Here is a 144179-nt window from a genome sequence, read left to right on the forward strand (position 1 = left end):
GCACTAAAAACAACCCACGTCTGCACACTCCTCTTTTGAAAGCGAAGTGTGCTTAATTGTTTGTATGTGGACTTGTAGTGTACTTCAAATATTAAAAGTATATTTAAAAAAAAAAAAATTACTTGCAGATAATATAATATTAATGAAATAAAATCCCACTTAAGTGTACTTTCATGGCATACTGTATGTTTCTTAACACACTTTAAAAAGTGCACTTTTTAATTGTTTACTTAAAGGGATAGTTCACCCAAAAATGAAAATTAGCCCATGATTTACTCACCCTGAAGCCATCCTAAGTGATGATTATATTAAAAAAAAAGTTTTGGTTCTTCCAAGCTTTATAATGGCAGTGAATGGGTGTATGTCTTTTGAAGTCCATCAAAGTGCATCTATCCATCATAAAAGTGTTCCACACGCTCCGGGGGTTAATAAAGGCCTTCAGAAGTTAAGCGATGCATTCGTGTAAGAAAAATATCTATATTTAATACTTTATCGACTTTAACTCCGATTATATTCGTCTGAAAGAAGAAACTCATATACACCTAGGATGGCTTCAGGGTGAGTAAATCATGGGCTAATTTTCATTTTTTGGGTGAACTATCCCTCAAAGTACATCTTAATCCATTGTTTTAATGATATTTTGTCATGCTTTTGGAAATAATTTGATGTTTTGACTAGCATACTAAAGCATATGTAAAGTACTATAATTTGTAATGTTTTAATACATTTTATACTAAATTGCAATTTCATCATTACAAAAGTGTAAGTACAAATACATAACACAATTTTTAATATGACATTAAAGTATAGTTTACCATAAATGCTTGTCAGTACATTTAGCAGCACCCTTTAAGAATATTTGAAAGACAATAAAATTTCGAAATTACATGTAAAGATGTACTTAAATACTACTAAAGTAGGCGAAAAAGCATTTAAAGCTCAGATAATTGAAAATTTAAAGGGGTACTTCACCTCTGGAAAGATGAATGTGTATTTAAAATAGGTCATTTATGTAGAAGAAATGTGAAGAAATTTTTGAATTTGGAGTTTTCTAGACTGAGAAAAGCCAGAAAATGTATTTTTGGCTTATGTGGATGAAAGACAACAACTCCCAGAATGCACTTGCTTCGCTGCCCTAGGAGGCCACTCCCAAGCCACGCCTACCGGTAAGAGAGCGCAGTTGAAAACAACAAGGTTAGGCTACTAGTGAGTCTCCGTGACGAGTCTGCCCAGGATTTCGAGATCGGCCAAAATGTCCGGGATTCGGCTTTTGCGTTCAACAGTCGCCATTCATCATGTTTACTGTGGCGAGCAGGACGAGGCTAGGGCCGCGGGAGAACTGCGCGAGGCCGTGATTACTGTTGAGCGACACCTCTGAGACGCAGCGGCCTCGTATCTCTCACGGAGGAGCGGGTATTTTCTTAGCAATGGTAAAACGCACATCAATCGATCACTTGTTTAGCGTTCATGTAAACACTACATTCAGATTCACCAATCGGAATGAATTCAGTTAGACTGAAACAAAAGGTGTGCATGTAAACAATAAATGGCGACCGCAGAAAGCAAAAGCCGAATCCCGGACATTTTGGACGATCTCGACGGCCGGACATGTCTGGGAAAAAGAGGATGGTAACCCCTACTACTCAGCTTTCTCCACAGAACAAGAGCCTGCTAGCTTAGCTTCCAAAGAAAGACGGCTGAAACTATGTGTACATTCTGTGAGTGAGATCCCACCCCCTATGGGCGGGTTGAAAACATGCGGAACAGCTCCTTCTACTGGCTGTAGTCTTTAGCCTCTGGCCAGAAAATCCTCCGATGATGCAAAATGACGATTTTTGCGTCATCTGAGGATTTTTTCCAGACAAAAAATACATAAATCTCTCATCTCAGGGGCATATGAGGGTGGAAAGCACGGTAATTCGAAAATACTACAGGTTTTCTACTAATACAAAGCTTAATGCTAAATCCTGAAGTATCCCTTTAATATACCTTTAAACTACAATACATTTTTAATGTAATATGGAATTTAGTGTCCAAAACATTACATTCAATTCACAAGTAAATTCTTTTAACGTATATTATTTCTGCAATAAGTTTCTTTTTTTTCTTTTTTTTTTAAGGTATGCTTTAACACTTGTCGGAAAGTCTTTACTAAACTGATATTTTAACATCAGATGCTGAAATAACAATACCTGTATTTAATATTGAGATATTACTATTGATTTAAGGTGTGAGGTGTGACTGCAAAAATGAGTCGATCATTCTTCATTACTGTGTAACATTTTCATTATGGTTTATTATTACATATTTTCTTAAAATAACATAGCAGACTTACTTTCTTCTGAAATGTTTTGAACAGTGATTAAACAACTTGTTCTTCATGGGCCTGGGCCTGCATTCTGCCCAACTGTTTGTTTTCCAGCATTTTTGAAGCCCCTCCTTCAGTTTCTGGCAACAAACATCACCTTTCTTGCGCTCTGTCTACTTCAGTGTAGACAGATATCGTGTTATTCATGAATATTCGGCGCAGAGGCAGCGAGCCTGGCACTATAGACAAGCCTTTGATCCTCGTTTCAAAGAGGTGGCTGTCTGTGGCCCTGCCAGAGACGCCCTGTGACTCACTGTAGATTTGCCGCAGCGACCTGTTTGTTTTAGACGAGTCGCAGAGCCCCGTTGCTTGCAGGGACGTGGGTAGAACGACAGCCACCTGCGTTAGCGCCCACACTGCAATTCGCCAGTGAATATATTAGCCGCGTGACAGCAGCTGCAGTACGTCAATAAGTTTGTATATATTAATGAAATAATTAGACATATATTTGTGCTTTGTGCTATCTGACAGTAACGTCAACAATGCCGTGCACATGCATGAGTAAACAGGAAGCAGTGACAGGCTGACTATATTATCAAACACAAACGGTAGAGTAATCTCCTCTCGTCGCCGAGCGAGCCGACAATAAGCGCATCTCAATTTCCAACAAGATTACGGGGTATGTTTCATTAAAACTCTGACGGGCAAATACACTGACACACTGTGTGCTTGGAGCTCGGCAAGTTTGCGTCGCTTAATCTGTGGTGACATTCACACAAAAAAACCCTGCAAACTGTAAAACAACCCATCTGTCTGGCCGACGTTACCTCGTGAGCATTTCGAAAGCATTTGCGGATGGGTGTCTGCGGTGCTCTGTGACACTTTCCCATTAAAAACAATGAGAAGCCGCCATCTGCAGTCTGAGAAGCTACTATGTGCCCGCGGCCCCTCTCGACCCCTGTAAGAAAAAAAACAACACACCCAGTAGTCCATTCAATGCTGGGATCTTTTCATCCTGTCTGCTCCTCCAGTGTCGCTAATGATATTGGTTTCTCTCAACGAGGCATTTGAGAGGCAACCCGGTCTCAGGCTCTCTTTTGTCATGGTGAAGGAACGGAGGGTATCCTCTTCCCATCTGCCTCTCCCAGAATGCACTACAGAAGAGCGAGGACCTTGTTGGCACCCACCGATTCTCATAGTTCCTCACCTTTAGTATACAGAACAAAAGATTTTGAGCAGTCCTCCACAGCTACGTTTCCATAGGCCAAAATAATTGCCTAAAGAGCACCTGAAAATATTTGGTGAGTGAAACCCCTTAACGGACGAGTAGCAGAGATGTTTTTAGTTCTCACAGACTTTATCTACACTAGCCTACTGTTTAAAATTTTGGGGTCGGTTTGATTTTTTCAATGTCTTTTATGCTCACCAAAGCTGTTTTTATTTGATCAAAAATGCATTTATATTTTACAATATTTATACTCATCACAACACTAAGAAGTGTGCGTATAGCAGACAGACAGAAAGACGAAGATTCAGAAGAACATAATTCCAATACGAAGTTTAATCCAAACAGGCAATGATCTCATACAAGGCAGAGAAAACACACCGAAAGTGAACGTGACTGAACAAAGAACAAATTTGAGGGTACAACTTAAGTAGGAGCACAAACGAGCCTAATTAATTAAACACAGCTGAAACCAATGTAAACAAATGAGGAGCGGGAAAACTGAACAAAGGAAACATGAGGCTAATGAAGTCTGTGAATAACAAAACATAACTGTGACAATACTATTAAAATAAATGTAAAATAAAATAAAATTCTCTATTTGAGTATATTTGAAAATGTACTTTCTGAATAAAAGTAAAAAAAAAAAAAAGCTATTGACATTACATATAAAGACCCATAATGTATTTTGATTATTTCATTACAATGATTACATAATTTATTAATAATAGAATTTAATATTATTAACTTTTTTTTTTTTTAAGTTTACTTAAAAATTTAATTGGATGTGCTCAAAAAAAAGAAAAGCCAGTCAGTTCTTCAACAAAATAAGTTATATCAACCAAGTAGCCAAAGTTGCCTGCACACTGAAAAATGCAATCAAAAATGTTTCTTTAATTTAACTTTTTGCATGCGAAAATGTGCACAATGCATTAAAAACAGACCAGAGACTTCAGCCCATAGCTTTCTTCAGTGCTCATCAAGTTTTCTTGGAAAAAAAATAAACGTACATTCAAATGATTCCTCCCAAAATCAGCAACAACAAACATCTAATTTATCAAATGTTTTGAGTGTGCCACATATATAGTCAATTTAGTTTTTGCCATCCAATTTTCCTTCACAAATAGTTCAAATATCTTAAACAAAAGAGCATGGCACTAGCAACCCCAAAGTCATGGGTTCAATTCCCAGGTAATGCAAGAAATGAAATCTGACATAAAAATATGTACCTTGAATTTTGAATGAGTCTTATGTAAATTTTAAAGCCTGAGCTTTATAATCTGATGATATGTATGTTTGAGGATGTATTTTGTATTAATTAACAATAGTATAGTTTTCTGGCCTTTGTGTACTTCTAGTTTAATTGTATCAAAGTTATGAATTTAATTAACAGGTAATTACTGCCATTAAGATGTTTGGGCCAAGTTTCACTTTTTTTAAACTTCACATTTTTCTGCAACAATGAATTATTTTTGTGTTATCCCTGCTTTCTCCAATTATGTGGATGTTGTGTAAGTTGAACTTACACAACATGTCTATTAATGTCTATTTTGATGGATAGCGGAAATAACTGTTAGACAAATGACAACATAGAATGATATTATACTTGTGTAGCTTTTGGACCTCCTCATGGTTGTTTTCTCAGTGTGATTTATGGGCTCCGTCCAGATGTAATGCTTAAATCAAAAAGGAAATCGGCCTTTATTGAAACCTCTGTGGTCTGATTTCACAATTGCAACTGTTGACCCAGTTTGCCAGTGAGAAAAGCCATTAGTAGCCTAGCCAGTCAGTAGAGCCCAAAGCAGATGCTTCTCATTGTTATCATCCGAACTAAGAAGAAGAACACAGGAGTTTTGGCAGGAACTTCTGTGCGCTCAGTAGAAAACAAAAAGAAAAAGGGGCGGGAGAATAAAGCAAGTCAGAGAAAGAGGAGGCTTGGGGCCTGGATGCAGTCTGTTGCCCTAGGCCATCTTTATGTGTTTTACAGTGTTGACAGTTGGTCGTATTGTTTCGCAGAGAGAGGTTATTTGACTGAATAAACTTCAATAACAGGAATTATGTGACATTTAAAAGAATGATAAAATCTGCATCACCACATTGTGCTATCAATCAGTATATTAATGAAGATTCTTTCACATTTGCATAAAAAAAATGAATATTAGTTCTTGTTTAGTCCAAGACTAACCACAGCATTAAACCAAGCTTTGTTTACCTCATTAATAACAGTGTTCTACACAGACCTGTCATTACCTCATGCTAATCAGATGATGGATTCGCATATGCTAGCCTCAGTGTGCAGTAGCAGGACACACACACACACACACACACACACACACACACACTGGGATACAGTGATTAATGTTTCTTCCCTTGTTTGTGTATTCGTCTATTTAGGCATTTCCAGAGCAGAGCTCAGGAAATGTTGATTAAGTACTGCAGGAGTATCTCTCTCTCTCTCTCTCGCTCATTTTCTCTCAGTGAGAGTAACAGTCTCTTTGACCTCAGCCTGATTCTTCTGTAACGTGCCACCGTCTAATTGGTGCTGGCAGGACACAGACTGTCCAAGCTTACAATGGGGGATAATTTAGCAGACGTATTAGCTCCGGGGTGACACGTCCAAAGTGTGCCAAACAAAAGAATGAAGAGCTAAAGCATGTGCGGTCAGACACCTGCTGCAGCCTGTTCATTCCTATTTCTGTTCAGTGGACGAATAGGGTTTAACCAGTTAGCATGGTCCTGTTAGCCCATGCTGGTTGATGATGTACAGTAACTACAGATTCTGCTTGCATCAGTTAAAAAGAGCTTTTCTGCTGATGCTAGTGCTATGCTAAGCTAACACGCAAAGTTGTTAGCATGCTAACTGAAGGCTGACTGAAAACATAAAGGAAATATTTAATTTGACCAATCTTTGTATTCTGACTAAATACTTTTATAGCAAGCAACATTACCGTTCAAAAGTTAGTCAGTCAGTTTTTTTTTATAAATAAATGAATACTTTATTTAGCAATTATGTATTAAATTGGTCAGAAGTGACAGTAAAGACATTTATAATGTTACAAAATATTTTTTAAATTCATTTCTATTCATTAAAAGAATCCTGAAGTTTCCCCACAAATATTAAGCAGCACAACTGTTTTCAATATTGATAAATAGAAATGTGTCTTGAGCAGCAAATCATCATATTAGAATGATTCCATGTGGGATGTTAGGATCATGTGACACTGAAGACTGGAGTAATGATGCTGAAAATCCAGCTTAGCCATCACAGGAATAAGCTACATTTTAAAATATTAAAACAGAAAATAGCTATTTTAAATTTAAATAATATTTCATAATATTGTTTAACTGCATTTTTTAATCAAATGCAGTCCTGGTGAGCATAAGAGACTTCTTTCACAAAAAAAAAGAAGAAAAAAAAAAAAATCACCAAATACATATGGTTTATTTTCATTATAGTATAGTAGATATTTTACCAGTGCCCAATTTTGTTTTTGAAGCCTCGGTCATCTTTAATTATTTTCCTGTGGAGTATTTTATTTCTGCCCAGAAGGTATTAATGCGAAAATATGGCAAAAATCAAACCATACTTTGGGCTTTCAACAAACTAAAATTTGTAAATGCTGTAAAAGCTATTGCTAACTATTCGTTAAATTTTACTAATATTCATAACCTTAGTGTAAAGTGCTAGCAGTGCCTCTATGTTTTAACCTTATTGTAAAGTGCTAACAATACATCTCTATGGGCTGGAGAGGAATTTCTGCATTCATGTGTCAACTGCCGCACATCGACCAATAGTTCTTCTGTTCAGCCCAGGAATCAGATCATATTTTCTATAATGACAGCCACTTTTTGTGTGACGAGGATTCAGTCTTTGAAAACAATGAACAATGAAAAGTAGCAAAATTTCTTGGAGCTGAGGGCTGATGAATAAAACATGAAATGGCAAAGGAAAGGAACGTTATTTGGGTGTGTGAGAGAGAGAGAGAGAGAGAGAGAGAGAGAGAGAGAGAGAGAGAGAGAGAGAGAGAGAGAGAGAGAGAGAGAGAGAGAGAGAGAGAGAGAGAGAGAGGCTTTTTTCTCTGCAGCAGTAGCTTTTCCTCTGGAAGTGCTGAGGGCGGCTTGTATAGAGCCAGAGGGCTCTGCCTTTGAAACCCCTAATGAAGATCTTCTGCTGACAGCAGCCCGCACAGAGTGGCATCTGTAGCCCACATGTAGCATTTTTAAAAGGCATGTTGAAACAAAAACGAAAACAGTCTCGAACAAGCATCCTCAGCACAGAGGATGCAGACCAATACACACAGGTACACAATCTGACAAATACATATAAACACTGTGTATATATATATATATATATATATATATATATACACATGCATATACATACTTATATTTATATACAGTGTACAGTGAACTGACATTCCCATCTCTGAGCCCCCAGAGGCCGCGGATGTCAGTGTGTGCCACTCCGCCTCGCCACTCACGTTCCCCTCTGTCGCCAGACCCCTGTCAGAGCAGGCCCCCGTGGAACACTCGTCCTTCCCTGGCCTCAGCCTCACGCAGCATATGACCGTGCCCCCACACTGGGATGCGCCACCTCCCACGTCTGGGCCGGTCATTCTGCCTCATTGCCCCATCGTGGGTACATCTGTGGTTCACATGACCCCGCTGGTTCAGTTTTTGGAGCTTCCCAATCTGTTCGGCTGGCTCGCGAGAACCATCAGGCTCGGCTATGTGAATCAGTTCGCACGGTCTCCTACCGCTTCCGGTGAGTCTGTTACATCATGGTCGGTGGCTATGCCCCTGTCATGCATGCGGAGGTCGCCACCCTACTGGCGAAGGGAGCGATCGGGACTGTCCCTCCAGCCGAAATAAGGTCTACTTCTACAAGAGCGGTGGGTTATGGCCAGTCCTGGACCTGCGCATCTTGTACCAAACCCTTCACAGGCTTCCGTTCAAGATGTTGACAGCCTGACGCATTTTCGAATGTGTTCGTCCGTTGGATTGGTTTGCAGCGATCGACCTGAAGGACGCGTACTTTCATGTCTCCATTCTTCCTTGACACAGACCGTTTCTTCGGTTTGCTTTCGAGGCTCAGGCATACCAGTACACGGTTCTCCCATTCGGGCTAGCCCTGTCTCCTCACGTCTTCACGAAAGACGTTGAGGCAGCCCTTGTGCCACTCCGGCAACATGGGGTTCGCATCTCGACAACTGGCTGCTTCTAGCTCACTCTCGAGACCAGGTTTGCGAACACAGGGATCTGGTGCTCTGGCACCTCGCCCGTTTGGGCCTTCGGGTCAACTGGGAAAAGAGCAAACTCTCCCCCGTGCAGAGGATCTCTTTTCTCGGTATGGTCGACTCGGTCGCCATGTGCGCGCAGCTTATGAGCAAGAGTGCAGTTCCACTGAAGTTTTTTCAGAGGCTCCTGGGCCATATGACGTATGCAGCTACAGCCCCGCTCGGACTGCTTCATATGAGACCGCTTCAGCACTGGCTTCGCGATCGAGTCCAGAGATGAGCATGGCAACCAGGCACGCTCCGAGTACCAGTTACTCGGGCCTGCTGTCAGACCTTCACCCCATGGTCAAACCTCTCCTTTCTACGGGCCGGAGTTCCCTTAGAACGAGTTTCCAGGCATGTTGTTGTCTCAACAGATGCCTCCACCACGGGCTGGGGTACTATGCGCAAGCGACATGCTGCCGCGGACTCCTGGACAGGACCCCAGCGCCTCCTGCATGTCAATTGCTTCGAGTTGCTGGCAGTACGGTTCGCCCTGCACCGCTTCCTGACGTTGCTCTAGGGCCAACATGTACTAGTCCGGAGAGACAACACGGCCACAGTGGCGTACATCAACCGACAAGGTGGTCTACGCTCCCACCGTATGTCGCAACTTGCTTGCCATCTCCTCATATGGAGTGAGAAGCATCTGAGGTCGCTTCGTGCCATTCACTTTCCGTGGGAACTGAACCGTGTAGCCGACGAGCTCTCACGGTTTCAGCCACTCCCGGGGGAATGGAGACTCCATCTCCAGTTGGTTCAGCTGATTTGGGAACAGTTCGGCGACATACAGGTAGATCTGTTTGCCTCCCACGACTCTTCCCATTGCAGCCTGTTTTACTCCCTGACCGAGGGCACGCTTGGCATGGATGCACTGGCGCACAGCTGGCCGCGGGGCTTCCCCAAAGTATGTGTTTCCCCCAGTGAGCCTTCTCGCACAGACACTGTGCAAGATCAGGGAGGACGAGGAGCAGGTCATTTTGGTTGCGCCTTTCAATTGATTGGCTGTGAACATCTGACCAAACTCATTAGTTTGTTATTTCAAAGGTCTTTATGAGTATGAATGTAGAGAATCCTCATGTTACACTATATTCTAAGGCTGTGTACAGACATGCAGTCTGCTTCATATGACCTTCTCTTGCACATAAAGATTTATTGCCGTACCACTCCATATCAACAGCTGCATTTCAAAGCTGCGTCTTAAAAACATGTCTACTGCTGATAGACCTATTTTACACTCAAGGTAAGATACAAAAATGTATGTAAACGTGTCAAAACATGCATTAATCTCCTTTACAAATTGGCTCTCCTTTACAAAATTCTGTCTCTTATCCAAAACCTTGATGAAAAGATAATAGTAGGTCTCAACATAGGTGGTTCGTTTCAAGTAGGCTATGTGACATTATTTATAGCCGAGCATCAGTTCTTCATTAATTTAATTATATAAACAGCATGTGTTTTGCGGGGGGATTTGTATGCACATATTGGGCTGGGTAAAATGAACACAGCTGGCTTGTGAACTGGAATTCCCTTACAGGTTGGATGGCCAACAAACACAGCATGGGTGTGAGAAATAAATAATAATACATTGACGATACTGACTTTTTATGATCAATATGATATTTTAGTTTTGTTTTTGTTAAAGTGCCCCTATTATGCTATTTTAAAGGTTCCTAATTTTGTTTTGAGGTTTGAAGTGTACAGTATGTCCATCAATAAATTTATGTGTATATTTCTAATTTATTGCGGTGCACATTAACTGTATTAACTGTATCAATAACAGTGCATTCATTAGCCGAACACTAATGTGAATGACTGATGTAACATTAAAGTTTGCAAAACAAATCTTGCTCCATCCTTTATCTTTACGCAAAGTACTAAGAACGACAGACAATCTGCATTAATAGACACAGTTTTAGGTCATAGTGGCTCACAGCTGACTTGCAGAACTATTTCAGTAAGACAGTAATAACATGAGTTAACCGGTTAGCTAGTTAGCCGGAAACTTACACAATATAAAACACAAAATGACTCTCGGTAGAAAATATATTATATACAACATACAGGTTGTGATTCTGAGGAGCAAGCTGGTCCAAATAAACTGGGTACTGACCCATCTTTCCACAGCAAGTGTTTTGTGAATCCCGCATTGAACTTCAATTAAATTATGTGTTTGAAGGCGGGATTGTTTGCGGGTGGACAGCGTACAACAGGCGTGCATTATGCAAATGCCTTATAGTGACGTAGAACCATAAAGCAGTGGGATTCGAACTACAGACAACTCGTTTAGGCGGTTCAGAGTCGATTCTTTCTTTTGGGAGACAATAACTTGATTTATCAAGCACTTTTGACTTTACAACTTTGCAGAACGTTTACATTAACAAACTGTTATACACACTGCATGAAAGGGAATGTTCGAAAAACCGTGATGGGGCACTTTAACTTTTAATAATAATAATAATAATAATAGTCTATTGTATTTATTCAAAGTTGCGGTCTGTTTTTTTTACTTCTTTGATTTGTGTTATGTTTACATATTTTTTAGTAATTATCTGTACTTTTGTTGTGAATTCAATGTACACATTCATTATTATGTGTCTTTCCTGGAAATCAAACTCATGTCCTTGGTGTTGCTAGCAGCAGAGCTTAATAAATCACTGGATTCAGACATATTCCTTAAATGGTTTGCATGTAGTATAGGACAGTCATGTTGGGAAATGGATTGTCATTTGAGAGACCATCAGAGCGTCCCATAAAATCCAGTGGATTATTAAGCCATTTTATGGCATTTATGAGCACATTTCCACATTGGACTGTTGCATCAGAAGGTCGTCTTTTAATAGAGAAATATTTATGTTTTTTCCCTACATTAGTTCCTACATGCTGTTTTATGAATAAACGACAATGTGTTGTGTCAAGAATCTCATTCATTTTTGATTAAAAAGTCATCAGCTGCATTTTCACTCTGTTTCAAAAACAGACAGAAACCACTGCAGGCCTCATTTGCATTGCCATTTTTAAGGCAAATTATATTTTAATGACTTAATTATGTTTAGTAACAAGAGTAATGCAATTCTGTATTCAGTCGGTGACTAACCCCAATCTGTTGGCATACAAAAGTGGCACTTTTATCCTTGTAAGCACTGCATTTTTGTTTAGAGTTGATGTGTGTTGATTTATTGTTTAATTGTCATTTACACAGTGCTTGTGGGTGTTTGCATGAGTGAATGTAAGTGTTACTGTGGACATGTGTATGTGAGAGGAGGTGAAAGGGAGAGTGAGAGAAGGAGTGGGTGAATGTGTGTATTTGCATGTGCATGACGTGTTCACATATAAAATCTAGTGTAACCGAGACAATCGTTGTCTTTAATGTCACTGGGAGAAATGGTTAATCAAGCCCCTTGATTTCTGTTACAGAAGCATAAATGTTCCACTTGCCTTATCACAGAACTGCTGCAGTCTGTTCAAATAGCATGCAGTCGCTCTAAGTCTGTCATCTAATGGCCTCAACTGTGTAAAATGCAACACAGGGAAGGTAAATTTCAAATGGCAGGCATGAAGAGCAGGGAAAAGAAGTAGATGATGCCGATTTGGTTTGTATAATCTACGCATTGCTCTCAAAATGGCGTTGAGTGTATCACTTGTGGTGTGACAAAATTTATTTTTGCTGAGTGAGAGGCCAAATCTGTCCAAATTAACTTTGAGGTCCATTAGAATACTGCATTTAGATGAAAATCTTGAGAAAAATAGGGACGTAATTATAATTGCCTTAAAAAGTTGCCTTATTTATGCCATAAACATAGTTTTGTTGGAGTGAATTCACATACTTATATTATTTTTCTGACTTGAATAAAAACAGTTCATTTAGATGTTAAAATCTTTTTAGTGACACTCTTACAAAACTCTAAAGAAATCGCACATTCATTCTTGTAGTTCGAAGATGAAGAACCACTGAATGAGGTTAAAATGTGTCCATATTCCAACTTTGAACTGGTCAGTCTGGTCTGTGTGCTGGTTTTAGAGGGGTTTTGGGCACAGTCAGCTAGGCTGGGAGACCATCTTATAGCAAAGACCAGCTTGGAATGTTTTTACATGTAGCGGAAGTATGATACTGCTTCCACACAGTATTTCTATATAAACAAGAAACTCATATCAACATGTTAACTTTTCTGTGTGCTATACAAAACCAGAAAGACCAGAACTGCAACATATTTCTCTATTCAACTTTTGCATTTCGACTTTCACTCCAACGCCATTCATTCTGATGCTAGAGATCCTTTAAAGATTAAATAAATGTTCACCGGTAAACATTACTTTATCCCATTAGGTCTGTCTCCATGGCTCATTTCCATCATCATTCCTGTGGTACTACTGCATTAATTCTGGTGGAATGTGCTGTCATTATCTGCATTTGAAGAATGAACTAAGAACCCAAATATGCTGCCAATGAATGGAGGAATTGTGAGTATTTTAATGGATGTCAAAGCTCGTGGAGTCCAAGTATGAGACGGAGGTTAGGGAAAGGTAATGGGGGCCAAGGACACTTTAGCTCATACTGAACACATAATCTTATATATGTCCTTGGGATATTGAGCATTTTGTCATTGTATTAAAAAGTAAATTAATTTTTATACTTTACACACTTGATATTCCTCCAGTGTTTTCAGTTCACCTTACAACATGTGTGATTGAATACAGACCAAGTTTAATGAAATGGCATGCTTCGGTATAGTCCCAGAACCAGGCTGGTTCAGCAGACTCCTGTATTTCTTAGTGTTGTAGCTGAGAAGACAGGAGTTTCCTACTTATCTCCGTATTTCACTCTCTCTTTTTTTCGCAGTCTCCCTTTTTTCCGCAGTCTGAGCTAGAGAGGCTTAATAATATCCCAGAGGCACGGATGAAACGCTCTCTCTCCACAGTGTCTGTTTACCAAAGAGAGTGTTTGAAGTTGAGCTCAAGATGTCTTCATTTCTCCACCAGAGGAATGTTCCAACAGGGAAGATTCGTTATTTAAATGGGGGGTTACGACGAGGAGAAATGATGAGGGAAAGAAAGAAAATTAGCCAGTGTTTCCTAGATGTGCTATAAATATCGCTCAACCAGAGGTTTTCGTGGTTGGAAGCATCCTTGTTTATATATATTAGAGAAAGCGTGTTTAGGAACTAGCTTCTCGTGGCATGATGGTTTAGCATTAGTGTCGTATCAGTCTGAGTCTCCCACAGCTGCATTAGTCTGGCCATCATCATCCATTCATCGCACATTTCACTCTCTCAGGACCTCCGTTCAAACATCTCCTTCATTTTAAATCTGAATACAAAGGTCAAATGTCAGATTTGCTCAACTTTTTGATAAAGTGACATTGCAAAGTGTCAGAACTGAAAAGTAATAAGTATGCATGAAATGTGAGGTGAACACATTTCTAAAAAAATTTAATTAGCACACTTGCAGTTCATTTCAATTAGGGTGACTATCAAAAGTTACATTTATACAACAATTTTCATAATCAAGTAAAAAACAGTACAGTGCATACATGAACCATCCGAATGAACCACTAGAATGAATCAGACTTTCAAAGTCTACATATGAGTGAGAACCATTTAGGGTGAACTGATTTACTAGAATGAATTGGACTTTGAATGCTGCATGTGTGAGAGAGAACCGTTTAGAATGAACTGATTCACTAAAATGAATTGGACTTTCAAGTGCTATAATGTGAGAGAGAACAGTTTGATGAACTGAATCACTAGAAAAAATGTAAACGTTTTAAAACTAAGTCCACTACACAGAGAGGACTGTCTGAATGAACTAACTGTGTAGAATAAATGAATCGTATTTTCCAGCTCTGCGTTTGAGAGATAGAGCTGTTTAGATGAGCGTGTTTGGTCACGCTACATGGCTATTTGTTGGAAAAGTAGCTTGTTACCCATTTAAACTCTGATTTGAAAATAACTCACACTACTGAAAATGTAGTTAAGTTAGCAACATTAGTTAATTCTGTCTGGTTCTGCCTTTATGCTTGAGATTGACAGATGGCTAAGCCTCAATGAACTTTAAACAGAGATAAAGTTTCTTGTTTTCAATTGTCTACTGTTCACTAATTTTCTTATTATTTTTTCTAACATTAAAATAGAATATGATTTGAAAATGTTTAAACTGATACTATTTTAGCACATTATATATTATTTTTCTTTGGTTTTGAATGCACAGTAAAAAAAGGAGGTCTAAACTCCCTAATGAAATATTAAGTAAAATAATTCTACCTTTCACAACATTGACAAACAATCCGATCCACTGCACAAGACCATTCCCATTATTAAGGACCACAGTGAGAACCATTATACCTATATTTTGTCCAGAAAACATGTACAACCTTTTACAAAAATACACATCCCACTCAGGATAAGCTGTAGCATAATGATTTTGTTATTTGTGTTGCCTATGCATTCAGCATAGAGGAAGAGAGAGAACAACTGAGACCAAGCCATCGAGCGCCACAGTATCGGCCTTCTGTCCTGCGGCTGAACAGCTACTTATCAGGTCACATAAGCCACCCATTGATTCCCATTACTGAATCTTGTTATTGTTGGTTTGTATGGCTCAAGGGAGAGTTTACCGCTTGCCACTTAAATCAGTTGACTTACAGTGTTCCATTTGTGCTCATTAAGGCACGGGTCATTGAAGGGCAATATGCCTTCGTCACAGTTTGAGGAAAATAGATAATTTCACACTCAATTTAAAGCACAATAGAGTGGCATTAATGTTCCTGTAAACATTTACGTTTCTATTACTCAAAAAATATATCACTTGGATTTGGGAGTTTGGGCTTTGTTTGATGTGCATGCCAGTTAATATTACTTTTGGATGAAGGGATACTCTGGCCACACAGTCTAGACCCATTTCCAAAAATGTCTTAATGTCTTAAAAATGTCGTAGAAGAAGCTGTAACATGTAGCAGACCTTGTACTGTTAGCTACAGGTCTAGTTTGTATGCGTGACAGCTTTACATAAGGCAGGTCTATGACATCTTATTTGAAATGTTGCAGGTTTCACTGATACTATATGTGATGTTTCTTCTTCTTCCAAGCAGATTTGAAAGACGGAGCCCAGAAAGATAATGCATTCACCAGAGTCTATTACACTGTACTTCTGACGGTTTGAACATCCCGTGACCTCGCAGTAAAGCGATCTCCGCTTCTGACGGCAGAGATGAGTCTAGATCTGGATGCCGGCTCTGTGCTGTCTGGCCTTGGAGGAGAAAAGAAGGTGGAGGCCGGGGTCATCATCATCATCTGGTGGGCCTTCTGAGAGACACGATCACAGGCCTGGCAGCTCCTCTGACAGTACTGAGAAGCCTCTGATTGAAGATGCTCTGGAAGAGAGCGAGCCAGAGAGGGAGAGGCAGACAGAGAGAGAGAGAGAGAAGGTGGAATATGGTCGGAGGGAATGAAATAAGCAGTCAAACTGTCAAGTGAGTCGTAAAATAGCTCCCACTTTGCCGAAGGACACTGCTCATCCTTTCCTGACAGCTCTCTTTCTCTCCCACCCCTCCCATTCTGTTTTTTTCCCTCTGTCTTTGCTCTCTCTTGTGGTCTTTTAACAATCATCCAAAACCTTATTTATCTTTAAAAAATTAAAAACATATATATATGGAAAAAAAAAAATGACCGCAAGCTTCCATATCCCCTGTATATACAGTGTGTGTGTATATATATATATATATATATATATATACACTGTATATACAGGGGATATGGGAGCTTGCGGTCATATTTTTTTTTTCTCAATATACTGTAGGTTTATTTTTTGAAAGACAGTTTCTATAAAGAAATATACCTTAATGTTTTTTTTTTTTGGAATAATTGGAATGGCCTGACATATTAGTATTATTTCTGAAGGATCATGTGACACTGAAGACTAAAGTAAAGGCTGTTGAAAATTCAGCTTTGCCATCACAGAAATAAATAAAAAATTGTATTAAATAAATGCAGCCTGTATTGATCAATAGCAGGGAATGTTGTAGCACTATATTTGTCACAATAGAACCTGCCAGTTAACAGCCTATTATAGACTTTTTGGCTAAATACAAACATTAAGACAATTTTGAAATCCTTAACATTTCATGAAACACCAAACATTGCTTTGATCAACAAATATAATTAAAAATGGCATTGGTGAAAAATATGCTTAGGCCTGAGAAAACGGTTCAACCTTTCAGTTAAAATCTACAACCCAACAGCTATAGCAAAAATATGATAATATTGACATTTCTGTTTGGAGGGCAGAATTCATAAATTCCTTTTCTTGTTGGATTTTTGACTCCAACCCTTATGGTTATTTGGATACAGCCCCAGTGACAGCTTCCTAGAGTGACAACTAACTTCTGTCTCACCATCATGACCTTTTGACCCAGGAAACTTTCTATGCTGCTTTTCCTCCTCTGGTGCTCCTTCTTCATTTACTTTCCCACACACGGTCTCACTTAAATCCCAGAGCTCTTCTGTTTCTTCTCACTAAAAAATCAGTGTGACGTGTGAAATCCCAACATGATGCAATAATAATATGATGAAACATCCCTGTAAATCTCTTACTTATTATTTCCCTTAATCTACAGCACATTTAAAAACACGCATAATAACATTGTGTTGCTTATATTGGCAATATAAAAGTGATATAAGTATGAACAGATTTGTCTTTGTTTTGTTTTTTTTACTTTTTGTTTTTTTCTTATTAAAATATGATTGAATGTTTTTTTCTGTTATGCAGATATGCAAGTTTTTTTTGTTTGTATATATATATATATATATGTGTGTGTGTGTGTATATATATATATATGTATATGTAAACAATGGTAACGATCAAAAATCAGTTAATTATTAAATCCTGACAACTTAGCATGAGGTTATTTTTTGTTGCCTGTTTTGACATCAAAATATAAACAGACATTTTTATCATCAATTAAAAATATAACTATTAAAACTCATTTTTGGTAACTGAAATAAAATGCAACTAAAGCATTAAAATTATTAAGTAGTAAAATTATTAAAACTAAAACCTAAATTAAATTAAAGCTATTTATTTTAAAAAAAAATTCAATATATATATATTCAGGTTTTAGTTTTAATAATTTTAATGCTTTAATAATTTTACTACTTAAAAGCAAATTAGAAATATGGACTAGAAATGAATGAAATGTGAAATGAAATTTTATTTGTATTTTATTTTATTTCAGATTTATTTCAGTTACCAAAAATGATTTTTAATAGTTATATTTTTAATTGATGATAAGAATGTAGGCAAAAAAAAAAAAAAAAAAAAAAAACCTCATGCTAAATTGTCAGGATTTAATAATGAGCTGATTTTTGATCGTTACCATTGTTTACATGTAAACCGTTAATTTCAAAACCATAACTTAATTCCTATGCCATACATGCTGAAACTCCTTATGCAGTTCTTAAGTAAGGAATAAGTCTTCAATATAAAATAGTGATTCAGCAGAGATGCTTTGCACAATTCAGCAGATACAGCTAAAACAGCCAGAGGGGGGTATAAAGAGTTTCAATTCAGCTGGGTAACTCTCTCTTCAAAACACCTCATGCATCATTACTTATTCAGAGCTCTAGTGATACATCGTGCAAGTCAACAGTGCACAGTGTTGGAGCCCTGTTACCAGCTGATTAGATCTGGAGAACAGTTTGAGCTTTCCTCAAATAGTATGGCCACATAAAGTTTGGGCCACTGGAACCTTTGCCAAAGTGATAGATGTGGGTAAAAGGCAAAGTTCAAAAGAAAACTGATTAAGATCTTACATAAATCATGGATCAAAAATGTATTATTTTTACATGACTGTATTCCCATCGCTTCTCCTTTATCCTTCTGCTCTTTAGTGCAATTGCGTCATTTTTCCATGGAACACAATAAGATAATTTTTCACATTTTCATCTCAGTGACCCATTCTGTTAAGCTTTGAAAATAACAAACACCATAGAAGTGGCCCAACTCCATAGTTCTAAGAAACAGACAAATTTAAGTTGTAAATCTGAAGTAAATTGTACATTCCACATTATCGACCACATTTCGTGAGATCTTTTCAAATTCTCTGAATGAAAAAAGCAAAAGAACAAGCTCTGCAATTGGAGTTTCCATGATCAACCTAGTCATCTCTCCATCATCCTCTGCTGTCCTTCAGCAAACACTTTGCCAAAACCAAGAAAAAAAAATTGGTCAGAGAGAACAGAAAATCACCAATGTCAAAATCATCTCTCAGCATCTCAATTTTGATCCAAAACAGTGAATGTCAATCCATCTTTGGAGATTTATTGACATCGCCGCTCCTTTGTTCTTTTAACAGGATTTTTTCAATACATGCACTCAAAGGCCTATGAAAGCAAGCGGCCTCTGAGACTGAGGTGCCGTGGGATGAGCTGATTGATGGATGTGGGCATGCAGGGGGAATATAAATGCTGGCCTCTGATTCCTGCTTCCCCAGGGAGACACAGGACTTTCCCTTTTATGACCGGGAGCTTGCAGTGATTCTTCTGCTGCCTGGAGAGACTCCTGACTGAGCCTCACAGATTAAGCTGAGGAACAGGACACTAGGCAGATGAGATGTTCTTTGTTATGTGCTAAACCCATGCAGGTGGGTGATGGCTACAATATACACATGTATATAAGTATATTTACAGTAAGGCAATATATAGTTATACTGTATACAGAATGTTGTGTGGTAGTCTATAATTAAAATGAGTTTAAATGGTTGAGTGCAAATCATCTTGTATCAATTTTCTCTCTATTGTCATTTAATACATTTCTATCTATCTATCTATCTATCTATCTATCTATCTATCTATCTATCTATCTATCTATCTATCTATCTATCTATCTATCTGTGTCTGTCTACCTGTGTCTAGATAGATAGATAGATAGATAGATAGTGTCTAGATAGATGGATGGTGAACGTGATTTCACCAAGTACCACATGTTCCTGGATCAACATCTTTGTTGATCCTGGAACAACTTTCCAATCAACCAATCAGATTTGAGGGACAAGTTTACAGTTTATGTCAAGTTTAGGCTTAGAACCAGGGTGAGGTGCTTCAACATCAGTGTTATTCACCTATCATTTCCCTCTGATTTTAGGGAAAAGTTATGGGTAGGGTTAGGTGTAGGGGTAGGGATAGGGTAAGGACTAAATTTTGGGATAGGAATGTTGATCCAGGAACATGTCTAGATAGATAGATAGATAGATAGATAGATGGATGGATGGATGGATGGATGGATGGATGGATGGATGGATGGATGGATGGATGGATGGATGGATGGATGGATGGATGGATGGATGGATGGATGGATGGATGGATGGATGGATGGATGGATGGATGGATAGAGAGATAATTTCTTAAATGTATTAATTCTTGCAAAAAATTGCAAGAAAAACTGTCTTACCTTTGTTACCTTCCATCAATGTTGGATTTTTTTCACTTAGACTGCAGCTCTCCTGATAATGGCAAACTGTCTCTGTTCAGACAGTACAGAGAGCTTCTACAGAGCCACGGGATTATTGTAACTTCACATTTTCCTGGACAATTTAATAAAAGACAGTTTATATCCACCGTCATATTCATGTGACGGGGATTTATTTCTAAAATGAAATACTGTTGATATGTAGAGCAGCTTACTCAAGAGGCTGAAAGAGGGCTTGAAATAGTGGTCTCTCAATGAAAATAAACTGCATAACCATTAAAGTTGCTTCTTACAAGCCCCCTGGGTACGTACGTGTGTTTGTGTAAAGGTACAATATATAAGCGGTCCCAAAGGCTGTCAACAAGCTATATATTCACTCGCTCACTTGCTTGCCATTTGAAGCAGTGATAACACCATACAATGTTAATGTTACAAAACAGTTCAGACTGTAAATTCTGATTAGGAGTCACATTTGAAATCGTAAAATGACTACACTGACCTAAAAAGTATAAAACAGTATAAAGTTAGTATAGTGAAATACAAACTTTATACTACAATGCAGTACAGTATGATATTATTTGAAGTATTATTGCTGTTACCAAAGTTTTATAAAAGTAATAAGCCAAGATGTGTTACTGTGGTTTTAGCCCGTACCATTGTACACGGTAAAAACTGTGTAAAAACACTGTTAAAAGCATCCTTTCATCAATTATTGCTTAATTTACAACAGCCAAATTACACAGTGATTCACCCTGCAGCCGCAGGGAGTGCAAGTGATATGATACCTTCATCATCTCTTTCATTTTTCCCTTTTTTTTTTTCCTTTCCCATTTCAATTTGTTTTTCTGTTTCATTTAGTATCTCTCACTCGGCTCTCTCGTGGAGGTTGGTGCGGGGCTAGTCAATATACTGTCAGAGCTCCATTTAGCGGTGACGGGGATGGGGAGGCCCAGAGATGTGCCTGGCTGACAGAGATGGATGCTACGGGCCGCCACCGCCTGCAAGGACAAAGGGACACACAGGCAGGCAGGCCAGCACAAGAAGGGGAAGTTGCTGCAGTCCTGCATTACTGCTCTTTGCAATAGCCATCATCATCTGCAGGGAGTTGAATTGCAGTAATGGGGGGCGGGGAAGGGGAAGTGTGCCGAAGAAGAGGGACTCGTTTTTCTGACACCTCTAGTTCTGTCAGCTCCGCACGCATTATTCACTGCTGTAGGGTGAGAACAGGGCAGTCAATTACACTGATATCACCCCGCAGCGAGAGAGATGCACTTGTCAAACAACGCAGTGCTGAACTGACAGCGCATTTGAGTGACTCAATGATCAATACACATAGATATGAAGCTGCCAATAAATATGCAGCCATTGCCTTTGAGGAATTCGATACAAGGTTCATTAAGTGTATTCTAATGTAATTCAATGGTGGAAAAATGACAGTGATGTTAGTGCTTTCATAATCTAAAGACAAATGTTGTTGACAAATCATGAAAATAACAGTAAAAGGAGCAGATCTGCATAATAATTGAAAGCAAGAGCCTTTTACTCTATGTATTTATCAGAAGTTGATGAATATATAAAAGCATATATATATATACATATTTTGGGTAATCTGGTTGTAATCAGCTGATCTTTCTTTGTATTACACCCGGAATAGTATTTTTTATATTTAAAGTTTTGCGAATTACTCTTCCGATAACCAATTCGAGGTTTTGCTCATTGTGTGCATTGATCGTGGATAGTGATAGTGCATTGAATCTACTTAGACTGTGTGAAAGATACTTATTTTTGTCTCACATTAGCATTAGATAACCACATTCACACTCATGTCATCCAGAAAAACATGTGAAGAAAATGTGGTGACCAAAAAAAGAACATAAATAAATAAGATGAAAAAGAATCCTCTCCAAGAACTTGCTCACAAATACCAGAACAAAGTTTTTGAGCAGTCACACTTAGGGATGAAGTGTGAAATTTTTGTTGCTCTTACTCAGATGAGGCACCTGGCACTGCGGATGTGTGAAAATGAGTCGATATTGCTCTTTACATGACAGTGAGCTCATGTAGTAGTCAGGACGATTAAGTTATCTTATTACTGTATGTAGGTAGGCATTGGATCCATCCCATCAACGCCTCCTACTGTCGAACAAATAACTCACCGCACTAACACATCACACACAAAGAGCGAGTGAGAAACAGACAGAAAGAGAGAAAGCCAAGGGGTCTAAGCTTATTTCTAACTAAATAATCATTACTACATTGTAAAAAAAAATAAAAAACAACAACATTTAAATTAGGTGACCAGTATATACTTTACAGCATCGGCTAGAACCTTCTGAATTTATTGTGAAAAAGTGCTTTCTCCACTTACAGTAGTTGCTTTGAATAAATGTTTTGCTTTTCTGAATACATTAAAATTTAAAGTAATTACATATTGACAATTTAAAATGTTATATATTCTTAAAGAAGAATTTTTTGTGCAGTTTATGGAAGTGGAATAAACTGTTTTGAACATTTATATACAGTATATATCTATATCTATATCTATATCTATATATATATATATATATATATATATATATATATATATATATATATATATATATATATATATGTATGTATAATTGTATTAGTAGCCTACAATTTTTGTGAAGACTTTCAAAGAAATTAATAAAATGAGATTACATCAAATCAGTCACAAGTGAATTTTAAGTACTCATTTACAATAAGTTATGGTTACTTTTTTTTTTTTTTTTTTCAAGGCAACAGGTTTCCTCAATTTAAGTAAACAGAACTCAGAAAAACTTGTTCGTTTTACATTAAGTAGATTAACATTTTTAAGTAATTGCCATTTGATTCAATTATGTTAGTCCAACTTAAAACAAAAAGTTATCACAACACATTTATTTTGTTTCAATAACCTTTTCTTGCCAAAGTAACTTGGAATTGTCAAGTTTACATAACTTAAGTTTTTCAATTACTTATAATGTTTATTTATTGAATAATTTTAAGGCCACAGGTTGCCTCACTTTTTTAAGTAAAATCAACAGATCACTTTTTGCAGCCTATGAACTAATATCTGTGGATGGAAGTTGTTTAGGTTGCCTCCACTGGGAATAACTCCTCTACATACTCCGATGTTGCTTTTTTTCCGTTATTACTGAGGTTGATTTGGCACAGATTCAAAGGTCAAGATATGCAAGATGTATTGATGGTATTCAAGACATAACACTCGCCTCTGTTGAAGAACCTTTGAGAACCCTCAAGCAGCACTTGACCAGTTGCGTGACCACTAACTCTGTTAAGCCTGCACTGACAACATGTGTTCTTCCTGTGATTGAGAGGTTATATTTCTCCAACCTGTTACCACAGATGCAGGTTATCAGGCAAACTGTACATCCTTGAAGGAAATCACAGCTTACGTGCAGTGTATTTTAACCAAAATCCTCCCTGTACTACTATAAAAGAACAGTCTCATGGCTGACTGTTAGAATGCATGTAGATGTGTGAATTAATTCAGGATTTTGCTGAGCTTGTCAGACATTTAGAGATTCTGCTGTTATGTTATATAATCATATTCAAACAATATAAAAAATATATAAAAATATAAAACAAAAAAGTGTGTGTACATATATTATAAATTAAAGTTTCATAAACACATTTTATTTGTCATTTTTATAGAAGATTATACAAAACATCTAAACAATATATATATACTAAAAAATATAAAAACTGTTTTGTCTATTGTTTTAAGAGTCTTTCCCTGAGAAGGTGTTAAAGCTTCACAAGCTCTCTGTCTGTTCAGGTTGTTTAAATATCTGTTATCTACATTTCCTCCCTATCGGTTTAGGACACAGAGCTTAGATCCTGATACACAGAGGCTGATTCTTTGGAGAATGAGGTCTTTAAGACAGCCAGTCATTCTGTTCTTTGAGTAAACAGAGAAAGGGACTGTTTAACTCACCCTTTATCTAACAAGATATGGACTTCTTTCCAATCCTGTTTAGTCCAGATAAAGCTATGCTTACATTTCTGCTAGCTTAATCATGCTGAAACAAGACAGACTTTCTTTTTTTTGTTCCTTCTTTTTTTTTTTTTTTTTGCCCAACTGATATTTTATGAATTTTTTATTATGTTAAGTTTGTATACATGTCCCAGAGTCTTTTTTGTGTGTTTTTTTTACTATGCCTATAATTTAGTATCATATCGATAAAAGGGTGAATAATGCAGGCTGTGATTTAATCTTTTTTATGTGTGACATTTTGTGGAACAGGACCTGTTAAAGCCTTTGTAAAAAGTAGTCCAAGTGTTGCATTATGTGTTACTGTAGTCACCCACAGGAACTTCTCCACCTACACTAGTGTGATTTGTCACATAGCTTCTGACGATGAACTGGATCGATATCACACACAAACACAAGGTGTTTCAAGCTTTGTGAATGCATTGCATTGAGAGGGGGGCATACATCTTTTAATAATCCCTTGATGAGTCAGTGAATGTATGTACTGCGAGATAGTCAAGAGTCAATTTTTATATATTTAAATTATTTCTTTCTTCCCACCTACAGTGAGTTTGATATTCATTAAGTTTGCTCATGATATGTCCTACTGCAATTTATAAACAAATGCAGAATGTTTATTTTTTTGTAACCCTGTGGAATGTGCAATTTTAGAATCAAGAAAACTGATTGGTTGTCATTAGAATGATATATATATTTTTTTTTTACCTATTATCAAAATAGGATGTTTTCAAAAGTTATGGCCAGTTTCAAGGCCCACCGATATCGTTAGGGCATCCAGCCTTATAGCGACCTATTGAACTCCAGAGATAAAATCGCTGCCAGTGATGCAAGCCATCAATGTACTGATGTAGAAGGGAAAGAGAGAGAGAGGATATGGAGAACAGAAGCAACAGGTGGGCACCAGACCAGTGGATAAAAGGAAGCTTTGTGTGGAAAACAAGATGAACACATGCAAGGAGGCTCCAGGGAAGACGAAGCAGAGTCAGAGAGAATGTCAAAAAGTTTTATAAAGAGGGAAGAATGATTTGAAGGTCTCGACAGAAGCTTTGAAATGAAAGAAAACCCTCAGAGAAGACCAGCTGAGGAAAACACTAAACCTGAATCAATCAGCAACAGGTGCTGTATACACTCAAAATCTCAATTCTATACCATCACTAAGGCCTGTAGAGAAGTTAATTGAGTGATATTCATATTAGTCTTCAGTCCTACTCTGGCTTCTTTGGTTTCAGTGGATGAAGCAATCACAAAAGTGAATCTATATGGTCAGGATTTGTCATGCATTTCAGCTCAGTGTTTTTCTTGTGGGTGTCAGTTGCAGAGTTTGGTGTATTCTTTTGAAAACCTCACAAAAAGCACCAAGCTTTCGAGTAAAGAAGCCCTTGAGCAATGCTTTGGGTGAATACAGAGACCCAAAAGAAATTTGCCATTGCTTGGAAGTCATTGAAGTGTTTCATGATGAGGTACATGCAGGCCCTATCTGCAGGAGGAAAATTTGATAAATAAGGTTGCAAGTTGCCCACATTAATCTTTTATTTTGTACCATGTTTAAAGAATTGATGAAACTATTTTCCCATGAGATCCGTACTGTTTCTCAGAGCAGGGTTTACAGGGTAGAGTAATGAAGTAAAGAAGCAGAACTCACTTATTAAAACAACATTTGAAATAAATCAGTCTGAAAAGAAGAAAAGAAAGAAAAAAAGAAAACAGGATGACATAGCAGGTCTGTGGGGGTCACAGAACATATGGTCCTATTATTCATTCTAAGCAAGATATTCTGCTCTTTTCACATATTACTCAGCCTCGGGAAGGGAGTTTGCCATATAGGCCTATTCATAACATTTTTAGCAGGGATTTTACCATGATCATCATGCAAAAAATGCCACAAGTTTGCATTATTGCATTTCATCTACACTATTTTCTTCTATTTGTATACATTGTTGTAGCAATTTTGCAACATATCTGACTATGGCTGTCACTAAATGTTGAAGATGGATCTTGAAGAGGTTTAGAACATCCAACTGGCATGATTCCTATTACAGTTTTTTAAATTGATTATACACTCAGGCCTACTCAGATTCACTCATATACTTAATCTTCAGACCAAGTCTGCAAAACTATAAGCACGTTATATGCTCTACACTCAGTTTGCAATTTTAAAACAAACTTTTTGCAAAATGCTAAACACAGTTCCCTACATCAGACACTGCCAGGGTTACAACACTGCCATTCAAATGCCACACTCATTACCTACACCCAGTGATTTTTTTTTTTTAACAAATTGGTTGGGGGACTGATTCAATGACTCACTCCAAAAGACAGTAAAGGCCGCCACACACTACAAGATTTTCGGGGCGATTTTTGACAGAATTCTAGGTAAAATCCAGATTATCTTGATGGTTCTCCAGATTATTTTATCAGATTTTCCTGTGGTGTGAGGTGTGTAAAGAGTGACTGAATCTGCTCGATAGAACATTGGAGCCGCCACGATCTCGAATCGTAAATATTCAACATGGACAAATGCACACACACTCTGGAGATTACCACATGAAACGAAACAATACCCAAACAGAAATCAAGCTGACGGAAGATTCACCTCCATCTTGCGCTACAACATGTAAAGTCCATGTTCACACCGTCTCCATGACTTCATCAGAATACCCCCCCCCCCCCCCAAACCCTACCCCAACCATTCAATCCCACTCAGCACATACATTTAACAGCTACCCCACCATCTCAATATATTCAATTTTTCAATTTTGTTACAATCCTACTTGCTAGCTCAGAGAGGGTTACAGGAAGTGATGTTACGGGCAAGTAATAATTTTCCAATTTTAGAAGCCATTTGTTGTGTTTTCTCATAAGGCAACACATGCCTTTAGCCTAGAGACTTGAGACAAGAGGCCAATTCCTTCACAAAGCACTGAAAATAAATCAGATTCTTTCTTCCTGCAGTGGGATGATGGGACGGTATGCTGCACAGCTCCTAACATGTTTGGCCATGTAAATTTACAGCTGACGGCAGCAGTGCAGAGGGGAGAAAAGGTTATTTCAACCGTTGATTAATGGCCCATATCTGAGGAATCAATAAATGTAAATCAAAAGGAGAAAACTCTTTCTTCAGGACATCACTCAGTTCCCTTGTGAGAATGAGCACATGCAGCCGGCTTCCACCCTGGACAGATACCTGTTCAAATTCTGTCAATTCTCATTGGAGGATAAAAGGAGATTGATAGGCAGGAATGCCCATGAGACAGCAGTGAAGAGGGGTTTCGGAAGGAAAGGAATCGTTTTATCACACGGTTCTCTGGAATATTTGATTCTGATTGGTCAATCACAGTATTTAGAGGTCTGATATTTCCTAGCATTCGCCATTGTCCATGGCAAAGATGTACATAATCTAACTGAAACCATGCTACTTTCTTGTCAGGTGTTACACAGTGGACTCGTTCTCTCTTTTTTGCATGCAAACACAACTGGCTCATTCTATGTCTCAGTGACTGATTGTAATCAAATTACATCAGAGTACTTCAGTATTAATAACCGATTCGTCTTGTTGTTAGGCTGATTGTTTTGTTGCAATTGTTGTATGTTGAAATTGCTATTTTTCTCAGCAAATTTTATATATTTAATATTTATTTATTTGGTGAGTAGCCATGAATTAAGTGAGATGAAATACAGTCATTCTCACAAAATAAACCCTAACAGTGATCAGGACCTCTGATCAAGTGTTGCTATTTGAAAAAAAAAACAAAAAAAACATCATAAATCTGAAATGATGAAAAACTTGAATGTACATTAGAAATGTTGTTTTGGCAACTAAAACAAGTTGAAAATAGAGTTCTAAAAAAATGATGAAAGCACATAAAGGACCAAACAGTTTAAGCTAAAATTATAAGCCAAAATATACAAATAAATGCTAATTCATATATAATACAATACTAAAATAACACCGCTCTGATCGTACTGTACCCAATCTTTTAAGCTTCTAAGTACATATCTACATTTCCAGGAAAAATATGACAAAATTACCTGCAATTAGATTGTGTAACATTTAAAGGGTTAGTTCACCCAAAAATGAAAATTCTGTCAGTAATTACTCACCCTCATGTTGTTCCAACCATGTAAGTCTTTCGTTCATCTTCGGAACACAAATTAAGATATTTTTGATGAAATCTGACGGCTGCATCACTCCTCCATAGGCTTTCAGAGGGACCGAAACTCGCCGGCCCAGAATAGTTATTAAAAACATTGTTAAAATAGTCCAAGTGACTACAGTGGCTCTACATTACGTTTATCATGCGACGACAATACTTTTTGTGCGGAAAAACAACAAAAATAACGACTTTATCCAACTATTAGTGTACTTCAATGTGGGCCTCTGACGAGAGTTCACGGGAGCGCCACGGCGCATGCGCGAGAACTGAGATTACGGCGTTCTTCTTCTTCTTCTTCGTTCTACAGCGTGCGTCTTCCTCTGCTTATAAACAGACCGTTTTGCACTTCCGGCAATGTCGGGACGTCAACTTGTACATAGATATCATATTATTATATGATATCTATGATCTTGTACAGTAAATGGCGGTAATACTCCTAAGGACTGAGCAGCCAGTAACGAAGAAGAAGAACGCCGTAATCTCAGTTCTCGCGCATGCGTCGTGGCGCTCCCGTGAACTCTCGTCAGAGGCCCACATTGAAGAACACTAATAGTTGGATAAAGTCGTTATTTTTGTTGTTTTTCCACACAAAAAGTATTGTCGTCGCATGATAAACGTAATGTAGAGCCACTGTAGTCACTTGGACTATTTTAACAATGTTTTTAATAACTATTCTGGGCCGGCGAGTTTCGGTCCCTCTGAAAGCCTATGGAGGAGTGATGCAGTCGTCAGATTTCATCAAAAATATCTTCATTTGTGTTCCGAAGATGAACGAAAGACTTACATGGTTGGAACAACATGAGGGTGAGTAATTACTGACAGAATTTTCATTTTTGGGTGAACTAACCCTTTTAAGGCACCCATCTTGGTTTATTAATTAAAATAACAGCAATGACCAACAACAAAGTTCCTTTATAGTGACCTTAAAGTGACCTTTATACAGAATATCCAAGAGTTCTAAAAATGGTTGTTTTCAGAACCAGCACACCATGCATTAACTCACATCCAATGAGTTTCACGCAGTGAGACTTCCATTGCCCACACAGTAGCACATAATAATAACATCAGTAGTGTTTTTGTAATGGAGGTCACTGTCAGCCTCTTTCAGGTGATGGCTGGGTCAGGTTCAAGGATGAGGTGGATGAAGCTCGTTTGAAGAGCATGATTAATGGTTAGTGTGATGTCTGTGACAGCACCCCCTACAGCTGTCTCTGGGAACTCTACACATCTGTTCCTGCTCAGAGATGCCAGGGTCATGTTTACAGGCGAGATATCATCAGGCAGACTGGCTCAGGAAGGATTTGATGAATAGTTGTGTAGCTGTATGTGACAGCGCCCCTGCTGGCCAGGGCCTGGTGTTTATGGGTGGTGAAGAGACCTCAAACTGTGTAACCATGGGGACCTAGAGACACTAGGTCATGATAAATGTGTGCAGGGACTGTGCGTGTATTTGTGTGTGTAGCCTGATGTCTGTTTCTGTGTGTGTTTTATGTGTCTGAGAGAGCAAATTGATGGGATTGTGTGTGCTGGGATGTACTGTAACTTCCCTAAAGGCCTTGTTTTCCATCATCATAATCTAGGCTTAAATACCCACACAAGCACACAGGGACACACAGACTACAACAGCATGCAGTAGGGCTTTGTCCTAACCAAGGGGTCAACTAGCCAAGGTTTGGATGGTTAGCATGGTCCTATTGCCACTGCTGGTATGGCATAACTACAGAAGTATTGGGCAAAAAACATATTTTTACAGTAACATTTCAAGCAACAATTTTGTATTATATTCAAATTTAATTTGAATGTAGTATACATTGTGCATATATTCAAGAGGACATTTATGTAATATTACACACTGTTCAAAAGTTTGGTGAAAGAGGTTTTTTTTTATGTTTTTGAAAAAAAGTTCCACCAATGCAGGATTTATTTGATAAAAAATACACTAAAAACAGTAATATAACTGTTTTCTATATTAAAATGTCCCTATTATGCTTTTTATATTACTTCTCATGCAGTGTGTAACACAGTATATAGCTGTTAGGTCTGAAAGTTTTAAAGATCAAAGTGGATGACAAAGTGATTGTCTCCTAAAATAAAATATTGAATCAGCAATTCCATTCTCACTTTCTGTTACATACCTACGTAAAACATTTGCATAATGTCAGCCTATAGGGTCCATTGGCTGCCCATGCACCAACAACGTCTACTTTGACCCGCCCTCAAACGCTGTCGTTGTAGCTACGGCCTGGAAGAGTTTGGTTTGTGTTGTAGCTAACAGCCTGGTATTCAACAGCCAGTAACTTTTTTCATGATTATTTGATGAATAGAAAGTTCAAAAGAGCATCACTGATTTGAAATAAAAAATACATTTTGTAACATTATAAATGTTTTTATGATCAATAACAATTATGATGTGGGTGTGATCAATAAATATATATATTTATATATATATATAAAGGCAAACACTTGAAAAACACTTTTTGTTTTCTTTTTGCTGAGTCTCTAATGGTCCATCCATGCATGAAGCTGGAGTGGCAAAGTACACACTCTTCTACAAATGTTTGGACAGACAACAACAGAAATACAGAAGGGACATTTTTAATCTTTCTTCAGTAAACATGTGAAAGAGTGTGTTTGCGTACATGTGCCAGAGTTATGACTTTTCAACTGGGGGCCGCTGACAAGCTTTGTTGATTTCCACATAAATACTTCATAATAGTTGGAGTGGTTTACCATATTCATGATGCATGCATTACTTTAGTGGATCTCTGTGCCTTATTTCTCCAGAGGGTCTCATTAGAGTAAACAGATATGAGTTAAAGGTTTATGTGAATGCTTCACAAGCATACACTTACATCCCACTTTACATAGCAAAAGCTAGACACACAGCATCCAGGTCTTAATGCAGGTGAAATCAAGCTATGATTTCATGACTGCAAATTAAAGACCTGTTTTACAGTAACTGTACTGTAATGGCTTAAGTCATGTGTGGCTAATCAAAACAGCTAACAGTTAGCTTTTCAATAAATACTTATTTTCTCTTATATATTATTTCATATTCTGTGCAACAACAGGGAAACTTTTATAAGGCTTCATAAAAATGTCATTTATCTACCTCTGAAACAATGTTTTTTTCTGATGGCAAGAGCGAGACTACACAGGCATTACAAATAATATTAACCACTAAAATCGTAGCCTAGTTTTCATGATCTAATCATATTCTTATCAATAAAATCAAAGTTATTTTAGTATTATTTATATAGCCTATTATTTATACACTATTTATCATTATTTTATTATATTTTTCATTTTCATTTTTCATTTAAATTTTAGTTTAGGTTTTATTTTTGTCATTTATATATATATATATATATATATATATATATATATATATATACATACTACATATACTAAATGTTATCATATATATGCTAATATATATATGTATATATATATATATATATATATATATATATATTAGCATTTCATTCATTTTCAGTACTTTTAGTACATCAACTTATATCAACCATTTATTTAGTATATGTAGTATATCAACTATATATATATATATATATATATATATATATATATATATATATATATATATATATATATATATAATAGTTTTAGTTTTTTTAGTTTTTAGAATAACAACACTGCTTTACTCAAAAATATGTCACATTATGGATGCTAAATGCATTATGAATGTCATTTCCTATTTTATAGGTTTGTATAACTTCACGCTGTGCTGCCTGTAAACAAAATGATTGCTGTCATTTTGGTCTGAAGCATTCCCTCCTTTTTAATAGAAGTCTAAAGATGAAAAACACACAAAGAAAGCCAAATGACATCACTGATCAATAATGTCATGTAAAGAGATACTCAAAGCGGGCTGATCCAAACTGGAAGTGAAATTGCCTTGGGTCAAAAGTGGTAGGTCATTTGATGTTTGCTTATCCGCTCTCAAACATCTTAGCATGTTCTCTCAGGACCGCCGCGTATGTGTACTGTACATGTATGTGTGTGTGTGGGGGGGGGGGGGATTAACCTCCTTTCAGTCATTTGGGTTTGATTCTGCAACACTGGGTGCTGTTTGTTGTCTCCTTGGCAACAATGGCTGTACAAAACTTAATAAATATGTTTTAAAAGATGTGGGGAGTGTAAGAGAGAGAACGCTTAAACATGAAATCAATATTGTGCTTGGCAGAGGAGTTTACCCACACCACTGTTTGTAGCGGCGGAGGGGTCACAAGGACACCCACTCACACATCTATCATGGAGGAGCTGGAGCCAGATGAGGAGAGAAGGGAAGAGAGATAGAGTGTTCAGAGGAGGTGAACAAGTTCAGTAGTGGGTGAGGATGAGGATTGTGTTAAACAGGAGCTCATATACTCCTTGTGCAGCTGCTCTTGTCAATGTTAGCAGGAGCTGTCTCCGACTGGATGAGCTGAACTAAATTGGGATTTTTATGATGACATGATAATACTGAAATGAGAACATTACCACTATGGCCTAAGGGGGTCTATAATACCTGGGACCTATCTGTTAGCATGCCCATTCATCTCAATGCCAGCTGGTCAGATGACGCTGGACCCCCAGGAAGTGTCTGATTTCAAATCTGACATTTTTGTTCATGGGAAGTTTTTATAGCCATTCACCTAATCTTAAATAGGCTGTGACTAATTCTGGAGTTGTGGGGAAATGACATCATGACAGTAATAATAAGCTGACTTTTTTTTTTTAATTACTGTAAAATGAAAAAAAAAAAAAAAAAAAAAACATGATACAAAGCTGTAACAATGTTTAATTTGATATATACTCTATATTTAAATACATATTTTAAAGCATTTTGTTGTTGAGATAACATATGTAAAATGTCAATGTAACATTCACATAAAATGTTTAATTAAATAATGTAATTTGCATTTGCCTTTTACTACACTAGTGATAACATTTACTGTAATTTAGGTTAGAATTGACCATGTTTCATGTTTCCATGTTTCATATTTACACGCACAATTAAGACATTTGAACCTGAGGAAAAAACAAAACAAAACAAAATGTTTCCATTGTGAACTTTTTAAAAAGAATAGTCTTAAATCTATGGAAGCCCATTTCCAACACATAAGAAAAATAATTGTGCTTTGTTAAATCAAAATTATGACATACAAAGTCAGAATCATGTATTGTTTTATTATGTCCAAAGCGTGTTTTTTGTGTAGGAAATTGGATTCCATCAAAGTCACTGAAATGTGTAAACACTTTCCTGTATATTTGAGAATAAGACATTGGATCAATCAATGACAAGAGTTTGAAGCGGGACTATCTGTTTGGCTGACCAATGGCAGATGGGGGATTTTTTTTTTTTTTTTGTTACATTTTATTTCGGCAAACCTTTTATCATCATTCTTGCGATTCTGTCTGGTGACAATAGCGGCACAAAAATTACACACTTGACCTTTGGAGCAAATAAAGATAAATCTTATAAATATTGCTTAAATAAATAGCTTAACACCTAATGTTCCACCCTGGTGTGGATTAGTCCTCTGTCCTCATGGTCATTGTAGGCTGCTCTCTATTTTAAAGCCAGATCATACAGTGCTGGGTAATGTCAAGCAGACGTCGGAGGGGTGGGAGGTTGACGTTAATCATTGTGAGATTGCTGGGTAGATAGCGTAGTGACTAATTTCTGTCTTTGCTGGGAGAGTGATTAATGTTGGGTGCTCAGGTTGCAGGAGATAAGCTTCAGCCTTCTGTGAGGCTGCTAGGGAGGATAAAACAGACCACACTTATCAAGGGCATGATGGGAAAGTCAGGGGGGCTCTAGAGAGTTTTGATGCATATGGTCATCAACAGATATGATCAGCCAGTCAGTGGAGTAATCCATTAAGCCTAACTCAAACTATAGACGCCCTGCTCCTGGAATATGAGGAACAATAGAGTGTCATGTTGAATGATTCACAGGAAATTCAATTGGATAATGCACAGGCTCTATAGATTCATGTTTACACATTTGCTCAGGGTCTGATAGTGTTGAGACTGACATGAGCTTTTTGTACTTTTGCAAATGTTAACCCAGCATAATTGCAAACCCTTGGTTAACGTAATCCTGAGTTATCATGTACCATGTTTCACAGTTTAATCTTTATCCAAGGCTAGTAATGAATGGTCAGGTTTAGAGTTTCCCACAGTATTTACAGAGTTCAGCAACACAATTTCATGGCAATTTGTAACATTTATGTTTTAGAGAATTGGCGACTAATTCATATGAATTCCCATCCCAGTGACAGGTCTACCTTAATGTTTATAGTTTCCCTGCATGCAATGCTTGCAAATGTAAAATCACATTCTAGTAGTCGTTTTATTCTGTTCAGCTGGATGTTTCCTTCTTTACCTCGAACATTTCACCATCCAAGTGGCTTCATTAGTTGTGGCTTGTAAAACCATGTTCTCATGTTCTCTTTAGTCAGCTCTCATTCAATAAGGACCATCCCTTTAGGTTGTTCTTTTTGTCTCTCATCATATAATTACTTTAACCGATGCCACACAACGTTTCACTTAGCAAGCTCTGCACCAGCTACATACTGACATCTGATGGTTAAATGGGGTAAATTAATTAGTTTTGCTCTTACTTTTGTCTCTCTCTCTTTTTCCCTCACACACATTCCCTATTTTTTTGCTCCCGCCATGCTTGGACAGAAGCTGAGCTGTCCAGAAGGAGGGGCAGCATCAGATTCCACCGCTGAATGTGTCTCAGTATGATAGGAAAAAGAAGGCACATGTGGTTTTGTGATGGGGCTGTGGTGAGATTCTTCCTTTCCCATGTCATGAGGCTGGACAGTGAGCTAGTTTTGACAGATCTCCAGCTGCAACGGTAAACAGTTTTACCCAACCACAGCTCTCAGCTCAAGATGGGCCAGCACAAGAAGCTCATCACAGCCATCTGTACTGCATTCAAATAGACAAGTGTTGCAAAACGAATTGTTTTGCAGACAGTAAACATGGGAGAAGCTTAAGTTAGCATGGTGAGTTTTCCCCTGATTGCGGTTTTTCTAGTACCCCAGATTTTTGGTTTAAATAAATCATTGCAATTGCATATATATAAATCAGATGCACATGCAGCCCAACCCATGGATAGATGCCTCATTTGCGGCTGTTTCTATGGGCCGCTATAGGTAAGCCTTATTGGAACCGTAAAAACACTGGTACGTGAACACTCGAGAGCAAGTGGACTGTGCGTCTGCAACTGTAGTTAGACACGTCTAAATATCTATGTCTGCAATAGACTTCAGCAGATGATTTTGCTAAACTAACACAATACAACAAGGCGAAGATGTCAGCTAACACGAAATCACATGCAGAAGCTGTGCACTGTTTTGGCATCATTTCATTTTACTGTAAGGGACGACACACTGTCAACAAGGCAATAGCAACGTCAGCAAAAGTGTTGTGTTCCCGAGCTTCAGACACAGACAATAAAGTCCCACCCTCACCTGCGCCACACGTTGTTATTGGCTTGGGCGACACACCCACTGGCCAAAGGTATATACTGTATAAAGAAACAGTAAAAAAATTCCATATGACTTGTGCCTTATATTCGCCCTCTGAAGTCATTTGATTGCTTTGTGTGAAGAACAGAACAAAGGTTGTTCACTCAAAATCTTTTTCTCCTCCAACTTTTGAAACTTTGGCTGGTTCTGGGCAACATGTCAATATGTTTGTTTATTTTGTTCATTTGTGCAGAGTTAAAACACCAGACAGGAACTGGGACTTAAGTAGCCAGACAAACATCAAATTAATGACAATTAACTCGGCTCAAGCAGTCTGTCTTGTGTGTCTGTCAAACTCTGAATCTTCTAATTAGACCCAGCATGTTCCCATCACTCGCACGGAAGACTGTAACTATGCTACTGACTGCACACCCAATTATTTTAATCCTCGGCCCACTCCTCCTGAGCGACTGCTCTCAGGGTCTATGAGAACAGATAACGCAGCTAAAGACACCCGCAGAAGCCAGCTCAGCAGCCACGTGGCCCAGCCTCTGCCTCACTGCCCCGAGGCATCTGTTATGCTGGCCCCGACTCCTCCAGGCTCTGGGAGAGCTGCCTAAAATAAGATGTCAAGGGATTGTAGAGGCGGTTGTCAGTATTCCCAGAGACTGTATACCAGTGGGGATGACTTGGTGGATTAGATGAGGCTATCTTTTATTTACCACACTAAACAGACTGGACAGTTGTCAGTGACACTGGGTGTAGTTTGTAGAAACATGAGGGAATGTGACACCATGGGGAACTTCCTGCAGGCAGAGTGAGGAACATTCACTTTTACAGTTTTGTTGACGTGTTGACAATTGATGTCAATCAGGAATGACATTAATGATAGTAGCCAGTCTAATGATTTGTTCACTGAGAAATACTGTAGTATTCAGTATGCTCAGTATGTCATCAATCATCCACAGAGTTTTTGTTGCCAAAACTTTCAATTCTTATGTAATACGACACCTGTATCACTCGTATTCATAGAGAGCTGTCTTATCCACAGTGCGCATCTCTATAGACCCAAGTCAAACAAACCCTATAAAATCCAACTCTAGCCTCATGCTGAATGAAGCCCTGAGGCAGTGGAATAAGATACTGCACAGCTTCATTAACAGCTCAAACACTTTTACTTCGCTGCTACTTCTTATATGTGAGGTGCTTTGCAGAATTAAATTCAATTACATATAATTTGTGAGTTGGAATTTGAATTTAATTGGCCACAGGGATACAAGAATGCATTAAATTGATCACAAGTGACAGTAAATAAATGTATAACGTTACTAAAGATTTCAATTTAAAATAAATGTTCTTTTGAACTTTCTATTCATCATAGTGTCTTGAAAAAATCTATCACAGTAGTTTAGTCTTACTGCATGCAATTTTAGGAGTAACATCTGAAACAGAGATACTTAAATGAAACCTAAATGAGAAATTCCATGAAGTCTCCTGAGCAATGAAACAATAAATTTTACACTGGGACAGTGTGTGCTTTGTTTAAGTCTGCTGAGACAAGATAATCACTGTCTGCTGGGTCAGTTCCCGAAAAATATGTGGAGTTTGACCAAGATGAACCTAGTCCAAGGTGAAGACTAGCTCTCAGGTGAGCTTTTTAGAGCAGGTAAACCAACAACAACATAGATTGAATAGGTTCATATTGAAGAACGCAAAGCCGTTTTTTATTACACACTACACACTTATTACACACCACAACTCCCCCGAGCAAGACTAAACTCTCACACTGTTGTCACATACATCTTGTTTTATTGAGACAGTTATTTTCAAAACACCAGCTCCTGACGTATACCTCAAGGATGCAGGCAATTATGTGAAGTGAAATGAGAGATCATGAGCAATAAATTGCAACTCCCGCTCTCAGCGCCTCAACTCTCAGAGCAGAGTTTGTTTTAGAGTCCAACAACCGTATGCTTTCTGAGTGGAATTAAACATTAAAGAACGGAGGAGATTAACAGACTCGCATTTCATTATCCAGCTCTGAGTGTGAACAAAAGAAAAGTGAGACCGGAGAAACAAAACTATTTCAAGTTAGCGTTCCCAAGGGAGGGAGCGAGAGAGATAACTAACCCGACAGCAGTGGATACGGGACGCATTAGCGAACTCTTTTTGCCAATACACAAAGCTCACACTTAATTGATTACCTGATATTCTGTAATTGATTGTGAGTCTTGGAAATCAAATGGCTATAAAGCAGAATGTGTGTAGACGGGGATTCAGATTAAGGAGTGGCAGGACAGGCATCTGCCCTGAATAAGGATGACTCTGTCTTGATTGCTTTTGAGGTCGCAAATTATATCCGAGCAATCTGGAAATGCTCACAGCATTGTTGAAATGAGATTACCTCTGTCTATGGATACACTGTTAGATGCAGATATGATAGAAATGATGCCAATATAAAGCTGACGGGGGAGTCCAAGTGGGAGGGTTCCTCAAACAATTTGTCATTTAAAGCAAGAGACCCATTAATCAGGCGTTTCTCTATGTGTGTTCACACCGAGAGTTACTTTCCCATGGGGAGGTGAGATGGAGGAGACACAGAGACGAAGGATGGGGAAAAACATCGGCAAAGAGCCTAAATCACCCGGTCCCCAAAAAAATCCAGCTACTTGATGTTATAGATGAGGGATAAAAAAGGATTATGCGCTCGCTGATTAGATCTCAGTCACTTTGTTCTTTCCGATAACACATTATTATTATTATCAGAGACATCTTTTCATTGCTGATGGAATAAAAGAGAAAAAGGAGAAAAAAAGAAAAAACACCGGGTGACATTGAAAGCTGTGACGTGCTCTTAAATCGTGCCCCCCACCCTCTCTCCAACCCCCTTCATTCAGACTATGACGGCTTGTTGTAAATATTTTAGCATGCTAAAGTTATCACAGCAGAATAAGCCATTAATCACATACAGGCTTGTTTGCTTGGAGACCCTTTCTTTGTGGCCTATAATCCACAGTCTGAATGAGTTCTCAAATGAGCTTCTATGAAGTTGTTTTCAATTACAAAGCCATTTAAGTGGCTGAGAATGAAGAGGACCAAGCTGAATCTTCCCCTGTTTTCTTTACAAATTAAACATGCTCTAATCCTCTCAGCTAGTTGCCTTTGCCCTTGGATTTAATTTGTAGAAATTTCAAATCGCTAATTCCAAAAAAGAAAACTTTAATACTTTCCTGTGATTCTCAAAGCAGAAGAAAGTTGTTCGCTTGGCACGTCCTCTCCGTCTGCTGCCCTATTTTCCACCGTCGCACCTTTTTAACTTTTTTTTGGTTGTTTTTTTCAAAGGAGCAGTCGCAGCCAAAAGGTGGGGGGCTCTGGGTATAATGATATCAAAGCTAGCACAGAAAGTGACTCCATTGAAGTGAAGCCTGATTTGGGTGAATCTGAGGTCAGGCCCTGGGCCCTGTCAAATGCAGAAGGCACTTGATGCTGTCAGTGTCACTCAATAATTCAGAGTCCATCCTGAGGGAAGGCTGACCCTATATATCTTCTCCCACACTGTCTCAGCCTGATTTTCACCTCTCGTTGGACCCCTAACAGCCAGGCAGGACACAAGCCTTGCGGTGCAATCTTTGAATTATCTAGAGGTGACCACTGGTCAAACTGCAAAAAGTGAAAAGGAAGATGAGGACATTCTTACTGCTACTACTACTACTACTAGGAGACAATTGCAACAAGGTAGTTAAAGTGATGACACATATTCAGCAGATGCTCATTAAAGTTTTATATGTACTGTATGTAAGGAGTAAGATCATTTCAAATGAATGATAAATGTTGAAAGTTAAATCTCTTTTTCCATTAAAAAAAATTTGCGCCCGACGCACAGCAGACTTTTCCCTCGGCAGACGCACGTCGGTAAATTAGGAAATGAACTTGCGCTCCCGGGGGGCGGTTCAGCGAAAAGAGGAGGCGTGTTCTGGCGCAAACGTTCCCTGGTGCTATTTTCCAGCTCCAGAAAACAATTCCGCCACAGACCGGGAAAAACCTAGTCTAAAGTCAGTGGCGCGTTCAGATGCTATTTTAAGGGCGCATGCTTGGCCATAATGTAGCCTGTGCACAACGCGCATACACTTAGCTTCTCTCATCTACACAGATGCAGCAGTTGACATTTTTGCAAACCATACATAATTACAAGGAAAAATATTCCACACGAGGGAAATCATTGTGGTGTCCATGAAGATGTGAAAAAATAGGCATAAATCTAGCTTACACATTTACCCAAATTATTATACGCCTGTTTAACCAAAGCTTATTTGGGTGGGTTTCTCCCATCCCCATACAATGTCACTTCTCTGTCTTTTACGGCCCTGGCAAATCCGCCATTATAATAGCAATCCACCATGGAACAAGCGCACCTGCTTTTAAAGGGAATGTGAGATGATGCTGTGATTGGTTTATTGCACGTTACGCCCAAATCACACCTATGAGTAATGTAGCTACTTCAGACCAACCCATTTTAGATTTGCGTCGGGCGCAAGAGTCATTTATCCCGCCGGTATAACAGCAACAGCGCCTGGAGAGCCGCCCACAAAGTTACTTGCGTTTCGCGTTTGATACTTCCGTTTCAGATCGTTAAAATAGGGCCATTAGTCTTACTTATTAAAAAACTATTATGGTATTATGTTACACTTACATATAAATGTTCAAAAGATGGCAGCTAGAATGCTTTATAAAATATTACAATTGAAGAGTTCAGATGCAAAAGCCTCTAAGTGCCATCTGAAATTTTCTTCTAGAATTATCCTTTTTATGAAGCTTGTATATTTAAGTTAAGTAGTTTCACTTAAATGACATTAATAGGTAATCTTCATTGCCATTTAAGTGAAATTATTGAACTTAAATATACGAGCTTGATAAAAATGATCATTCTAGAAGAAAATTTCAGATGGCACTTAGAGGCTTTTGCATCTGAACTCTTCAATTGTTCCCTTATTGTGCAATGATGTGTTTTGGAGACAGCTACTGTATGTAATTTTGTTTGTGCAAATATGTAAACCCACATGCTTCAGTGCTCTTTTTGATAGTGTATTTGAAATGGAGCAGAGAAAATAATACAAATGAAAACAATATGAATGGCTCATTACATTTGAGTATATTTTAAAAACATTTTTAGACCCTTGCAGTTATTTTACACTGTAACACCTATTACTGTAACTACTTTTTTGCCTACACATAAAAACTTTGCCATTTGTGGACAACAAACACAAGAACGTTCCTTAAAACTTGATCCAGAAAGCCAAAAGAGCTGCTTTCACAAAACTATTCTGAAGTAGTATGTATAATTACACCTGGTGATAAGGTTGTGTAAAATCAGAATGGTTGTCATGGGGGGCATAAATATTCTGACCTGTGGATTTAAGGTGACCTTTTTCTGAAGGAGCATCTTCTAACCTTCTGTCTCACATTCCTCTGGGCTGCTGTAAAGCTCACATTAACTGCATGGCTATTATTTCAGCTCTCACAGGGAAAATAAAGCCACTGGCTGTATGGATGCCATTTTGAAGCTCATTTTAACGCTTGATTAAAAGCTTTTTAAAGCCCACACTCCTTCACAAAATCTCGACCAGCGGTGAATGCAAAAGAACAAGACGTGAATGCCATTACCTGTGATTTATTTGTGCGAATTGTACACTCAGGGTTGATGCAGGCAGCAAATTTCTGTTCTGTTCAGGGAGAAAATATATAGCCGTGTGAACAGCTTTTCCAGTATGCTCAGTATATCTCAACACAATGCAATTCATGAGCTTAAACATAAACTTGCTCTTCATTTCATTTATGGTTTCTTTACAAACCCTGTCATCGCATCCCTTCTGAACTCTCCAGGAAGAAAACCACGTCCTCTTTGACTTCCAATACCCTCAGTCATGGACTCCGATCTTCTTTACCCCTCTTCAGAGGGGGCTGAACATATATTAACTGTGAGGAGGTGAGAATAGAGGGTTTGTTGTAGACAGAAGAGCTGAGAGAGCAGCAAGAGTTGATGGCTTTTTCCCCCTCTCTATCCCATCTGCCCAGCAGGCTCCCGGCTGCCGTGATCTCAGCTCCATTCCCCGCCAACATTCCTCCCCAGGCCACAGCCGACATAATCAGATCCCCCGCACCAACCCATCTCCCATCTTTACATGTTAATATGTATCCTGACCAGAGGGTCTGTGTCAAATGGGAGGAAATGATGGCTTGCGAGGGGGCAGGAGGATATAAAATACAGTACACCTGCAATAGATTCAGCACCTGGTGGACACATGGACACACAGTGGAGGGCTTTTCACTGCCTGTTTAAAACAAACATTTATTGGGGACATTAAATCAATGTCCATGTGGCCATATGGATGGAGTTTCAACCTTTATTGGTCTATAAGACATATTAAGTGCCAAATTCTTGCAGTACCCACATATCCAACCTAACAGCAAAACCATGTTGCAGCATGAGATATTATAAAGTTTTTTTTTTCTCAAACGAGTTGCCTGATAAAATATGAAGCAATAATAATAATAATAATAATAATAATAATAAATGTAAGTAAATATTCTCATTTAAAAGTAAATACATTATGAAGCCGTTTCATTTAGTTTAGGTCTTTTAAGGTGTTTTTTTTTTTTTTTTCAGATTTGTTGTGGCATGAGCCAAGGCTCTCTTTGTAAATAAAAATTGGGGCACACTTTATATTAGGGTCCAATTCTCACAATTAACTAACTATTAACTAATACTTTTGCCTAAATAAACTCATACGTACTGCTAATTAATAGTTAGTAAGGTTTAATTAGTTAAGTTTAGGTATTGGGTAGGATTAAGGGATGTAGAATATGGTCATGCAGAATAAGACATTAATATGTTCTTTATAAGTAAGGGATAATGTACATCCAGCCGGTTGTTATCTCAGAATAAACACCGACAGGATGATCAGGACCCCGACACGAAGCGGAAAGGTCTTGCATCAGCCTGTAGAGGTTTATTCTGAGATAACAACCGGCTGGATAAACATTATCCCTTACTTGCTACTGACAGCTCATTGACCACTGATACAACAGGAACCAATCAGCTGTGCTCTTTAGAGAATTATGTGGTGGCAAACAGATTGAGTTAAGGACCTAAGCCTGTGCCATCTAGAGTTTCATTACAACTTTGTAGTAAAGACAAAATGTAAAAATGTTTCATTTTGAACAATATGTAGCTAGATAGTCTGAATCCTGCTATGCACATATGACTCAGTCACTGCAGATGCACATAATTTCAATATATATATATATATATATATATATACACAGTATAGAGAGAGAGAGAGAGAGAGAGAGAGAGAGAGAGAGAGAGAGAGAGAGAGAGAGAGAGAGAGAGAGAGACAGAGACAGAGACAGAGACAGAGAGAGAGACAGAGAGAGTATACCATAAATAAGGCCCTGTTTGGTCGTTAGATTTCGTATTTAAAATTTTCGTCTCTTTTGTCCACTTTCAGCCACATTTGTCCTGATTTCTTTGCGGGGAGGGTCTAAAAGATGAAAAAAGCTAATGCAACTTACACATGAACATGACCAGAGAAACATACGGAGAGAATTTGTTTACTAGTGTGCTTCCCATAATGTTAACGCATTAAGTCAAGTAGGCAGCAATTATGCAGTCTTTTGTGGCTGTTCGAACACATTCGACCACATAAGCGTTCAAACTACGAAAGTAATCCTGTTTTCGACTACCTCTGGAAGTGGTTGAATGTGAACAAGCTCAAAATGTTTTACATCCCATTTCACTTGTATTTAGCATCATCCACTTGTGATCTAATCGACCAAAACACATCTAAATACCTGGTGTAAACAGGGCCTAAGATACAGTTGATAGAAATCCCATCTACATCATGCCGACCCCATCCATGTAAGGTCTGAGAAGCTCTGAGTTAGAGAAATGTGGCTTATATTAACAGTAATGCAGAGGGATATGACCTTCAGGTATACCTTCAGGGCGGACTAATATTTCACCTAATTAGTCATATTGTCATTCTCATCATCAAGTGGTACTGCAGGATCCTTTTAGCGAAGGAGAGGCTTGATATTATGTAATGTGATTTTGTCTTGAGTCTTTATGGTGAATTTAGATATATACACTTCCTTCTGCCTTTCACTCCTTAAGGAAGCATTACACAGCAAGAAGCTTCCTTTCATTTAGGAAACGGTAGCCATTATCTTGTATTTTAACTTAATCAATCCTTCACCCTCCTCACTCGTCAGAGAATCATTTAAATTCCTATTAGCTTTTACTGCCATTTGAAAGATATGAGCTTGTCAGAAACTAGAACAACGAGCACATTTTATGAGCTCTTAATCTGGCTAAATGAACCCCAGAAATGAAAGATTTCAGTAGAGTTTGCAGATGGGTACTTGATGAATTTTTCATTCCTTTGTATGGAGACACATCATCCCCGATATAAAGTGGAGTCAGGATGATGGCACCAGGTGGAACAGGAACAAACGAAAATCTCATACTTGACTTCATGAAAGCTTTTTAAGAAGCACTACAAAGGTGACCTTTTACCAGAGGTCAAAAACTACTTGTACTCCACTCCAGTAAAAAAAAAAAAAAAAAAAAAAAAAAAAAACACCGGAAAAAAAAAAAACCTTTCACTATCAGTGCTAAGTCATTTCTGAAAGACACTCAACACTGTTGCAGAGACTTTCAGTCTGATAATGGTCTGTTAATGGAGTGTCTTATCTAAAATTTGTGTAGCTCTAAGGCATCTACATGGGGCCTATATGGTTTTCCTGGAGTCATTTTTCACTGAAAATGCCTCCACACATTTTGTGGTGGATGACACATGGATCCTCTAATTAAATATTACTCCACTTAAAAGAATTAGTACTGTTTTTAAATGCTGAAATGTAAAAGTACAAAAGTACTTATTTTTAATGCACTAAAGCATCAAAAGTAAAACTACTTATCAATGGATCATGTTTATTTATTTATTTATTGTATATTTTGCCTCAGTCTTGCTGCTCAAAATAGTCGTTTAATGAGAAAGAGGTCTAATACACATTTTTATGAATTGAAGAAAGATTATTAGATGTTAAAGTTAGCAAATAAGAAAATATAACAAAAGTTCCTATACTTTATTAAAAGTTAAAACCTTTAAAATCAATTTAAAGGGATAGATCACACATAAATGTGAGTTTCTTTCTTTTGATCTTTTGAAGAATTTTAGTAAACAAACATTTTAGGTTTCCATTGACTTCCATTGTATGTACAAATGTGTGTATGTACATTCTTCAAAATATGTTATTTTACGTTTCACAGAGGAAAGAAAGTCATAGGTTTTAAATGAGGTTGAGTGAACAATGACAAAATATGTGGACTATCCCTTAAAGGAACACTCCACCGTTTTTTTTAAATAGGGCTTATTCGCCGTCTTTCCTACATTTAGATAGGTGGGCAAACACATTGTTGTCTCAGTGCATACATTGCTTTAGTTTGGCAGCGCCGCCGCTAGCTTAGCTTAGCATAATGAATGGAATCCTTTGTTGCCAGCTGGTATGTCATGAGTAATAGTGATTAAAAAAATTAAACCAAAAAAAAAAAAAACATTTTAACAGATCCGGAGTGATCACTAGAGGCAACTTTCATCCTGGGGCCTGTGCCCAACATGGAGTCTGTCCAGGTGAAAAATTTAATGAAAGCTGGAGGTCGACTGATTTAATACTGGATGAGGAATTATTATGTGATGAGCTGGACGAGGAGGTGATTTCTGGTCTTCAGACACTGCTGGACCCATCCAGTTCCAAGTCGTCTCAGCCATTGCTGGATAAGTCCAGTTCCAAGTCATCACTGGACAAGCCCATTTCCAAGTCGTCGCTGGACAAGCCCATTTCCAAGTCATCCAAGTTGTTGCTGGATAAGCCCAGTTCCAAGTTGGCCAAGTCATCTCTGGATAATCCCAGTTCCAAGCTGTCACTGGTTAAGCCCAGCTCCATATCTTCACTGGTTAAGCTCAGCTACAAGTTGTCTACGTCATCCAGCCCTAAGTCTCCTTCATCACGGACGGTCCCACCCAGCCTCCCTCTCCCTCCTCCTATGCCAAAGCCTCAGTCTCATCTCTGCTGTCTCCCTCCAGCGGTTCCGCTCTCCTGCACGGATCTGCCTGCGGCTTCCCAGTAATCAGCTCCGCATTGGCCTGTGTATCCCTTTGCTCCATCTCAAGCCTTCAAGCCCCGGACCCCACCTCGGCCCTCTGACCCATCAGCTCCACCTTGGCACAACACTCCCTCTGCACCACCATGGACTGTCATCCCTCAGTCTCCGCTGGGCTCCGTTATCCATCTGGCTCCATCTTGGTCCATTGTCGCTCTAGATCTGCCTTGGACTTCTGAGTCAGCAGGTGCACCTTGACCCTCCACCCATCTGGCTCAGCCAGGCCCTTCTTTCTCTCCGGTTCCTCCATTGTCCTCACTCACAACATCTCCACCCTGTTCTGCCAAACCCACGTCTCTACCTCGGTCACATTTGACAGCAGCTTCACCGTGGTCCTCCAGGCCTTCAGTGTCACACTGGGTCTTCGGCTATGCCTGGGTCTGGTTCCGCCGGCCTCTCCACCAAGGCTCCAACATGGCACCTCCCTCCATCGGCTAGATTGTGGACCTTCATGTCTCTGCTCTGGGTCATCCTCCTGCTTCTCCTGTCTCTGCTCTGGTTCCACCTGTCTCCACCTTAGCTCATTCCACCTTTATCTCCTCCCAGGTCATCATACTTGGTGTCTTTCACTACCTGCTCATCGTCCTCTATGATTTGCAGCACGAGGACGGGTGGGGTTCTTTTTTAGTTTCTAGTCTTAGTTTTCATTGTCTGTATTTGCCTGTGTTCGAGTCATTCATTAGTTGCCATGGTTTTTTAATAAGTTCTCACTTGTTCCCTGTTCTGTTGATGATCATCCTCCTGTGTATATTAGCCCTCTGTTTCTTTAGTTCAAGGTCTTGTGTTAATATTACATTCATGTGTGAAGTGCTCTTTCGTTTCTAGTGTTTATTAAAAGTTTTATAATCATTCATTCTGCGTCATGCATCATCCTTGGATTTAACTATACACGCAACCAATAACAGTAAAAGTTTTCCAAAATAAAATATATATATATTTTTAAATTAGAGATACTTACTGTTTTTTATATGGTTGATAAAGTTTTGCAGGAAAACAAACCTGACAACAAGAACATGGAGGGCTGTTAAAAATGCTGAGACTAAGAAACAATATCATCCCCCCCCCCCCGCCCCCCACCCGGATAATAAATAAATTATCATATCTGCAGATCCAGACAGGTGACAACCAGACCTTGTTTGATCATTGGAAGAATTCCCAGAAAACTGTCATTCACATCCTGAGTTATAATGGAGTCTTATTTTTATGACATCTTCATCATTCCCACAGTAAAACAGTGTCAGTAATAATTTAAAGTGCTGTGCTGATTTGCAGCTAAACCTTTAGTCCTCTCAGGCCCTGAAGTTTTTTCAGGTATGAGAGAGTCAGAGCCTGAGGGGCACCTGCTCTGAGTTAGACACTCATAAATAATATTGGCCTGCTTGTTTAAGCCTTGTGTACGGTTCCAAAGCTCAAAACCGTGGCCGCACACGCATGTTATAAGAACACAATCAACACCCCGAGCTGCTTGTAACCTTCTCACTGTTTAACCTGGCATCAGACACAAGATTAATGACATTAAAAGCACCATGTTTATGAAGTAAAGAAAGCATTTATTTACACATCTGGATGAAATGAAAGCAATGAAGCATGTTTCTGAGTTTCTAAACATAGCTGTGTCTTGATACACGATCTTTGCACACACATTCTCTGTTTATCTTGATACTGTATGTCAGTGGACTGCTATGAACAGATGGACATTAACCTTACATGTGATTTACATTAGAAGCTCATATTCATGTGCACGCATATGAACACAAAACATATACAAAGTCAATGAATTCCTTTGAAGTGCAATTTTATCTAAATACCACTGTATTATAGCAAATGCCCTTTTTTTGTTAACAAGCTAAGGTTGTCAGACCGCAATTTATGGCTAGAATTTGAACTAAACAAAACTTTCAATCTTATATGCCCTGTTTTGCTGTAAGAAATGGAAAGAGAAAAGGGAAAGTCCCACAGAGACTCGAATTAGTCCCTGTCTTTAAATGAGGAGTGAAGAGAGAAGGAAGTGCGTTTGATTTAATGTCCTTCTCTCCTCTCAGGCCTATGAGGAAGGGAGTGACTTTATTTATTTATTTATTTATTTATTTATTTCTCTAAAACAGTGCTTTATTACTTTTTGATACACCACAGCTGCTTTACCCAGAATATTTGCTAAAACATTTAAGTGAGAAAAAAAAAAAATGAGTATGCACATTTTGACAAAATGCTGTCACTTTATGTATGCAGCTTTACATTCAAGCAAACAAACATAAAATAATCAAGCCATCACAGCAATATAATTCTAGTACCCGATTAATTTAGCAAATCGACTCATTTTGATAAAAATATTAAAAACATGATTCTCTGATTAACGAGCCCCATCTCTGCAAGTATTCACATAAACACAATCGGTTATGTTTTAAGTGAACGTAAACAGCTGAGAAAAAAAAAAATCTCATGTATCATTATCTTCAGTCTATCATCATATTGGATTAGCCTATATTGGATCCGTGCATTAGGTCATAAAGTGATAGCAGCCTATAAATACCTGCTGCAGTCTATGGGCCCTATTTTAACGATCTGAAACGCAAGTGTCAAAGCGCAAAGCGCAAGTAACTTTGTGGGCGGGTCTCGGCGCTGTTGCTATTTTCCCGGCGGGATAAATGACTCTTGCGCCCGGCGCAAATCTAAAAGGGGTTGGTCTGAAGTAGCTTCATTATTCATAGGTGTGGTTTGGGCGTAACGTGAAATAAACCAATCAGAGCATCATCTCACATTCCCTTTAAGAGCAGACGCGCTTTTTCCTTGGCGTATTGCTATTATAACGGCGGATTTGCCAGGCGCGCGCCAGGAGCGGTTCACAGCCGAGGAGAGCAACGCTCTCGTCACGGCCGTAAAAGAGAGAGAAGTGACATTGGGGATGGAGAAACACACCCAAATTAGCTTCGGTTGAACAGGTATATAATAATGTGGGTAAATGTGTAAGCTAGATGTATGCTTTTATAATAAATTGTCTATCTATCTATCTATCTATCTATCTATCTATCTATCTATCTATCTATCTATCTATCGTTTGTAATAATATGATTTGCAAAAATGAAAACTGCTGCTTCTGTGTAGATTAGAGAATCAAAGTGTATGCGCGTTGTGCACGCTATACATTATGGTCAAGCAAGCGCCCTTAAAATAGCATAATGAACAACGCGCAACGCGCCACTGACTTTAGACTAGGTTTTTTCTGGCCAGTGGCGCAATTGTTTTATGGAACAGTAAAATAGCACCAGGGATTGTTTGCACCGGAACACGCGTACGCCTCCTTTTTTGCGCTGAACCGCCCAGGGACCGCAAGTTCATTCCCTAGTTTAGCGACGTGCTTCTGTGGAGGGAAAAGAGGGTGCAAAATAGGAATGATACATGCGTCGGTGTACAAAGTCAATTGCGCTGGGTGCAAGATAGGGCCCTATGTCAGTAATGTTAAACAATAAAACACAGCTTTAACAAAGATTAATCTATATTTCATTTATAAAGTAAACACTATGCAGTGTTATTTTAATTATTACATTTCAGGTTCTACTTTTAGGGCCAGTTCACACAGAACGTGTTTTTGCTGTTAAAAAAGCGAGACGCTTTGAATGATCATTCTATAAGAAGATTTCAGATGGCACTTAGAGGCTTTTGCATCTGAACTCTTCATATATATATATATAGAGAGAGAGAGAGAGAGAGAGAGAGAGAGAGAGAGAGAGAGAGAGAGAGAGAGAGAGAGAGGCTATATATATAGACTTTCACGTGCGCACAGGATTTTTGCGTGCTCATGCATTAGAATTTTCTGTTTATGTATACTATAACCTACTGTATTTCATTTGCTCAAAATTTGTCTTTCGTTATAGGCCAGTATAGGCTATCTCTAATATCACAGCCTTATGTCCACTTTAACACATCCTCTGTGACAAAAAAAAAAAAAGCCACAATACAGCTGTGTGCATTGTCTTATTTGCCAAGTTCAAGGGTCCATAAAAAAATGCTAATACAATAAAAAGTGCTTAAAATTTGGCTTTCGCAAGGGCAGTGCGTCATATTTCAAGGCCTTATGTCCACTTTAATGAATTTAACTCTGTGGCGGCCGAGAAAACGTGCCGTGAAATGGGCTCAGTGTGCAAGTTAAATGGTTCATGAAAAAACTTTGAGAAAGTAAAAATAAAAAAAAGCAAAAAAAAGGATTTCATTAAGGTATAGTAGGCTATATCATCCCATATATATATATTGGAAAAATAAAATGTACTAAAATTTTGTATTATTTCACAAGATCAAAACCCCCTTTATTAAACCACTTTAATAACATATCCTTACAGCTGGCAGATATTATTGATGCAGATATCATTAAATTCTAACAGGGCTTATGGCGAGCAGAGCCATAAACATAAAGGACTTTAGATATAAAGGGGAGGCTCAAGCTTCAAAAAAACGACAAACGAATAAAGCTGTATTCATCCTTGTACAAGACCAACTGCTCTGGCCAAATCCAAAATTTTAGCACTTTTTATCAGCCCAATGCACACAGCTGTATTGCGCCATCAGCCCATTCCACAGGCTGTAGTGATGTTTCATGGTCGCCACAGAGGATGCGTTAAAGCGGACATAATGCCGTGATATTAGAGATAGCCTATACTGCCCCTACGAAAGACAAATTTTGAGCAAATACAGATTTATTAATTCATGTGCATCCATACTCTCGTTTTCTTAATAGTAAAATGGCAGTGATGCTCAAATGAAATTTATATATAGTATACACAGAGAATGTCTAATATGGCGAGAAGTTTCACTCTCACTACACTTCCGGCTTCTGAACTGGTTGCAGTTCCACTCTGATTCCATATGAGGGCGCTCACAGGACGAGTGCAGAATGAATGGAGGTCAATGGCGGTATACCCCTCAAAATCCACTTTTCTCAGGATATAATTTTTTGTCTAGTAATTTGAATGTTGTATTCGAAAGGAGATGCAAAGAAATTACACATTGCTGGGTGTTAGATTTTTTAGAGTCACTTATTTGCTTTAAAAAGTCTTTCAAAATGTCAATGACGTCAGAATGCTAGCGTGTTATGGGCAACAACAACTCAACCTGTAAGAAATCAAAACGACATAAGTACTCGTTCATTCAACTTTCGACCTAAAACCCATGTTGAACTTGCAAAATCTACAATCAGATCTGAGATTTCTCAACGGCAATCAGGTGAAAGAGACAAATTTAGCCGTCTAGCCCCATTGACTCCCATTCATTTTGCACTCATGGCAATCGCCCCCAGTGGAACTCTGGTGGTACTACAACCAAAATTCGGCTTAATAGGGAGTGGGCAGGCTCTCCGTAGACGGGCTCTGGTATACATAAACCGGAAATTGTAACGCTTGAGCACGCAAAAAAAAACTCAGCATGTGCAGTTTGCGCACAAGAAAAGTTTCTCGTAAAAGTCTGTATACTTTTTTGTTACATTTTTTTGCAAAGGTCCCTTTAGGGGCTCTGTACACCCCCACCCCCTTTTTTCTGATCTGAAACATTATCCAATCTGTGACTCGATGTGATTTTGAAAGAGTTTTATGATCCCTGCACCCCTAATATTAATTATGAGCTTGTAGTTTGGGAGGCTACAGTTTTAGAGCCTTCCCAACACTATACTTAGATAAGTTCAGAATGCTGGAAGATCAGCAGGTTTACAGTGTCTTTGTGTCTCAGGGGAAGCATACGGTCTGTGTTGTTGCTTCAACATAGCTCTGCTTTACAGATGTGATAGCAGAATGTGAGATCACTTGGCCTTCAAAAATGATGAAGAAATCAATGCTGTGTCAGCCTGCTACAGTAAGTGAAGCTCGGGGTTATATCTGAGGTTATATCCATGGTCTTTAAGATACGGACTGCTAGTTTTTGACTTATTGTTAGACATATAAATGCACTCCTTTTGAAAGATATTATTTTCTATTTTCAATAGCAACCTAAACTCCAAATCTTAAGGCTGCATTGTTGTGTTAAATTTGAAATCTATGTACTGTAGGTCAAAAGCTTAGGCTATATATCAAGCACGCTCTTCAGAATTTCCCCATTATCCCAAATAATGGTTCTTCTGACAGCTATTGTACAAGGACAATGCATGATTACTGCAATGAAGAGTGGCACAGCACAGCTTAAAAGCATCAAAAAGAACAAGTCTTACATAAAGTGCATTTGGCAACATTTACTGAATGTTTTCCATTTGGCCTTTATGGTCTGTACCTTCTGTCCCTGCATCACAGACCCCTGTTATTAAAGACAAGCCATGAAAGACCCTGCACTACTATGAGCCATGCTAAAATGCCAGGGCCTAAAATTAAGACTTGTTAAGTGCCAAATATGAGTAAAAATCAGCATGGCAAGTATAACTGTTTAATAAGAATGAATTCATAATGATATTTAATTTATTATCCTTTATTAAATGTCTGTACCTGAAAACTACTGCCAGACCTACATGAAAAGCACTGTTTATTTCATTTGTCTCTTTGTTATATTTGATTTATTTGAGCTTTTGCTTGTAATTTAATTATATGTTTTTATTTTACTACTGGCTGTTTACTTGTCTTTAATGTTTTAAATGTATATTAGTTAGGCTAGTAGTTTTAGCTGAGGTATCTAAATTGAAATAGACAATTGTGAATTTTCACTAAAATTGTGGTGCCATTACTGGCCATTTTTGCAAAAATAGATTCATGGCCTGTAAAAAATAGTTATGGCCGGTACATTTTCTGAAATCACTGGCCAAGTTAGCTTTAGGCCTTGGTCATAACCATCACTTTTAAACAAGGCAATCATAAACAACACCAATCCTGCCACAGAATGGCAAATAAGATCCTATCTGGGGCTGGTGCCACTGAGAATTGCTTCTATAAATGCATGATTCCATTCTTTCAGGATATATACTGCATGATTCATAGCCTTACCTGTCACAAGAGAAACATTTTTAATCTTCTAGCATCTTCCTGCAGCGCTCCTTCCTTCAAAAATAGATAGCAAAATGTCCAGCATAATGAGTAATTTTGCCATGGAATAAACGGTTGTTATTTTAAGTTTAACTAAAAATGCACATCAAAATCAGTTTTATTATTGCCTTGGGCATTTTTGGAGGAAGTGCTCAAATCGCTTTTTGATGTTGTGGTTGACATTTATATAATGGAATGAGACATTATTTAAATGTACCATGACCCTGAAATGCAGGGAGGCCATGCAGAGGCCGATGTACAGATATTTCAAATGGAGGAGGTCGATTGAGCTCCAGGGCCTCCATCTTAAACATATACATTTAACAATTTTACACACCACCATTTTAAAGTATTTTTAATGAATACTTTTATTTAGCAAGAAAGTGATCACAGTGATGACAGTAAAGACATTTAAAAAATAGTTTAAATAATAATAATGCTTAATATATGTTGTTTAAATGATAATATATAATGTTTAAATAAATGCTATTCTTTTGAAATTTAATTTCTATTCATCAAAGAATCCGAAAAAAAAAATATCATGGTTTCCATAAATATATTAAGCTGTTAGACTGTATTAAAAAAAATAATTAAACTGTTTTCAACATTGATTAAAAAAATACCACCAGAGCACCAATTAAGCTTATTAGAAGGATTCCTGAAGGATCATGTGATACTGAAGACTGGAGTTAAAGGTGCTGTATGTAACTTTTCTACTAAAATGAATCCTTTTTTTATTGCCTGTGTGTGAAGGGGTTGTAATCTCACATTAAAATGATCCACTTTGCGGCTTTTGCTATTTCCTCGGAAAGCAAGTATTCTTATTTTTATGTGAAGGTGCCGGGTCGGATTTACCGCGAAATCCAGTGACGTCACCTGCACGCGCGCTCCCGAGCCTCTCGCCTCGTCTAGCCTACTGACTTTGCACTCAACAGCGACGACACTGCAACTTATGACATGGACTTATGACTTATGCAACTTATGACATGTCTGATAACACTAAGAAACGACCTGCTCCCAGCACAACACAGACTCCAACACAAATTCCACATATTGATAAAAAAAATTAAAAATTAATTCTGCTGAAGCTCGTAAGGCCAGACGTGAATCGGATGAACGTCGGGTGAAAAAACACGGCTCAACATCAGCAGGGCATTTGAATCATGGAGAAACCTTATGTACAAACCTAGAATGTACATTTCCTGAAGAAAATGTGAAGTGGTGCTTGCAGTGGCAAAATTTGGTCGTCTCAGTCTGGAAAGTACCCACAGTGCCGTTTATATACTGTCTATGCACAGTGCTTGCTCATAAATTCGAGCACGCGCAAGAGCACGCGCTTGTAAACTTATTGGTTGCAATCTGAAACATCACCGCTAGAGGTCGCTGAAAACTACATACAGCACCTTTAAGGCTGCTGAAAAGGTAGCTTTGCCTTCATATTTTTAAATATATTAAAATAGAAAACAGTTATTTTAGATTTGATAATATTTCACCATATTACTGTTTTATTGAATTTTTGATTAAAAAAAATTCTCATGTGAATAACCAGCTGTGTGTGTGTTTGATTCTCTAAAGAATCGACTCAAGAGTCATTAGTTCCAACTACTCTGGGGTGCATTTCCCAAAAGCATCGTTAGCCAACTATGGTCGCAAGTTCCGTCGTTATCAGCATAGTTCAACGAGTCGGTGTTTCCCGAAACCATCATTCCAACGAACATTTGCAAACAGCATCGCAAAGTTGTGTGTTTGGAACGACAGCTCTCGACCTGTGGTTAGAAGCATAGTTCTACCAGAAAGACTCGGGAGAAAAAATTTATTTTACATTTATTAACAGCTCAGAAAGCAAAATTATGATATAAAGTTATTTGGCGTAGGCCCCGTACATAGCTCGCATTCCAAGGGTACGGAATCTGCATTTCCTGCCTGAAGGCGAAGGCAGGGGCGCAGCCGACCCCCAGGGAGATATAGGAAGGACTATCCGGGTGGTGGTGGGGAGGATGGAGGTGAATGAAGGCGTCAGCATCTGCAAACTCAGACATGTGTAAGTTTCAATCTTTTATACTAGTTTTTAAGTATTTAGAGTCCGATTGGATAATGAGAAGGTAATCTGTGACGTAACGATTGAGTCTTCCCGGCAGAACTTGTGCTAAAGCTTTCATTTTCTTGTTTCCATGACATGTGGACTCAATAAATCCTTATCTTGAGCAAAATAAGCAAGCTGACATTCAGTACAACCTGTGTCTTTTATTTAGAATACATACAAATGTCATTTATGTCTTTTAGTTTGTCAAGAGATTGAAATCACTGTTTATGAATAGTGTGCATGTGTGAACGTGCCCTACTACGTAAGAACGAGCCTATGATTGAATCTGGAAATAAAGCAAATAACTGAGAAAAATATTAGATAGTCCTCAGATGCCATGTCCGTAATGTATAGCAAAACATCTAGCATTAATTCGATCTCAAACAGATTAATAAAAATAAGTTATTACTCCACCACCTGCGTGACATCATTAACCAACGAGGTTGAACTACCAATTTGCAACAGTACGGTTTTGGGAAACAGTCGTGACTAGCTAGTGGATTTCTTCAACGATGCATTGTACTATGGTAGTTAAGCAGCGAGTTACGTTGTTGTACGGGAAACGAACCCCAGCTTGTGCTGTATGGTTTTGCTTCACTAAACGAATTGATTCATAACATTCATTCATCAGGAATCATACACTGCTTGCGCTCTTTCAGGGCTGTAGACTAGCAGTGGTGTTTTGGCGCCGTAGAATAAGTGCAGGAAACTCAAAGTCGTAACATCAGAAAAATAATACATATGTGAGATCTGCTTATGGAAGAGAACGTCATTCTGAACAGTTCTGGCACCATTTCTTTTTTTTTTTTAATCTAACAACTTTATCAGTGGGGATACAAAATATCTTGCCGCCTAGGCTAATTACTTCTTATTGTAGTCCTTGTAAGGGCTTGAATGTGTAATGTTCCTCGTTTTGGCAAAGGTCTCTCTGCTGATGCTTCATTTTAGTAAATATGCTGATTGCTCTTCCCATAGTCCTGCCATGAACCCTACCTTTGCTCCTCATTTGAATATATAAAAAATGGTTTATGAATGTTACATATAGTGTGCTACTTTCAAAGCTAGAGAATAAAGACAGGTAAAAGATGTTCCTGCAAATCTCAGCTGTTCTATCGCTCAAATTCCCACAGTGCAACTTATACAACACCAAATTCTGATTTATAATTTATTTATTTTATGGGCTCTTTTAACTCTGCCTGTATGTTCTACGTTCATCCTTTAAGATTTACAGCAAAAGTTTGAGCACATTGGATGTCATGTTTGTGCTGCTCATAAAAAAATGTCTTTAATATCATCGGAGCTGCAATGTTAGCACGTATGCTAATTGGTCACAGATCACGGCTGACCTGATTTGTGCTACGCTCTCTGTTTTTCCTTATTGTGTCACTCCTGTCATGTATTGAGCATATAAAATGATGAAGAAAATAGCACAGATGGTGTTTTATGGGAGAGGATTTCTCAGCAGACGTTTTTTGAATGCTTATTTAATGTTAAATGCAATAAGTGTTGGGGGGTTGGGAGGTTGAACAGCCTTTGTTTCAGAGGCAAGTGCTCAGCATATCAATCAATGAGGGAAAGCGAACGGTTTCATAAATACCAATGAACACAGACACACACTTGCTCACAGTCTTAGTACATACCAGACTGTTGGGAATTAGCAAGCACGGACAAACACACACAACCAAAACTACTGTGATAACATGTAAACACAATCAGATGGAATATGGCCAGGGTAATTTTGTTTATTGTTCGGTGAATGTGTGCGGACGTCTGGGGCGTGTTTGTTAGAAAGGATTTCTCATTCTGTTTCCCAGAAGACACTGCTGTGTTGTGTAGTACTTACCTTTTGTCTGGGCTCTTCAGAGGGACTCTAAATTAGATTGTACAAAAACTATGATTTATATGATTTTGCAGGACTATTTGGATATTTCTTGGCAGAGAGGACGTTAGATTGCATCTGTCTGAATGATAAGCATGCTTAAACCAATGTAAACCTGTTTACACACACTGAAATCTGAGGGATGTTGAATGTTTCCCTAGATACATATGTTCTCAGAAATACACTGAGAGACATGGACTAAATTTCATATTAGTATGTTGTCACATCGGCTCTAAGGTTTTTATTCAGACATTCAATTACACAAATGTGTGTTTTCTTTAGCAGTTATTTGGAATGTTTCAAATTCCCAAACCTGTCATACATTTGAAATGATATTTGAGTTCTGTTCTCCACACCAAAATGTCAACATTGTCATATTTCGGTTATAGCTGTTGTGTAAACAAGTGAACCTAATATCCACTGACAAACTTTCAAACATGAATTAGCAATAATAAAGCTATATTTTAATTGAAAGGTTGAACTGTGAGCATTTTTCATCAATATCAGGCTGGGGCAAGCAAATTATACAGTTTATTAATTACAATATTATATATATATATTTTTTTTTTTCAAGAATTGTTTTGTGTTTCATAATTGTGCTGCTGTAAAAATGTTACTAGATAGCCTAAATATTTGCTATAAGCCTACAGTATAATAGGCCGTTTAATGGCAGAATACATTGTGACAACATGTCCCCTTGGTAAAGCAATTTTACCAAACAAGAGTCCATGTGTGATTGATTTAAATAAATTAATTAATCTCATTAAAGAAAGAAACTCCAAACATTTGGCCAACTTTCAAGCTAGTCAACTAAAGTCTGTCTTAGTGACAGACTGACACCAAATTCAACTATTTTAAGCTTAATGATCTCATATAATCACAACAGGGACATTCCAGTCCCCAAGTCCATTTACCCTAATACTGTCACTAAAATATGCACAGAATATAAGATCACTTCATACTCATTCCAGCAATAGTTAAGAATGATAACTGGCTAATTTCATGATACTGAATGCATCATTGCTCTGCGATCTCAGTCCCATAGGCGAGTCCAGATAATACCGCTGTTGAAGTATTTTCAATGCCCATCTTTCCTTATTAACCCCGATCATAGATATGCATTATACCAACTCTGCTATTGCCCCCGGCAGAAATCACATTTTAATTGTGTCAGCTCAGATTTACAGCTTTCGTGTAATGCGTTATGAAAAGCATATAAACTGATTACCACACCATAGCACCCTGATCGCCCTTCTATTAGTGTAACTGCTATGAAATTATGAAAATAGCTGACAACACCAAAGATTTTCTGTCCTCCTGCTGTCAGACCTGTAATTTCTCTTCTTAAATTAGATAACATGTCAGTCTATGCAAATATGCAAATAATAATAATAAAAAATATCACTGAAGCTAAAAGTTAACAAGAGCTGTAAGTTTCTAACATCAAGTAATCAGTTGAGTGATCTCCCCTGTGAAAACAAAAGCAATTAACTTTCCTCCTTGAAATGACACTACAAAACTACATTTAGTCACAGAACCGCAGACATATTGGGAGGAAACACAAAATAATGAACACATCTGAGTGTAATGAAGCATTTTGCGGGAAAAGCTCAAAGCCATTCAATGTTTTCATGTGGAAAGAGCAAAAAGGCATTTGGCCTCTCCACGGAAAGTGCTGGAACCCATCGGGAAGTAAATAGATTAACAACAGGGAGCTTCTGAATGATCGTAGTGGTCAATCAGAGAAATGAATTGTAATTGTCTCTTAAATGAGGCAGTGTGGGCTGTATTGCTGCTTTATGAGGACAGGGTGATGGATTCTTAAAATGCGAAACCACCCCAGCTACCCATGATTCAAATCAGCTGGGGCCTGTGTCCTGGTGATATATTGAATTATTTTTAGTGGTGAAAGTTTCCGTGCCATTTTCATTGCTCCGGCATGCCTGAGATCAAGGAGAAAGATGGAGAATGGCTTGATATATGACTATGTTAAACCAAACACAGACGGAATCAGGTCTGATGTCTATGGGCAGAACTTTCCAACCTACTCCTTGATCTCAGGCATACGGACATGGTTTAAGACTCTTTATTGCCCATCAAAGCAGCTTAAATACTAAATGATTAAAATTAAGTGGTGGCCAGACGCTGTTGTTGATTTCTATCAAATGGTATATCAGCTCAAGAAAATCAAGAAAGGGATGATAAGGCAATTTATACAGTATATGAGTGTGTGGTCCTGATAAATCCAACATTATGGGGACCAAATGTCCCCACAAGGTCAAAGATTTCTGGTATTGCCACCCTTGTGGGGACATTTGGTCCCCAGGGTTTATCAAGCCCACACACACACACACACACAGAGAGAGAGAGACACATACACACACATGTTTTGGTCCCCATAAGGAAAACAGCTTATAAATGGACTCACTTCTCTCTTTCTCTCTCTCTCTCTCTCTCTCTCTCTCTCTCTCTCTCTCTCTCTCTGTGTGTGTGTGTTTGTATGCATGTGTGAAGGTTTGGTACTGCTATAGTATACATAGTATATTTATTATGACATCACACCACATAGTTTTTTTCCCCTTCTAATCACCACTGCTCAGAACCAGTTGCGTTACAGTTCCCATTCTCCTCACAAAAACAGAGAGAGCCATGTCCTCTCCGCTCATGAATATTTAGAAGATAAGCAAAGCAGTCGACATTCCTTTCCCCCCCAGGAAAGTCGATTTCTTCATCAATATGCATTTGCGAAGACTTCCGGAAAAGGCACTTCAAAGTTCATCAAGAATTCCTTTTGTCTTTTCTGTGAATCCTGCACGGCCAACCATGCAAACTTGCTCTCTCTCTCTCCCTTCCTATTCCTCCTGACGTCCATCAATAAATTATGGCTGAAGGCTTGATGTCTCACTCAAAAGATCTCAGTGTGGGATAAATGTGAGTCCAGAGACTCCAGTTCCTCAGCTGTGAATCACACGGCTCAGCTGCGGCACACAATTAGGAAGAAACAGTGGCCTATATTTTTTTTTAGAAATAACTCACAATAAAAATGCTAATCTGGAATCAATTTTTGCATATTGTGTCCTCATTAATATGATAATGTGGACAGAAGGAAACTGATCTGAGACCATGATCGTCACCATTATTAAGTCAAACTGAATATGTAATTGACAGGATGAAACGAAAATGGCTAGAGATTTTCTACAGAAGACAGAAAGAGACGCAAGGTGAGGGAGGAAGGTTTTCACTTGGTATTGGAGTATTGCATGGCCCAGTATACGTTAATAAAACAAGACGCTGGAAAGTTTTCAACAGAAAGGAGAAACCCATCTCCTTCAAGCTAGCAGCAATTAGTCATGTATGACATGAGTGCTTGGGGACATTAAGCCACTCAATAGGCTGTTGTAAAAATGTTAACAGTTTTACAAATATATGCAAATTAGGTGGAAACAACCTATAGCTCCACTTTTTTGGGGGGCAACAGAAAAGTTAACTTTGTACATTGAACAAGTAATCCTAAGAAGTGAAGAGTCTTTTGGCATATACAAAAGGTCTAAGAGTTTGCTGACTCTGTTGGCTGTAAAAGAGTACATAGACTCAGAAACAAGCAGAAGGTATGATGAATCGAAGGTCAGTGTGCTTTATTAGGACCTTGGAAGTTAATAATGCATCATGGCCAGAGCGTCTGATTGATTGCATTGAGAGTCAGGGAAATAATTCCAACCGGGGTCTCTCGCTCCCTCTTTGGGCCCCGCCCGGGGGAGGCCTTCTCCGCACAACACCTGCAACTCTGCCCTACTGCTGCTCCGGATGCATAATATACCCATCATTCTCACTCGGGTGAGAAGAGAGCATTGCTGGACTTCATCCAGGAGCCGGTGAAGGACACGAGGAGTGTGTGTGTGTGTGTGTGTGTGTGTGTGTATGTGTGTGTGTGTGTGTGTGTGAGGGGAAGGGAAAGTGTTTGCAAACCACCTGAGAGCAAGTCTTGTGGCAGTATACTATATAAGGCTAAACTCAAAATAAAAATGTACTTTGTACTAACACATTGCAGTAGGTACACAATTTTTGTAAGTTTTCATATTTAAAAGTTGTTGTTTTTTTTATGAGTTTTTTCAGTATTAACAAAAAAAAAACAGGTTACAATTTCGATAGCAATTAAGGCAAGAAACTGGCATGAACTTAATTTTTTTCATGAACTGGCAGTTTTGAGATTTTTATTATGTGTTGTTCCATATAGTGGAAAGAAACATCCAAAATACACTTTTAAGTGTTTATTTTACACCCTTTAACTATTTGCATATACATTTCAATTCAATACATATTGTAAAGGCTGTTTTTTTTTTTAACCACAAATCTCCATTTACACCAAACTTGATCTATATTCAGAAGGTTTTTCAGAGGGTTTTGTTCATTTATGATTTGCCTTTATACAAAACTTTAAAACATGATTTTTTTTCTAGCTGTTGACAGTATTTTCTGATTTAAGAGATATCCAAAAATGTTTAAATCCCCCAGGGAGGGGAATATTTTGTAAATACAAAAAATATATTATTTCCATATGCAATGGAATCTGGATTCTGAGGACTGGGTGTTGAAAACCAGCTGTGATTGCATGCAAGATTATACATGTGATTACAAAGGCTGTTGATGTAGTGCTTGTAGAAGTAGAGTAAATCAAAAAGTAATCAACTCAAACTCCTTGCACAGGAAGTGCCCATGGCTGACCACATCGTCTGCATTCATAAACACCCTCTTAATGTCAAACACTCTCAAAGGGAGGGTCAGTGTGTCAAGGGCTTTTGTGTATGTAGGTGTCCTGGTATTATTCAGACCACATATGGATGATGACGACAGATGAAATAAATTTTATACAAAGAAAAAATGCATCCTGTCATTTACTTAAAAGGTAATCTTCCAGATCTTCCAGTTAAAAGGAATACCACATAGTCAGCTTTTCCCCTATGATTATATATAAAAAAAATTGTCACTACACTTAGCACGAAGAAGGCAGTACATGGATCAGTAGAGCTGTTGTACTAATATTCTGCGGCATTGTGTGTACAGTCGAATATTCAGTACTCCAGACATGGGAAGTTAATATTGAGTAACTGACATTCAAACTAAATCTGGTTAGTTAATCTGTGTATTTTCTTCCAAATGAAGATTGATTTTAGTTGAACTAATGCAATTAGCCATGTTTTTTGAAAATGTAAATGTCTAGTTTTAAAAATGACTAGTTTTTGTGAAGTTGAGGGTGTAAGATTTGCCCATGCAGATTTCACATCGGGTTCAAGTTGGTCAAGTTTGTTGCATTCACCAACAGAAAGCACACAACAGTGTCTTCTCTGTGATCTGTCAATTATATATTGCTAAACTATTAACAATGGACTTTTTTTCTGTCATCCATAGTGTAGCGTCTGGACCAATCTGACACAAAATTATTCATTATAGTTAATGAATAATCCAGCAAACCACCTTCGCCACTTTTCCATTACCCATGTATGCGTGATTTGTGTAGGCCTAAAGTGTATATTTAGATTAGTTATGTGTTTGTGATTTAGTTAAATAAAGCTTTTGTGTACTTTCTTGAGAGTTGATTCTGGTCTGCTTATATATCAACGTCAATTTAAAGTGCCCTTATTATGGATTTTTGAAAATGACCTTTCATGTAGTGTGTAACATAGCTCTAAGTGAATGAAAACATCCTGCAAAGTTTTAAATCTGAAAGTTCACCATATATAAAGTTGTTGTCTTTCTAAAGTAAGAGTCGACTCTTGAGTCAATGAAATTAATCGTTTTTCAAACGAGTCATAATCCGTCTCGTAGTGATGTTGAGACGAAACATTAGCGTACTGCGTGCGCAGACAACAGGTAAAACTTGAACCTCAAACCAGCAGCTGATTCCTGTGGATACTGGATAGCATCATGTCGAGAAGACGCTGTGCTCTACAATGTGAAGGTAAAGCCAGTTTTTTTCACTGCCCAAGGACAAGCATGTGAAGAATCAGTGGTTAAAATTCAGCAGTAACTTTTGCTGTGTTCCCTTTATTTTACTGACGACTGCTTCTCAAATCTCGGAGTTCAGTGTAGGATTCGCAAACCGCTTGCTCTTGAAATATGGTGTACAAAATACTTAGTTTTGAGTTTTATATTGTGTAGGTCTCCTGCAAACTGGTTAACTCACATTATTACTGTCTTACTGAAATACTTCTGCTAATCAGTTGTGGGCCACTATTACCTAAAACTGTGTCTATTAATGCAGATTGTCTGTCGTTCTCACTACTTTGAGTAAAGATTAAGCATGGAGCCAGATTTGTTTTACAAATGTTTATGTTACAGTCATTCACGCTAGAGCTCGGCTAATGTATGCACTGTTATTGAAAAATACTTGGTAAATAAATAAGTATAAGTAAAATAATCGGTTTGTTGATGGACATGCACTTGTTAATGCTGATGGTGAGGAATTACAGTTGCAACATCTCATAATGTACCTCAAATTGAGTAGTGTATCACTGAAACGTCCTGCTAGAGTTGTCCTTGTGATGGAGGTTCGGGTTGAATGAATAGTTCATCCAATGTTTCATCATCGGACTCAAGCTCGCAGTGATATGGTAAAATCGACGTCATTGTTCATTGCTGTGTTTAGTTTGCGGTGTAGGAAGCCTCAGGACAAGCAGAGCTGACGTTCTTATGGCAATGGGCATGTAGACCAATCACAACAGACTGAGCTGTCTGGCCAATCAGAGCAGAGTAGCTCGCGGAAAGGAGGGATTTAGAGAGATTGATTCATCTGACAAGTTGTTTGAGAATTATTGAAAATGTAGTGATGTGCAAATGTATATTATGAGAAAATTTAACTTTTTTTTTACCTTTGATGCATGTAAACCTGTTGTAGGAGACTACAAAACAACATTAGGAAACTTTAAAATAGCATAATAGGGGCACTTTAATGATTGTGAATGCAAAGAAAGCTACATGCCAAGAAAGAGTTATTTCTCTGTGGCCATGAAAACATCCTTTCTGAGAGTTGATAGACCATCAATTCTGAGTGTTCGCAGGACAAACAGATTAATTGATTGTAATACTAATTCAGCCACAACAAGTTAATTCGATTAATTGATCCAAATATTTCTAATGAATTATTCTTATTTCCCTTTTGAGCTAATTTGCTACAACACAGATCTAGATACTGTGATTGTATAGCTTGGCAGTATCTATATCTAATGTGAAAATTAAACTATTTTATGAGGTGACAATTTCGTAGGAATACGTACAATGTGATTTGTAGAAAAACATACGATTTTTAGAAAAAGGTAAGTATGAAGGTCCACCCCTAAACATTAAGCAGATTGTATGAAAATGTAAAAGACTGTCAGATTTCATATAAATTAGTCACTAATTTGCTAAAACGTTAAATAGTTACAAACCGCCACGAGTTCATGTTTGCTTCATCCAGCAGACTGTATAAATGTTAATCGCACTATAAATGTCCTCAGGATTGCAACTGGCTTGGCTTTAAGCCAGGTAATTTGATCTTTTTCTTTAGTGTGTCAGTAGGAAATATAAGTTTACATTTCCAAACATTAATTTTGCCATTAATTGTAATAATCCAGTGAGATTTTTGTATGCACAAAGAGTCATTAACTGAGACTGTACTCTTTCATAATTATTTTATTTTCCAGAATGACTTTTTTTATTCAAAGAAGAGGTGTGGCCATGGGGAGTGCATTTGCATCTTCTTTTGCAAATCATTATATGGCCTTTTTTGAAGAAAAATATGTGTATTCAAATCATGTTATTTCCCCCAATATACTGATTTGGAAGAGATATCTGGATGATTGCTTTTGTCTTTTCATGGGTGACATGTTTCAACTTAACCCTTTTTACCAATATTTAAATAATTGCTATGACGTTTTACTTTTACCATGGACTTTGATCCAAACAAAATTTGTTTCCTAGACTTATAGATAATTTGGGACGAAAATGATCTACTGTATATACAGACCTTGTTAGTCAAAAAAGACGTTCTGCTATTTTTACTACTAAATATACTAAACCTGCAGAACAAATCAAAAATTTAATTAACCAACACTAGTCTAACATTGGATTGCCAGATTGCCAGGAATATGCCAGAGTTTTTCTAGGATCCCCCTCTCACTGTGTTTAAGCGTGGTCGTAATTTGAGAGATTATTTAGTGAGATCAGGTCTCCTCCACCTGTAACAACACAAACTACATTAAAACCATTTCTTTGGGGCAAAAATACTAGCGTGCCTAAGCGTGTGTAAAAAATAACACATTATTTTTTATAGTAACACCAATATTAATTCCCCTACAATAGATGTGCTGAAGACCTGAAATGGTAAAACTGTAGTTGACAGGAAAATGTAAAGCTTTTCCCTGATTGAGTGACATGAGAAGTATTGCAAAGACTGTTTGAAAGTACCCACAACATTGTGTAAGAGCAGGAAGGGAGTAAGACAGATAAATTAAGAAAGGAAAAGAAACTGAGGTAGTGAAAGTCATTGGGACGACATGTCCAGATGTCCATGATGGTGTGATGCAGGGAGCCAATATAAAAAGCAAACATCAATGTACACATCACTGCATCACCTCATCTAGAATATTCCTTCTGTCTCACTCCCACTCTCCACGCTAGCCAATCCACTAGCACAGGAAGCTTTTAAGAGTCCTTGAGTCAAGTAGCAGTGGATTTCCAAACTGGTTTGAACTGAGTATGTGGCATTTAAGTGGCATGTAAATGAGATTTGCATACATGCGAGGAATCATTAGTATATGCTAAACCACTCAATGACGTAAACAATAATTTTGTTAAAAAACACTTTTTCAAAATTGCATGTGTTGGATTCTGGAGGTGGTAAACAAGCTAAGACATTACATACTCAACAACTAATGCCCAAAGTAGTTGCCCTGTATTTCATCCATTTGCCAGACTCATTTTCAAGTAATATCGCTCAAATAGTTACTCTGGGTATAATCTCCTTTGAATCTATTGCGTTCAATAAGCCACTTCACCACTCAGGCTCCATCTTAAGTGAGAAGGCATCACAAATATGAATTACATAAGGTTACTTGTGAGCTGAAAGCTCTGCCTTGTAATATTCTCAATAATGTTTCAATAGCTCCACTGTGAATGCAGTCATTGCTGTAGATCTGCTGAATGACACAAGAGTACTAGTCAAAGCAGTCTTTTATCAAAATGAGAAATCCCTATGAGCTTATGTATGAAACATAATGTGCATATGCCACATTACAAAATAGTTTTTATTATATTATATTACATTATATTATATCAAAAACCCTGATTCATTCAAGAATGGAGCAAGTGACTGTCTTTATGAGCAAGTCATTTGATTCATTTACTCAACTGATTTGGGTAAAAATGCTTATTGATTCAGGAATGAAACAAGTGATTGTCTTTATGAGTCATCTGAATAATTCACTCAACCTATTCATTAAAAAAATGCTGATTCATTCAGGAAAGTAACTTTATATATCAGTTGCTTGGAAAGGTTTTTTTTTTTTTTTTTGAAGTATTGTGTCTAAAATGTAAGTTAGTCAATATTACCTGTTGTATAAAAGCAATTTTACCTAAAACTGTTTCCCACAGTTACCATTTCTGCTGACAAACTATTTCACCTTTAAATTCACTATATTGTAATCATAACCACAGCAGACTTGTCTCCTTCCATAAAAAATAGTATCTGTCTTACCTGTTTTGACTTGCAGAACATTGGCCAAAAATCTTGCATTCAAAACTAATTTGTGCAAAACCGCAAAATGTAGACTTGCCAACCCAATATGTGGTCAACTCGTCACAGGTACAATACAATAAATGAATGTTAGAATAGAAACAGGCATGCATGCATCAATTTAGTGTCAGTGAAAATATATATGAAGTAAATATGTATGAAGTAAAAACATTTAATACATTAATTAATTATTATTATATTGAATTCTACTATTACTGCGAAAAATAATAATAATAAAATAATACATTTAGTTAATTAAAAAAGGAACATAAATTACATGCAAAATGTAACATTTCAAGGTTAAAACTTACACAGGAAGCTGAAACACATACCATTAGTCACTGACATGATCAACAGAGACCTTCAATTTGAAGCTTCTTCCAGATACCTCTCACATCTTCATTAAAGGAGTCTAATTTACAGAAGCTGACAAATACGCAGCATTGTGTAATCCTCACAGCTGCTGTTGGACCTTTTAATTGGCATTTCGACATTTTCGGTGTATACCCCTTACAGGTAATTCACTGGGAAGTTTTCATCCCAGCTGTGTTTAAGTGTTCAAATTGGTCTCAGCTCTGTTGCTTCTTTTGTGTACCCATAATGAGTCATCCTTTCAAAATGCGGTGTCGATGACCGTAGTCAGAGACTCTCTGAAAAGGCCCAGACTGCACACGGGGCGCCATCAGCAGCGAATGCCATTCACAGTGTGTAAGGGATAGGTCAAATCAATAGAGTGTTTCCCCTATTTTCCTGTCAACCTCCATTGTTTTCTCCGCTCTGAAAGCTTGCAAACACACTCACAAAAAGGCTGCCAGCCCTAAGGCTGTAAATATAGCAGGTGACCTGTGCAGCTAGTGGAGGATGGGAGAATATTTGGAGAAATGGCAGGGAAAATGACGCCAAGATCAGGCGATTAACACAGCGCAGAGGGCGTAGCGATGTGAGAGGAGGGCTGGCAGCGGAGGAAAACGGCACACCTGCTCAAACTCATTCTCCAGTCAGAGAGAAAATGATAGAAAAGAGGAGAAGAGAGACTATGAAAATGATAGAGAGAGAAAGAGAACGAAAGCAAGGGAAGGAGAGTAATAGAGGTGTAGATATGAAGTTTGGGACAATCTCTTCCGTATACTTATTACACACTTTCACCCACATCAATACACTTGAAATCCTGGCAAGTGGATCTGTGTGATTTTTAACCAGGTCCAATTGGCGAACGAATTGTTCATCGGAGTCAGATCTTCTCACTGAATCGTTTCAAATGGTTCACAAATAAATTTGTTCATGAATCAGGCTGAATCTGTCGGAGTTGACTCACTGAACCATGAACCATATCTTTTCTGACATGAGCAGGTTTAACGATTCACGATATTTCTAAACCAAAAACTGTGTCTTTCTGACATGTTAACCTGGTTCATTACAAGTTTGAAATCTCACTGACTCATTAAGCGAGAACAGACTCTTTCAGACATGTGTGACCCATAAATAGCTGGTTCTGTTTAATTCCTACTGACCGCCAGAGGCATTGTAAACACTATTGGATTATCGCAGCGCCAGCCAGATAGGTTGAGAGTATATACCAACAAAGTCACGTAGTGATGTATGCTGAGCCCTGTGGGGTTATAAGCCAAAGTAGCTCAGCACTCTGCCTCTTTTGCTTTCTCGCCTGGTTGAGATAGGTTGTTTTTGGATGAGTGATATATTTGCGGTGTCAAGTGCAGCTTGCAAGAGCAGTGAGATATCGTCCTCACAAGCTGTGTCAGCACAAATCTACGCCACTTCAACCAATTTTGTGTATTTTAGCAGCATTTTGGTGAGTTTTGATTTTCTATTTGAGTTTATATTGCTTTCGTAGGGAACACTCTGCACTCTCAGTGCAATCCGGTGGCTGGTGTTTTCCGCGCTTATAAGTTAACAGGCTCCCGTAAACATAATCATCTATTCAGCTGTTCTGAGTGTTTTTATGTTATGTTATACTCTGTGCCCCTCGGGTTCAATCCGTCGGCCATTTTAGATATATTTTCTTTTACGTGAGATATTTGTTGCCATTGCCTGTCGGTTTACCCGAGGGAATGGTATTATTTTTATTCATTTTCCTGTCTGTTTTCGTTAATTCATCATCATCATCCAGCTTAACTTTAAACCTTGCGGTGCTGTCCGAGGGTGTTATTAGCGAGTAACTATGGCTCACAGCTAGATTGCCACTGGTTTTCCACTGACTTGTAAGCTGTGCCCTAATAATCTTCTCCCGGACGACGGTCATGTCGACGACATCTGCCGTTGTGTTTGGGTGTTCAACATCTGAGAGAGGCTCTCACAGACCTGTGTCTGCTCTGCAGACTTTTACCTACAGTGCTATGCATAAGTTTAGACACCCATGCTAAAGTTGACTAAAAAGAGGAATAAAAAATCATCTTTTGGAAATTGAACTTAATGCCTTAATTAAAAAAATTAGGAAAAATCCAACCTTTAAGGACACCAATTTTCTTTGTGAATGAATAATGTATCGTAAATAAATAAATGTTCTTCCTTAAAATACAGGGTGCATAAGTTTGGACACTCCTATGTTAAATTCCCATAGAGCCAGGCAGATTTGTATTTTTAAAGGCCAGTTACTTCATGGATTCAGGATACTATGCATCCTGATAAAGTTCCCTTGGCCTTTGGAATTAAAATAGCCCCACATCATCACATAGCCTTCACCATACCTAGAGATTGGCATGGTTTTATTTCAGTTAGCCTAATATCTGGTTTGATTTGCATTGAGAGATGATCTTATGGAAAGTACTCCATGCCAATCTCTAGGTATAGTGAAGGCTATGTGATGATGTGGGGCTATTTTAATTCCAAAGGCCAAGGGAACTTTATCAGGATGCATAGTATCCTGGATCCATGAAGTAACTGGCCTTTAAAAATAAAAATCTGCCTGCCTCTATGGGAATTTAACATAGGGGTGTCCAGACTTATGCACCCTGTATTTTAAGGAAGAACATTTATTTATTTACCATACATTATTCATTCACAAAGAAAATTGGTGTCCTTAAAGGTTGGATTTTTCCTAAAAAAAATTTAATTAAGGCATTAAGTTCAATTTCCAAAAGATGATTTTTTTATTCCTCTTTTTAGTCAACTTTAGCATGGGTGTCTAAACTTATGCATAGCACTGTATGTCTTCCTGGCGGAAGCTAGTTATTTTAGGTTATAAAGTTATAAATATGTGTATTTTTCTTGCAAAAACCCATGGCTTCTCTTCAGAAGGCCTTTATTAACCCCCCGGAGCCATGTGGAGTATTTTTATAATGGATGGATGCACTTTTTTGGGCTTCAAATTTTCACCAGCCATTCACTCCCATTATAAAGCTTGGATTAGCTAGGGGTAATCATGGGGTAATTTTCATTTATGGGTGAACTATCCATTTAGACGTGGCCTGACAGATCGCTCAATCAGCATTTCGACCTTGGAAAGAACTTGTATAAAACTGCTTAAGAACAATCGTGTCAAATAACGTCAAATTTACCTCAGAAAAGCCATTCAATGCTCATAAACTCGTTAGTCAGCAAAGAAAAATAACTATAGAAATGGGCATTTTGCTAAATATGTGCACTATATCACATAATCCTTATATTTTTACTTGACCTGTTGTCTGAGAAAGAATGGAACGAGCTAAAATTTTATTCAACACTGCCCGTATAATTGCATATGAAGAGCTGCCTTTCACCAAATTTACCTCTCAGATATTACTAATTAAGAATAGATTGGGTGTGTGCAAGACATACAACAACGTTTATAGGATGCATTAGGAGGAGGCCAAACTATACTCATTGGCCAAGTGATGCTGACATTATTATGGTCTGTGACACTGGCTTAGATTCTGTGTAAAGAACAATTCTGTGTGACTGTATGTAGTTCTCAAGTTGGAAAAGCAATTCAGTTCCTACTTTAAGTGAATCTTAGTTCCCAAGATGGATGAAAATGCCGATGCTGTAAAAGTAGGGCAGACGTGACAACACATGACAAAATTAAAACACGTTTATTCTTTTGTGGCACTTAAAAATATTGTTTGGTGCCTATTTTTCCCCCTATAGGAGCTAATGTAGTCTGCCTGGGTCAAAACAACACAAACATGCACTGTGCATAACTTCCAACCATCTAATTATATTCTGAGTTGCTAGTGTTATTTCAGCCATGTTTGAAGTGTGACTGAATCGCTGGCTTCAGTCTGCCGCTAGCAGACCACAGAAATTGAATTAGGCAGTAAGCAATATTAAAAAAGGGCAGAGGAATCCCCATGGGCCTCCCTTAAAACATTGAGTCAGTCAAAACTTTAATTAAACTTTCATTACACACACAAAGTGTACTTTTGCTTTTCATAATTCTGGGACAAGCAAAGTCTGCGCTAATACAAATTCCAACTGAAAGGTTGTGTTAATATTGAAGCAGGTTATTGTGAGTCTACTTTCTGTGCAAAGTTAAATATCACAGAAGATTTGTCTGATTTGGTTCATTTTAAGAAACAAACTCAATGAGGAAATAATGAAATTAAAGCTATTAAAAGAGTTTTATCAGAAATTATTAATATATTAATACAGGATGGCTAACATCTGATATGCATAAATTAATCATGTATTTTGTATTTGATGTAAAGGTTTGTAGTGATGTACACAAAAAGAAACAAGAGTAACATCACATTACATCACCCATCCATGTTATTACAGGGTTGACAAATCTTGAAAAGTCAAGCTGAAAACCTCACGGACTATATTACTCAATATTTAGGGGAGTATCTCATCATTTATGCATCAAAGCGTGGCATGGTGCGAAATGCTACCTGATAGGACCTTCACCGTGCAGCAAGAGGTAAAAACTTTTGTCTGTCTGCTTCTCAGATCTTTCTGTTTCCCTACTGTGTGCTGGAGGGGGCAACCAGGAATATGGCAATTCTTTTCACTCTCTTTACGAATATGTTAGTGTCTGCAGACTGAGCAGGGCTCCTGAGGTGAGACAGAGAGTGCGAGTGGGTGAGAGAATAAATGTGAGAGGTGTGAACAGCAACGGCAGAAGGAATACACGCTCATCAATAAAATGTCAAACAACACTGCACTGTAAAAAATTTCTAACCTCCCTAACTCAAAATTTTCTAGTGACTGGTCACATCTAAATTTTTCAATTGGCCCAAGTGAAATTCTATAAATTTCAATTGGCCCAAGTGAAAATCTGCAAATTTAATTTTATAATTTACAGAATTTCACTTGGGACAATTGAAAAATTTAGATGTGACCAGTCACTAGAAAATTTTGAGTTAGGGAGGTTAGAAATTTTTTACAGTGTGGGTTTTGTACATACACAAATAAAGTGTTTTAGCAGTGTCATTTTAATCATTTTAAATGTAATGGGTTTTTAAATCTACTGTACCATTACTTTTGTATTACTTCCATTTACTTTTATATATATATATTGGATGAGAGAAAATCTCTTTCATATGTTAGCAATATAGAAAATAGCTAAAATATTTCCAAATGAATCAGGATTAAATTACATCAAGAGCTTGTGAATCTGAATTGAATGTGAAAATCTGTATCGATATCCAGCCCTAGTTTTCAGACACCATCGAGTCAAAAATCTTTTAAAACATGTCTCAATACATCTGCATTCAATTCCAGTCTGTTGTGCCTGTCTACATTTTAAAGCTTTTGAAGACAATAAAAAAATAAAATGTGTCTGATTGGGGCCAGACAAACCTAAAAGCAGTCCAATTATACAAGACTGATTATTAGTACAACATATTTTCATAGTAAATATTCTCAATCTGTGGCATTGAACTATTTGTTTGATCATCTTAGCAACACTGGCTTGAATTTGGATTTGGGATGAGCAAAACATACCTCATATTTTCAAAATCAAACCCAGCGACTAGTCTTGTTTTAAAAATATGGGTTTTTCACATCAATACTCCAAACTCACACTAGTGCTCAATGTTACTATGTTATAGAGCGAGTGTGTCCACACTTTTGGAAGTTGTCTGTATAACATACCCAAAATTACACCCTTCACCTTTAATACATTTTAATTTAAGATGTGACTGATCCAAGTAACTGCAGTAGTGTTGACCGGTTTTACAGAGTCTGACCTACAGCAAGAACATGATGCGGTACATGGGTGATCCGGTTGAGTGTGAGAGGTGCTGTGATGGAGCGGCCCACCCAAGCACTCAGAGGTGAATATGTGGGTGAGCGGACTGTGTAACGGTCAGTGATACAGATGGAGAGAGCAGTATGTGTCCTGGCAGTGACATACGAATCTATGAGCAGTTCAAACACCATGTCACAGGTACACACGTGGGTGTACTGTAACCACGGCCACTTTTATATCTTAGGGGTTGTTTTTTATTCAAATTTTATTCAGACTGTATTTCTCTCATTTTTATATGAAGGTTACAAACTGTCTTGGAAACTTTTTTAAATGTTTTCTTCACTTATTTTCAACTGCTACAATATTTGACAACACATTTAATTTTTAAAAAATAGTATTTTATCCATTTCCTGAAAAGTAGACAAGTTTCCAAACAGCGATGATATAGTTTAATATTTAAGCTACTGAGTGGGGGCCAAGGGTGAGGGGTTTTGAGGGGGCCCAAAAATTTCAGTAACACTTTTTTTTAAGGTGACTTATTTACAAATTACTACATGTATAGTAAATTATGCATAATTACAAGTAACTAACCCCAAACCCTAACTCTACAGTAAGTACATGTAGTTAATTAATATTACTCACTTACTTAAGCACAATGTAACTACGCCACCTTAAAATAAAGTGTTACTGCTTCCATCCTTAAAATATGAAAATGATTAAATTCAAATATATTATCAATAAAATATTTATATTTCTTTAAGAATCATATTAAAGTGTTTTTTTCTAAAAGATAATAAAGTGTCAATTTATTTAGAAAAATAACTGCATAAACTGCATATTTGCCTCTAATAAAAATAAAATAAAGAATAAAGTAAACTTTTTAAAAAAGTTAGTGTACATGGTTACAAGCTAGTAAATAAGTATTTCTGTATTTAATATGCTATTTATTTATTGTTATTTTTAAACCATAAATGTGTTTATTTGAAAGACATTTGAGACAAAGTGATACATTAAAATATTTAATTTTTTTGTCGGAGTATGTATTAATTTGTTCTAAATCTGAACAGTACAAGGCCTTCGGTCTGATGTTTGCTTGCAGTTTAGTCAATTTCTCTTTCTTTCTCTCTTTGCATTTATGATTCTGTCCCTGGAGGAGCAAATGTCTGACGCCAAAGAAAAGCTCTTCGCTGGCATCTCATTTGCCCCGGTTTGTTTTGAATTGAAGCTTTTGAGTTAATAATTTAAGAGCAATGACTCTCATACATGAATCATTGTCAGGTTAGCATGCATGAGATATAGGTGAGTGCTTGGAAAACTCAATTTAACATCAAATAACCATCACCAAAATCAGATCATGCAGCGTGGAAGCAGGGTAGTGCCCTCTAAAAGTTGATCTCAAAACAGCAGCTTGCGCATCTCACATTAATATGCCTTCTTCACAGCTCACCTTTCTGCAATCTAAATCATTGTTTGTTGTAATCTTAAAACATATGCCTGGAAAATGAACAAATCAAGTCTTTGAACAATCATAATCATCTCTCCAATAAAGGGAAAGCAACAGTCACGGCGGCCCGACTGTGTGCTAAATTGTTACATTACATCTGATCAGAGCCTCCGGTGATTCCCCTCGCACGCGAAAATGTGTGTTTCTGCCGCCTTCTTGCTTTCTTTTCGTTCTGCATGGCTAATGGAAGACGCAGATGAGGCTTTGAAAAGGTTTCACGGAAAAGACTCTCTCCTCTGCTCCCCAGAGAGACAGGACGGGAGAAGACTCTCTCATCTGCGGTTCCACTTCATTTGAGTCCGTGAATGCAGTGAATGGATATGTAATTGTTCAGAGGCTGCAAAATAATGGGATCACTTTGAAATAAAACACAAAGTTAGACAATGGTAATTTAATACACATACTTTGTGTGTGTGTGAGCGTGTGTGTGTGTGTGTCCTTTCTAAAAGGTCCTGGTTTCTCTAAAATCTATTGATTGTATGTTAATTCCTTCCACTGTGTCCTCATCCTGGAAGAGTGCAGCACAGTCGGGATGGGAGTTTGCTTGTTGTGGTGCACTGCTGTCATACTTCAACTCCCTACAGATTGTTCTGGAACTGTAATAGAACTATTAAACATGTTTTAAAGGACTGGGAACTTCATTAAACCATTTGGCCCATGCAAAATGATGTCTCATCCAGGAAAAACCGGGAGGAATTGTGGTTGAAACCATCTTTTGTTTAGGACAGGTGGAGAGAGTTTCTTTCCCATGCATTCACAATAAATTGATGCAACAAATATGCATACTGCTGGGAAAACAACCTAAGATTGGTTAGCTGGACTCCAAGGTTAGGCTGGTCTGTTTTAAATGAGCTTTTGTAACTTTTCAGGTCAGCTAGGCCAGCTTAATGCAGTTTAGCATAGTTTTTTTAGCATGGTATCCTCTTATATTTTATTCGATGTGTTCACATTTACCATTGTTCAGTGAATTTTCGTGGACGGAATTCGGTCATTGCAATAGGAATCCATGTTATCGGAAACTTCACATGAGGCTGAAAGTTCTCCCCATGCAGATTTGGCAACAATTTTCAAGTTGGTCACACAAATTACATATAATTAAGCTGCTTGGTTTGAAACTCTGTGTGAGCTGTGCTTCATACATTGCTGCACTATTGACAAAAGACAATGGACCCGTGAAAATTTCACCAGTTTTGCTAATGTGATTTTTAGTTATAAAATAGTATTGATCTATATCCATGACTGATAAGCAACATGAATGATAAACTTTTATTTTAGAAATTACATTAAATTAAATTTTAATTTTACATTATTGTGCATTATTTACTGAATATTGCTTATCTGTATATAAAAAAGAACTACACAATAATCTTCCAAGCAACCAGACAAGCACTGCAATAATTTTACAGCAATATTAATGAGTATCTGAGTTTATTTTTACTAGTCAATAAATGAGACACAAACAAAAAAAACACGATGTGGTACAAAGGAAATGTGAAAGTAGCATTCGTTTCAGTTACCTACATAAGCATTCTCATATTTAACACGTTTGACAATGGCATCTCTCCAAGCGATTAGCATTTTAGCAGCAATAGGAAATGTTAAAAGCCCAATGAAGTGCTTGAGTAGAGTGTCAGCTTGTTAATTGTGGGTGCTGTGTGTAATTTGTTGCTGGAAGGTGTGTTCTCTCACCGCCAGCAGGCATGTTAATAATTCAGTTCCTGCAGATTAAGAGATAGACATTTCAGCTCAGAGGGATGGATGAAGAAGAGCATTTGCTCTAGTGCTGGAATGCCTTTTGTCGACATTGCTCTGGTTGAATGCAATGTATCAAAAGACAAGACATTTAAATCATTTGTGTTTATTATACAAAATACTATAGGAAATATGTCATGGCAACATATTCTGTCTAATAAAGTTCAAAGGTACAGCACGCACATCCAAAACAATAAAACTGGGTGCTGGGCAGACAAATAGTTGCAGAGGTAAAATATTGAGTCCGCACACCAGAAAATGCTCCTTGCAATTTTAATGGTTGCTCACCACATGTGACGTTTCGGGCCCAAGCCCTTCATCAGACATCAACATATTCTGTCTAACCTGTTGACTGTATTGTGTACATGGACATAAAATGAATACCTTGACATGAAATATTGATTTGAGTTGAAATTATTTTATAATCGTACTTGTATTTTATCGCTAAATTCCCTACAAATAAAATCTATAATCATTAAGAATGCAAAACAATACAGTAATATTAATACCGAAAGGTAAGTTCACACCATGTACCTTGTAAAAAGCATTCATGTCTTTTTCGAACGTGTAATTTTTTCGAATTTTCTGAGACCTCTGCAACGTCATGCAGAAACCCTTAAAATGGCAATGGCTTTGAGTGTTGTTAAACAGTTATTTTGTCATTTTTTCGTATATTTCTGTTTAATAACTCCCTTTGTTAATGTCATAATAATGCAGAAATAACCTGTGTCATCTTTGTCATATTTAAATCTGCGATGTGATACGGGGATGAAACAGGGAGAATGCCATTATGGTCTGATATTCTGCGCTGCTTTGGACGACGGTTAATATAAATAAATATCTGACTGCTGAATGAAGCGATTGACTAATCAGAATCAAGTATTCAAGAGTGCTGTATATTGTATATTTTGCACACGGTATATTGTTTAGTAGGAATTCAACATCAGTTAAGTAGATCAGTCGATTGTGAATTGTCAAATGTTCACTCTAAAACACACACCCATATGGGACCCTTACGTAATGCAAGTTATCATTTATAATCACTAATGCTAGATAAACCATTAACAACACTGAAATGCCAGTGATATGCAGCGTTAAACTGTAGCAACGTTGCTGAAGATCAATGAAAACCAGAGCACATTTATAAAACACTGTAATCTAACCACAGATCTGGCAGCCTTTCTGCACCATGAACAAGTGATGAGTTCTGACAGTCTGTTCGTTTACTTCCTTTCTCTGAAATTGATTCAAATATATTCCCCCTGCAACAACATTCTTGCACCTCAGTTGAATCACAGAGTTTGCTTAATTAATGCAAATTTCCCCTATCTGAGAAAGTGCTAGAATAGAGTTGGGGAAGTAAAGTAAACTGTGATACCATCCACAAGCACCTTAAGGTTCCAAACTTCAAACCTATGTATAAACTAGTTTTATCTAGAGCTCCTACTTATGATGACTAAACAATAACATTAGCATTACAATTGCTTACCACTTTGTTAAGAGCAATTGTAACAATAACCGTAATTATTGCCTGCTTCGGGGTATTAGTTTAACACCATCATTAGCATTTCCTTTCAAGGAGTGCAAACTGTTTTAAGAAAAACAGTTTAACATAGCTATAATGCAGGCATTTGATTCACTAGCCTATTTTTTCAAACCCTGGAAGGTTTTTGGCTATTTGGTAACACTATTTTACAATATTACATGCAGTTGCTAACTATAAATTATGCATGCAACTAACCCTAAACCAACCCTGATGCTAACCCCAATCGTAGAGTAAGTGCATGCAGTTCATTAATATTACTCAGTACTTAATTGAATAATTACACTGTAACAAGGACACCTTAAAATAAGTAAGTAAAACCGGCTGTTTGCAACTCAGTGTTTTAATAGAAAATGTCAACAATGGAAAGAAACTGAAATAACATTTCAAATCAAATCTTGATGTTGACATTTCGGTTTGAACATCGCTGAGATGTTATTTTCAAATAATTAATATTAAAAGGTAATATAAAAATATCTGAGCAAATGTAATATGAGTTTATCTCAATACCCTATCAGTGTTAAACAACCCAAGAGCTGTACAACGCAAGCACATCTGTAACTAACCCCTCCATAGTGTCCAATTACAGACAGACGGATAGCACAACAATTGCACAGTTGAAGCAACTTTGAGCATGTGATCAATATACTGTGTGTGAGAAAGGTTTTCTATATTATAATAAGAATAATAACAACATGCTGTAATATCATGTTCTTCCAGTGAGCTAAAGAGAAGGCTCAGAGAAGCAGTATACACTTAGACTGAAGGATCAAATCGATCTTGTGGATCATGGGTGTGTTTGCTCCCAGTCTCAACTCTTGACCTTTCAAAAGGTCTACAATGCTTTTAGCTCTCAGGAAATGAACTCTTTGAATGGCAAGGTTTTTAAGTCTATTAAAACCTCAATGAAGGCTCTAAATTCCCTACGAAACATTAATAAGGTGCCTTATGGTACTAAAAGCCAGCAACATAAAGAACACAATAAAACAAAAAATAAAATAAAAATTCTGTCATGAAATAAACAAAGCTTCAGTCCCATCCCATGTGTGTTACTCTTTTTATTTAGTTGTCCCTGCATTAAACTGCGATAGAAAAAAGTATTTTAAGATCGGAAAATTACACATTTCAGCTTTAAAGTGTGCCACAATCACAGTTATTTCCTTAGATAGCATGAACGAGAGCAGAGTGCCCTGGAAATACTGTTTCTGCCAAGAAAAAAGTGGTAAACAAGCCCTAAACACGCATCATCATCTCAGGTTTACAGCATGGCGACAGGGAAGAACATTTAGAGCAGAATAGTGAGCCGTCCACGACGGAATAGAGAGCTTGTACGTAGGTGTACGGGAGAAGAAAAACAACTCTTTACAAGCATTTCACACATGAGAATCAGACAGCTGTGCAACCCGAAATAAAGCATTTGGTCTTCAACAGTTCCGAATGGGTTTCTGAGTCCACTAACCCATTTCCTAATGATAGGCTGGTGATAGAGTCCCTCTCCCTCTCATGCATCAGTGAATTCAGACATATTCATGTACAAAACTGTCATGTGACATTTGTCAGCCTTCATTCACTCAGATGTCAAGGGTTTGTGTTTAATTGAGCAGTAGTTACAGCTTTACCGTGCTGCTGAGCATGGCTTCATCTGCTATAGTGTGCTGAATATTGTTTGGCACAGCAGAGATAAAGTTTTGTGCAACGGTGCAAAGTTGCTGCAGGCATCTTTGGTTCACAGCTGTCATGATGTCAAAACAATGTTTACTGCACAAGAATACTGAATTCCCTCAAGCTTGGCCATGCTCTGAATAAAAATCTCTAGTGAACTCTGAAGTGTTAAAAGCAATCATAAACAGACATTACATAAGATTGGACGTAAAGTATGTGTAAAGTATGTGTATTTTGCAAATGCATAAACTAATCAGTTTAAAATCAGTTGCCTGTTCCTATAAAGATATTATACATTTCAGATCTTACTTAAACAAGAGCCGGGAATTAATAGATTTCAAATACAGTGTTAAGGGAACTATTTACAGATTAAATGACAACAACTGCCATTGAGATGAATAGGAACATGATATATGTTAATTTATTCAATTGATTTACTGATAAATACAACTGAAAACCTTCCCTCAGTGGGAGAAAAGGAAGGCATATTTAAGGTGCACAATCAGTATGCACTATGCACTGTATATAATGTAAAGAAAAATAACATAAAAAAAAAGTGCCTAAGCCTATGTTTGAATCTGGAAATAATGCAAAATGAGAATTAGTCCTCAGATGCCATGTTTGTAATTTATAGCAAAACATCCAGCATTAATTCGATCTTAAACTCCACCACCTGCATGACATGATTAACCAACGTGGTTGAACGACAAATTTGCGACAATACGGTTTCTGGAAACAGTCATTACTAGCTAGTTGATTTCTTCAACGATGCATTGCACTATGGTAGTTAAGCAGCGAGTTACGTCATTGTGTGGAGAACGTGAGAACTTGGCCTTGGAAGAGAGCGAGTCTCAGTCAGCTGCTGATAAGAAAAAGTAACATAAAAAATAACTTGACGGATTACTTTACATTAAAAAAATCATGATAATTGATATTAGGTGTGTAACGGTGCACAAAATTCACGGTTCGTTTCTATACGATACACTGGTGTCACGGTTCGGTACGTTTTCGATACAGAGAAATGTGAATGCTTCTCACTAGATCTCGCAGCGATGTTATTACTTCAGTGGCGAATTCAAATGCTTTCTTTACTGGATTCTCTTAGCGCTCTGTAGTAACAGTGTCGCTTGATCAAGATCGATCAAGAAATTTTGGTCCAACGAACCGTTTGGTTTGTAATGCGTACCGAACGGATCAATACGAATATGTGTATCGTTACACCCCTAATTGCAATATTATGTTTCTTTTAAAACATAACACTGATTAAATGTACTCAAATGACTGAATGCTTTTCTGGTCAAATGATTGATCATGTGATTTAGCTTATGCATGTACATTTATCCATGTACTTCAGTACCATTCCCAGCTTCCTCACATCTCTAGTTGTTCCTGTGTACTCTGTAGTGTCAAGGTTTTCCTCTCTATAAAACATCTGGCATTGCTAGCAACTTCCAAGAGAGGCTGTTTTACATGGTCTCAAGAGGAAGGGCAAGGAAAACAATGGAGAATCCAGATTGTGAGGTAATAAATCTGTTAAACCTGTTTCATTGTTCTTCCCTAAAGTCCTAGTTGCCATGAATTATGTTGACATAGCCTAATTGCCAACATGCCTCAGAGTAAGTATACGCTGCTTCAGGAATTAAGGTCGTGTCTCATCATGTAATAACTCGCCAACAAAATACACGTAGATGCAAGCCAAAATATTACACATACTATCACCTCCTGATCCATCTCTGGATGATATTGATAGATAGATTGCAGATGAAGCTAATGGAATTAGTGTAGCTCAGTACATGTACACAGTATTGCAGTTACTCATGTAGGTGTAAACTGAAGTTTCTGGCCTTCTGAACAGTCGAAACAATGGTAAATCCAACAAGACGCATTTAGAAAATAGATGCCTGCGACAACTAGATGACTGCTGATGCCGCCAATGAACAAACAGAAACAATAAGGAACATCTCGAACATGTATAGCAGCATTGATCATGAAGTGATTCAGTATTCTTGAGGGAGTTGTAAAGCGTTTTGAAAAATGCTGTATATGAAGGGCCATTTTAACAAGATTACGTTTATTGCAGCACAGCCAGTACATCTGATCATAACCCACAGGGACATGCCATTTCATTTTTTATTATTTACACACAAACACATTTTATTTTTTCAGTTCCGCAAGGCCTCCTATTATATGTTGAAATGTATGGGGCTCTAACAATCCATGCCTTGCACATTTAACTAGACATTTGACCTTGCAAGGCTGAGAAACACAAATACCGAGCTGCTTATGACACTTTGAACGGAAGAAGTATTGAAATGTGCAATCCATTAAATACACACATTTCATTTGTGAAGTTGTTAAATAAAAATGGCAATCAATGGAACTAAGTGCAGGGTAGGTAAAAAAAACTGATTCAACATATGAGTGCCATACCCATGCTCTTTTGCACATTTAAAAAGACAAACAAGACTCTAATGAAACTGCAAGTTTTTGAAAGCTTTTCACAAGTTTCACTCTCAGGTCTGACCCTCATAACTGGCTTTCAATTTCAGGTTGGCCTCCATGTCACTAAACTGATGTGAATCTGAGACGTAAACACACCACACAAAAGCATTGCAGGAACACTTCTTATGTTAACTAGCACTCCTGCAATACTCTCAATTCTCTATAGAACACACCATTAAGGCCAAACCTGTCAGGATGGTTCCCTACCGGCATTAACTCATAGGGGAGATTCCTGATGGATGAGGGTGAGGTAAGCTCTGCAGGTGTCCGCTGGGAACATCTTCATTCACCCTTTCTTCTCTTCGCTTCCCATCTCTCCAGGGAAAAGAACGGTACTGGTAGCATCCTCGGTTCCTTCCAGCGCATTAGCTCTGATCAAACGGCGCCATGCTTCTCCTGTGCCCCTCTCAGCTCCTGCTCCCCAAAACAGAATATGTGCATTAGAGCTTGTGCATTATGAATGGAAGAAGACATGTGTTTTCAAATATTGTTACTGAAGCAGAGGATGAAACTAATACGCGATCATTTATCCATTACGGCTTATATAATATATAATATAATGGCCGAGCAGTGAGCGGGAAATGGAAAACCTAGAGTAGAGCTGGAACAGATCACTTTAAGTGGTGAGGAAAAAAGTAGAAAAATAACTAGCCAAATTATGTTGTATAAATATAGATTTTAAATATAGTATTATTTATTTTATTTGTCATTTATTCATGTGATATTCTGATTTGATGCTCAAGAAAGATTTCTTATTTATATCAATGTTTTTAAAACAGTTGTGATGCAATAGTTTTTCTTAATTTTTTGTATTCTTTGATTAATTCAAACTTAAAAAGAATAGAATTAATTTGAAATTTAAATCCTTTTTAACATGTATTCTGTCACTTTTGACCAATTTAATCATAAAAGCATTAATTTCTATAAAAAAAACTGACCCAACACTTTTAAACTGTAGTGTAAAGCTACAGTAACATTTTACATTATTTCAATTTGTGAATATTAGTCAATGCATTAGGTATCATAAACTAACAATGAACAATACTTTCATCTTTTAATAAGATTTTAAAAAATCTGTAAATGTTAATTTCTACATTTCTACAAGTTGTATAAATTAACATGAGTTAATGTATTATCCAGAGCATGTTATGAATGAACATGAATTAACAATGAACAAATGTATATTTATAAATTAACATGAACCTAGAGTTATAATTGCAGTAAAAAAAGTTGTTAGTTCATGAAATCTAATGCATAATCTAATGTTAACGAATTAAACTGAATTGTAAAGTGTTACAAAAACAACAGTTTCAGTTTCAGTCTGTTTATAACAAAGTCAGACAGATATGCATCATCTGCCTTTGGCTTATAACCCAGTTTTTCCCCATTTTTAGGATCACCATTTCAAGATCATATCTTCATTAAACAGGTAGCGTTTTATTAGGAAGAAACATAACCTTGACTCACAAGGACAGGCAGAAGAGGAAAAAAAAACCGCATCTCTGATTTCTGTTCGCATCATTAATATTTATTAGAAGACAGCAAGTGCAAAAGTATAGGCACCAGCAAAAAAGTTTATCAAAGTACAAGCTGTTTATCAGGGTGGTAATGTAATTAATCCAGGGTGAATATAGTCTCCTTTACATTACCTTAACCTGCTCTGGACAGGGGTCAGGGTCCAGGAACAGGGTCCTGCCAACACTTCCTCATAAATAATGCTGCTCTGCTGATCAAACGCTCTGAGACAAACTAGGAGTAAATTATGGGGACATACTTCTAGTGTTTGTGAGAGTTTCAGCACCGCAGGGAAGAACTTGGGAGATGCTGAATAAACATAAATGTAGCTGTGCCTCTAAAGCCATGCAGTTCTGCTGAGACCAGAGAATAATTTTATCATCAAGTATGATTTTTTTAACATATCCCTTACGTACCACATAAATGCCACAACGGTAGGTCTTTATGTAACTTTAATGGGACGTTTTGAGCTAATTTGTATGTATACGAGAATACGAGAAACTGCAGTCAATGAGGGATCGAAGCTAATCAGGATACAAGCTTGATTCAAAACCTAAATCCCCTACTTGAGCACAACAACACAATATGTCTGTATTATGAATGTATTTACAATGCATGTCACGCATTATTTAGATAAATAAATGGGTTTGGAATGACACAGGGTTGAGTAAATGACAATTTTCAGCTTTAGGTCAAATATGCCTTTAAGTGCAGCAGCAAACTGACTGTGCGTTCACTTTTTACTGGAAGATTTTACAAAATTGTAGGGGAGGCTGCAAAAGTTATGACAAAGTTAAAATAAATATTTATTAACCCATGCAAGTTCACCATGAGTGATCCATGGCAAATGTTATAGGAAAAATTGTTTGTTTGTTTGTACTCTTTTCATTTACTTTTTTCTCCTATATGGTGAGAAAGTTGTTCAAGAAGGTATATCTCCTGTCGTAACATCAACCCACAAAGATGTTTTCATTTAAAAGGCAATCTTCTGTGTCAGTGATTGCAAATGCTCATGCATATCCGTGTGTGTTAATTGTTCCGTTTTTAGCAGGTGTCAATGGCAATTTCCTTTTCTGCTATACCTAATTAGACATTGGAAAAGAAACAGGCTTGGCCCCTGCTGTGCATAATCATATTATTTCTATTGTGCTGTTTGTCACCCCCATTTTGATATTGGTTGATTTTATGCTAGGATTTATATAGAGGGATTTAAGATCTTTCTATGCAGCCTGTTTCATGCTTCTTATGCAACTAAATTTAAAACTTTAGCAAACTTCTGCTGTGCCCCCTGTTTGACAGTACAGCACAAACTGCATGATATCTATTATTTATGGTCCTTTTGATTTACTTCAAAATGGTTTAGTTCAGATTCTCAAATGATTTACTGTTTCCCAGAAATCATTGGCTTGTTGGCTAGCCAGGAAAGTTGAGCAAAGATTTTCATTCCATTGGTCGACTTCAGTGATGCGCGGGTTGATCCGAAATGAGCGAGTGCCTGCGGTCACCCGCGGTTACCCGCGGTTATGAGTCATCCAAAAATATTTTTAATGATATTCGGGTCGCGGTCGGTCGGGTCGTTTGTAATAAAGATGCCAATTAAACCTTTGTAATTTATACAAGAGAGCATATGAGCGGAGTGGAGCGGTGAGAATCTCCGCTCATCATCGCTCACGGAAATGTTCGCTCCCCCGCTCAAAGCTACATCAGGCCGCTCCGCTCATCATCGCTCAGCGCTCAACGCAGTTTGCTCCGCGCTCCACTCAAATCGCCCCCCGCTCGCTCCAAAAAACGAAAAAAAAAAAAAAAAATTCTACATGTATATAACTTTTAGCTTAGACCACAGCCTTACCTCCTAAAGAACTAATGAGCAACAACAACATTTTTCAAATAGAAATGTTTTATTTCAAATTACAAATTAGACCTATGTAAGAAGGAATATAGCCTACGTACACAAAGTCCTGTAAAATTAAACGAATAAATGGGCCTAATAATATAAATAACAATTATATAAACAAAAATATAGCCTACATACAAATTTTAAAAGTAAATTTAGCCTACTATTAGGCCAGAATTTTGATAAGTGAACTTTTGCGCAACGCGCACGATTAAAATTTAAATGGGCGTATCCATTGTACACACAAACTGCTGTAAAATAAAACGAATAAATGGGCCTAATAATATAAATAAAATTTATATAAATATATATAATTTATTTATATGAAAAAATATACATTAACGTTTTAAAAGTAGGCTAAATTAGCCTAACTATTAGGCCAACATTCTTATAACTGAACTTTTGCGCAGCGCGCAGGATTAAAATTTAAATGGGCTTGTATCAATTGTTTGAATATTACGCTATATTTAATTTACTTTGTTACAGGTTACCATATTCAATTTGCTAACCTTTTGCTTTCTTCCCAGCGTGTTCACATCACACTGCATGTTTACGAGAGATGTGTCTTTTTAGATTCCAAAATGAATCTTTACTGACTGGAATGATGTCTCCACATTCGTTTTCTTCTACCACATTATAGTTAGTTTTATATTATAGTAGCCTACACCTGTGACTTCTTATTTTCCTTTTTGAAGTAGCCTACTTTTTGATCTCCATTATTGAGCCGAGTTTTGACTTAAAATAGAATCCATCTTGCAGTCATCATCAGTAAGACTGAGTCAGGCTTGACTGAGCATGCTTCAGAATCGTGGTGTGCGCGGAGCGAAATTGGAGCGGGAAATAGGGCGACGCTCCGTCCTTTTAAAAATGCCGCTCTGCGCTCTGTCCAAAAATGCGGGTCAGGAAGCGGGTCGGGTACAATATTTTCTACTTTTCTTTTTGCGGTCCGAGTTGCGGGCGGGTTATGCTTTCTGTACACCTAAAGACTTTGAAAAGATTTAGAAAAGACTTTATAAGATTATCAGCTCACATCTAAAGACTTGGGGTTCACAGTTTTTAGTCTCAGACTAAAGATTTTACAAACATTGAATCTTGTAGTGACACTATTTACAAGACTACAACTAGATTATTTTAGCTTTTTATTCCCACCAAATTCCTCCTATCATGCTCAGCAGTGATTTAACAAAAATGGAGGAGAAGCAGCTAAAGTTAGATATCAACATGTATCACATTATGTTGCATGATCCAAAATATTTCTGAAGGTAGGCCTACAGTGGTGGTATATAAGATAAGATCTCTCCTTCACACATTTGGGGTGAAGGAGTCTATCGCTAAAGGAGCTGCTCAGTGCAGTGATGGTGTTCTGCAGGGGGTGGGAGTCACTGTCCAAATTATGTGATTATCATCATTAAATAATAATTAAAATAATAATAATATTAATAATAAATTATCATTATTATTAAATTATATAAAGGCAACCATACAGTCATGTGAAAAAAATAGGACACCACGAAAGCCTGTCTATTTTTCAACATATGGACATGTAATAACAATTTGAACAATACTGAAGGACCCTGTGATTTAACTAAACTATTTAAAAATAAGGAAGGCCTTTTTAAGACTCTCTGTGAAATGTAATTTTAAAAGAATGCAATTTTTGAGGAGGAATAAATTAGGACAAATAATAAATTTGAGGGTACATAACCCCCATATATTTCCCCCACACTGCTTATGAGTGTGGAAAAGGATTTAAAAAGATATCAAAGGACTTTGACATCAGCCATTCCACAATTTAATGGTGATTTGTTTGATGGTATTGTTTAATTACAATAAATCACTTTCTTTTCCAGGAATGAAAAAAAAATCAAATTAGACATTGTTATGTGAACATTTCTTAATAAAGAGTTGACTATTTAATGGGATGACCTAACTTTTTCACATGACTGTATATGGGGGTTATGAATCTATATCATTATATGATGAGAACAATAGTTTGAACTAAATATCTTGAAAGGGTATAATTTTAAATGCTGTGTTGAAATTATGAACAAGTGTTTCACAGTGAATATTCGAGGGTACATAATACAAGAAAAGATACATATCTATCTACTATAGAATAGGCTACAGAGAATGGACAATACTCACAGCAAGGGTAGCGAATTTATTGGTTGTTGATTGTTTTACGTCACTATGACTACGCTAAGACTTGCGATAATATCAAACATGTTTGATATGAAAGACTAGAGAAAGACGGGCATAAATCGGGTCGCCGACTGCAGATTATCACCTCACATTTAAAGATCGAGACGACGGGAGCGCGCCGAGACTCCAGTAAGATTCCTAAAAAATGCCGGTCTTTAGTCTGGGACTGTGAAAATCCTTTGGTGTACGCCCGGCATTAGTTGAAAACGTCGGTCGGGTGCGGGTTGTTTATACATTGACCCGCGCATCACTGGTCGACTTGTCACTGTTCTGCTGATGAAATAAATAAATAAATAAACTTATTATTCTTTTTTTATTATTATTATTATATATATGATTATATATGCAGGTACACTGTTTCAAGACAAGCCAGCTGTGCACTCAAAAGCTTTCAAGCCATGTTTGGGTCAGATATGGACAAACTCAACAGTTGGGTTTGTCCATATATGAACCAAAACATGGGTTGAAACAAGCGAGCATTTTTTAGAGTGTGTGTTTACACTGGAGGGGCTGCACGTGTGATACATGGATCACATTCTCACGTAAGAACCAAAGGAATGTGTGAATTAACAATGTATGTCAATACACAAGAGCACTAGCCCTAGGTATGCCTCCATTACTCACAATGTGCAATGTATTCTTAGACATTTCTGTAGCATTCAGCGCAGTCTTTGTTCACATGCACTGCAACTGTACATGTCCCTCGTGTAATCAGTCTATGTATAATGCTGGTGTTTCACCTGAAGCATTGTAGCAGGTAAAGAATGAAGGTCAGAGGGAGGCAGTAAGAGAGAACGCCAATACAAAAATATTCAATAATACAAAACCACCATTTTTTTGCAATGTCAATAAAGCACGTCGAAATGGCAGAAAGCAAAAGACTGTGGAAGAAAAAGAGAACTGGAGAAGAGGAAAACTTAAGATAAGTCAAGATAAGACCGAGAGTAAGAGAAAAAGGTTTAAAGATCCGAGTTGAGTGGGGTGCTGTGATGCTCTCAGCTCTCTATAATCCCAGATCACAGTGTTCTGATAGCATCTGCCCCTCTCACTCAGGATTAACAATAAGGCAGCGCAAACCAACGGTCCCGCTCACACATCCGTCAAACATGTGGTTCCTTTTCTAGTGGGTGGCCAACCAGAACACAACCATGGGTCGGTGCACTCATTACGTGATACACGCTGAGAGTAATTGATGCCAATCTCTGCTTAAACGGCAATTAAACTACAGATATTTGTTCTTCGAAGCATGTCTCAGAGGTATCTCTTTAATTGAGGAATGAACATTTACAATTGAACATGAGCAAATTAGACAACCTTGTTAGTGTAATAGCAATATACATTAATGAATTTACAGTAAAACAACTAGCTGTGGTTGCCAGAACTTTAGAATTTACTTTAAGTAAATAAATACAGTTATTTATGTTACAGGATGGCATTTTAGTGACTGTATAGTTCACAGTTTTGCCCACAAAATGTCATCAAGGTGACACACAACTCTAAAATGGTCTAATTAGAAATTTTACTTTCTTCAATAAAATCTAAAAACAAATGTAATGGTTCACTCCTTTTCCAATAAAGTTTTTATTTGTAATTATGTACATAATGCCTTGATTTCTCTGTAAATAATAAAGAAATGCATACATTTGAAAATGTTTGAATTGAAAAAAAAAAACAATTTTTTACTGTATATGGTGTTTTATTTATATTCTTCTGTTTGCTAACATTTTTACAGTCATGTATTGTTTGATGTAATCACTGATACTTTTCTTTATAAAGAGATGCAAATATATTTCAAAAATATTTATATCTGAACACTCAGAGAACAAAATCTATGCACATTTTTGGGCACATTTATCATTGAAACCCTCTTCTAATTATCAATTTCCGTGCTGGTTTTATTTGCTATATGGAAAAGCTTACCAAGAAACTGCAATGATGGCCCAAAGATTTAGTGTGACTGATGAGAGCTTTATGTTGATTAAAATTTGAATGAATGCGTAATTTCGCCTGCAATTTAAAATCGGCATCTCAAAAGTGCCACTCAGTATAGACTGCAGAGTTGCTTTACAGCTGTGGGCAATTATGCTCTGGAGCACCGGGGCCGCCATGTTCTCATCTAACTGTGTTCATCAACTCGCTGAAGTTTTCAAGTAAAGCTGCTGATGCAAAGCAGTGTGTAAACAAGGTTTCTCCTTATGTTCACTCTGAAGTCATACAGCAGGAGGTTGTACAGTATGTGTGTGTGTGTGTGTGTAGGTAGATAGGGGAGCGGGCGGTTGTAATTGAATGTGTTGAATCTGTTTGTGTGGTTTATATCGTAAAAACTTTTTTCAGCATTTTAATGTCTGAGCAGACTGTCCCCGTCACAGTGAAATTCACAGACCTATGTTTTAATACTCAAACAATTCAAAAACAAGCAGGCCACAACATCCAGGTAATACTGACTTCATGCTGAGTTTTGAGTAACTGGCACCCTTACAAAGTAGCCATCAGAGAACTCCCTCCAAAAAAAAGATCCCTCTGCTCTTGTTAAAACAGACCCCTGAAGACTAGCAAAATAGTTTCCCCTCAGCATTAGCGAGTAAGACGAAACTGGAAACTCTAACAACCACCGGTCTCAACGCATATGAGGATGGCCGTCAACTCAGTGGCACATGCAAAAGCGAGAGGAACATTTTAGAGTTTCTCATTATGCATGTGCAAAGTGGGCTGAGCTGGAACACTTATGCAAAGCAGAAGCCAATTTGAGCCAAGTAGATGCGAAAGCACAGAAATGTTCTTAAACTGCCTGGTTTGACAGCTATTTCAGCTGAGGGGTTCTGACAAATACATTAAGGATATTAGCTCACACTCTGTGTTTACTTAACATGGTTTTTAAAGGTGTGCCCAGTCATTTTTCCCACATTAAAAAGTTTTACAAAAAAAAATAATGGCAGTTTAGAAAAATAAAAAATGAAATCACACATACTTTTATTGAAAGGATTGTATACTTTTATCCAGCAAGGATGTATTAAATTGATCAGTGACAGTAAAGACCTATATATTGTAACAAAAGATTTCTACTTTAAATAAATACTGTTCTTTAGAACTTTCTATTCATAAGACAACTGCTTTCAACACTGATAAAAAGAAATCACTAAATCAATATATTGGAATGATTTCTGAAAGATAATGTGACACTAAAGATTAATGGCTGCTAAAAAAAATCAGCTTTGCCATCACAGGAATAAATTAATTCTAATAATGTTTCATAATTTTACTGTTTTTTTTTTTTTGTGGGTTTTTTTTTGTGTTTTTTTTAAATAAATGCAGCCTTGGTGAGCATAATAAACTTCTTTCAAAAACATTTAAAAAACCTTACCGACCCCAAACGATTGAATTTTAGCGTATATGAAACAAAGACTCGAGTCATATCAGTAACCTAATAGTTCTTTTCCCATGATGCCAATGTCAATTAGCAGTATATTATTCAAAAGTAGTGTTCAGCTGGTCATGTCGCACGCTTATAAAAGGATTCCCTTCATGTAAAACAAATCAGCTTTTAAAAGGCTACTGATATGACTGCAGTCTTCTTCTCAAGTGAGTGACGGGTCCATCATTTTAAAGACATTTTTCAAAAGTACTAATCATTTCTTCAACTTTAAAACTTTTTAATGAGGACAAAAATGACTGACCTTTCAAAATCCATAAAATATGAGTATTATATATCTCCCTCAATATTCGGTCTCTGTCAGGGGCCTCGGTTGTTCATAAGTTGCTGTGGTTCTTTTTGGCTGTAAGTATTTATCAAAATTACATATAAAAGAAAACACCTTTTATACAACTGTTATTTACTATATCTTACTATGTTCTACTCCTCACCTAAGAATCATCTGATTGTAATGACTGTTGTAAATACATTTGACATTTTTGTCAGCCAAAGCTAGAGGACAGCTGAGGATGAAGTGAGCGGCTGACATTTATGGTAATAAACAAGGTAGTGGACTGGTGCCATTGATCCCCATCTCTAGCTTCCCACGTGTTGACTATGCAATGCTTTGAAGTGGGATGGTACATAAAAAAAACTGCTGTTCCACATGCAAGAAGAAAGCAAAAGAACGCTATTTTCTCATCAAAAGATAAAGAAGAGGGGGGAGGGGTGTTGTCTGCACATGGCATGAAGAGCATAAAGGATGGTGTGATGCATTCTTGATCTGCATGCCTCAGCCCGCTACGTTTTTCATACAGATATATTTGAAAGAAGACAGGAGAATCATTGCTCAATGACTATTTCACAACAAAAACTGTATCCTTTCATTGCTGGAATGAAATGATTAGCATTGTTAGAGGGCGTTCACACAGAACGCATATTTCACACTACTTTTCCATTGCTTTTATATGTAAACACGCTGGGCGTACGTGTATAACCATCGCACTCGCGTCTTTTGCAGCGTCTCGCACGACACAGAGTTCTAAAAACACGACGCTCAAGTTAAAATCAACTCTTAAAAAACACATCTTGAGACCTTGCATTTTTTCCCCATTCCACTGCCCGCATCTCGCATTCTTCAAAGCAAAAACGCATTCTGTGTGAACAGACAACCACCATTATCATATTCCATCTAACTATAGCGCTATGGTTTGGTTAGTTAGCATGGCACCATTGTATTGTCACAATGTATCACAGTTTCCACAAAAATATTAAACACCGGAGATCAGAATGATTTCTGAAGGATCATGTGACACTGAAGTAATGGCTGCTAAAAATTCAGATCACAGGAATAAATTACATTTTCAAATACATTAAAATAGAAATAAAATTAATTGTAATAATATTCACATTATTACTTTTTACTGTATTTTTGATTAAAAAAAATATAGATGCAGCCTTTGTAAGCATAAGATACCTCTTTAAAAAGCCCACATTTGTGTGTGTGTGTGTGTGTGTGTGTGTGTGTGTGTGTGTGTGTGTGTGTGTGTGTGTGTGTGTGTGTGTGTGTTGAAAGCAGTCTCAGGTCAGCATCTGCTCCTCTGTGTTTAAATTTGATTATGAATACCACTTAGCTTTAAGTATGTCTAGCAAAAAAATATTTTTTAATTGAAAAGCAACTTCCAACTGCCTGCAGCTATGCTCCCTGACACTGTCCATGATAAAACATTATAACTGGCTGACAGAATCAATTTAGCTCTATTTATTTCATCAGAAATTCTGCTAAATGAGAGAGCGGCTGAGAGCGAGGTTGTTTGCAGAGAATTAAGTCATCAAATCTTACCAGAAAATAAAAGCAGGTAATTTAAGGGTAGAGCTGATACAATTTTTTTTTTCCATACCATACAATAATTGACCAGAATGTGAATTAACACATTTATGAAAGTTTTTTGATTAATATTAGATGCCTTCAGAAGTGAAGTGACCTTACAGCATTTTATAAAGAACTTTCAAGTTCAAACATAAGCGCTTAGCTGTCGGCAGGGTTTTTCAAATATCTATATTTTCTCGTCTGTGTACTTTGTAAGGACAAACATTTTATACTTTCCAAAAGGAAACAGTCAATAAGGGTTAACCTCAGTTCCTTTATTGCAAAGTGAATAGGTGAACTCGGCCAACTTCAAAAACAAACTTCAAACACTTAAAAGAGTCCCTTCATATCAAACAAGAACTGTCAGTCGAGAGCTTCCTCAGTAGCTCTAACCAACACAAGCAGCCACCACCACCCTACCTGTCCTCCACCGGCACACTCAAGGTCTTCCGAGGAGGGAAACTTCTTTAACTGATCACATGCTGGATACATCTCCAAACCATCTGTTCTGCTTCATAAGCGATTCCTCGGCTTGTCCAGCCATCACTGTTATAATCAGAGGCTGCCAGGCTGCGAGCCGAGGAGCCTGATCTCCAAGAACATTCTGTGTTGAAGCGTCATTAGCCTCTGCTCGACCTTCACCTTCTTCCTAAGCATGCTGAAAAAAAGAAACATGAAGAAAAGGGTTGAAGTGAGTACTGAACTGACAGGTCTAGGTGTCCAAGACTTTCTCCTCAGGGAAGAGAGGAACCACTTTGGTGGCCAACAGCACAGCACAGAGATTAAATTGGTTGCTGTACTTGTTGAATAGAGTGTGGCATTAGCTCATTCAATGAGCTCTGACTGGGCTGAATGGCCCATTCACTGTAAATGGAACCATTAATGGGTCTGTCAGGTAAAGGAGAGAGCTCTCAAACAATTATCTGTAAACACTTGAGAGCTAGGTGGTCCGGTGAAATGAGAACTCCTGCGAGGTCGATGGAACTACCAAGGTGGTTCCATGTGATACTAATGCTAATGTTGAAATATAGGCTAATATGCCAGAGTTGTCATGAGCCAGGAACACAAAACAGCAGCTCTTGCTTTTGCTTATGGAATTTTTATGATTCACTCAAGCTGAAAAAGTCTAATGCAGTGTTTGTTTTTCAATCATTTTCATTACCTTCATCCAGTTGCAAATCACAGAGCATGGCATAGAAAATAAAACTATAGCCTACCTCAAATGCGGGCTCGCCAGAGATGCAGATGGGCTTGCTAGAGATTTATTGAAAACGTTGTTTTGAGTATAATTTTCAACCATATGTTAGGTCTATCAGCTCTCAACAATAAGGATTTTTTTCTAAACCAGTAATTCCAGTAGTCACTGGCCCTACCGCAAATAAAATATAAATTTTTATTCTGTACCATGAATTTTTATATTTGCCAGAATTATTTCAATTTTTTTATTATATATTTTTCAATTTCATCATTAAAACAAAATGTTTTTATTTACAAAAAGAATACTCAACATAACAAGCTGGAAATATACAGTCATAATGTACATGATGCAAAACACTACTAAACATATTCTTACAAAATGCCTTCAAGACATTTTTAAATTTAAGACAAAAAATCTGTCTAAACAGAGCTAGATTTGCAACATCAATGTATAATATACATACCTGTACAGTAGACGTATATGACAGAAAACCAAATAATCAGGTTTGCAGACATGAATGTGCAACATCAATAAATGCAAAGTTTATCCAAAGAACAAGTGCCAGTTTCGTCATCTACCATTAAACTATGTTACACTGGTCCCAGTCTGGCAAGAATTAAAGGACACATTCACCCAAAAATGAAATTTGAGTCATAATTTACTCACCATCATGTCGTTCCAAACATGTATATGGCTTTCCTTTTTCTGTGGAACACAAAAGAAGATATTTTAAGAAAAAAATTTGTCCATGCAATCGAATGAAAATCAAAAAAAATCAAACTGAACCAGAAACCAAAACTGTATGGTTAACAAAATTATTCAAAATATATATATTTTTTTGTGTGTGTGTGTGTAAGAAAGTCACACAGGTTTGGAACAACAAGGTGAGTAAATGATTTTCATTTTTGGGTGAATTAACCCTTTTAAAACAGATTTGGTAAAAGAACTCCTGTTTTACATGATTCCATTGACCACTGATCATGACAGAGAGTCTTAAAGTCATCATGAAATAAAAACTGACAATTCTTCATTTTTATGGAATATTACAGTATTTATTATAACTGATTTATCTGTGCACATCATTATTCTTTTAAATTCACAAAAAATGACTTCTGCTTCTTGCTCTTGTTCTTGATCTCTTCTCTTATGTGTTTACTGGTGCGAGGGCAAGAAAACCTGTCACTCCTGTCATGAGATCACAGCAATAACAAACCATATATGATCCAATAATTTCCCAATTGACAAAATTGAGCCGTTTCGCTTGGATATACGCACAATAGGGAAGAAAATACTATCGCAACTTCCGTTTCACGTCGACTTTAAGCTGTTTAATGGGACAAGCCTTGACAGGCAGTATAGTTTTCTCACTAACCATACTGCATAGACAGAAATGAGCAGGTGTTACCAGGGATTCCTCTGAAAATAGTTTTATTTCATCTGTTCTTTAGATCCCTAACCTCTGAAGGACCTGTACCACATGACTGCCACCAGCAGCAGCAGGAAAAAATAAATAAATAAACAACAACCACCTGGATGCCAGTTAGATCTGTTGTAACTTTTATAAAACCCTATAATTTATCAAGTGCGTGGGCAGGAAAATTAAGAAATTCTGAAAAGGGTGACATTCAAATATTTGTCAGAGAGAGGTACATTTTGAAGTAGATAGACTTTGTATGTGATCTTTTTGTCTGATGTAATATTGATGGAGTCAACTGTGCTTCAAATAATATCCCAGCGTAACAGGATCAAACCAGCATAGTGATAATATACATGAGACTCTTTGTGGAATATTTCCTCAGGGGGCATCAGAGATAGAAATGAAGATATCAGCCTTGACATAATGAGCTCCTGTGAGATTTCTATTTCTCTCTCTCTCTCTCTCAATAACACTAAAGAACACCTCAGAGGACTCGTGGAATACAAATTCTCCTCACTAAAGGATAAAGGGTTACATCACACAGTGGTGAACATGTGACAGTGCAAGCACACAACCTCTTGTAAACCTAACTTGAGTTTAGATTCTCACTGCATACCAACAGATGCTTAATGTCAGCAAGAAACGGAAGTTGCGATAGTCTTTTCTTACCCATTGTAACATATATCCACAGGAAACAGCTTTGCGGTTTGCTATTGCTGTGATCTCATGTGAGTGACACGTTGTCCAATAAACACATCATCTGAGAAGAGAAGAGATGTCGCTGCGCTGCGAGCGGGAGGGGAAGTTATTTTGACTAAAGATTACGAGGACACATGAATAAAAAAAAAACAATTATGATATCATGCACTGATAAATAATTAATAATAAATACTGCAACATTCTATAAAAAAGGAATTGTCAATTTTCTATTTCATGACAACCAAGGATGTAGGCTAATTCAATTTTAAAGAATTAAAATGGGATGGAATTCAATACTATATTTTATATTTTATAAAAGGAATGGCAGAATTTATCATCATATACTATGTTACAAATAATACATTTGCCATGTTGTAATTTTAGAGCATTTTATTTTAAAGGGATAGTTCACCCAAAAATTCTTTCATTAATTACTCACCCTCGTGTCGTTCCAACTCGTGAAACTTAGAAACTTTTTGTTCTTTTTGATAAAATCTGAGAGCTTTCTGTCCCTCGAAGAGCTATGCAACTACCACTTTGACGCTTCAAAAAGTTAGCCTAATTCCGAGGATGAATGAAAGTCTTACAGGTTTGGAACAACGAGGGAGAGCAATTAATGACAGAATTTTAATTTTCGGGTGAACCCTTTAAATTGCAAATTAAATTATCTTAGATGTTTCATAAATTCAGTTTTCATTTGTCCGAGGCGGTCTAATGTATGTGGCAATGAGTAGCCTATAGAGTTTCCAGTGCTACCTATTTAATATAATTTGTGTAACTTCAGCTCAGTTACAGTATTTTATAAATTAATTGATGTCAGTATTTATTTTATTTAATAATACTGCCAATAGCATCAACATAAAACTGTTTACTTTAAGTTAAGTATGAAAGATTTATGTCAGCTCCCGGAAATTAGTTTTTGCAGGGTGGGATGTCTGTGTTACATGGGAAAAGACATTTTTAGCTTTGCCACATTTAGACTTTCAATGATTAAATGAACACATCAAAAACAACTGGGCATTGCAATGCAGTGTGCTACAATCATACAGCATTCATCATGCACACATTCAGAGAGACTAATGTATCCTACTAGTTTATCATGCTTACTTTGATGTGCCTTAAATAGTTGTGGCGCATCATGTCAAAAAAATGTGTCAGGTGCAGATACATTGTGCAGATCGATTTATATGATGAACAGATTGAATTTAGGATTTTATTAACATAAACATTCATCAACACACACACGTCAGTTGTGGTAAACAGAAGCTCAAGCATAAATTCATATGGATTAGTTTTATGAACTTTTTGAAGAGTCAGGGGCAGAAAGCTCTCAGATTTCATCAACAACAACAAAAATCTTCAGTTGTGTTCCGAAGATGAACGAAAGTCTTACCGGTTTGGAACGACACGAGGGTGAGTAACGTTAACGTAATTAAAAGTAACATTTTTGGGTGAATTATCCCTTTAACGACAAATGTATGCCAATATTTTTTATAAAGTTCTGATGATCTGCAACAGCATTAACATAATGTAGAGAGAAATACGTCAACTGAGAAACTCACCGTGCCGTCCAGCGCAGTACTCTCCTCTTTCTTCTGTGAAACATAATGAGATTTTTTTCATTTGTTTTGCGTAACGTTACAGTCGCGATGACGCGATCAATAACAAAATGGCGCCATTGAACGCGATGCTGTTGGTTTGACGTTACTGACGCTAACCACAAATGAATCACGACGCGATGCGTTTAAAATCTTTTGTTTTTGATACTTCTTTCCTTTCAATGTCAAAATGCAAATTATTACGTTTAATGCGATGATGATCTAAGTTATCTAAGGAATAATAAAAAGTTAGTATGTGGCAGACAACATTGTCAGTGAATAATAAGAACAGATTTTTTTTTAACAGAACATTTTTATTCCGCATCATTTCCAGTGAAGCTGTAATTTTGTCAAATTATGCAAAAAAATATTATTTCGTTGTGTATTTTAAAAAATGCTATTCATGCAATTACACATAGCAAGACAAAGGACATTTCAGTCCAAAAATGTTTAAAAGGTATTTCCACCATCATTTCAGTCCATAGAAGCCATTACATTTAAGATGGAAATGTTCATGACTTTCAGTAAAAATCACCAAAAATGACAGAATTTTTCTGTGATGCATGTATGAGAGTATGAAAAGTATTTAAGAAAATGTATTTTGTAGTCCACAGGGCACAGGCCATGAAAGTGTCCATAGTTGGGGGGAAAAAACACCCATACATTCATATTTAATGTAAATAAACTCCCAAGGGAAATGTCACCAATAATCCCTTATCGGTCTTCATTCCCTGCAGCACAGTATATCTCTAAACAAATAATTCTGCCATCAGAATCACCTGTATATTTCAAGTTCTGTTGCCATTGATGTCATTTCCTTTGATGATGTAAATCCACCTTGCTGAACCTTTGTTAGCAAACAGCTGTGATCAAACACAATGTTAATCAAGTGCTCGTGACAGATGTATTGTCAAGTGCCTTGAGTAACGCAGCACACAGCCATGTGTCGCTGTGACTTTTCCACCCGCTGCTCTGGTTCCCTAAGCGTCCTCTCCCGGAGGCCTGACGTGGCTTACATGTCCTCTCCGTTTCTTTTCTTTCTGCCTACCCTTGAGCCTGGAGAATGTAATTTTCATGCTCTGGCTGCTGTCTCAATCCAACCCTACTTCACATACAGTCACTGAGCAAGTAGAGCTCCCCCATCAGGGTCAGGGACTAGAACATTTTAGTTGTTGCCATTTTCTATTGGGAATCTGTAAATATGATAAAGAATACTGGAAAGTCACGATAAAAACTAAACAACATCTGTTAAAAAATCTAGTTTAAAACACATACATTCTTAGAAACATTCTCTTTATATCCATGTTGGCTATTCATTGTTTGAAAAACTTTTATAGCCAACCATAAGAGACCTATTTCACAAAAACCTAAAAAAAAAAAAAAAAATGTGTCAATCAAAAGTTTGGGGATGTCATGCACTTAGTATTTTTGAGGGGGCACCACCGGGAGGCTGGTGACAGCAGAACGGTGTGTGGTTTGTTTCATGTGGAAAAACAACGTACAATATAAAAATAACTGTTATTTATAATAAAACTTTACTTTAGCTTTCACCCTAATAATTACTGCAATGTTATCATAACCGATTATACTTTCGAATTATCGAAGTGAGAACATACATTAATTCATTTACTGCCGCTAGTCCAGAATATTAAGAATATTAGGCCTGTAAGTCCTGCATTGATTCAGTCTTCCACATATTTTGTAACTTATGGAAACAAACAAATTGTTCGCAAGGCGAACTTAAGTGCATTTTGTGAATCAGAGGCTGTTCTTTGAAGTCCTGCAAACCTAACGTCCTCCATTACCTTTCGGTCGATCAGTAAAAGTCATTTTTACAGAAGGCTAAGAATTAATTTGTTGTAAAATTACAATTTTGGACAGATTCCCCCTCTGCACAAATCACATATTTTAGCTTCAAAACGCTTCAAAGAAATTCATCAAAAGATGACAACTTTGGGGCATTCATTATACCTAATATTCTAAGATCAGAGTAAACTTTATAGTTACCTGTGTAATGTGTAAATATCAGCTCTCAGTAAAACACATCAAATTATATTTGAAAGGATTATTATTGCCACTTCCATAGACGTCAGTGTATATTTTACAAACTATAAATATATATATATTTTTTTTTTTTTTGCTAGTACTTATCTGTATTTAAATGTCAGAAACATAAAAAAAAAAAAAAACATTATGGTTGAAAACACTGAACAGTTGTGATGTATGATGAGTGCCGAGTGCATCCGTCTAATATTATGAGTTATACAAATTCAGAACCTATTACACTGTAAAAAATTAAACCGTGATTTTTACGGTAAAAAAACGGCAGCTGTGGTTGCCAGAACTTTACCGTCAAAAATACGGTAGCAACGTTATTGGTTTTACAGACTTAACTTAAAATTTACAGTAATAAACCGTATTTTATTATCTGATATAATGAGAATTTACCGTCCTATTGAAGTATTAATATCTGTTTTGTACCATTGTAATACACTGATAACCACCAATCACAGCAGTGATGAGTCACATGATCAATCAAAGCTCATCACAAGCAGCTCTTCCACAAGAAAGTTAATTCTAATATATAGAAGCTGCACAGTGTCATTCACACAAACATTAAACACCATCATGGTACTGTAACACATTAAAATTTAAAAAATGCAATAAACATTAATTTAACAACATTAAATGTAACATAAAAACCTAATGTACATAACTGATTAGAAAAAACGAAGAAAACTATGAAGAAACATAGTTATTTCAAGAAAAATACATCAAATGTTAAGTGTCACGCAGGGAATTGTGGGAATGTCAATTTACGGTTTTTCCCTGTAAATTATACAATGAGTTGTTCTTTTTCACTTTCAAAAACTGTAAATTTAACGGTATTTTACAAAATGTACTTTACCATTAGATCTATCACAGTTATTTACCGTATATAGTACGGAAACTTTCTGTTAAACAATTAACAGTTTTTCACTGTAGCATTTTTACAGTCTTTTACCGTTAAAATTACGATCATTTTTTTACAGTGTAGTCCTTCAATGGCCCATATTGATACTTATATAATAAACATTTATAATCTGGCTCAGCGCCAACCAAAGCGCGAATGCAGATTTGAATTATGCTGTTGATCATGTGACACACTGAACATACTAATCACACAGATGTGATTGTATGCTTCAAAGGGTTAAATATCGAATGTAAAAAAAAAACAGATCTTTTGTCTTTTGGAAACTGCTTTCAAATCTGAGGGAGCACGTGATTTGAATGGGCATGATGCCTCTGGACGTAAGATTTAGAGTATAGAGGCTCACCAAGGCTGCATTTATTTGATCAAAAATACATCAGTTACCCTTTTTATTTTTGAAGAAAAGAGCTGTGTTCAGATAAGCTCTGTGTACCTGAACTATATGGTTCACTGGAGACTGTGATATGCTCTTGTTACCCATATCTCACCTCTTAATGTGCTGAGCTCAGTAGTCAGAAACAGATGGGTAAAAGACTGCAACCTGTTCTCCCACTGCAGGGGAACCTTGACGATTTTATGACAACACTAAATGAGAAAAAAGGGCCTTGGACTCAATATAAACCCTCAGGTCAGGTTGGTGTTGAGCAGCGGCGGTGGGACATGAAAAATCAGATCTCTATTTTCCATGGTATGTGTATCAAGTTATTCAGGTCATGAAATGTGTTTTACAGCTAGAAAACCCATTAAGGATTGATGTAGATGCTAATTTAGCTAAAGGCCGCTTGAAGAATCTAGCAACAGGACACTGACATTGCTGGTGAACTTTATTGAGTTTTAATGTCAAAGAGATTATTGAGATAATTCCTAATCCTCAAGATCAGCCTATTTTTTGCATAAAAATCCATCCATCTATCTTTCCCCCTCCATCTTTTCAATGTATTTATCCTGCATCAGTTGTTGTCCTACAGCATTTGACTGAGGCAGGCTTGTTTGGGCTTGTTTGAAGAATTAATGTCTGCTGGGAGAAATTATTCCCGCAATAACACCAGCTAAATACCGTCACCACCCTGTGAGACGTTCTTTGATGTGTTTTCATCAGTAATATTTTTTCATTTGCAAAATTTCAACAACCCAGTCATCATTCTGTTTGATGATGTAGTGAGCATGATGCATCTTGACATGAGCAAGACAATAACTTGTCTTTGTTTTTCGAACTGCTGTTCTGTCCATTTCATTACAGGCCATTTCAACCTTTCAAGGAAAGCGAAATTGTGTTTTCCATTGTGCAAATCAAACGAATAAGCTCTTTCTCCCGTATGCCAGTCGCAACATGGATTTGAGTGACAGAGATTGCAGAGGATAAGGTTTCAGACCACAAATTTTCGGGTAAAAACACTTTGAAAATCTGGCTTAGCATTGAAGCATGAAGAACTGGCTTTGGAGATGAATTTGCTTTCATGGAAAGTTTGAGTCTTGCAACTGACTAAGGACAAAGGTCTTCGGCCTCGCAAGAACTAAACTTTCAGTTAAATGAGTAAGTAAAACATTAAAGCAAAGTGATGTTCAGGTAAAATACTTTTTTTTATAAATGAATTTTTTGAAAGTTCTATTTACCATCTGATTTCTCCTCATGATAATAGTGCAATGTTAATTGCACCATAGAGGTTATCTTTTGTGAACAAGTTCAATGGATGAGCCTAATTTACTTAGAAAGAAGGCATATTTGGACTGAACACTCCAGGCAAAACTGTTTAGTGAATTCGTCTCTGTTTGTTTTGCATAAGATGACATATGATAGCTCCTGGTAACAGTGTTAGCGATCTGAGACAGATGTTAGCACTCTCTCAATCACCAGTGCTCTGCAGGAAGAGCATGTGCCTGTCTGATTTTCTTGAGCTAGAGAAGAAGCAATCAATATGTTCCCTCAATAGCTTCATATACAGTTTCTTTTAGTTCCAATCAAGGCAACCCCTTCTCATGGCAGTTTTTTTTTTTTTTTCAGTTTAATATAATGGTCTGTCAGCAATCCAGAACAAACTGATTAAAATAAATCCCATATTTATATTTACAAGCATGCATTTGGCATTTAATTTTTGACTTTGAGTGGCATCAGCATGTAACCAATACAAGATTGGGATTGAGTGAGTGAGTGAGTGAGTGAGTGAGCGAGCGAGCGGTAGGTTACACTTTATTTCAATGGTCCACTTTAGACATTCTACTAAATATAAGTAACTTTGCAACTACAATTGTCAACTAACTCTCGTTAGAATATTAGCAGACTGTAGAAGACTGTTAGATTAGGGTTAGGGTTAGTAGAATAAATTGACATGTACTGTAAAGTTTGTTGGGGTGAAAATAAAGTGTTAGCAGATATTAAGCGGACAGTCTAATAATACTTGGTACTTAGACACTTATAGTTAGTAGAATGTCTAAAGTGGAACATCGAAATAAAGTGTTACCAAGAATAAATAAATTACTTAATACAATAAATTATTTAAGCACTAAGGAGGTTTGTTTTGGAGATACTGATCATCCTTACTGCTTAAATTAAATTAATCAAATTAAGAAAATTAAGAAATGGCATATATATTTTTCACCTTAAATTCTTGATGAAATAGTGAAAAACTGGAGTAGCTGCTGTAAATTTACCTTTGCCAACACCGGAACAAATTACATTTTAAAATATATAAAAATAGAAAACAGTTATTGATGCAACAATTCCCAGCATCCCTCCTGGTTCTCACCTACACTCATTCAGCCATCTGCTTCTGCTACTGATCACCACCTCATCAAGACACACATATACGCTCACACATCGCTTACCCTCAATGTCTGGTCTCGGTTAGAAAAAAGATTATTTACCTGCTTTCCTGCGGCAGCGATTCTCCCGTGTGTGTGTGTGTGTGTGTGTGTGTGTGTGTGTGTGTGTGTGTGTGTGTGTGTGTGTGTGTGTGTGTGTGTGTGTGTGTGTGTGTGTGTGTGCGTCCCTCATGTCTTGAGTCATTACTTGTGTGAGTGCAAGATTACCTGTTAACTTAGCACTTCCCTGCCTCACCAAACTCCTCATCCACGATCTCCACCGTCACCTGCGAAACAGTAAATCCAGTGACCATCCATTTATTACCACGAACTGTTTTGCCACTTTGCTCACTCGCTGTAATAAAGTTCCACCGTTTCTCCATTAACCATCTGTCTGGGTCTGATGTTCCATAACAATAATATTACTATTTTACAGTTTTATTCAAATTGTGAGCATAAGAGACTTATTTTAAACACATTAAAACATATTACTGTCACTAAACTGTAGAACGGTAGTAATCCACAACAAACCTCCTTAGTGCTTCTTAAATTGAATCAAAGTACGTGTAAACGCATGGCATTTTGCACACAAAAAAAAAACTGTGCCTGTGAATTTTTTTTTATTGTGCCTGCATTGTTTCTTGATACAAATGTTTACTTCAAGTTCTTATCACTCATATGTCCTTTATGACCCCAGTCAAGTGAAACGGCTTCAAAAACAACAAAACTGACAGTTCTGCATTTCACCAAACTGGCTGTGCAAAACACAGTCTAAAAAGGCCCAGTCACCACTCTTATACAGAATTATATATTTGGCACAAGTTTCATTTGCAAACCCTTCCATGGTCTCTCCGCTGACCTTTGCATGGCAGACACCATCATTAGTGGCAGACCTGTCCCTGTCCTCACCCAGACGCCGCTCGGCCACACGGAGAGCTTGCCTCACTGCCCTCAGGTGCTAATGACATCACGGATCTGCTGTCCAGCGAAAGGTCACAGATGATATGCATTTCACTGCAGCCCTTTCAGAGAATCCCTGGCCAAACACATTCTCACACCATACTTCCAGTTTTATTGCAGACAGCATTAAAAGCCCCTAGACAGACTCTCAGAATACTTTAGAATAATAAAAAACTGACAAGATTGTTCAGTATTTGTCATTTGTCTTTGTTTGATTTAAATTATGATGGGCTTAAGAAAGGCTGTATGGCTTTGTCATTTAAGTAAAATCAAGTAAATATATCGTACCTAATATAATTAGATACACATAGGTAATCCTGAGTGCATGACTGAGAGTCTGACCCAGTTCTTAGAGAGCATGATCCACACAGTGTGCCGCCAGATGATCATGACTCCTTGGAGAAAGGATGAAAGAGAAAGTGACTGTTTACAAATCAGGCCAATCTTCAAGGATGATAAGTTAGGTAAAGTTGGCCAGGTGGATATGAAATAAATCTGGACAGACTTTGCTTGATATGTATATTTTTTCAATCACCAACTTTCATACTCTTTCATCTCTGAAAGTGTTGAAATGAATATTTGAATACACTCTCAGAAAAAAAGGCACAAAAGCTGTCACTGGGACAGCACCCTTCAAAAAGGTTCTAAAATGTACCATTTAGGTACTAATATGTACACTTTTGGAACTAATATGTACACTTTTGGTACCAATATGTACCTTTGAGGGACTAATATGCACTCTTTAGGTACAAAGTGTACCTTTTGAAAAGGTACCGCCACAGTGACAGCTTTTGTACCTTTTTTTCTGAGAGTGCTTTGTCGTTTTGAGATTTTAGTACTGAATGAAAAGTTTTTAATAACAGCTGCTGTATTTCATCCTTTTAACAATTTAAGATCATACATTTAAACCATTTCGGCATTAAAAACACAGTACAGCAAAATAAATAAATGGACATACAGTCTAACAAAGCCTGCCTATTTGCCTGACAATTTCCTGAATATAAAGGTGGCAATTTGTCTGTCTGCGCTATTTTTGAAAACCGTCACAAGAACGTTCCCACACCTTAAAAGTTGCCAAGGCACCAGCCTCCACATTGTGAGTTGCTTGACAAGGTAATCAGTAGCCGGCTCAGCTGCAAATAAGCCTGACCGCACTCTGTTAATGCTGCCAGAGACATGTTCAAGGTTATTACTGCTGATGCAGACTGCTCTCTCTGCTTTATTCCGTTCTGAGAGGTAAAGAAGGTACATGAGAGTGAGTGAGTGAGAGATAGAAAGACTTTCATAGTTTCATTCCCCTCCCCTCAGTTCTTCAGAGTAATCCATTGTCATCAAATAATAAAACAGGCAGGGACATTGGAATCAAACCTATAACTGTGGGATTTTCTGTTCTATCCTTTCAGGGTACTCTGTAAAACTTGGAAATGTCAGCAGCACTTTTCTGAAATGCATGTCATATAGGCAACATTTCAGCCTCAAAATATTGATCCTCTTTATGTCGGTCAATCCATGTGCGACTTCACTAAATCTAAAGTTACTAGGGTCATTGCATGAAATAAGAGCTTTTTCCTGTTTGATAAAGAGAACTTTAAAGCAATTTTTTTTTTTACTGTTAAAAAAAGTTGGAGTAATGTTTTTTTTTTTTTTAAGAAGTCTGTTTTTGCTCACCAAGGCTGCATTTATTTGAACAAAAATACATTATAAACAGCAATACTGTGAAATATTATTACAAATTAAAATAACTCAGCATCATTACTTCAGTCTTAAGTGTCACATGATCATTCAGAAATCCTTTTAATATGCTGATTTGATGCTCAAGAAACATTTCTTATCACAATTTATTTTTGTGGAAACCGTGATACATTTTTTCAGGACTCTTTGATGAATGGGAAGTTCAAAAGAACACCATTTATATTAAATAGAAAGCTTTTATAACATTATAAATATAAATTACTGTTACTTTTTGAACAGTAGTGTATATCCTCATTAGACCTCATCAGACAACATTAGAACACTGCAATGCTCTATGGCTGTAGCTGGGTGATTGGGTAGTTGCTAAGTAGTTGCTAGGCAGTTACTAGGGTGCTCTAGTTAAATGCTCAGGGCTGCGTTCAGCCCCGACAAAACGTTTTTTAAACAGAAACGGTGATGCGTTGAACACACTGTTCTGATGACGCATGAGTTGCAACTATGGCAGCTGAGAAGGCCATTCTTTGTGTTCTTTGTGAAGAATTTTCTGAGCCTGATGAAGTCGGTATAATTATGTGTTTAATGCTACAAAATATGCCCGATGTTACACTTACTGCACTTGCCGCCCAGAACAAAAGAGAACATCCCAATCGAGTGAAGGGATTTGTGGAAACTGAAATGGAAGCACACATCTTACCTAATTCAGACTAAAACACATCTATTTAGCCTCACATACTGACTTTATTTGTAGTTCATACTGTTTTAATACCCTGTATTTTCTTTCTCATTTTTAGGAAAAGCACGGTATTACACCACCATTGTTTATTTTTCTATACCAAATGTCATCAATGAAGCTAAAAATATAAACAACTACATCATTATGTTGATATCCTATATTTTTACAATAAAACTTACGACAAACATGTCTTCTAATATCCTCAGTTGTTGCGTATACCGAGCTGCATCGAACACATTTGTAAATTACTTTCCTTGAACCCATTGTGCGAGTTCACTTTAATACCGCATGCTTTATACATGTTGCTGCTGATTGCACTGCAGTTCTGACACACCCACCAAACAAGAGAAAACGTACTCGGTTACCTAACGTAACCTCTGTTCTCTCTAGAGAGGGAACGAGTATTGCGTAAGAAGCTTACGCTACGGGTAAAGTCATCTTTTCTCGAGATATGAAGCCAAAAAATTATCCTTAATTTAATATCTTGTCAACGCAGTGCGGCAGCAAGCAGACCTAGAGCAAGCGAAGTCGCGTGCTCATTGGCTGCTCTGCGGCAACTGCAGCAGCCTATCGCTGAAACCTTAGCGTGACGTCACGCCCAATGAGCGCGCTGGGCGCGCTCACGCGTCACAGCCCATGTGAGGAGGCGTGGCTTTAGCTTATAAAAGAAGGTTCAGAGGCTGCTATTCTCTGGTTTTTGTCGCTGAAGCGAGTGAGCTCGTGGCGCGAGCACGGCGGTTTACGCAATACTCGTTCCCTCTCTAGAGAGAACAGAGGTTACGTTAGGTAACCGAGTACGTTCTCTTACGAGAGGTTCTCTCGTATTGCGTAAGAAGCTTACGCTACGGGAACTTCCCTTGTCAACGCCGTGCGCGCCCCGCATCCACTGAATGAGTCCCAGGGAGAAACCCGGGGAACACTATAACAGGGAACCGGGCGGCCAAGAATGGCTAGCGCAGTACATAAGCACACACATAAGGGGCTCAGAGCGGCGTGGCCGGTCTGACTAACAACCCCAGAATTGAGCTCAACCAGGAGAGCTAAATCACACAGCAGTAGTCTGCACACAGAGTGGGCTGGCTACGCGGGACTTAGACAGATAAGAGTTTAGCCTGCAGGGCAGGAACTTCCAGATTGTAAAATCTCACAAATGTAGAGGGGGAGGCCCAGCCTGCCGCTGTACAAATGTCATGAATGGAAATTCCACTAGACCAAGCCCATGAAGAGGCCATGCCTCTGGTGGAGTGGGCTCTGATACCCAGCGGGCACTGCAGATTTTTAGACGCATAAGCGGCTGCAATCGCGTCCACTATCCACCTGGACAGGCTGTGTTTCGAGGCGGCGAGACCTTTGGTGCGCCCACCAAACGAAACGAAAAGCTGCTCCGAGCGCCTGACAGCGGCGGAGCGTGTAGTATAATTCCTAAGCGCTCTGACAGGGCAAAGGAGTTTACCATCGATCTCGCTGCCGGATGACGGCAAAGCGGAGAGAGAAATGACCTGCGCTCTGAACGGTGTGCCCAGACTTTTGGGGACATAACCGTGTCTCGGTTTGAGGATGACTTTAGAGTCATTAGGTCCAAACTCGAGGCATGCAGCGTTAACTGACAGCGCGTGAAGGTCACCCACGCGTTTAACTGACGACAGTGCTATCAGAAAAACGGTTTTTAGCGTGAGATATTTCATATCCACTGTTTCCATGGGTTCAAAGGGATGCGCTTTCATGGCCTCTAAGACCAGGGAAAGATCCCAAATAGGAACCGACGGGGGTCGCGGCGGGTTCAATCTCCTCGCTCCCCTGAGGAAGCGGATGATGAACTCGTTCCTCCCTAATGCGCGGCCCAGCGCCGAGTCGGCAAAAGCTGAGATGGCCGCAACATAAACTTTGAGCGTGGAGGGGGACCTGCCCGCGTCCAACAGCTCTTGGAGGAAGCACAGCACCTGCGATACCCCACATGTTAGTGGATCCAGCCCTTTGGCGGTGCACCATTTACTAAACACAGACCATTTTGAAGCATAGAGCCGCCTCGTAGAGGGGGCTCTAGACTGTGTGATCGTGTTCACAACCCCTGTTGGCAAGTCAACGGGTAACCGTTGATGACCCACGCATGCAGAGACCAGCGCTCTGGATGGGGGTGCAAAATCGAGCCGTGGGCTTGAGAGAGAAGGTCTCTCCTCACCGGTAACGGCCAGGGGGCTGTGTCCGCCAGCCGTATTAGATCCGGGAACCATGTTTGATTCTCCCAATACGGGGCTATGAGGAGCACCGTGTGGCGCGCTTCCCTGAATCTCTCGATAACCTGCGGCAGCAGGGAGACCGGGGGAAAAGCGTAAAGCGGGCCGCTGGGCCAGTTCTGGGCCAGCGCGTCCTCGTTCTTTGAAAAGAACTTTGGGCATTGCGCGTTGTCTTGTGACGCAAAGAGGTCGACTTTCGCTCTGCCGAAACGGCGCCACAGTAACTGGACTGTTTGGGGATGCAAGGACCACTCTCCCGGGGGAACATTGTCCCTGGACAGTCTGTCTGGACCATCGTTCAGGCGACCCGGCACGTGCGCGGCTCTCAGTGAGCGCAGTGAGTGCTGAGCCCACACTAGGAGGCGTTCCGCCAGGGTGCAGAGCATTTTGGATCTGAGACCGCCCTGGCGGTTCACATAGGCTACCACTGACATGTTGTCTGTGCGGACCAGTACATGGTGGCCTTGCAGGTATGGGAGGAAGTGCTTGAGCGCATTCTCGACCGCCAGCATCTCTAGACAGTTTATATGAAGGCGACACTCCTGGTCTGACCAGCGGCCATAGACCGGTCTGCCCTCGAAAAGCGCTCCCCAACCTCCGTTGGACGCGTCTGTCGAGATAACTTTCCGGCGTGAGACAACTCCCATCGTCACCCCAGTGCGATACCATTCGGCTGCCAGCCAGGGTCGAAGGGCTGAGACACAGCCCTGACTCACTCTGACTCGTAAGCTGCCGGCCGTCCAGGCTCGGTGAGGCACTCGCGCTCTTAGCCAGCGTTGAAGCGGGCGCATGCGCAGTAAGCCCAGCTGAAGCACTGCAGCCGCTGAGGCCATGTGTCCCAAAACTCGCTGGAATGTTCTCAGCGGAGTCTGGTTGCCCGTCTGGAAAGATGCGGCTAGGTGTCGAATGCGGCGCGCGCGCTGCTCTGACAGTCTGGCCGTCATAGCCACCGAATCCAGTTCTATTCCGAGGAACGAGATAAACTGGCGGGGCAGTAATGAGCTCTTGGCCCAATTGACCGAGAGACCCAAATTTTCCAGATGGCCGAGAAGCGCTGTCCTGTGAGACAAAAGCTCTGACTCTGAATGCGCTAGAATTAGCCAGTCGTCCAGATAGTTCAGTACCCGTATCCCCTGAGTTCTCAGGGGAACGAGAGCCGCGTCCATGCACTTCGTGAATGTACGGGGTGCCAAAGATAGACCGAACGGCAGGACGGTGTACTGATATACCCGGCCGTCGAAGGCGAATCTCAAGAATGGCCTGTGACGGGGAATTATCTGGATCTGGAAGTATGCATCCTTCAGATCGAGAGAGATAAACCAGTCTCCCTGGCGAATTTGCGCGAGGATTTGTCTGGTTGTAATCATTTTGAACGGCCGTCTCATGAGGGCTCTGTTCAAGTGTCTCAGATCTAAAATGGGTCTCAGCGTCCCGTCCTTCTTGGGTACGAGGAAATAACGGCTGTAGAAGCCCGACTCGCTCAGAGAAGGATGCACTTGTTCTATAGCCCCCTTGTGCAACAGCTTTGCTATTTCTGCCCGAAGCAGATGAGCCACTTCTGTGTTCACACTCGTCTCGGTCCGTGCTAGAAAGCGAGGCGGACGGCGAGCGAATTGAAGCGAATAGCCGTGCTTTATGGTATTCAGCACCCATTCTGACACGCCCTGGATAGCTTGCCATGCGCTGGCACATCTCGCTAGGGGTCGAATGGTCTCTGGGTTCAGATCGCCGCGCTGTGCGGGATGGGGAACCTGTATCAGAGAAGATAGGGGGACGCGCGCATTGCGCGCGTCGCCGGTGCTCGAATACGGGGGCTCGCAGACAGCGGGGACTGGCTGTGCAGCATTCAATGGCTCGATCACTGTGGACGGGGCACATTTTGACGCTGGGAGCCCGTGGCGCGAGAGCGGCATGGGGGTAAACGTGTCTGATTGTAAGTGCGCGCGCTCGTGAGCGGGCGCGGGGCTTACATACACAACACGGCCAGTGCTGGGGAGCTTTAGAAGATCTGCATCCCGGGATAACTGAGTGACAGAGCGTGCAGCGTGTAGGTGTGGGCACAGATTCGTGGGCACATTTTCTACACTTAGCACTCGAGCGGCGCTTGCCCGCTTTATGAGAGTGCGCTCTGTGAGCGTTACCGGGGAAACTGTGTTTGTGTGTAGTGGTGAGCACGTGGGTGTGGGCACATTTTCTACACTCATGACACCTTCGGCGTGAGCCGGAAAACCCGAAACCAAACTCTTTATGAGATATCTCTGGGTCGCCGTAAAAACGGCGTTTGTGTGCAGGCGAGCGAGTTGTGTTACTGGCTCGTTGGCTGCGATGTGAACCACTGCAGTAGCCTTTTTTAAGGGGACTGACAGGGCTGAGCGCTTTGATGGCAGTCCGGCCGCAGCGGGACTCAGCCATCTTTTCCTCCCTGCGGCTGCTAGGAGGACTTCGCGGGCTCAGGTTTCAGCGCTATCCTAGGCCGGGGTCCCCGGGGGGGAGGCGGTCTGCGACGGCTGACTGAGCGCTGTCTAGGGCGGCCGCCCTGGCGTCGCGAAGATGGAGGCTGAGCAGAGCGCTGTGTCGAGCTGCGTGCAGGAGGCTGATCCTGAGAGCGGCCTGCAGCGGAGCTCGAGCGGCGGGGCAGAAAGAGGTTCATAGCCTGTGAGGCTTTCTGCACCTCTGAGAAGCGATCCACAATCCCACTGACCGCTGGGCCGAACAGGCCGGTGGGGGAAAGCGGGGCGTTGAGGAAAACTGCGCGCTCCCTTTCGCTCATATCCGCCAGCGTCAACCAAAGGTGCCTTTCGGTGACGGTGAGCGAAGCCATGGACCTTCCGATGGCTTGTGCCGCTGACTTGGTGGCGCGAAGCGAGAGGTCCGTCGCGCTGCGCAGGTCAGTCAGAGTGTCCTGATCCGGGCCTCTCTCGTCCAGATCACGGAGGAGATCGGCTTGGAGGATCTGGAGCACAGCCATGGAGTGCAGGGCGGAAGCGGCCTGGCCGGCGGCAGCGAAAGCGCGGCCGACGAGGGCTGAGGTGGTCCTGCAGGCTTTTGACGGCAGGGCAGACTTTGAGCGCCATCTAGCGGATGGCGGGCAAAGGTGCGTTGCCACGGCTTCTTCGACCGGAGGGATCTGTGTATATCCCTTCTCGGCGGCCCCGTCCACTTGGGAGAGGGTCGCGGAGGCCGGTGAGCGGAGTCTCGCGGAGAATGGGGCGTTCCACGATTTAGCGAGCTCAGAGTGGAGCTCAGGCAGGAAGGGTGCTGACCTAGAGGCGGGCGCTTGGCGGCGGCTAGGCAGAAAACACCCGTCGAGCCTGTTAGGCGCGGGGGCCTTGGGTGGGGACCAGTCCAGTCCCATCTGGTCGACCGCTTTGGTGAGGAGGCGGAGGAGTTCCGCGTCGACACTGGCGCGGGACTTGCTAGACTCCTGTGTCGAGGAGGCGGAGCGGTGAGACCCCGACCATGCCTCGCTGTCCGAAGCCATGAGAGAACAGCTGTCTGATAAAGCGGCGTCGTCCGCTTCATCCCCTAGGGCGACGGCAGTGCGGGCGAAGGCCGGCCGCTGCGCGTCGGGAAGGGGAGAGGGAGATAGCGAGGCTCGAGGGAGGGGCTCCGGCGAGCACTCAGCAGCTGCCGCGGGTTCCGGTGGCCTCTGAGAGCGGCGCTTCTTCTTGCGCGGCCCGGTGGAGGCAGACGGTGAGACAGCGAGAGCGTCGAACGAGGCGAGTCGAGCCCGCAGGGTCGACATCGGCAGTTCTTCGCATAATTCACAGCCGCCCGCGGAGAGAGCGAGGGCTGCGTGGTCACGACCCAGGCAGAGAACGCAGATCACATGGCGGTCTCTTTCGCTGAGCGGAGCTTTGCAGGAAATGCAGTTAGGCATGATGCAATGTAAAAGGATATAATCGCCGGATAGCGAAGCAGGCAGGGATAGCTGAAGGCGGCGAAGACGACCGGCTTCCTCAGGTAATCCTCGGCTTGCAAGGCGCTTGTTTCAACGGCGGCTTCCTCAGAGTCCAGCGATGCGTAGTGCGTCGCTGAAGAGACAAAAATCAGAGAATAGCAGCCTCTGAACCTTCTTTTATAAGCTAAAGCCACGCCTCCTCACATGGGCTGTGACGCGTGAGCGCGCCCAGCGCGCTCATTGGGCGTGACGTCACGCTAAGGTTTCAGCGATAGGCTGCTGCAGTTGCCGCAGAGCAGCCAATGAGCACGCGACTTCGCTTGCTCTAGGTCTGCTTGCTGCCGCACTGCGTTGACAAGATATTAAATTAAGGATAATTTTTTGGCTTCATATCTCGAGAAAAGATGACTTTACCCGTAGCGTAAGCTTCTTACGCAATACGAGAGAACCTCTCGTAAGAGAACGTATCTCAAACCCCGTTGCACACCGGTGCACGCCATTTCCAGAAAACATGACGTTCAACCCGGAAACCGTAGCAAAACGTTGCGCACCGTTTTGAACTTGAACGTGCCCCAGGTGTCAAGGGTGTTCTGGGTGTTTCCCAGGGAGTTGGTAGGTGGTTTCCAATAGATGCTGTTTTCTTCTGAAGAATTTTAATGCCAACAGCAAAATATGTAATAATTGACATTTTTAAAGCTTCAGGAATCATAAATGATGAGAGCAAATATATGAACTTAATCACACTAATTACACATGTCTGTGGTTTCTCCTGGCCAGCAGGCACAATTGGCCAGTATGGCCTTGAAAAAAGTCAAAATGGACCAATTAGGTATAAGCTAATTGCTCTATTTATATTAATGACCCAAGGCCTATCCTATTTTGAATATGCCCTGAGCCATTAAATACAAGTGTATTTATAATTTTCTCAATTATGTTTTAAATAAGACTTTGAACTGGGCTTGTGAAGATCTTTTTTTGTAAAGATCCACCTAAAACGACATCTGCTTTAAGACTAAGCAGAAGCCTTTGCTAACCGTACAGTTGACGCCACCTAATTAATATTCATGATCTAGACTAATTGTCACGTGTCAGTGTATGTTTGGACTTTAAGTTTGTGTTTTGATTGGTTCCTGTTTTCCTTTGTTCTTTTCCCGCCACTCCTTTGTTTCTATGGTTACTGTCATTATCAGTTCAGTTGTATCACCTGTTTAGTCAATCATCGTGATCCGTATCACCTGTGTTCTGTTAATTAGTGTCATCTGTGTTTGTATTTAAGTTCCGTCTGTTCAGTCAGTTGTTGTCTGATCTGTTATATTTGTGTATTGTTACCTGTTATGCTGTCCTGTATTTTATTACACTAAACCTTTGTTCTTGGAAATATATCTTCGTCTCCGTCTGCCTTCCTGCAACCACCCGTGACACTAATAAGGTTTATAATTAATATAAGGCATTTTGAGGCGTATTACGACATATTTTAAAAACCCTTTTTTCTTTACTACAAAAAAAATGGTGGAACAGTGTTTTCTCTAAAGAACATAATAGCCCTAAATGTTCTAAACAATTCAAACACAATGTCCAAACAGTCTCTGACCAGCTGCTTTCCTCTAATCAGCCCTCACCAAGAGGCTTCGAGAAGGCTCGCTCATAAAATTACTAAGTCAATGAGCCACAAGAAGGAGAAATTTGGTTTTTAATTGAGATGGTGAAATAAGTATTATATCACAGTTGGTGAGGCTCACCCACTTGAGAAACATACATTTCTAAGGAATCCATGAATCATTATTTAACAATCGGTTAGCATTTATTTGTTGTGTGAATTGAAGTCGCCATGAAGTTAATTTTCTAAATGTAGGTTTTTCATTTTGTGAAAAATTAATCTGCATGCTTTATTAATTTTTAAATTATTTGTTTTTTCAAATGTCTGTTTTGCTCAGAATTTAGGCAAATATGGTGTGCATTGATTAAAAGCAATCTGTGGCAGGCTGTGTGTTGAGAAGTTTGATGAAGGGCTGTAAACTGCCCCAACCAATCAAAAAATAACACCAGAAAATTGCAGCATTTTTCTTTTATGAGCTGAAAGTAATGGCGCATTATACACACCCGAGATGGCTTCAGTCTGTAGCGGAAAAGCAGAGGCTGACAATCACACAAGCAATATGGGCAGTATTTGTATGTAATCAGGGTGCGAATTATGGAGAGTTTAATGGATCTTCATATTTACTTGAATTACTTATTGCATGGACGGAGCAAGAACATAATAGGCCTAAGTGTTTAAAATGCACATGCATAGTTCAGTTTAAAGCTTGCCCTCTTTGGCTTGCTGTTGAACTGAATGTAAGAAGCAAACTGTCTGCTTAAATTACCACAGTGTTAACAACAACGCTTAAATAACCACAGTGTTAACAACAACACTGAAATAAGAATGTGCTGTTTATCTTTCTTCAGACATGCGTAAAAGTTGCACCCATTTCTATAGCAACAGAAGGCTCCTGTCATGTTTTCTTTCAGAATTGTTATTGGACACTAGAAAATGGTAGCATTTTATTTAAAGTCAAAATAAGATAAAAACAGTCATATCATGGGGAGGTGTTCGGTATAAATATAGTTATTAAGAATAATTGCCAGTACAGAAACCATGAGCCAGAGAAATAGAACAAAGAGAGGTCTGTCTGTCTGTATCTATCCATGCATCCTAATCTTATCTTACCACTCCATCTACCACTCTCTGGTGACGTATTCCAGATTTCTCCAGCCATTTACACAACACCATTTTCTACAAAAAATCGCAAACTTTTCATACGTTTTGGACGTTCATTGACACGACATGAGCGTTTTGGTGTCCTTAAAAATGCAATCCTTTGAAAACGTTTTTGAAAATTCTATAATTATCGTCTCTGTGTAAACTACAAAAAAACGCATTTGTGTAAACTGTGATGTCATGCGCATGCATATTATGTGTTCGGCATGTAGGTGCGTATTGTTTCTTTACAAAATGACATCGCCAACCACTGGCCTGGCAGCACAATACAGCGTTTTAGTAGTTTTCATTGAACTGTGTTGAATGGGTGGATTGTGGAATTCACTGCTGCTTCAATGTATATCTAATATTATAATCAAGGTATTAATCAATATTTTTCCTTCTAAATATCACATGAGTTAAATGACTTCTCTAGGCTTATGAGATTTTACTTTGTTATAGAAGTTACCAGTGTGATTACTGAAATGTTCTTTTCATGTATTCGTTAATGTCTGTATTAAATATCTGAGGTGACTGAAGGGTCTGGCCCATGCCAGGAATGCAGTTATAGTGCTTGCTCATTTAGTGCTTCCAGAAATTAAATATGGACTCATTTTGTTTGAGAAAGGTCTTCAACATGTGTTAAAACATATAAGGGTCATTGGAACCAATAGTTTAAGTGACCATTTCTTAGCTAAAGTGTCCTTTCCTTGAGAACTGTGTTAGATTAAAGTGTCCTCTCCTTGAGAGAAAGAACGTATTATCTTGTGAGAAGACTCTCCTGTTTATAGTTAGAGCCTGGCCAAATCCAACCTTGAAGAAGCTGTGTGTCGGTATTTGTGTTAGTCTTCTTGGTTGCAGGTTAAGGAACAACTGGCATTATTGGAGATTGACTGACTTGTTGTTCGGGATAAGCTGGCATCCAGCAAGCTAGATCTGCGACCTGGAAGGTCACGACGTGCCTAACTTCAGGGTCCAAGTGTCAGCTGAATAATCAATGGAGATATGCTTCAGTCTATCAGTCCATGTGGAAATTTCTTATGTTTATCTATTTCTTAGCCAATGAGAATCCTTCACCCTGAAGCATGGACGTAGTTTAGACCTTGGTGTAGGGTATAATTGCTGTGATCTTTGTAACTGTAAGCGGGGCGGCCTACGAACTCCTTGTGAGTCTTGAAGTTGACTTCTGCTGATGAAACTGCAAACTATCTTCAGTAAAAAAAATCTTTAATTTATTATAATTCTGACTGCACTTCTGACTCCGTGTCTTAATTAATCATATCTGGTCCTTGGGTATTTAACTGTAAATCCCCTAACAGTGTGAACGGGGATAGTTTTGGCAATGTATGCAGTTTCAGTTTTTAATACATCATTGTTGTATAAATGTACCCTTAGTCCGCTTAAGCCCCACCTCTTTCTTAAAATTGCCCACAAATTCCATCCAATAAATAACTCATACTGTAGCTAGAACGAAGTCTCTGCCCTAAATTTTTTTTCCCCGATTATCCGTTTCACTCTGATGCATAATGCAGAACAAAAGATCTGTCACTTCTTACATTACATCGCAACTTCAAGGTTTTCTGGAGGTACGTGCAGCAGTATCTGACTGACAATTCAGATCGACATCTTCACATTAAAAGAAAAAACTACAAAAAATGATTTTATTTCTGATCGTTAGTTACTAGTCTCAGTATAGAGCCTGAACTCCCCATTTTGAAGACCACTAAAATATACAGCGAGATATTTGAAGATAAAACTCTCACATCAGCTCACTCTCACGATAATTGCAAAAACGACCCCCTGCTGGATTCCCTTTCTTCGGGTAATACATTTAGTTAATTTTCCCTGGAATGGGAGAGCTGAAATGGAGTGTCTTTCAGACCCCCCTGACTCACCACTGAATTTGTGGTGAAATGTCCAAATTAAACTTCAATGACCTTTATGGAACATGAAATACCATGGGTCTCATTATTGCCCAACATGACGAAAGAGACAGAGGGACTATCCACCAGAGGTCTCACCTCCCACTCTGTGCCAGCTCTATATCTAATTAAACATAATTCCTTTTACTCTAGCCCTGCTGGAATTACGCATTTGACACATTCTAACAGCACTCTGCATAAACTACATGTACCGATGTATGTGTTGATTACCTGTTAAAGAATTCAGTGTAATTTAAAACCATCTCACCAGGGAGGATGTGCATCAAGTCACTTACGATAAAAACACAGAAGACCGAAATCAATCAACCTTGTGAGACGGCAAATAAAAGCAATCCACCTTGATTACGAACACATTTACAGTTGAACCCAATGTCAGATTCAAGTGACTTTCACATGACACAGCGAGGAGACGGAATAGTTGGCACTCGCGCGCACAGCAGGTGCAAGACAAAAGGTATGAAAATGATGGCTTGTGGGCTACGTGATCAACCAAGCTTAGCGGTGGCAGAGCCCACAGCAGTTCTCACGATGTGATTGTAGCCAGGCATAAATATTCATTAAACACACATACAGGAGCGAACCGTCTTGATGAGGTCACGGTATTGCACCAAAAAGTGGAGAGTATCACTGCTTTTAACAGCAGGGGGTAGAAGATTCTCCACAGTGTAAGAGTTCCTTCCATCTTTGATAGTATATGAGGATGGATATGATTTTTCTGGGCCACTGGCCAGCAACGAGGCCCACTGGACCCCAAAGTTCTCTAGACAAGACAAATGCAGTTGGATGAAGCATGACTTCTGGACTAATCATTATTAGTTATGTTTGAAGAGAACAAATTTCATGGCGAAGTCACAAGAGAAGAGTCAGGATGAGAAACGCCAAGAGGTCAGGTTGGAATTCTGCCAGGAGGACGAATCGTTACTCGCTCGGGTCCATGGGACTTCGAATTCGAAAGGCATTATTGTTACGTTATGGCCGTGAGATTAGCGGGCTTCGGTATTACGTATTCCTGAGACTGATTACTTTTCCATGTTCCCTCCATAATATAGATTATGAGGAAAGGAGTTTTAAATTAGTCGACATTGAGCTCATAATCATGATATGAATAAAACATAACTGTCACAATATGTAAAGCAAAGGAAATGAAAAATTCATGCATTTAAGGACCTTCAAGAAACAAAGCACATCTTTGGAAAAATTAAAGGTCCTTGTCGTTCTTCTCTGTGACAGCATGACTGTTAAATTTCCATGTCCACTGAAGCTAGTAAATACCTTAACAGAGCACCACCGCTCATTGTTACGGCTGCTAATTGCACAGTGACTTTTACACGACTTCCCACAAATGAGGATGAGACAGAGAGGCTGGGCTGTATGCGGCAAGATGCATTGTCTTCCCTTAAATGCCCCATTAGTCCCAAGCCAAAGGATTATGAGAAGGCTCATTAGCTGGCCTATTCCTCACGGTGACAAACTATCTCTTATGGGCATCTCTTGCCCTAACTCCAGGGAACTTTCTGTGGTCAACAAGGATTTCTGCCGAAAGAGAAAACATGAGGTATTAATGTTTATTGCACCATATATCCTCACTGGTTCGGCTGTGCAAAACAGCTCATTTTGACAAAATAGCTAGCTAATTTTGTGCATAAAGTGAATATTAGCTTCTGTGTAAAGTCAAAATTCTGATCTATGGGAACAAAAAAAATTGTGCAGATCTATTAAATTGTTTTTAAAAAAGTAGTTGGATGTACCGTACTGAAAGGGAACATGTAATTTACTTCTACATTGAACATTAATTTTGGTGATCAGGGTGACACAACTGCCTTAATACCATATTGAAGAAAGCTTCATTAAAGAATGAAATTCTTGGGAAGAAAACATTAATACATTTTATTATTACTTCTAGTAAAAATAAGCAACAAAACATTTTATAAATATATATTTCAAAAACTTTTTTTTGAAATATATATATAGTCATGTGGTGCAACCAACATGCTGAACAAGCCTAGGTATACATCGTAGAACAATTGCTACCAATTGTGTCTACGATCAACTTTGAGAAACACAGCCCAGGTCAATAAGTCTCTTAAAGGGGTGGTAAAATGGACCTTTTCACAAGATGTAAAATATATCTATGATGTCCCCAGAGTGTGTGTGTGAAGTTTTAGCGCAAAATACCCCACAGATATTTTTATATAGCAAGTTAAAGTTGTCACTTTTTGAGGGTTTGCAAAAACGCACCGTTTTGTGCCTGGCCCTTTAAATGCAAATGAGCTGCTGCAGAGGGCGGGGTTTCAAGAGCTCGTGTGTGTTAGCAGCTGCTATTAACTCACGCAGACACACTAAAATGACGGAAATGTTCGTAGAGAGCGATACATAAAACACATTGCCATTCTTATACATCGACTTGTATAAGGGCCTGTATAATTCACTCTTTCACTTTTTCTTCTTCTGAATCAGTTTCTGGTTCAAATATGACTGAATTAAACCATTATTTCCACTTGCCAATGTGCAGTATTTACTAGTTAAGTTGACCGAGTGGATCAGGTATTCTGAGATGGTATGAGTGAGTGGAGGCGGGGCTCAGTTGCATATGTTTGCTTTGTCTCTAACAATCTCTGATTTGATAAAGAACACTGAGGTAATTGTGTAATAGGCTAATTGAAAAATGTGCTGGGCAGACTTTTTCATTTTCCCCTGATGAAAAAGAGTCCTTTCATGGGACACAGGGATATAACAGTAGTAGGCATTCAGAGCAGGATTAACTCTCAAATAGCACAGAGATTCAACGTCACGCTAGCTTAAGAGCTTTTACAGGACATACGCAACAGTGATATGTGCTCTATTTCTGCGTGCTTCTCAGCTTGACACTAAACGGTCAAAGGCTGAATGACAAACAGAACAGGAAGAAGATGGAAAACTTATTTCCTTTGGCATTGAAGATGAAAATTAAACAGCTTATTGTTTATTAGAGCACTTGCAAGGTCATATTTATAATTCAGAGAGTCTGTGTTTTACATTGGCATTTATGAAGTGAAAAATGGCACATGTATAGGCAGACCATAAATATAAATTTGTGTCACCTATTTTCAAACCTTTTATGGTCGTCTGGGCTCGTTTCACATATTGTGTTGTGGCTAGACACAATGTAGTCTTTCAAGCTGTCGTCCAGCTGCAATGACAGATTCACTTCTCTTGAGAGACTTGTCCTCCCATTTGACATTGCACTTTGTCAATTCAAAGGAAGACAATAAGCAATCTCTGCAAAGTAATTTTCTCCTTCACCAACACTTCATTTTTTCCTATGAGGTCCAGGGTGTCACATGCAGCAAAAGAAAAGTGGACAAAATGCACAAAAATGAGTAAGAGGGTCAAAAATAAAAGAGAGGAAACTGAATGTGCAGCTTTTCTAGGGCAGTCCTGTAATCCCAGGCTCATCAGCTGTGAGCATTGATCGCTGCCTATGAGAGAATACAGGTAAAATCAATCATAGCGCTCAGGGTAAAAGAGTATAGATGCACCAGATCATCCACTCATCAATAAAGAAACTCTCAGATCAATGGTCTGGCCAGTCCCTCTTTGACCTTGGATGTGTTATTGCAAAAGAACAAATGTCAAATAAGCCATATAAGTGGCTTCTTTATATTGAGTTTTAATTTTAAATCTTCATTTCATTAGGTTATAGCACAACAGACACCTCTCTTTTTTTGTGGCTTTGACAAAAAAGATATCACATCAATTTTCTACACAAGAATTAAAAATTGTAATAATAATGTAATAATAATAATGATTGGAACAATTAAAACCCAATAAAACCAACCATGTACAACTAACTAGAATCAATGGTGTCAATTTAACTTAAACGAATGGTTTTAGTTTAACTTAATTAAATGTTTTTCGTTCAAATTGAATTATTTAAATGATCCTTCTTGTTTAGTCCTGTGATTTAAAACAAAAAACTAAATATAACTTTTCTTTACACGTGATGTTCGGTGTTGGCAGTCCAGAAGTGATACTGGTTTCATCCAGAGCATTACCATGGTGGTTGCTTTATTAAAGCAATTAGAATTCTTAATAGCAGGTCATCAACCCAAGCACAAGCTCAACACTTCACCATAACCCCCAAAACCACTAACATAACAGAAACTTTTAAATATCAACATATTAAAATATTAAATATTGACAAGTCTCTCCATTTTCTCATCTTGCTAAAAATGCATAAAATAACACTTTATTTCAACATTTACTCTCCCAATTTAGCCCCGTTGCATAGCATGATTGGAAGTGAAAGTCCTGTTTTATTGGGACTTTATTTTTTCAATAACATGAAGTTTATTACTTAATAATTTTAAAGGTTTCCTCACTTTTTTTTAAGTTGTCAACTGATCACTTTTTACAGTGTGGCATGAAACAGAAGTTGAAATCAGTTTTTTTTTTTTGTTGTTTGTTTTGTGACGTATTTCCAATTGGAATGAAAAAAAAATGTATGGCAGGATTTGACTTTGTCCTTCGGGAATTGATTGGGCCATAGGAAGTTGGGCACTGCTATCTAAATGGAGGCAGATCTGAATGCCAGTTTGCAGTTAGCTGTGGATGATATTTAGTCCCACCCTCTGTGAGAGACATATACGTCATGAAGAAAACAGATGTTGTTTCTTAAAAGTATTTACGAGGGCATATGAGTAAAAAAAAATACAATTGTGACTTCAAAATGTTTTCAAATGTATTGAAAAATATTCATACAAATATGAAAATATTCATTAAAACATTAATATTATAATACGGCAAACATCTTAAACAATTCAAAAGTTTGGGTATGATTACAAATGTGAATGTTTACACAGAGAGTTTTTAATAAAGACATGAAAACGTCATTGTTTAACAGCTATTTGTTTTTGTACATATTTCTGATTTCACCCTTTTAACTACTCTACTTGTTCAGGTAAATATGTTGATAAGATTTCATTTCATTTTAGGAAAGCGGTTTTTAAATGAATGCTTTAAACCTCTAATTTTAGCAGTATCCATAACCGGCTTAAGAAAAGGATGGAAAATGGTGGCCACCACTGCCAGGGTCACTCACCCATTCCTCCATAATCACAAAGGGTTACGCTTGTATTATCTGTTAGTATTATTCACACACTCCTGTGAAGCTTTCACAGCCTTGCTCGGTGTCACTAAAATGAGAGATATACTGTTTAAAGGAGCTGACTGGCTAAAAAAAAATATGAGCATTATCCTTGCTATGAATAAACCAGACAGCCAATTAATTACTGTGATTAAAGCACCGACTAACTAGATTGAAGTTAAGAAGATTGAGGTCAAACAGTGTTAATTTATTTTTGCGAATTCTCATTTCTGACTTTTCATACACAAATTATCAAAGGTTTCCCGCTGTGCGCAAAGTGATTAATTCCACGACATAATTGTTATGCGCCTGTTTAGGAGAAGATGGACAATGAATTATTCGTTTCTCCTTTTTCTCCTCCGTTCACACACACACACCTTTTCATACCGATTTCTAATTCATCTGTGCCAAATTAGCGACTGAAAATATAATGCCCTAAAGGTCTTTTGAGCCGCAGATATGAGAAATAAAAAATTGAAAAGAGGAGAAAAAAGTGTCCATCCCTAAATGATTAAATGGATGACAAGTCAACCCACAAGTGAGAAGATAAACAGCTTGTGATGTTCTTAATTGTGGAATATCATACTCGTTTACCCAGTGCCACATCACAGAGAGATGAACGGGACAAACCCACAAGGCCAATTATAAAATGGCATGCTGGTTCATCCCTTTTTTGTCTTTTTTTTTTTTTTTTTGAAGTTCATTCCATAAGCTTCATTATCACAACGCTGTTGTTACAGAGAGTTTGGGAGTGTGAAAATCCTCTGTACTTAGCCAGCTCTGATACTCTGGGTGAACTCGACCGCATTAATACAGGATTACCGCAGAGAGGCCGTGTTCGCTAGATGGGGGAATGAGAGAGAATTCCTGAGGAGTGATAATATCGTCAGCGCCCACTTTTTTTGTAATTGCAGCTATATTTTCTTATGCTCTTTCAGTGCGGTGCCAAGTGGACTCGGCCCAGACGCCCTGGGAGCCGTCGGGAGAGGCTCGATGCAAATAGATGGTGCCACATGCTACCGCTGCATTAAACTTTAAACATCTCAACAAAACTTTTTTGTCTTCCAGCTAACGTCTGTTTTAAAGTTTTGAGAGGACTGATAGTTGAGGAGCCGAACATTACTTTCACTTTTCGCAGCTTCCCCCAATCTGCTCCTGTGTGAAAATCAAACCGGTGCTGTTAATCTCCTCTCAGACTCGTCCCTCTTGCATTCTGATATTCCCTCACCGTTGATTGGCAGAAAATAAGCAGCACAGACTGTGAATTGTAAATGATTTCCTGATGTAATCACGCTATCAGTAAGATGAATCTCAGACTTTAGAGACCGCACAGCTGAGGTAGTCCATGCGTCTCGTAATGTTCTGCCAATAATGACTGTGGTACAGGAGGAACTAATTATATTACACATTACTCAATGGCCAGGATAAATATAAGCCAAATAAATGGATCTATAGCACAATTTTCCACTGTCATAAAGATACTTTACGATTCAAATGAATAGCTTTGCTCATCCTAAATGTCTTTCTGAAGCAATAATGAGGACTGACTTCTAATTCTTCTCCAACTGAATTTATGAGGGATTATGCATGGGAGCCATTGTCATTCTTCATTCTGTTTGGTTTGTAATTATCCTAATTTTGTTTGCTGGGTCACATTTCTGTTCGTCCTCATTCAGTTGCATTATTGCTTTTATAAACAAGTCATGATGAGGTCTGTTGTTTTCCCCAGCAAACAATCAACAGAACAAATGTCCTCAGATTATCTAGTCACTTCATTTGCATTTAATGGCCCTTCAGTTAACTAGCTTCAATAAGAATGTGTACTGTATGCCAATCAATTTATTTGACAGCTACAAAGGTCTATTGTGCATTGACAGTCCAATGTGTTACTTGAAACAACACAAATTAAAACACTTGACCTGGAGATGTTTATGAGCTTATTAAAGGAGTACACCAAAATGTGTATCTTCCCACTGTTCTTTTTTTCCCCATGCAATGACAGTTCATAGTGATCATTGTTTTTAAGGGTCTTATTCACTAAGCGTATTCACTAAAAGCAGAAGTCATAATTAATCAATGAGTTTGCATTTAAAATTATTTGTGATTACAAGTGATTTAAGTCATTTTAATATTTATTTTTAGTATTAGAATAACTAACTGACTCAACAGAAGTATTTGTCACATGTATGTTCTGTTTTGACTTAGTTCTAGTTCCTGTACCTGTTTTCTTTTGCTCTCATTTTCCCGCCACTAATTAGTTTCCTTGGTTACTGATTAAGTTATGCACCTGTTTCAGTTTTTGTTGATTAGCCTCTCTTGTGTATTTATTTCATCTCAGTTCTTTGTTCAGTGTTGTCTTAATTTTACGTGGTTGTGAGTTATTTTGGATTTTGCTCATTAAAGACTGTTTTGCTACTCCTAGTCGTGCCATACAGGCACAGTGCCTACTTACCAGTTATTGGCAGTTACTTACCAGTTGTCCACCTGCTCTGCTTGGAGCAGGAGCATCGTACCCTTGAGGATCACACGGAAGTCTTTTTAGACCTGGCGTGCCTTACCACCTTCCCAGACTGCTCCCTGTGTGTGTTCCTAGAACTAACGTCGTTCCCAGTTCCTGCGATGCGAAAACACCAAAAAAGTGTGTACTTCTGTTATTAGTTCTAGGAACTATGAAAAGGTTCCTCTGGTGCGAAAGCCCCTAGATCTTAGTCAGGGTAGCGCCATATTTAATTTTTGCCAGGAATGAAAACAGGCTGTGACGGATAGAATTACAGTGAGTTCAATGGCTTGTACTGTCGTTTAACAAGTCAAGTCACCTTTATTTATATAGCACTTTTTACAATACGGATTGTTTCAAAGCAGCTTTACAGTGATAACAGGAAAATAATGCTACACTGTATAGCAGATCTAGTAAGTTCAGGGATGGTTCACTGGTTCACATAACAATGTGCAGTTCACATAACAATTGTTCAGCTGACAAAACATCTTTTTGAAAAAAAGGGGGGTGGGAGGTTGGGGGGCAGGACATAATGGAAATAATGACATAATCTCGACTGTTACTTAAAGGCACATAAGAACTGTAGTAGACAACTCAGAAGGTTGGCAGTGGTGACATATTCTGCCTCTACATGAAGAACCCATATTCTGTACCACTTTAATTTGAAACAATGTCCCAGAGAGCTAAAAGCAGAGAGCAATCACACTGAGTCCCTCTCCCCTGAGGAAAGGAGGCGCAGAGAAGGCCAGCGATTTGTCATTCGGCACCAGATATAGTGCAACCTTGGCAAAGTGCAGCAAGGGAGTAACACACAGAATCATCAGGAACTAAAGTTTAGGTGACTTCAATGACACTAGGGACATGTCTTTCACTGGGCGGGGCTCATTATTGTGGAAGGACAAGAGGACATAAGCAGAAAGCTGATGTGGTTCCTCTAAGTTCATCATGCAGTTCTAAAAAAGAATGAAAAGGTGCGATTACATGTGTTGTGAGAAGGTGAAAAGCTCTGGCTGCAAAGCTTCAGGAGACGGGAGGTTTATGGGCTGAAAATGCAGTGCCTCTGACTAATCCCCAGTTTAGATTAATTAAGAGAATTGATGGGCTCATTGTTCCTGCGTTTCACTCTCCCATGACAAGACCATGCACAGGCCGCTCTGATGTGAATTTGATAACATCTTTTTCTTCTTCTTTTTTTTTAAAGACAAATCAGATGTAGATTGCCAGAACAAGCTTTTCCAGATGAGTTGGGGCTTATTGCTGACATCTTTCTGGAGAACGAACGCGTTTTCTTCTCAGGTGCTTTTTACTGTACCAATTCATCACGAAATATAAATCAAATGTGAGATTAAAAGCGGAACCTGGGATCCCATCCAGAAATGCACTGGGATTTATGTCCCGCCACATTTGGAATTTCCATGCGTGGTTTTTTTTTTTTTTTTTTTTTTCGTGATTAACAATAAATTTACTGGAAGATATCATCTTATCTCTTGAAAGTTTGTCATCGTGTGATATTGTTTGCCCTCAGTATGAATCACACTGACAAATAGTCTATAAAATCTTACATTACTTTCCCAAAGAAAAGAGGTGACCGAGGATGGCTGTAACACTTTGTTTTAATGTCTGTAACTCAGAGGGATTTTTTTTTTCTTGCAAAATATCTCAGTTTAATATATTTAACCAACATTTATTCACTACCAATTGAAGCTGTTTTGAAATCTGCAACTAAACTGTTCCTTAAATTAAACAAAGTACAGGTTGTTACAATCTACCACACTAACTGAACTACTGTTGAAACCGTAAGTGATGTGGGTTTGAAAACTATTGGAAAATGTGGTTTAAATTTTGTGCCTGCATATATTTTGTTAATCATTTATGTATTCAAATTATTTTCACCCATAAACCCCAACATTTTATTCTGAAACAGCAAAGAAATTAAAAAATAAATAAACATATATAAAACAAATGCTACCGATTGGAATAAAACTTTGGCTAACAATAGCTTAAACTGTCAAATGACTAATACCTTTTTGTTTAAGTAAATGGTGAAAGTAGTGTTCAGTGTTATGTGATCCTTCAGAAATCATTCTAATATGATGATTTTGGTGCTCAAGACATTTCTTATTTTAAAAACAGTTGTCCTGCTTATATTTTTCTGAAAACTGTGATACTTGATTCTTTGATGAACAGAAAGTTAATGAAAAAAACAAACAGCATTCATTTGAAGTATAAATCTTTTGAAACATGATGTCTTTACTGTCATATTGATCACTTGAATGCATCCTTGCTGAATAAAAGTGTTAATTTCTTACAAATCAGTATATGATTTCAGATAGTGATTTCATCACTGAACCCAACTACCAAGTGGTGAAACTGGCTGTGTTCCAACTGCATTTTAGTTGTCGTCTGCTTTGAGAAATGGAAATGCAATTCTCAGCAATTACTTAAATGAAATATATACTTCATTAGTTACTTGTAAAGGGTTATATATGCAAACCTGTCACAGTCTTTATAGGCTGACAATGCTGCTTACAGCGCAGGCATTCCAACGCATTTACTAACTTGTTCCCATTACACTTTTGACTCCCACAGACATTAAATAATTGCTTTCATCTTCTACAAACCATAATCCGCTCACCAGTGACAATTTCCATAGCCAGAGGAGTCTAAAGGAAGATGGTCTGCCATCTTACATTTCTTTAAGCTCTAATCCGATTACAATGTTTGGTTAATGGAAGAAGCTGCTGCCTTTTTCCTCACCAGACCAACCAGACATGCAGGGAGAGCAAATATGAACACCATGGGTACCCTTTTGTTAATAAACACATTTGGGTGAATTGTGCGATTAAAAGTCTGTGGGGTTGACAGGGTTCCCTCAGCGTGTTCGTTCTCGTCTTTTGTTCACCACCTTTTGAAGACCTAAACCTGGTCTCTAGAGTTTCAGCGTTCGTTAATCATGATAGAAAAAAATCCATAAATTATCTTTGCACCACAAAAGCGGCTAAACGGAGCTTAAATGCTATTGAAGATTAGCGTTTTTCACTCATAAATGTGGCAGGTGAATGCAGGCTGACGAATACAGTAGGAGTTAAACCTGTTCCATGCTCTGGATGCTGGTTGTTTACTTTATGATTATGAATTTCAGACAGTCACAAGTTCAGCATTTGTCATTAGAGGCAGCGTAACTGAAGGGGATAAGAGGGATGTTTACATGTTCAGGAGGATTTGTGCCTCCTCGTTTTCACTCACAAGCAGCGAGTCACAGATTAAGCCACTAACTCAACATTGCTGTACAGAATTGAATACTAGAACACTGCTTACTGTTGATTTATTTATTAAAAATATCAGACAAAAATGAGAAACATTGCATTGTCATATGACCCCATTATGCTGCATGTCTAATAGAGCTGTTCAGTCATGATGTCAATTTGTAGGCTAACCCGAAATGCTAATTCGCCGTGGACTCCCTCAGGAGAAGCTAATGGGTTTTAGAATTTATAATGAGTGATTTATGCACAAAATGTGGTTCATATTACTTCAAGAGAATTTCATGTTTAGTTCTACAACCTAAATCTCACAGTCATGCCTCAAATATGAGCTTTGAAACCACAGGTTGCTAACAAAGTTGCTATAAGATCAACTGTTGTCTGATTCGTCAAGCACAACTTACATCCTTGTGGTAGTTGTAGTCCTTAAATAGCTACTTTTAGCAACTTTCACATTACAGGTTTCGGCTAAAAACTAAAAGGCTCTATTCTGAAAAGCTCATCCATCTTGAAAATAAAAACAAATCCAATTTTGAATAAAAATGTCTTACATTTTGGCAGTCCAATCAAATAATGAATCAAGCAGGAAATGGAAGGTCAAATCAAATTGCATAATGGGACATATATCACCCAGTGTGCACTGCCGTATACTGCAGAGAAATGAGAGAGAAATGATGATAGAAAATGTCTTACAAAGTAGTTGGTGCATGTCATATAAGTGTGTTTGTGACCTTGCGTCCATTTATACGACTGATTGAAAATCGTTGTGCACTTCGCATTCTGATTGCGTAAACACTGCCAGAATTTTAAAGAAAAATAACAGTTTGCATCTGAAATGCAGTCTTACATGTTTTACTTGAATGCTCAAAGTGAATCTTAGAAGAGTAATTCAGAATCAAAATAATATTTATAAAAAAAATCATTGTGATAAGTCCACCTTCTAAGCTATACAAAAGTTTTAGGGAATTGCACTGCTTCCAGAATGTCTGATTTCCGCAATCTATTTCACAACCCAGGTTCACTGGAAAAATGTGCCTGCTGCAACATTTATGCTAAATGATATCATGTTGCTTCTTGAACGTTTTGTGACTCTTTTAAATTGAAATGTCCAGTGAGTGGCACTAAAAGTGTATTCAGTTTTATGTGAAACAAATGAACATGAAAAAGGCAACATTTTATGTTGGTTGTTGAACGTATCACAGCATTTCAGATATTAAATGTACAATGAGTGGTGCTAAAAGGATAATCGCGTTTGAAAATAATGTACCACCTACACAAAACCTAACTGATAGTGAACAAAAGCAAACGTGAGATAAAAATGCTTTTGCTGAAGCAGCCATGCCATTTTAGATGCTTCTAAGCATTTGAGCTCTTTTATCGTTGCTGGTGTTTTACAGGACACGAGTGCTCTGCATTATAAGTAAAATGCTGTACCAGATGAGCTACAGAGCAAATTTACAATGTCAGAAAAGCCAAACATATGGAGCTGGTTATGTACAGTCATCACTAGGATCTGTCATTCAGATTTGGTTTTTCATATCACTGCTATGCTGACGACACACAACTCTACCTCTCGTTCCAACCAGAGGATCCAACGGTAGCTGTTCGCATCTCAGCCTGCCTGACAGACATTTCTTGCTGGATGAAGGACCATCACCTTCAACTAAACCTTGCGAAGACAGAGCTGCTTGTGGTCCCGGCCAACCCAACACTACACCACAACTTCTCCATTCAGCTAGGTTCATCATCCATAACTCCATCAAAGTCAGCCAGGAACCTTGGAGTTGTGATTGATGATCAATTGAACTTCACAGACCACATTGCTAGAACTACCCGGTCCTGCAGATTTGCCTTATACAACATTAGGAGGATCAGGCTATTCCTATCAGAGCATGCTACACAACTCCTTGTCCAAGCACTTAGACTGGACTATTGTAATGCTCTTTTGGCAGGTCTTCCACCTTGCACTGTCAAACCTCTGCAACTGCTGCAGATAGAGTGGTCTTTAACAAGCCGAAGAGAGCGCATGTCACACCTCTCCTCACTAAATTGCACTGGTTGCCAATTGCCGCTCGTATCAAATTCAAGGCACTGATGCTTGCCTACAGAACAACCACTGGCTCTGCTCCCTTTTACCTAAACTCATTACTCCAGACTTATGTGGCTTCCATCCAGAAGCTTGCGTTCTGCAAATGAACATCACCTCGTGGTGCCATCTCAAAGAGGCACAAAATCACTTTCACGTACCTTCATCTTGACTGTTCCTTGCTGGTGGAATGACAATGACCTGCCTAACTCAACCCGAGTTTCTGAGTCCGAATAGCCATTTTCAAGAAACGGCTGAAGACGCATCATTTTCGGCAGCACTTGATCCATTAATACTTACACCTTCTTTTCTTGTCTCTTCTATTCTATATCTATTTAAATAAATAAATACGTATTCTGCGTTAGACTAAACTAGGAAGGGTCACAGAACTTGCATATTGTTGTCCTATTGTTAGTTGAATTGCTTCTAAAGCTCTCCTCATTTGTTAGTCGCTTTGGATAAAAGTGTCTGCTAATTGATTAAATGTAAATGTAATACAAACAGATACATTTATACAATGCTTTTCTCTGCACTCAAAGTGCTTTACATAGGGGGGAATCTCCTCAGTCACCAGCAGTGTGCAGCATCCACATGGAAGATGCGACGGCAGCTATAGCGCGCCAGAACGCCCACCACACACCAGCTTATTGATAGAGAGGAGACAGAGTGATGAAGCTAATCAGTATATATGGGGATGATTAGGAGGCCATGATGGACATAAGCCAATGGGCAAATGCGGATGATGCTGGGCTTACACACCTACTCTTTTTTTGAAGGACATCCAGGGTTTTTTTATGACCACAAAGAGTCAGGACCTCGGTTTAATGTCTCATCCGAAGGACGGTGCTTTTTGACAGTAGTGTCCCCATCACTGTACCATTAGTTATAGTGCACATTTCAGCTGGTAACAGCAGTGAATTGTAGGTATAGGTACCGTCTGAGTTTTGCCAAAAGAAAATTCAGTAGTTACTACAAAAAGAAAAGCCATTTCAAATGTGACCACAAGCACCCTTTCTCAAAGACGAGACGTGGGCTGGTTTCACCTCTGTTTCAATGGTGGACCTGTGACAGATTGGACCTTGCACCTTTATATGCCACATTTGGAATCATGATGGGTTTCACTCATCAAATTGCTCATTAGACGGGAGAAAGACATCAAGCATGTCGGCAGCACAGGTGTAGTGGCCTACCTAGTGACCCAGACAGCCTGAAGTGCTCAGTTAGCTGATTAATTACACTCATTGTTCTTCACTTGCCTTAAAGCTGTTTGCCATAGATGATTTTACAGCTACGCAGGTGTTGTATAATAAATGCTATACTTCAGTGGAGAAAAGAGCTTCTACAGAACCATTTCAAATCACTTAACGATCATCACTCATTTAGTTAGAATTGCTGTTCTGTTTGTTCTGTTTGGTTGCTGTTAATGTTGTCTGGTTATGAGAGGGGGTAAATTCAAGCGACATTTTCTTTTTCTTTTTTTCCTCCACATTGTTTTATAGGAGCGTTTTTGAAGCAATCTCTCCATTGACTCACTTTTTTGTCCTGGAGAGAGATGCAAACTTAAGATAACTGACAGTGTATTTAATAGATTGAGACAATAAAGAACTGGGCAGACATCATTCTGCCTTTCTATCAAAGAACGAGTATATTCACCTACTTTTTGCGCTCACAAACAGACATGTACGTGCACGCTCAAGCGCAAAATCTCACTTCGACTTCTCAAGGACAAAAGAGCTGTAGATCACAAGCTCCGATTCATAAACTCTGCCCAACTCTTGTATGTGTCTGCCAACTTCCATCTCCCTGACACCTACAATAACATCAGCTACTCTAACAACACGTCATACGTTCCTACACACTTCATGCTCCAGGAAACCCAATCACACGAGACAAAGACACAGTACAACTCTCCAATTTTCTTTCACTCAGAGGTGAGATAAATCACATTCTTTTGGCTCCGGTCCTGCCTCAATGTGATTGCAATATGTTCGCAAATTATATTTTATCTCTACTTAGATTTATAAAATGTAATTCCTCTTCAGAAAAATGACATTAGGGTCAATGATATATTTGTAATAAAGATATCAAGTGAAAATATTTTTGTACATTTTTGGAAATAATTACTAAAAACACTTCAAGGTGAAAGGAAAATATGTTATCAGTTTTTTCTTGAATGTTACATTCTCATTTTTTAAGTATAAAAGGTTTTCAGAACCATAACCATCATTATTAATTCAAAGAGTATAATTCTAAGAAGTTGTAACATGTTTTAAACTACATTTTTTATTGATTTTTCCTTATCTTTACTGTTGACACTCTTATATGTTGTTGTCACAATCAGCTTTGATTAGTTTTACAACTAAAATGTCAGTAAATGCTCAAGACAATGTCCACCTGTTTTGCACAATGTGTATACAGATTGAGATTGCACCCGCACCAGATACCAACTTATTGCCTTTGCTGAAAAAACAAATAGTGCTGAGGGACACACAGGAACATCAATTTCCCATCAGCCCCACAGTCCAGCGTTTAATTTGCTCGGTGGCACTGAACTCACACTAAGGGGCAGGGGGCAGGTCTCCCTCATTTACCAGCCAGTGAAATGTCAATATATACTCAAAACAATGGTATTCTGCAGCACGACTAGGCCTGGGTGCTCTCCCATCCAGTGCAGAAACTATGGTGTTAAAAAAAGAGAGAAGCTAAAATCCCATTACGTTTGTTGTTTTGGGCACCTGTTTTCTCTTTGAGAGATATAAGCCCTAAAGGAAGACCTAAGTGGCCATATTGGTTCACAATGAGGTGAGTTTCTGTCAGTACAGTCCCAGATGAACAGGTTCTGGGTGACGCTTGACCTGGCTGATGAAAGCGCTAACAGTCCTGTTTATTAAAGGCAGAGATTCAGAAGGGCAGTATGGCAGAGGTGAGACCTTAAGGTCTGCAGGCGGTTATCAGTTTTGGACATTTATTTCGGACATAACACCTACAGTGACCTTGCATTAACTTTTTCATATCATTAACTTAATGTCTGCTTTACATCCTCATTCTAGTATGCTTTTAGATTTGCTTGGTTTAAACAAGTCAACTTCTGTGTGACATATGGGTGGTAATTTGTGCATGTGAGAAAAATGCTCCACACTTCCACTGAATGACAAGTGGGCTTTTTATAATAACCCCATATTTTTACCTGAAATATCTTTAGAATTGTGTTACTTCTATGAAATGTGAAAACCAAAATGGCTATTTTAACAAATTCAACTGAAAACCTAATGACTAAATGTTTGTTCTCACCATAAAACAAAAAAACAGATGTCCTGTGTCTACTGCATCTGCATGTTTGAACTACCAGGTGTATAGGATAATTTTATAATAATAATTTTAAAATAATAATTTCTAATCATTTTTTATATTATTATATGGATGGATGTAAAAATGAATACTCAATGGGTACGTCCAGTTAACTACACTATAAAAATGCTGGGTTGTTTTAACCCATGTTTGGGTTAAAAATGGACAAACCTAACAGTTGGCACTGCTGGAAAGACAAAGTAAAAACAAAGTAAATTTACTTGAGTACTGTACTTAAGTACACTTTTTGAGTAGGCTATCTGTACTTGAGTATTATTTTTTTCTGATTTTTTTTTAACTTTTAACTTTAACTATGTTTGAAAGACAAATATCATACTTTTTACTCAACTACATTTCTGTCAAGGTCCTTGAGTAGAAAGTTGTAAAGGATGATTTTGGTTGGAAATAAAAGTCGGGTTTACGTCAGATTGCCGTCAACATACAACATCGGACGGCCGTTGGATTTTGGTTGGAAATGAAAGTTTTCATTTTTAATGTTGGGTTTGATCTTCTAAATGCGAATTTTGCCATTGTTTCGGAGCACTTATAGATAACAGTAAGGCTAACATATTCACACTAAAAGCCGAAAAACTTTAAATAGGGCACTTTTTAAGGGAACAGCCATTTGGATGTCCGAAACCATTGTGGACATTATTGAGTGCACTTAGTCAATCTCACATTCAATCCCACTACTGGAACTGTGTTCTAGAAATAAATTTGATATTGATATGAGGGTAGGTAGGCAGGCATAGATTCAGAGGCATCAGGTACAGTAAGTATTACATACAACAATGCAACAATAATAAAACAATGCATTGACTTATGATACTTAAGTACTTTTAAAAACGAGTACTTCTGTACTTTTACTTAAGTGAAAATCTGTCTTTACAACTTTTACATGTAACAGAGTAATATTTGAGCAGTAATATCTGTACTTTCACTCAAATAATGAAGTTGTGTACTTTGTCCACCTCAGACCATTGGATTTAAAAATGTAATTACATTTAAACTTTTAAACCAACGGTTGGGGTTGTCCATATTTGTACCCATTTTAAATTGAAAAGTACATAAAATCCAACCAATATTATTCTATTAAATATGCAGCAAGTAACATATTTAATATTAAAATATGGCCTGAGGAGGTTACTCTCGGCACATATCAGTATGAAATGCTTGATCAGATTATTGATGTAGTTATGATTTTGCACCCGTATCTGAATTAATTTGCCAAATTGCCTATAAACACTGTCAACATGACCATGAGACATAATGTCTCACTGTTCATGATGTAGTTTTAAAACAGCATTATCCTTTAGCACTGAGGTCCGCTCAAGGTGTTCTGAGGAATTTTAAAGGGATTTTCATCAAGTGCTGTTCCTCAAGTCTCTGCCTATATGCAAAGAATGCCTCCCTGTTTAGTTATTCAGATGGCGTAAATGAATTCCTCACTTGTCTTTGATGTTACAGGGATTGGCAAGAGTCTATACCCCTTTATGATCACTGTGGGCCGCATGATTCAGCCCCATCTCCTCAGGGATTCTCCTTCACTCTATGCAAGCTAATATGTTTGCCATGTTTAATGATGCAAAAAATGTTCCAGAGTAGTTATTTATCTTTATCACGCTTCTCTTCTAGAGCACTGTCACTTATGCAGCCTAGTACCAGCACCTGCTAAACAAAAGTGGCACTGCACATACTCCAAGCCTGGCCAAAGCTGGTAAAGTTAACCACCGTGTATTTGAAATAATTATATATATATATATATATATATATATATATATATATATATATATATATATATATATATATATATATATATATATATACATTTATACATTTTAGCAACTTGCATTGCATTTCAAGGTACATATATACATTCTTATCAGTTCTTGCTTTCCCTGGGAATCAAACCCATGACTTTGACACTGCAAGCACAGACACTCTGTACTGTTTGAGCTACAGGAAAGCTAAATAATATAAATACATATATAATGTCATATTTATATGAAAAGTTTATGAAAAAATTGGATGGATGGATGGATGGATGGATGGATGGAGGGAATAATGCACCACATTGATGCATTATGTAGTATGATGCACATACTTACATTAGAGATAATCATAATACTGAATGCTCTGGAGAGTTTTAAAGAACCTTAATAGGTCTGATCACATTTGGTTCATGTCTGTGAAATGCTGCTCTTGGTTTTACAGCTCATAATGATCCTGTGTCACCTCATTTTCATATTCTATGACACCGCTTCCTTCCCTTAATCCTCTCATTTCTGCAGTCAAGTGTGACAGAGATGACTGATTATCTAATCACCGATGGGTAAGAATCAGCTCTGGATAAGGCCATTAATCATGCTATAGCCTGCCCTTTCAGCCAAATCAGCTCCTGATTCACAAATCCCTTAAATTTAATCAGCCTCAGGCTAATGCACAATCACCACCACCACCTCTAAAATGGACCTCTTGCTGATCCTTAGGTGGATTCTGATGGTGTTTAGAGGTAAATACAGTAGTAATCCACTGATCCAACAATGGTAGGCTACATTAGCCCGTTTTGATCTCAATTTGTCGTAAACATTCGTTCCTACTAGTAAAAACAGCTGCGTTAGAGCTTCTATTTACCAAAAATCACATCATGATTGCATCTAGTAGCACGGTAAAATGCAAAATTGTGAACATTTTTACAGATGACAGCAGAGAGGATGTGTATCTAGTCAATTGCTCTCAGGGGAGTAAACTTTGGCTTAGCGTGATGGTGTACTGTTCCTTTTAGAGAGAGAGCAGCTCTTGGTGTGCCTGTGGCTGTGTTGGATCCTCATCAGAGAAAAGCTGATCTTAAAAACACGATGGGGGATCGCAGAGTGCATCCGCTCTACATCTTTCGGATTCAAAACAATCGATACGCATCTCATCTTCATACCACAACACTACCGCACACAAAGAAACTCACAAAACCTCCAGTTAGTGAACTCAATACGTTTTAAGCTACAAACAGAATTATTTACAGCAATCAAGGTGGTTTTAGAAGGTAAACAAGATATTTTTCTTCTTTACTGCTTAGTATAGTGGGGTGACTTGTCTGTATTTGTTTTGGTTTGTAGCTTTTTATGGGATACTAAGCATCTAACAAGCATTATGGATGAATGGTGACAGTACTTCTTAGAAGTACAGAACATATTTCAATTGCAATGACCCTGGGTGGCATACAATGAAAGCATAGGACGATTAGCAATGGAGACATTATGCTTATGAACAAATCCAAAGCATAATAAAGCATATGCATCTCTGAAAACCAAGGCCAATTCCACACAGGTGAAGAATATGGTTTTCAGTATAGTGTTAGGGACCGCTGCATTTCTTCGTAAACTTGCTTTCCAAATTTTTAAGCGCAAACATATGAATGTGCAAACAGCACAATATTAGCTACTTAAAAGTTTATATCAGTAATATTCATTTTTACTGTTACGGTAGGATTAGGATTTTCATTATGCATAATTTATTGTTATTACTAAAGTACATGTAACAAATGTAACAAGGTCAAAGTAAAAAACAAATAAAAACACTATCGTAACCATGGCATTTAGCTTGTTTTTGTAGAGCTCTTTTATCGTGACTCGCCTTTCAAGGGATTTGTACCCGAGCTCTCCGCATCACAAGTACAATTCTGTACTGAGCTACCGAGCAAGCTTAGTATGTCTGTAAAACCAAATATATGGAGCTGGCTAATGATGCAAACGCCGAGGTTTATTCGTTTACAAATCATACACTATGGTAAAAAGTGTTTTGAGGTCATAACATAATTGTGCAAGGTGCTGCGTGAAAACAAGTCTTTACTAATCCATAATATGCCCCTGTAATCATAATTGTGTGTGAAAACGATTAAAAGTGCTTGCTGTTTTACTGCCTCTAGTGTTCATTTCTGTTGGAAACTGCAGTGATATGTACGTATTGGTACGTATTTAGCGTTTTGCAAAAATGTTGCCACAGTTACGTTTTTCCAATGAGCCTGCGGTGCAATGGACTTTTTAGTGTAGGTGATGAGCAGAAATGTGTACCGTTCCAAGATGCCAGGCAGACTGACGTGTCTGGAGCAATCGAATGGGGTGTCTACTGTACGTATAGATACCTATGGTTGTCAGCTCCACACTGTTTGTCTCAACATTGCCACAGAATATGTATTGTGGCTTTTTACATATAATCACAACCTCAGCATTAACTTATCAATCCTTGTTAGCCCTTCATAATTTACAGTCCCTGTTAAAATGAAATATGGATTCACAGTATGTCTATGATTTGTCGTCTTTGCAGTCTGCAGTGTGAGGCAAGTTCTCTCTCTCTGTGAAGGCTTGCGTCTGATTAGTCTCCCCGCTTCAGCAGTAGCGCGGCACTCTGAGCCAGATGCCTTATTTTGCCATTCCCTTTCATGCCTGTGGAATAAACTTATCACTTTAATGCACTTTTCCAGATATCACGTTGATTCGCATCCCCTCTGGCTTGTCAGGAAACTTCAGTGCAAGATGAAAAGGGAAGAGTATACACTTTTAAATATGCACTCTGCTCAAATTCGACTCAGACTAATGGCAGAAAGTTCAGCGAAAGGTCAGAGGAAAATAAGAGCTGAGAGAGCCTACAGAGGAAGATGCATGCGGCTATCTGCATATGTTAAGGGGGCAAAAGACTATAGAAGTTCTTTGGACAATCAATAATTATAAATATATACATAACTGATTTCAGTGTGGGACATGAGCACCATGGCTCAGTGTGTCTGAGCATATGCACTAAACAGTATACCACGACCTTTGACAAAATATTTTATTCATTTTATAAGGCTGTTAATCAAATAAAAAGTTCATTGGATTAAATGCATGCGGTATGAATCACAAATTATTGCATTACTCACTATTTGAGAGAACAAATTACAGGATTTACATATAATCAAAATAAATAATAATAAAATAATTAATACATGTCTGTCATGTCAACGCTATCTCACGACCAGTTCGTACGAGTGATAAAAAAGTGGCTAATTCGTACGAATTCGTACGACCTCACTCGTACGAATTTGTACGATTTGTCTAAACCCACGTGATGGGTAGGTTTAGGGCGGGGTCAGGGGTAGGTCATTCATATGAATTCATACGAATTGGCCAATTCGTAAAATATGTATGATTTAGCAAAAATCTTACGAATTCGTACGAGTGAGGCCGTATGAATTCGTACGAATTAGCCACCTCGTAGAATTCGTACGAATTGCCGTGAGATCAGGCTGGTCATGTTCACTAGTTTTGAGTTTGTTGGTTTTGACATGGTCTGTTATTTTGAAGTGTTTTTCTGTTTCCATTGTTCCCAGTGTTTACTTCCTGTTTTACTTTGTTTTTACTTCAAGAATACTTTTAGAAAATGAATAGTTGAATAAAGACGTTATTTTGGGGGGGGGTTGCGCACAAAAAGTATTCTCTGCGCTTGATAAACTTAGGGTTGAGCCACTGTAGTCACTTTGACTATTTTAACAATGTCTTTACTAACGTTCTGAGCCGGCAGATGCAATTACCAAGCAGCCTATGAAGGAGACAGACAGCTCTCAGATTTCATCAAAAATATCTTCATTTGTGTTCCGAAGATGAACGAAAGTCTTACGGGGTTGGAACAACATGAGGGTGAGTAATTACTGACAGAATTTTCATTTTTGGGTGAATTAACCCTTTAAATAGGGCACTACACATGTACAGCCATTTGATAACTAAAACCATCGTGGACGTTATTGAGTGCACTCATTCAATCCCATAATGCACCGCAATAAGGAGTGTAAAACCAAAGTACACTCAACACCTACAGAATACCCATAATGGACACTGAATTACTTGCCAGAAGATGGTGCCTGCAGGTGAATCATCCATCCATCCATTTTCCAAACCGCTGGTCCAATGTGGGTACAGCGTAATATCATACAAGTATATAATCCTTTTTGATTGATTATTAAATTGTTTAATTAAGGTTTATACATGCTTGTTTCCATGACAGAGTTCAAGATAAATATTTGCATCTTACTACTGAAGCTGCCAGTTTGATTATTAAACAGCAAGCACAAACTATGCAAAAGTGGCAGCAATTCCAGTGTCTGAATTTTATTCACTTTTTATTCACTCCTTCAAGTGAACTATATAAGTGGACTAATGAAGGGAAAAGTGAATGAGGGTATAGGGCGATTTTCGAACACAGCCTTAGTGTCTGTAGTGGCCCTCATTTGTTACCTATAGCGATTCATTTCTATCACCTGTGCCTTGTCTAGCCCCTTGTTATCCTTATACCCCTGTGTTTCTTTGTTTGTCAGTCGTTGTCTTTACACATCCATTTGTAAAGCTGTTGCGTTTTCTGTTTTGATTATATTTCTACATTATCATTGTCTTCCCAGTTTGTACTTTCTTTGTTCAGGTGAATTATTCTCGCCTCTCCTCTTCCCTGCTAACCGTAACAATGTAATCATTTGTCTACTTTCCTAAAGTAATGCAATAAATTCACAGCGCTATAAGTTATATTGTACACTACTGGTCGAAATAATTAAGATTTGAAATAAATGCGATTTTTTAAAAATGTTTTTGAAAGAAGTCTCTTATGTTCACAAAGGCTGCATTTCTACAATACAGTAAAAACATTAACAATACAGTAAAAACAGTAATATTGTTAAAATTCAACTGTTTTTTACTTTAATATAGTTTAAAATGTCATTTATTCCTGCAATGGCAAAGCTATACTTAGCATCAGCATCATTAATCCAGCCCTCAATGTCACATGAACCTGAAATCATTCTAATATGCTGATTTTGGCTCAAGAAACGTTTCTTATTATTATCAATGATATTATATTATAACCTACTTTTTTTTCTTTTCTTTTTTTTTTTTGCCTTTTTTATGTCAGTTTTGCATTGATTGCTGACTGTAATAAGAAACTTATAGTTTACATACTGTGAAATATCTTATTAGATGTCTATGTATGGATTAATGCTTCCCTTCTTAATTTAATTTTACTGCAGACGCAATGTTATGGAGATCTGATCTACTTCTCTGGTGAGGTCATGCTAGTAGCTGACTCAAGCATATAGCAAACAATGACATCAGACTCAAACAAACGTCAAGCCTGATAGACACAGCCCGAAATATGTTTCCATGGGAATAGCTCCATTTCAGGGCTGTATAATGAATGAATGAGGATTGCTGTATATCTGGCAGGTCCATTCCTGACACTGAGCAGGCTGCCAGCTTTGTCCCACGGGGGTAAGGACGGGTTGCCAGGTCCGGGTCAAAGAAGATGACACTTCCTATTAATTCATCCATCAGGTCTGCCAGGATCATAGTGACCGATGACTGTTTTAGATTGCTGCCTGACATCTTCATTAGATCCATGTGTGCAGGTAAGCAGCACATACTGTGCCGAAACAGGCACAAATCATTTATTTTATTATTTATTTTTTTGCTATTTAAAAGTTGCTGGTTAAAATACAGAAATAAAATTGTGATCTAAACTATGTCTTAAATGAAAGGCACAAAATGTTCACTGCTGTCTTATTAGCAATGTTCATATCTTCATTTCTGAAGAGCAAAAACATCTAATTAAAGCCCAATATATCACTAATAAGGAGGCTGTGAATATTCCTCTTGTCACATATTATTGTTATTATTAGGACTAGCTTGAGGGCTGGAAGCTATTCCGTAATTTCATTAATTCATTATAGGATCCAAATTTGCGATCCCATATAAGGAGATTTTATGTAACAGCCAATATGTATTATAAAGTTGATTCCTCTAGGGATAGGAAGTGTTTCTCCTAACTATGAGTGAGAATTTCAGTATTTCTGTTCTCTCCACATCTCTAGGGCCCCAGGCTTATAAAATCAGTTAATTCTATTTTATTTTCTGTATTTATTTTATTTTATTATTATATATATATATATATATATATACAGTATATATATATATTTTTTTTTTGTTGTTGTTGTTGTTGCAGTATAGGCTTGGTTGTGAAAGCAGTGCAGCTTTTTGTCAGAGTTACTGTGTTTACCAGCTTCTAAAATATTAGGCGATGATGGTCATCATTTTTCCAGAGTTTCAGATGAGGTTTTAGGCACATTTGTCTTTTCACAATTACTAAATTGCAGCCAGGGGCAAAGTTATGTCTCAAAAATCAATAGCTCATGCACAGGTTGCAATTAGCTTGGAATTAATCAGAGACCAAGACCTGCAGTAATAAATAATATGAGCACCGGCCCCATGAAACTGAGAGCCTGGAGAACAAATCTTGTGAGTTAAAGGCAATTTGAGGATCAATTATAATGTTTTTCCATGGAAAGCATCGAAGTATGTGAGGAGGGATTCAGCCATTGACCTAGTGTGAGCATAACTTTGTAAGATTTGAACTCAGGGTAATTAATCTCAAGGGTTTTAATGCCGTTTTATTTGAAAGTAATGTCATTTGATATGTTTACTTTAATATTCTGTTAATTTCAAGGGGATTCTGGAGTCTGACTTCCAGTGCGACAGCCAGGGAAATTGTTTATGAAGTTTTGCCGGAGCTTGCTGATAATACAGTGCCAAAATCCATGCGATAATCAATTCGGTCATCAAGCTAAAAACCCTCATAATTAGACTATGTGTCAATACCCTTTTCTCAAGCAGTGTAATTTCAAGGCTTATACAAATCAATGACATAGTGAGATCATCTGGCCTGATTATATCAGTTTTTCCCTAACTGAAACAATAGCACATTCTCTACATTAAGTGGCGATCCCTTTAGATCCACTCATGATGATCATTAAGATTCATAGAGCTTAGATGCACTTGTTTCAATATAAATGAGGACTAAGTATGAAATAATCATGCATAATTGATCATTAAAGAATTGAAGTCTTCCTGAATTGTACATTTGACTTGTAATGGTCCCGCAATCTGTATAGCTGTGCCCCTTTAAAAGAATGAATGTCAGTAGGTGTTTGTACGCTCATTACTCATACTTAATAAGGTTACTTTGCTTGTATAATATATTCCTTCTCTTCAGTCTGAACTTGACCTTTCATACAGTAAATCGCATTGCCTTCAGAGCGGTTGTGGGACCATATTCTTGAAGCAACACAAATGTGGGCGCTTATTGCCTCTGAACTCTGAGTGCACTTAATCATATTTCCACCCACAGCCAATAATCGCACGTGGGTTCCGTACAAAAGCTCCACTCATACACCTCGTCTGGTGTATCATCTGAAAGAGTCTCAATTCCTGTATCTTTTTTTGTTCTCGGAAATGAACGCTCAAATGGCTCTCTCTTCCTCACAGGAGGTCCAATGCTATTTATTCCAGCAAAAAAAAATTGCTGCCTTTCCCTGTCTGTTCGCGGCATTTTAAGAGAAAACAGAATTACAGCTCACGGATTAGTGTTGCACGAGTCTGCATTTGCACAGTTTTAAAAGGAAAGGAGACCTGTAGTTTACACATAAAATGAAAATACTATCACTATTTATTTTTTCACTTTCATTGCAATCCAAATCTGAATGTCTGAATGTTTCGCCAATCATTATTACATATTCGGGTCTTTAGCGACCCGGATCTATTTCTAATACGGATGGATCTCTACCTGTTGCGATAATATAAAACCCTCTTGATATTAGAGTAACAATTACAGAAGTATAAAATAAAGCATATTTTGTTACCTTTCGGAGCTTGGAAGAGTTCAGTTTGAGCAGATGTTTTATACCATCATAACTGTCCTCGTCAGAGTTCATTTCCCAGTACATTCAGCATCTGGCTCATATTCTCGATCTCAAACATATTCTCAAAACTATCATTTTCAATATCTTCAAAATCAATTTTGAATTGCGTTCAGTACTTGTTCTGCAGTAAATCACTGAGCCATTTCAAGTTTTGCTGATGATACTTCCTATTCTTTTGTTTTCTGCCTGCGGTATAAGTGTGAAACGTCACGTCATCATTATGTATCAGACATTGCCAATTTGTGGAATAAATGTGATTTGCACTTATTCAATCAACAATTATTGTTGTGCAGAAAAAATAAATACTCGCACTGTTGCACACCTCAGGTCGTGCAGGTCAACCCTATGCAATTTATTTTGTACAA

At 38.3% G+C, this 144179-nt stretch overlaps 1 long non-coding RNA gene across 5 annotated transcripts; it reads right to left on the reverse strand.

Annotated features, from left to right (window-relative positions):
- Positions 1–16032: 16032 nt before the first annotated feature.
- On the reverse strand, positions 16033–97790 carry LOC307168421. Of its 5 annotated transcripts, none has more exons than XR_013822933.1 (6): positions 97724–97790; positions 96132–96248; positions 94712–94750; positions 93268–93505; positions 82165–82371; positions 16033–16178 (listed from the first exon to the last, which is right to left on the reverse strand). It is a non-coding gene; the product is annotated as an uncharacterized lncRNA (long non-coding RNA). The 5 variants fall into 5 exon arrangements; XR_013822934.1 differs by lacking the exon at positions 16033–16178 and adding an exon at positions 76143–76216; XR_013822937.1 differs by lacking the exon at positions 16033–16178 and having other exon boundaries at positions 81453–82371.
- Positions 97791–144179: the final 46389 nt, after the last annotated feature.

This window comes from Squalius cephalus (assembly GCF_949319135.1).
Source record: "Squalius cephalus genome assembly, chromosome: 12".
Taxonomy (NCBI): Eukaryota; Metazoa; Chordata; class Actinopteri; order Cypriniformes; family Leuciscidae; genus Squalius; species Squalius cephalus.